Source organism: Gorilla gorilla, chromosome 14 (assembly GCF_029281585.2).
Source record: "Gorilla gorilla gorilla isolate KB3781 chromosome 14, NHGRI_mGorGor1-v2.1_pri, whole genome shotgun sequence".
Lineage (NCBI taxonomy): Eukaryota > Metazoa > Chordata > Mammalia > Primates > Hominidae > Gorilla > Gorilla gorilla.
This window is the reverse complement of record NC_073238.2, coordinates 24,236,361-24,361,453: the sequence shown is the minus strand read 5'-3', so window position 1 is coordinate 24,361,453 and position 125,093 is coordinate 24,236,361. Positions and strand designations below refer to the sequence as shown.

General features: G+C 46.1%; 2 protein-coding genes and 1 pseudogene across 2 annotated transcripts; 2 read left to right on the top strand and 1 right to left on the bottom strand.

The window, feature by feature from the left end:
• The first annotated feature begins 11,004 nt into the window (after positions 1-11,004).
• LOC101129613 (uncharacterized) lies at positions 11,005-34,267 on the top strand. Its single transcript, XM_063697640.1, has 4 exons — positions 11,005-11,108; positions 15,509-15,643; positions 16,014-16,091; positions 33,776-34,267. Exons 2-4 carry the CDS (start codon positions 15,563-15,565, stop codon positions 33,953-33,955), a joined length of 339 nt encoding a protein of 112 aa, XP_063553710.1. The 5' UTR covers positions 11,005-11,108; positions 15,509-15,562; the 3' UTR covers positions 33,956-34,267.
• A 15,238-nt stretch (positions 34,268-49,505) lies between these two features.
• On the bottom strand, positions 49,506-81,262 carry LOC115931710 (proton channel OTOP1-like). Its single transcript, XM_055360448.2, is given in 8 exon segments — positions 49,506-49,676; positions 57,836-58,516; positions 58,518-58,785; positions 63,215-63,359; positions 67,742-67,752; positions 67,809-67,989; positions 78,555-78,559; positions 80,865-81,262. Coding segments are annotated over 8 exon segments (1,860 nt in total).
• Positions 81,263-116,246: 34,984 nt separating this feature from the next.
• On the top strand, positions 116,247-117,112 carry LOC115931726 (histone-lysine N-methyltransferase SETD1B-like; annotated as a pseudogene).
• Positions 117,113-125,093: the final 7,981 nt, after the last annotated feature.

Below are 125,093 nucleotides of genomic sequence, written 5' to 3'. Positions count from 1 at the left end.
GGCCTGGATCTGGGTGGTGAATTGGGTTCCTATTTGCTTCACTTGGCTCTCAGAAGAGGATCCAGGGGAGTAGCAGCAGCTATCTGAAGCATGTTAATCTCATGCTGGAGGACAGGATCACCAGAGGCCATGCAGGAATATTTAACGCCTCTGCTTGGATGTGGCATTCACTGAGTCACTCACATTCCATTAGCTGAAGCAAGTCACATGGCTAAGCCCAATGTCAGTGGGGTGGGGAAGTACACCACTTCCATTGAAAGGAGGGAAAACAGATGTTTGCTGAACAATAATACAATACTATGATCTATTACAATACTATGACCTACCATTATACTATGATCTACCATTAACATTTCTTGAATGCCTAATAGCTCTCAGGAAGTGTTCCAAGAATCATGGATTCTAGAGATGAATCACATAGCAGCTCTGCTCTCTGATCTCAAGGGTGCCCTCACTACAAAGTGTGGTCACTGCAATGACAAAGGTGGCCCCAGGACAACTTAACCTCTCCTGAACTATTTTAATTCTCACAATTTCCTTGTAACCCCAGTATCACTATCCCTATTTTATAGACAAATAAACTGGGACTCAGAGAGGTTCAGTAATTTTCTTTTGTCCCCATGGCTAGAAAATGGCTAAGCCTAGTACCAAATCCTTGTGTGATTGTTCCAGGGTTCTGTTCTTTGCATGACAACTCTGGACTCAAGTATGTAGGCAGAGACATTAGAATTGAGACGGAGACTGACCAAAACTCTCATATCTTGGCAGGAGCCCAAGTCTGCATATGTATGAACCTCATCCATATATATGCAAGCTGTGGCTGAGACATCTGTAACCTAGACTTTCATAGCTGGGCTACTAACTTCAATCATCTGAAGGAAGATTCAAGTTATCAACTGCCACCAATTCGGTGAATTATCCATAAACTTGTTTCTATATTGCCCTATGATGCTCAGTTCAAGCCCAAGTCAAATGCTCCCTCCTGAAAACTTCTCTGATTCCCTAGCCACCAGTTTCTGCCTGTGTTGCCTGTCCACAGCACCAAACACTTAAGACACTTTCTCCATGATCATAAATTTTTTTTTATTTTTTTGAAACAGGGTCTCACTCTGTCATCCCGGCTAGAGTGCAGTGGTGCACATGATCCCACAACCTTGATGTATATATTTTAGGCAATCACTGCTCACAGAAAGCCCATATTCTCCTATTCCACCTCCACAGTCCCCAGAGTTCCAGCCCAGTGCTTGGCATTCAGCAGGGGCTAGATGAAAGTGTGTGGAATGAGTGAATGAACGACGGATGGATAGAGGCTGCTGGGTCCTTAGGAAAGAGAGCAGATGAGATTTATTTTTTACTTTTGTCCATATCTCCTCTTTGGTCCTTTGGAGGGATTTTAGTCAGGATGGGTCTGGTGCAACCAGGTGATCCAAGGGTTATAGGCACAGAGGGAAGTAACTGGAGCTCCCTTTGGGTACCACAGTAAACACTGGTGGTGGAATGTCATTGTCTTATCTTCTGAGAAGTAGCAGGAGGCTTCCATATTCCTGTGTTTCGTCAACTGGCTCTAATCATTAAGCTAAATACTCAGCTTATGCAATGCACTTAGCCCAGCTGATTTAGAAGTGGCACCTTCCCAATCAGTCTAGAGCATTTGCTTGGTCACTGTATTCCAACATTCACTACAATTAGGGACTGCCAGAAAAGCCTGATTGTCTTCACTGGTTATTTATAACCAAATCATAGTAGCAATCATTATGTAAAAAGAGCTGTTTCTCCACGCCCCCAACTTCTCTGCCTCGCCCACTCCCAATGTCAGTCCTCCATTTTATTTAATGCTTCTGGCTGCAGTGATTAGATGTAATGAGCGTGATAGGGCTTTGAGTTGGAAAGTGCTAGAGGCAAAGGAGTTTTCTTATTCTCATCCTTAGAGACACAGAATTCAAGAGGTAAAGGGGACTTAGAGATTTCTAGTCCAGCAGTCCCATGCTATAGATGGGAAAACTTGAGGATCAAAGTTAGGTAGCTTCATGAACAGGGCATAAATGTGGAAATCCAAGACTCCAGTTCTAACTGAGGCTTAATCACAGATAACGTGTGTGATCTTGAGCTACTTGCTTAGTGTCTCTGGGTCTGAGTTTTCCTTTCTAGAAGATGGGGAAACTAATATGTATTCTGGAGTGATTAGAGATAAGGTGTAGAAGTAGCCAGGTGTATGGCAGCTGGTACAATGGATGCCATAGTAAAGGAGTTGGTGCCAGCATCACTGCATCACTGCTCTCTTCCCATCACTCCACATTGCCTTCAACTAGCTGAGTGCTCCTGCTCAAGAACCGACTCCTATGTTCCCTGGCTCTCAACATGACTCAGTTTGACTTTTCATAAGTGCAGGTAAGCAAGATAAAATGGGAGTTCTTTTTCCTCTCTACAGACGGAAAATACCAGCAGGAGACCAGCCAAGTAGAGCTGGGGGAAGTCTTGAGACTCACCCTATGGTCTCCATGACCTTTGTCTTAGTTCCTTTGAGCCGCTAAAACAAAATACCTTAGATTGGGTAATTTATAAACAACAGAAGTTTATTTATTTATTTATTTTTGCAGTTTCAGAGGCTGGGAAGTCTAAGATCAAGGCATCTGCAGATTCAGTGTCTTGGTGAGGGCTTGCTCTCTGCTTTAAGATGGTGCCTTCTTGCTATGTCCTCATGTGGTGGAAGGGGTCATTTGTTCATCTTTGTTTCTTTTATAAGGTCATTAATCCCATTCAGAAGGGCTCTGTCCAAATGCCTTAATCAGCTCCTAAGTGCCCCACCTCTTAAAACTATCACCTTGATTAAGTTTCCACATATGAAATTTGGAGAGACACAGACATTCAGACCATGGTAGTCCCCATCCTCTGATGTGGACCAGCAGCACACTCACCGTCTTACATAAATGACTCTCCAAGTGCAGCTTTCTGAGCTCCATTCCAATTGTCCCTCTCCCCACCTCCATAGCAGTTTTGGTGAAGCCCTATGTAATTTCATGATCTACAGGTAGATTTGATAGATGGTGTTATGGTACCAGGAGTGGGGAGCGGCCAAAACACAAACCCTAAAATATGTGGCTCTAGGGCCAGATGGCAGTCAGCAAGAGAACTGTTACTGAGGGTTGGAAAGATGGTAATCTATGTTATGCACTGGTAAAATATTTGGTAAAGCTGTTGTAGGAATAACTTGAAGGGCGGATGATGTGCTGAAGGAACTTGAAGCTTAGGGTGAAAAGATGGGGAAACTGAATGTTAGTAACATCCCTTGGTCACTACTGTAAGAAAGAGATGAGCTCAGAAAAGAATTGGCTAAATTGTAAGCAGGTATAAAAAGAAGTAGAGAGGGTCCAGGACTTCTGGAGTCCCATTTCTCCCAGGAAGGGGCCTGCCTCAGTATCCCTGCCAAGCTCAGTTACTGGCTGGGAGCTGCTTGTGGGAATCACTTCCCTCTGAGTGTGACTCAGTCATACTCTAAAGTATGACATGACTCTTCCTTGCAGAGATCTGGACATATACAGTGTCCAGTCACACGGACAGATGCAGCTTCTGTGGTCACTCTAGATGATGCTAACTTCCTTATGCTGGCATGCTATCCTCATAATGCAGGCTGCAGTTAACTATTTTAAAAGTTAACATGGTAAGCAGAAGTGATTCCTCTTTGGCTTGAACATGGACTGTTTGGAGGGCACTGGAGAGAACCAAAAGAGTGACAAGTTTTGAGTGCTTGTCATGTAAGAAACAGGAAAGAAAATGCGGCATAATTACCTGTCTCTGGGGAGAGGAGCAGGATTGCTTTTGTTCCTCCAAGTAGGCAGAAACAGAAACACTGGGCAGCTGGTACAGAGAGATGGGTTTTGAGAGGCAGTACTCTCCCAGCAGCACTGTCTAGCCAGCTGTTTGCCCGAGTCTGGGGGTGCTAGTGCCTTCTGCAGGATTACCCTATAGGAGGCATTTCCAGGGTGCTGATGTGGACTCATGCCAGAGGTAACAGTGTCAGCCATCCATGGTGGAAACACAAAAATAAGGACACTTAATGAGCTTGGCACAAGCTATTACATTTTCATCTCTGAGGTTATATTTCCCACACCTTTACTGTTGAAAGTCCTTTTATCAAAATAGTAGTCATTGTTTAAGTGATATCTCTATGTTAAACCTTACATTTTTTTCTTTTTAATTTTATTGATTTGTGAAATCCTAAAGTCTTGAAACTCCTAAGCTAGCTGACTTTTCAGATCTTGGATCTCTTTTATCTCTAAATGATTATGATTCCTGACTTTTTTTTGATATAAACACTCAACTGCCATTAAGAGTGCTCATGATAGGGAATAGATGCTGCATTTGTTCATGTTTAAATACCGAGGCTCAAGTACCTGTCAGAAGGAGTTTATTATATTTTCTAGGCTCTCTGAAATTACATCAGAAAAATGTGAATTACAATATAACCCATAAATAATATCTGGCCACATGCAAAGTAATTGAAGATCAATTGAAATAGCTATTGGATTAAGAAATAGAGACTGGGGTAAATTTACAGGGTCAGGGAGGATCTAAGGAGGAAGCATTGACACTGGAGCCCAGGGACCTGGGATTACAGAACATTTTCTACCAGTGCTAACTTACTGCTCCAGAGAAAACATCAATTCTGCTCATCCGCAGGTACTATTCATCAAGAAAGGGATTACAAGTTCACAAATGTGTTCAAAATGTACCCATACTTCGACATATTAATGAAGTAATCACATTCTACACAAAACTACTCCATATGCAATATTGGGGTGGGGGTGTTCCAAATAAAGAGACTTGAGGATTTCTCATGAGAGCTCAGTGTCTGCTAGAAAATATCTAAGTAAAATATTTTACTTATGTGGAAGGTGTGGATGTTTGTGCATCACAAGTTTCAAGAATCCCTAAAATGTACAATGGAGATGAGGAGAAAATATCAGAATTTCCCAGCACCAGAAATGAGGCAAGAAAAAATTCAGAGGAGCTGTAAATGTGAAAAGCCAATGGCTGGTCACACAGCAACATTGATAACCTTGTGCCAGGACAACTAGAATAAATACATAAACATACAGATTGAAAGTATTTCCAGTATTAGATCTCCCTCATGTGAGAACTAAATTATAAAGATTGAAGCATATAAGAAAATAAGCTACCAGAATTTAGGCTAACAGAATAAATTCGATTACACATAAATTTCTGATATTGAAATTGTCACAAATGATTAAGTTGGTAGTGGAAGACAAAGGACATATAATCTTGGGAGTCCTAGGGCCCTGCCCGCTGCCAGTTCTTCCATGCTACTACAGCTGATGCTTTCTGGAAAGCAACACCTCCTGGCAGGAGGCCAACCAGCACAAATATAGAGCATTAAACCACTAAAGCTAAGGACCCTCACAGAGTCTATTGCACCCTTCACCACCTCCACTGGAACAGGCGCTGGCATCCATGGCTGAGAGACCCATAGATGGTTCACATCACAGGGCTGTATGCAGACAATCCCTAGTACCAGCCCAAAGCCAGGTAGACCTGCTGGGTGGCTAGACCCAGAAGAGAGACAACAATCAATGCACTTTGGCTCACAGGAAGCCATGCCCATAGGAAAAGGGGGAGAGTACTACATCAAGGGAACACTCCATGCAACAAAAGAGTCTGAACAACAGTCTTCAGCCCTAGACCTTTCCTCTGACAGAGTCTACCTAAATGAGAAGCAACCAGGAAACCAACCCTGGTAATCTGACAAAACAAGACTCTTCAACAACCCCCAAAAAATCACACCAGCTCATCATCAATGGATCCAAACAAAGAAGAAATCACTGATTTATCTGAAAAAGAATTCAGGTTAGTTATTAAGCTAATCAGGGAGCGGCCAGAGAAAGGTGAATCCCAATGCAAGAAAATCCAAAAAATGATACAGTAAGTAAAGTGAGAAACAGTCAAGCAAATAGCTTAAATAAAAAATAATAATAGTAATAATAAAATCAGGAAACTTTGGACACACTTTTAGAAACGTGAAATTCTCTGGAAAGTCTCAGCAATAGAATTGAACAAGGAGAAGAAAGAAATTCAGAATTCGAAGACAAGGTCTTTGATTTAACCCAATCCAATAAAGACAAAGAAAAAAGGACAAGAAAATATGAGCAAAGCCTCCAAGGAGTCTGGCATTCTGTTAAACGATGAAACGTAAGACTAATTGGTGTACCTGAGGAAGAAGTGAATTCTAAAAGCCAGGAAAACGTATTTGGGGGAATAATCAAGGAAAACTTCCGTGGCCTTGTCAGAGACCTAGACATCCAAATACAAGGAGCACAAATAACACCTGGGAAATTCATCACAAAAAGATCTTAGCCTAGGCACATTGTCATTAGGTTATCCAAAGTTAAGACAAAGGAAATAATCTTAAGAGCTGTGAGACAGAAGCACTAGGTAACCTATAAAGGAAAACCTATCAAACTAACAGCAGATTTTGCAGCAGAAACCTTACAAGCTAGATGGGATTGGGGTACTTTCTTCAGCCTCCTCAAACAAAACAATTATCAACCAAGAATTTTGTATCCAGCAAAACTAAACATCATATATGAAGGAAAGATACAGTCATTTTCAGACAAACAAATGCTGACAGAATTTGCCATTACCAAACCAGCACTGTAAGAACTGCTAAAAGGAGCTCTAAATCATGAAACAAATTCTGGAAACGCATCAAAACAGAACTTCACTAAAGCATAAATCACACAAGAGCTATAAAACAAAAATACAAGTTAAAAAGCAAAAACAAACAAACAAAAAAAAACAAAGTATAGAGGCAACAAAGAGCATGATGAAAGCAATGGTACCTCACTTTTTAATACTAATGTTGGTTGTAAATGGCTTAAATGCTCCACTTACAAGATACAGAACCACAGAATGGATAAGAACTCACCAACTAACTATCTGCTGCCATCAGGGGACTCACCTAACACACAATGATTTACATAAACTTAAGGAAAGTGGTAGAAACAGGCGTTTCATGCAAATGGACACCAAAAGCGAGCAGCAGTAGCTATTCTCATATGAGACAAAAGAAACTTTAAAGCAACGGTAGCTAAAAGAGACAAAGACAGACAGTATATAATGGTAAAGGTCTCATCCAACAGAAAAATATGACAATCCTAAACATACATGAACCTAACACTGGAGCTCCCAAATTTATAAAACAATTACTAGTAGACATAAGAAATGAGATAGACAGCAACACAATAATAGTAGGGGACTTCAATACTCCACTGACAGCACTAGACAGGTCATCAAGGCAGAAAGTCAACAAAGAAACACTGGATTTAAACTATACTTTGGAACTAACGGACTTAATAGATATATACAGAACATTTCATCAACAATCACAGAATACACATTCTATTCCACAGCACATGGAATTTTCTCCAAGATAGACCATATGATAGGTCATAAAACGAGTCTCAATAAATTTAAGAAAATTAAAATTGTATCACGCACTCTCTCAGATCACAGTGGAATAAAACTGAAAATCAACTCCAAAAGGAATCTTCAAAACCATGCAAATACATGGAAATTAAATAACCTGCTCCTGAATCAGCACTGGGTGAAAAACAAAATCAAGATGGAAATGGAAAAAATTTCTTCGAACTGGATGACACAACCTATCAAGACCTCTGGGATACAGCAAAGGCAGTGCTAAGAGGAAAGTTTGTAGCCCTAAACACCTACGTCAAAAAGTCTGAAAGAGCACAAGCAGACAATCTAAGTTCACATCTCAGGGAACTAGAGAAGCAGGAACAAGCCAAACCCAATCCCAACAAACAAAGGAAATAACCAAGATCAGAGCAGAACTAAATGAAATTGACACAACAATAACAACAACAAATACAAAACATAAATAAAACAAAAAGTTGGTTATTCGAAAAGATAAATAAAACTGATAGACCATTAGCAAGATTAACCAAGAAAAGAAGAGAGAAAATCCAAATAACCTCACTAAGAAATGAAACAGGGGATATTACAACTGACACCACTGAAATATTAAAGATTATTCAAGGGTACTATGAACACCTTTTGGCACATAAACTAGAAAACCTAGGAGAGTTGGATAAATTCCTGGAAAAATACAACCCTCCTAGCTTAATCAGGAAGAAGTAGATACCCCAAGCAGACCAATAAAGCAAGCAGCAAGATCGAAATGGTAATTTTAAAATTACCAACAAAAAAAGCCAAGGACCAGACAGATTCACAGCAGAATTCTACCAGACATTCAAAGAACGTCTTCCTTCATTCAAAGAAAAAATGATACCAATCCTTTCACACTATTCCACAAGACAGAGAAAGAAGAAAGCCTCCCTGATTCATTCTATGAAGCCAGCATCACCCTAATACCAAAACCATGAAAAGACATAACCAAAAAAGAAAACTACAGACCAATATCCTTGATGAACACAGATGCCAAAATCCTTAACAAAATACTATCTAACTGAATCCAACAACATATCAAAAAGATAATCCACCATGATCAAGTGGGTTTCATACCAGTGATACAGGAATGGTTTAACATATGCAAGTCAATAAATGTGATACACCAAATAAACAGAATTTTAAAAAAACTCAAATGATTATATCAACAGATGCAGAAAAAGCATTCGACAAAATCTAGCATTGCTCTATGATTAAAGCTCTCAGCAAAATAGGCATACAAGGGACATACTTTAATGTAATAAAAGCCATCTATGACAAACCCACAGCCAACATAATACTGAATGGGGAAAAGGTGAAAGCATTCCCTTTGAGAACTGGAACAAGATGAAGAGCCTACTCTCACCAGTCCTCTTCAACATAGTACTGGAAGTCCTTGCCAGAACAATCACACAAAAGAAAGAAATAGAGGAAATCCAAATCGGTAAAAAGGAAGTCAAACTATCACTGGTTGCTGACAATATGATCTTTCTCCTTGAAAACCCTATGGACTCCTCTAGAAAGCTTCTAGAACTGATAAAAGAATTCAGCAAAGTTTCCAGATACAAGATTAATGTACACAAATCAGTAGCTCTTCTATATATCAACAGCTACCAAGCAGAGAATCACATCAAGAACTCAACCCCTTTTACAATAGCTGCAAAACAAAACAAAACAAAACAAAACTTAGGAATATACCTAGCAAAGGAATCAAAAGACCTCTACAATGAAAATTACAAAACACTGCTGAAAGAAATCATAGATGGAGCCAAGCATGTTGGCGCATGCCTATAATCCCAGCTACTCGGGAAGCTGAGGCAGGAGAATCGCTTGAACCTGGGAGGCAGAAGTTGTAGTGAGCCGAGATCACACCACTGCACTCCCACCTCAGCGACAAGAGCGAAACTCCCTCTGAAGAAAAAAAAAAAAAAAAGAAAGAAAAGAAATCGTAGATGACACAAACAGATGGAAACGCATCCCCATGCTCATGGATGGGTAGAACCAATATTGTGAAAATTACCATTCTGTTAAAGGCAATCTACAAATTCAATGCAATCCCCATCTGAATACCACCATCATTCTTCACAGAATTACAAAAACAATTCTAAAATTAATATGGAACCAAAAGAGAGCCATGTAGCCCAACCAAGGCTAAGCAAAAAGAACAAACCTGGAGGCATCACAGTACTTGATTTCAAACTGTAAAATAAGGCCATAGTTACCAAAACAGCATGGTACCGGTTTAAAAATACGCTCATAGACTAATGGAACAGAAGAGAGAACCCATAAATTAACCCAAATACTTACAGCCAACTGATCTTCGACAAAGTAAGCAAAAAATAAAGTGGGGAAAGGACACCCTTTTCAACACATGATGTTGGGATAACTGGCGAGCCACATGTAGGGGAATAAAACTGGATTCTCATCTCTCACCTTATACAAAAATCTACTCAAGATGGATTAAAAACTTAAACCTAATTCCTGAACTATAAAAATTCTAGAAGATAACACTGGATAAACCCTTCTAGACATTGGCATAGGCAAGGATTTCATGACCAAGAATCCAAATGCAAATGCAATAAAAACAAAGATAAATAGCTGGGACTTAATTAAACTAAAGAGCTTTTGCATGGCAAAGGGAACAGTCAGCAGAGTAAATAGACAAGCAACAGAGTGGGACCCCTGACCCTGACCCCTAACCTTAAGCCTAATCCCTAACCTTAACCCCTAACCACAACTCTCACCCTCATCCTAACCCAACCCTAACCCCTAATCCCTAACCCCTAACCTCTCTTAACCCCTAACTCTAAACGTTGACTCCTAACCCCTAACTCTGACCCCAACCCCTATCTCCAACCCCTAACCCTAAACTTAACCCCTAACACCAACCTTAACCCTAGGTTCGTTACTACGTTTGTATTGACTATGTCAACGTTGATTATTATGATCGCTGTCTTAGGACTGCACAGCAGTGAGGGGATTGTGGATCTTATATTAATGTTTTTGTGTTGAGGCAATGCATTAGCACTACAGGTGCTTGTTACATGAGCAAGGGGGGTGTCATATTTTGGGTGTCATGTCTGCATTAGGAATGCTGCATTTGTCTTCCGAGGCTGCGGTGTGGATCTCCCACTGCGGCCGCCTCACCTTGGCTGGGGAGAACCTCGGTGGGCAGGATTCAGAGGGGCTTTTGGTTTCCCATTTTCCACACTGAACCCTTCTAACTGGTCTCTGACCCTGGTTATTCAGGGCTGGAAACAGGAAGGATTTTATTCACCGTCGATGCGGCCCCGAGTTGTCCCAAAGCGAGGCAGTGCCCCCAAGGTCTGTGCTGAGGAGAACGCTGCTCTGCCTTCGCGGTGTCCCCCAGGTGTGTGCTGAGCAGAACACAGCTCCGCCCTTGCGGTGCCCCCGGCCCGCCGGGGTCTGTGCCAAGGAGAACACTGCTCTGCCTTTGCCGTATCTCCGAAGTCTGTGCAGAGGAGAACTCAGCTCCGCCCTCGCGATGCTCTCCGAGTCTGTGCTGAGCACAACGCAGCTCCGCCCTCGCAAAGGCACAGCGCGGGCGCAGGCGCCCAGAGGCGCACAGGAGACCTCAGGCCTAGGCTCCACTCCCCAGCTGTGAAAGGGTAAGAACTGAGGGTGGCTGAGGCTCGGGGTTGTTCAGGGCGGGGTGGGCTCTGGACCCAGCAGGGCCGGCACCCAGGTCAGGGATCCAGGGGAGGCCAGGTGGGGCGAAGGCCAAGAAGGGGCCGGGGCTGGTCAGGAAGGGCTCCTGGTGACCAGAGCACTTTGCGTGAGCCAGCGTGGGAGGAAGGTGGGCTGGATGAGCCAGGGAGGCGTTGGGAGGGGCCTTGGCAGAGGCGAACCCCTCTGTCAGCCCCCAGGCCACTGAACCCTGGGTAGCAAGAACCGGCAGGGGAGGCTGCAGACGGAGGAGTGGAGGCTCCTTGGCTTTGGGGGCTCTGAGTAGAAGCATCTGGGGGTCCCTCAAGAGGCCCCAAATGCTGCCCCATGGTGAGAAAACAGGGAGAGGCCCTGCAGGGACCCCCCCGGGTTACAAAGGGCTGCCACTGTGAGAAGGCAACGCTGCTGGCTGGGGCTGGGCTTTCTACCTCACCAAGTCTCTTCCCACCCAAAGGGCCCAGGGAGGGGCAGCTGCCCCCCCAGCGGGCACAGCACCTCCTCCCTGTGTGATGGGGTGGGGCCCACAGTCTCCTTTCTCGCGGCCTGCCTGGGCTGACCCTGGGTCCCAGCTCGGCCATGGGGCTTCGGCATGTAAAGCCCTTGGGGGGCAGAGCCTCCCGCCCCCGCCAGCTTCTGGCTCTCTGTGTCGCCCCCAGCACTGGACTGGTGCCTTGGAGGGAGGCTCCGCCCTCCTCCACATCAACCCGCTGAGGAGTTCTGTCTTCCCAGGGTTGTGAGGGAAGCCAGCTCTGCAGGCGTATGTCCAAGTCCAGGTGCCGCCTCCTCCAGGGAGCCTTCCAGACCTGATCTGTGCGGCAGAGGCCCAGAAGGACCTGGGTGTGGGGATCCTAGCGGGAGGCGGGGGACCCAGTGTGAGGAGAGAGGGTCCCATTGCTTCCTCCTGAGTGAGGGTCACCCATCTGACTCCGGCTGCACAGAGCCACTCCCTCTAAGCGCTCCTGCTCTCTGCCTTCCTGCATTAGCTCTTGCCTGTACCCAGCCCAGCAAATCCCTGCTCATCTTTCAGGCCCAAGTTCAAGGCCTCCTCCCACTCTGGGTGGCTCATCACCTGGCCTCCCCAGGCAGAGAGGCTAGGCTCCTGCTCACTGGGGCGCCTCCCTTGCCCACTGGCGTGGGACTACAAGGAAAGGGGTTCACCCCCACCCTCCCCCGCCATGCCCAGGAGGGTGCAGACACAACTGGGAAGGTGCTACAGGCCCCGGGGGGAGGCTGGGCCAGCACCAGGCATTGGGGGGCAGGTTCCCGTCTCTACACCCCAGCCCCAGGCGGATGGTGTGTGCCCCTCCCGCTGCCCCACCTGTCACCCACCTGCTGGCCCTGGGCTGTCTCTGCTCCTGGCTCCCCTCCCAGCTGCGTCCCCAGCTGCCTCTCCAGGGAGGAGTGACAGCTGGCCTGTGCCACACCCTCGAGCCCCCCCCGAACTACCCCCTCCCTGGGGCAGGACCCCTGCCTGTGGCACAACCAAGGGGCCTGCTGATGGGGGCTCATGTGAGCAGTGCCCCAGCTGTGGGTGTGGGTGCTGCCAGCTGCCACCGCCTTTGCCCTGGTTTCCCAGATAGACCCCGACCCACACTCCGAAGCTGTATCATGAACGCTGTGGTGGGCAGCGGGTGGGGAGCGGGGTTGCTGTCCCACTACCCTCTGGAAGCCTCAGCCATGAAGGGCCCCTGTGGGCACCTTTTCCCGGCACACAGTGCTGTGTCTCTCCACTCTTGGGCTCTGCAGTGACTTGAGGGGTCAAGTCTATGATCCCACGGGAGGCTGGGCTAATGAGGGGACCAGAGACCTCAGTGCTGTGCAGGGAGTTCCGAACCACCCTGGTGGAAGGCCCAGCCCAACTCCCCAGTCCTCCTGTCAGCTCCCTGTGGTGTCCAGGAGACCTGTGGTCAGGCCTGGAGGAGAAGCTCCTCCTCTCCTCGACATCCTCCCTGCAGCCCTTGCTCTTCACCAGAGCCTCCTGACTCCCCAGGACCCCAGAGAGGACTGACCCTCTCCAGCCGACCTCTGGGCTCAGGACAGCTGGGTGGGGCAGCCACAGGAGCTGCCTGTAGGGAGCAGAGTCGGGACGGGGACTGAGCCGGACACCCATTCTGGAAGTGTCTGCACTTCCAGGCAGGGGAAGGACGGCAGTGGGTAGCTGGGAGTGCTGAGCCGAAGATGGGCGTTGTCAGGCCCTCAGTGGGGACTGGGAGGTAGAGGTGGGGAGGTCTGTGGAGGAAGGAGAAGAAGGGCCAGTGTCCCGAGTCGGGGGTGGTTGGCAGTGGATGAGGCCGACAGGAACAGACCTGAGCTTGGGGAGCTCCACTCAGAACGAGGCATCCTTCAGGGTTCTGTGCATACTGGTGTCCCTGGCTGGGGGCCAGGCCCCAAAGTGGAGCCTGGGACTGTGAGGGTGCGGGGGTGTCCTGGGGTGGGAGGTGGATGGAGCTCCCCCCACCGCCTGGCCCCTTGGGCTGAACCTTGGACTTTGGAGCCAGAACAGACATAGGAAATGGCCTGATTGCATTTGCGCAGGAACACCAAATCCCTCGCAGCTGCACGGGGCTGAGCCGGGGCCACGGGTGGGGTCGGCCATCCCAGAGTCCTGACAGCTCCGTGGTGCATGCCAAGGGGCCTGGGCCGCTGGCCGGGGGGTGCCTTTCCCAGGCCAGAGGCCCACACCCCACCCCAGGAGAGCTGGCCCCCTTTCAGTTCCCAGAACGGAGCCCAGCTGTGGAATAGTGATGCGGTGAGGTCATGGGGAGGGGGCCCGCATGACTCATATCCTGGGGTAGGGGAAAGGGAGGAGATGGAGAAGGGGCCCAGAGGCCTCCACGTCCTCAGCTCTGCTGGGTCAGAGGCCAGGGGCCGGTGGGGCTTCTCCCCAGCACTGAGTTTTAGAGGAGATACCAGGAGATGCTTACTCTGCACCCCCACTCTGTCCCCCAGGCCCCTAGCCAGGGAGAGCTCAGTCAGAGTGATCCTCCAGGGGCCTAGCTCTGCAGGGATGATGTTCCCAGAGTACACACCTGGGCCTCGTGCCAGGGCCGGCACCACCGTTGTCGGGGCCATGGCAAGGCAAACAGTCAATGTTTGCCTCACTAAAGTGAGGCTGCAGCACCCTGAAGGGATCCCTGGAGGGGGACGTGGTCCCCTTGTTCCCAAGCCTGTCTGCACACGCACGTGGATTTCAAGGGTTCCCGTGTGTGAGCACATGCATACTTGTATGTGCATGGGGTGCGGGTATGTGTGCCTGTGTGGCCGGAGCGTGGGCTCCTGGAGAATATGTGTGAGTTGTGTGTGCACCTGCATGTGCCCCAGGCCTAGGGAGTCCCGCGCCCGGCCGCACTCCATGTGTTGGGCATGAGCTGTGAGCAGAGTGAGGGCCTTTATGGGGCTGTTGGGGCCCGGACTCGTTGCCCTTAGGGGTGGACCTAAGGAAACGTGTGCACACGGGCTTCTGGGGTCTCTGTGCCAATGTGTGCTTCCAAGCCACGCCTCCCCTATGGCTTGGTGGAGGGGGTCTGTGGAGCTGGAGTGAGGGCCCTGGACCCATTGGAAGCCCAGGTCCAAGGAGGAGCTTGGGCTCCATCTCATGCCCCAGGCCCAAGGACACACACCCCAGCCGAGACCTTGCTCACATGGAGGGGCTGGGACATGGGAACATGGGGAGCAACATGGCCAGGCTTCTCCTCCATGGAACCCCTCCACCTACTCAATACTCTGCCCCAGCTCTGCGCCGCCCTCCATTTGGAGGGGCTGGGTCATGAGTGGGGGCGTGAGTGAGCATGAGGGCCCCTGCACCCCAGGCTCTGCCTCCCCAGGTGGAACGAGGCCCAGCAGCCCCCAGCCACACGGCTACTACTGCATTCAATCAGTGCCCCTCCATCTAACAAATACTCCCTCATATAATCAGTACTCCTCCATCCAATCAATATTCCTTCATCAACACCTTTCTATACAACCAATAGTCCTCCATCTAATCAATGCTCCTCCATCCAACCAATACTCTGCAATTTAACCACTGTCCCTCCATCCATTCAGTGCCCCTCCATCCATCCCACGGTCCCCCAGCCCTACCCCATGAGCAGCATGGAGGCAGACCCACATCTGTCTTGTGCGCCATCATCTCCCTGATGCTCTTCAGGAAAGGGAGGTGTCTCACAATTGCATCGAATGGAGGAAGGCACATCTTTCCAGTGATCCCCACTCTAGGGCTGCATTGGGAAATCGCTCCCAGGGAAAACACAAACACAAAGCAGAGGGTTGCCCAGTGTGACCCTCTGATGTGACCACGGTGGCTGTCCACTAAGGTAATCCTGATGCTTTTCCTCCTCTGCAGACTGCTGGTGGGACCCCCAAGCTAGCCCGCCAGGCCTCCATAGAGCTGCCCAGCATGGCCGCGGCCACTACCAAGAGTTGGTGGGAGACGGGTGAGGTACAGGCTCAGTCTGCGGCCAAGACTCCGTCCTGCAAGGTAAGGTCCCCTCCAGGGGCAAGGCTGGGCTGCAGAGCCAGCACCGGGGAGTTTAGTAGCAGGCCAGGTTTCCTTGTTAAGACAAGCGTGGGACTGTCCAGGATGAATGTGGGCAGACAGAACCCTGAGGTATTGCAGTAGGGTTGGGTTCACCCTTGCTGTTGTAGAAGGCTGTGTTGTCCGAGTGGAGGTGGATGGCACCTTTATTCCTTTCCCTGCCTCTTCCACTGGGATCGCACAGAAAAAGTTTTGGTAGGCAGATCCCAGGCCCCCTGGCCAGGTAAGGCAAGGCAGGAGAGAAGGGCCCAGGGCTTCTACTCCCCAAGATCCAGGGGTCTGCCCTTGTGACATACCCTTCTGCTGCCCCCAGGATATTGTGGCTGGAGACATGAGCAAGAAAAGCCTCTGGGAGCAGAAGGGAGGCTCCAAGACCTCATCAACAATTAAGGTAGAGCCTAAATGTGGTTGGTGCAGGCAGGAAATATTAACTCATTTCATTGTCACATGAAACCAGAAGACATAAAACAGTTAAAATAGGCCAGGCACAGTGGCTCACACCTGTAATCCCAGCACTTTGGGAGGCCGAGGCGGGTGGATCACGAGGTCAGGAGGAGACCATCCTGGCCAACGTGGTGAAACTCGGTCTATACTAAAAATACAAAAAAAAAAAAAAAAAATTAGCCGAGCGTAGGGGCACATGCCTGTAATTCCAGCTACTTGGGAGGCTGAGGCAGGAGAATCACTTGAACCAGCAAGTTGGAGGTTGCAGTGAGCCGAGCTCGCACCCTGCACTCCAGCCTGGCAACAAAGGGAGACTCAGTCTCAAAAAACAAACACACAAGCAAATGAAAAATACAAAACAACTTGACACACTTAGAAAATGAAGGTTTGTGCTATTGGTTTTCTTTTATTTTAGAAAAATAAAGCATTGTTTAAATATTTCTTACAAGTACAAATATAATTTAAATTTAATAAATGTTCAAAGATGTCTGTAATTAAGTTTCATTCGGCAGACATATGTCTAATAGAGAACTTGCTAAGTAAGATATAAAGGATGATTGCATGAAAAAATCACAAAATTGTCAGTAAGAGTCTTAAAAGTCAGTGATAGGACAGTAGTTAAAATATATCAAATAGTTATTTATTCTTAAACATTAAACAGGATATTAATAGTTTTAATAATCTTGAAGTTTGACAACACTGTAAAAACATTACAGACCACTTTTATTTATGAAAATACATGCAAATAGCAAACACCAGTTGGGCTTAAGGCTGCTACTTACTTACCCAGTAAGTGACAAAGCTGGAATTCAAACCAGGTTTGAGCTATGCCACTACTACCCTTGAAAAGGTTTCATTACACTCAGCTTTCCTTAATTTCTTAAACTCTTTTTTTTTTTTTTAATTGAGACAGAATCTTGCTCTATTGCCCAGGCGGGAGTGCAGTGATGTGATCTTGGCTCACTGCAACCTCTGCCTCCCAGATTCAAGCAATTCTCGTGCCTCAGCCTCCCAAGTAGCTGTGATTACCCGTGTGCATCACCACACCTGGCTAATTTTTGTGCTTTTAGTGGAGGAGGTGTTTTGCCATGTCAGCGAGGCTGATCTTGAACTCCTGACCTCAGGAGATCTGATCCACCCGCCTCGGCCTCCCAAAATGCTCATATTACTAGTGTGAGCCACTACGCCTGGCCAATTTCTTAAACTTTTGATTATACTAAATATGGTCCTTCTGCATGATAACACTGTTTTTCCTTTTATAATCTCTTAAAATACTTTAAAATTCAAAGTACACTTTTTAGATTCTTTAAAATACTCTTTGCCATGTTCATGGCCTTTAGATGTGTGATCATAGCCTATTTGCTTTTCATTGACTTAGTTTCATATTTCTTTGCCTTTTTCTCCCTACTTTTCCTTATAGAACTATTTACTAGTAATGAAATCACTTTAAAGAATACACTTTTTATTCATCCTGCTAACTGTTGAGAGAATGTTTTATAATCACTCTGGTCGTGGCCTGTAAGTTTCTTTTCTAAACTGTCTTTTCAGGATACATATTTACTAACTTGCTTTCAAATGAATATGGTCATGTCTACGCAGCAAGTTTCTTTTCTTCTTTTCTTCTTCTCTTTTTTCTTTTTCTTTTCTTTCTTTTTTAAGGCAAGATTTCGCTCTGTAGCCCAGGTTGAAGTGCAGTTGTACAAACATGACTCACTGTAGCCTCAACGTCTCTGGCTCAAGTGATCCGCCCACTTCAGCCTCCCAACCAAGTAGCTGGGACTGCAGGTGTGCACCACCCTGCTCCGCTAAGTTATTTAGTTTTTTGTAGACATGGATTCTCAGTGTGTTGCCCAGCCTAGTCTTGAACTCCTGGGCTCAAGCCATCTTCCTGCCTTGACCTCCCAAAGTGATAAGGTTACAGGCTTGAGACATTATGCCCAACCTCTTTTTCTTTTTCTTTCTTTCTTTTTTTTTTTTGAGACAGTCTTGCTCTTGTTGCCCAGGCTGGAGTGCAGTGGCATGATCTTGGCTCACCGCAACCTCCACTTCCCGGGATCATGCGATTCTCCTGCCTCAGCCTCCCGAGTAGCTGGGATTACAGGCATGCACCACCACACCCAGCTAATTTTGTATTTTTTAGTAGAGACAGGGTTTCTCCATGTTGGTCAGGCTGGTCTTGAACTCCTGACCTCAGGTGATCTGCCTGCCTTGGCCTCCCAAAGTGCTGGGATTACAGGTGTGAGCCACCGTTCCTGGCCCTCTTTTTCTTTTTAACTGAGCTTATTTATCTCTTCCCCAGCTTCAGTCTGGGTCCTACTGTCTTGATCAGAGTATTTTACTATATTGACCTGGACAATTCTGCCATCATGAACCATATTCCAAACCTAAATATGTAAGAACATAGAAAGATTATTTTAGCAGGAGAATTTTAACACACACACACACTTTATTCTGAAAATTTAGCAACAAAATGAAAGGTGAGTTGTGATAGTTGATGTATCAACAAATAGAAAGAAGAAAGCCTGTAATCTGTTTCAGAATGCTATTTCTGGGGCTGGTAACATCAAAAGTAATGAAATTCAGTGTTAACTTGCTGACTCGTAAGATTTTCTCTAATTTAGAAGTTGGAGAACATATATACTCCTATTACCACTTTCCATCTTTTTCAAATATAGTTTTATAGTTTTCTGTTGGCTTCATCATCGTATTGAAAGATTATTAATCACTTACATATATGTAGTTTTCTGTTAAGTCCTGTTCAATATATTACAAAATTTTGATCTGTGTATGTAATATCAATTAATAAGATGGTGTTAGTTAAATGAGATTACGTGTTCATTCACTTAGTCATTGTTAATACTTCACAGAATATAAATTGTGTTCCATGAGCATGAATTTATCTCTGAATTTCACATAATTGTCTTAAAATTATGCACCATTTATGGTTAAGAGTGAAAGATTATGTGTCATTTATTTTAGTGGTAGAAGAAAATAAAACCAAAACAGAATCCAATCCAAAAGCTTAGGTTTTTGTTGCTACTACAGTAATTACATCTTCATATACTAAGGACAGCACACTATTACTGTCCAAGAATGGTGCCTCAGACAACTGGTTGCTTACACTCTTTTCAGAGATGAAATAGGAACATAAGCAGGAAGATTTTTGTCTAAATATGAAGCAAGAAAGGCTTAAATGTCTTTATTCAGGGGATTAGGCATCGTAAGTTTTTTTTTTAGAGAAATTGTTTTCATGATATTTCCTATCTCCTTTTGTCACTTTGCTTTTGTCAGTAAATTTTACAACTAAATAAGGATTACCAGGCATAAAAATCAGCAGACAATCATGATGCAAACTGAAAATAATCAATCAAAACTGACCCAGAACTTAAATAGATGTTAAAATTAGCAGAGGAGGACATTAAAACTGTTTTTATACATGTATCCCATATAATCAAAAAGTTAAATAGAGACATGGGAGATAAACAAGAAAAGCCAAAATCAAACTTTCAAAGACAAAAACATTTGAGATGAAAATTACATTGGATGAACTAAAGCAGATTAGAAACTGCAGAAGAAAAGATTAGCAAACTTGAAGATACAAGAACAGACACTAGCTAAAGTACAAAAAGAAAAAAAAATCTTAAAAAGTGATTTTTATAAAGCATCAGTGAGCAGTCAGGCAACTTCAAATGGCCTAATAATATGCAGATAACTGGAGTCCCCAAAGGAGAAAAAAAAGAAAGAGAAAAAAAATACTTGAAGAAACAACTGCTGAAAATGTTCTAGCCATAACAAGACCTATTAACTCACGGATCCAAGAAACTCAGCAAACCCCAAGCACAAGAAACATGAAGAAAATTACACTAAGGGATAACATAATCAAATTGTTCAAAATCAAGGAAACATTGTTAATAGCAGGTGTATAAAAAGACATGTTACCTATAGAAGAACAAAGATAAGGACAACATCAGATTTCTTTTGAGGAACAATGCAAGTGAGAAGACAGCGGTACATCTCTAAAGTTCTAGAAGAAAAAAGGCCAACTAGAATTCTATGCCTGGCAAAAATATCTTTCAAAAATGAAGGTGAAATAAAGACACACCAGAAACATAAATAATGAAATAATTCATCACCAGGAGACCTTCACTGCAAGAAATGTTAAAGGATATTCTTCAGAAACAAAATGATGTCAGATGAAAATCTGGATCAATACGAAGGCATAAAGAGCACCAAAGTGGTAACTATATGAGCAAACATCTTTTAAATTTTTTATTATTTAAATCTCTAAGAGATACATGTTTAATAAAGAAACAGCAAAATATTACAGGTTTATAACATATGTAAACGTCAAATGCATGGCAGCAACAGCACAAAGTTCAGGAGGGAGGAAAAGAAAGTAAATGAAGGAATGCTTTTATTATAGATGAAGTGTACAATATTACTTGAAGGTACACCTCTCTAAATGTACACTATAATCTTAAAGCAACCACAAAAATAATTTTTAAAAATAGGTAAAAGTAATAAAAAGAGGCAAACTGGAATCATAATAAATAATGTAAGCTGGGCACGGTGGCTCACGCCTGTAATCCCAGCACTTTGGGAGGCTGAGGTAAGTGGATCACAAGGTCAGGAGATCGAGACCATCCTGGCCAACATGGTGAAACCCCGTCTCTACTAAAAATACAAAAATTAGCTGGGTGTGGTGGTGCACACCTGTAATCCCATCTACTCAGGAGACTGAGGCAGGAGAATTGCTTGAACCCAGGAGGCGGAGACTCTGGTGAGCCGAGATAGTGCCACTGCACTCTAGCCTGGCAACAGAGTGAGACTCTGTCTCAAAAAATAAATAAATAAATAAAGTAAAAGAATGCAAGAAGACCAGGTGCAATGGCTCACACCTGTAATCCCAGCACTCTGGGTGGCCAAGGCAGGAGACTCACTTGAGCTCAGGAGTATGAGACCAGCCTGGACAACATAGTGAGACCCCATATATAAAAAAATAAAGTGGCCGGGTATGGTGATGCACAACTGTGGTCTCCGCTATTGGGAGGCTGAGGTAGATCACTTGAGCCTAGCAGGTCAAGGCTGCAGTAAGGTATGATCACACCACTGCACTCTAGCTTGGGTGACAGAGCAAGACCCCATCTTGGCAGGTGGGGGATGCAAGAAAAATGCAAGGAACAGATAGAGATAAATAGAAAACATATAAGAAGACAATCACATTAAATGTACATGGTCTAAATACCCCCAATTAAAAAGCAGAGGTTTTAGACCATATACATTTAATGTGATTGTCTTCTTATATGTTTTTATCAGAGAAATAAAACTATCACCTTCAAGAAACACAAGTTAAATACAAAGATGCAAACAGGTTAAAAGAATGGAATAATATATACCATGCTTACACTAGTCAAGAGAAAGCTAGAGTAGAAATACTAATATCAGGCAAAGCATATTTCAGAGTCAAACACAACATTTTTCCACTATTTGCAGTCAAAAGTATCGTTAACACTCTCTTTACTCTGCTCAAAGTTACAAAGTTTTTTTGTATAAACATTAGAACACTTATCACAGCCTGCCTATAATGGAGAATAATTCTATGTTGTATACTATACAACACTCTTACTAAAGTCCATTAGACAGAAATATGTAGCATTTGAGATACCTTCCAATTATAAAACTCTATGCAAACAAAAATTAACAAAGCAGATCTGAGACTATTATATTATCCTGTGAAGGAGGGTCTGTCTGTCTGCACAGTTGGTCCTAGGCTGGCTTCTGAGGACTTGAATTTCAAGAGGGTTCCCTAACTGGTAATCATGGTTTACTGTATCTAGACTATGGAAACAAGGTGGCTTATCCTGCTATTCTTTTTATGAGTCTGGAAATTTCACACATGCTAGGCAGAGAGTACACCTATGTGACCAGCCGAGATAAAAACTGTGTTTCTTGGGAAGTCACATAGGTTGTTGTATTTTCATTAAGGGGGAAAGAAGGTAGTCTGTGTGATCCTCATGGAAGGCACAGCACATAAGGAAGCTGGTACATGGATTTTTCCAGACTCTGTCAGTGTCTTTTGCCATTGAGATCTTTCTACTATATATCCATACTATGTTACAGTAATAAATCTTAGCCATTACAACCCTAAGCTGATCCCATGAGTCCTTCTAGCAAATCTCCAAACATGGAGGCAGGCTTGTGGATCCCTGACACAAATATAGGGTTGTGATCTCTTAAGGTTTATCCTTCCTCTTAAACTATAAAGAGCTGGCTGGGCACAGTGGCTCACGCTTGTAATGCCAGCACTTTGGGAGGCCAAGGCAGGTGGATCACGAGGTCAAGAGATTGAGACCATCCTAGCCAACATGGCTAAACCCCGTCTCTACTAAAACTACAAAAATTAGCTGGGCGTGGTGGCACACATCTGTAGTCCCAGCTACTCGGGAGGCTGAGGCAGGAGAGTCGCTTGAACCAGGGAGGCAGAGGTTGCAGTAAGCCAAGATCGCACCACTGCACTCCAGCCTGGTGACAGAGGGAAACTTCATCTCAAAAAAAAAGAAAAAACTATAAACGGCTGGGTGCAGTGGCTCACGCTTATAATACTAGCACCTTGGCAGGCCCAGGTGGGAGAATTGCTTGGGCCCAGGAATTGAGACCAACCTGGACAACAGAGCAAGACCCTGTCTCTTAAAAAAAATAAAATAAAAGTTGGCCGGGTGTGATGGATCACGCCTGTAGTCCCAACACTTTGGGAGGCTGAGGTGGGCAAATCACAAGGTCAAGAGTTCGAGACCAGCCAGGCCAACATGGTGAAACCCCATCTCTATCAAAAAAATACAAAAAATTCACTGGGCATGGTGGTGGGCACCTGTAATCCCAGCTACTTGGAAGGTTGAGGCAGGAGAATCACTTGAACCCGGGAGGCAGAGGTTGCAGTGAGCTGAGATCACGCCACTGCATTCCAGCCCGGTGACAGTGTGAGACTCCATCTCAAAAAATTAAAAAAGAAAAGAAAAGAAAAGTTAGCCAGGTATGGTGGCATGCATTTGTGATCCAAGCTACTCTAGAGGCTGAGACAGGAGGACTGCTTGAGCCTAAGAAGTCAAGGTTGCAGTAAGCCATGATCATGCCACTGCATTCCAGCTTAAACAACTGAGATGCTATCTCTTAAAAACAGAAGTAGAAGCAAACAACTATAGGGGAAAATGAGGGATACATACTTTAAGAATTTTTAAAAATTTACATGGAAAAACACTAGGATTCTATAGAAAATAAAACAGTATTAAATAACATTATTTATAAAATAGATACTAGCAAATTACCTTACGTAAAGATTCAAGTCAGTAACTTAAAGGATCTTTCATAAAAATACTTTCCGTTGGTTGGAGGAGAGACTTTTACTATACACTGTTTTTCAATTTGTTTAGACAAATTACATTGAAAAGTTTAAATTTGCTTATCTACGTTCTTAATGTGAATTGCCACCTTACTATAGGAAGGCTATTTTTGTTCCTGCAGTCTACAAAAAGAACAAAAATATTAAAAACGTACAACTCTTCTCACAGAACTAAGTTGGTTTTATACAAAGACATCTGGCACAAAATACAATGATATTTCAATATAGAATTACAGCAGGGGATGAGGGTGGAGAAGGAAGAGATTACCAATTCTAAGAGGGGAGACAACAGAAGTATTTTTTTAATATCTTATTTTAAGAGTAAAACACCTGCTTTTTTTTGAGATGGAGTTTTAGGCGGGAGTGCAGTGGAACGATCTCAGCTCACTTCAATCTCTGCTTCCAGGATTCAAGTGATTCTCCTGCCTCAGCCTCTTGAGTAGCTGGGATTACAGGCACACGTCACCATGCCAAGCTAATTTTTGTATTTTTAGTAGAGAGGGGGTTTCACCACATTGGCCAGGCTGGTTTCAAACTCCTGACCTCAGCCTCAGCCTCCCAAAGTGCTAGGATTACAGGCGTGAGCCACCATGCCCAGCCAACACTGAACATTTTATTCAGAACTAGTTAAGAAAACAGAAATATATGTTGGGGGTTTATGGATTACTTATTTTTGGGGTGCAATACTGGGGATAGAAGAGAAAGGAGCTTCCTTTCCCTCTCCTTCTTTCATTCATTCATTCTTTTTGAGAAGAAGTCCTGCTCTGTTGCTCAGGATGGAGTGCAGTGGTGAAAACTCAGCTCACTGCAACCTCCACCTCCTGGGTTCAGGCAATTCTCCTGCCTCAGCCTCCCAAGTAGCTGAGATTACAGGCACGCACCAGCACACATGGTTAATTTTTATATTTTTTTAGTAGAGACAGGGTTTTGCCATTTTGGCTAGGCTGGTCTCCAACTCCTGACCTCAGGTGATCCACCCGCCTCAGCCTCCCAAAGTGCTGGGATTACAGGCATGAGCCGCCACACCTGGCCAAGAAAGGAGCTTTAGATAAATAAAATGATTAAACATTTGTAGCATGTAGAATGAAACTATTCCCTCAGTAATACTCAAATTATCCAGATTTCCAAGATGTTGGTAGCACCCCGAGAGCTTCAAAAGGGAAATTAAAAGAAAAACGATGTTACCCTTCCTGAAACACAGATTCACTGTTTGCCATATTCTTTTATCTAGTAAAAGATGAATAAAGTTTCCCCTGGAAAAACTAAAAACAATCTGAGGCATATTTCAGAGAAAACAAAATTGCTTGATAAAAATGCCATGTTAACAACTGAGGAAATTACTTTACATATATTAATTTTAACACAGGAATAATATGTCAAATAATATGTCAACCTCAGCACTATCGACATTTTAAGCTGTACAGTTTTTGGTGTGGGAGGCTGTCCTGTATATTGTAGAATGTTTAGTGGCAGCCCTGGCCTCTACCCAAGAGGCCAGTAGGACCCACCTCCTCATTCAAGCTAATGCACTAAATTTTGCCCTTCATTGACAAATCCCATTAATGCGTGTATTTATCCCATTAGTGACTCTCTTGTGTTCCAGGTACTTTGTTAGGCACCAGAGAAAATATGATAAAGCAAAACAGCTATTTTCCTCACTCTCATGGTGCTTACAGCCATGGTGGAAAAAATCCATAGAAAAAGACTCACATACACAAATGCAGGCAGAATAAAAAAACTCACACAAACAAACGTTGCAGATGTTGTTAAGTTACATAAAGGAGATATGCATGGCTGTGCATGGTGGCTCGTGCCTGTAATCTTAGCACTTGGGGAGGCCAAGGCAGGTGGATCACTTGAGGCCAGGAGTTCAAGACCAGCTTGGCCAACATGGCGAAACCCTGTCTCTACTAAAAATACAAAAATTAACCAGGCATGGTGGTCCATGCCTATGATCTCAGCTACTTGGGAGACTGAGGTGGGAGGATCACTTGGGCCCAGGAGGCAGAGGGTACAGTGAACTGAGATTGCGCCACTGCAATCTCAGCCTAGGAGACGGAGAGAGACGTCTCCTATTCTCCTGGAGAACACCAAGTCATGATGTCAGACAAGAACTTGGATTTTGGAGACACGGGTTTGAATTTCAGTCATACATTCTTTTATTCAGTAAATATTTAGCAAGTATTGACATGTCCCAGATGTTGTTTTACTCACTGTTTATACAATGGGAGGGAGACAGAGAGAGAGAGAGAGAGAGAGAGAGAGAGAGGGACACTATTCTAAAAGCTTGAAGTCTAGGCTGTGCAGAGTGGCTCATGCCTGTAATCCCAGCACTCTGGGAGGCTGAGGCAGGTGGATCATGAGGTCAGGAGATTGAGATCATCCCGGCTAACGCGGTGAAACTCCTCTCTACAAAAACACAAAAAATTAGCTGAGCATGGTGGCAGGCGCCTATAGTCCCAGCTACTTGGGAGGCTGAGGCAGGAGAATGGCATGAACCCAGGAAGCGGAGCTTGCAGTGAGCCAAGATCACACCACCGCACTCCAGCCTGGGCAACAGAGCCAGACTCCGTCTCAAAAAAAAAAAAAATGCGTAAAGTCTAGATAGACTTTAACCCAGGAATAATCCAAGGAAATGAACAATTACAAATGTGACAAGGGCTGTGAAGGGAAAGTTCACAGCCTTATCGAAGTGTACAGTAGTTGGGGAGGTTGGCCAAGGCAAGATGTTTAGGAAAGGCTTTCCTGGGGAAATTTCTCTTTGGGTTGAATCACAGTTAAGTAGGCAAAGGGGAAGACAGAGGGAAGGGAAGTATGGCAGGCAGGAAGAATAGGCATTTAATAGCTTTGGGATATTGGGCAGGTTGCTTGATCTTTCTGAGCTTCAGTTTTCTCATCTGGGAAATGAGTTAATAATAGTCGTTTAGAAAGTGTGATGAGACCAGCCAGGTGTGATGGCTCAGGCCTGTAATCCCAGCACTTTGGGAGGTCGAGGCAGGTAGATCAAGTCAGGAGATTGAGACCATCCTCGCCAACATGGTGAAACTCTGTCTCTACTAAAAATACAAAAATTACCCAGGCATGGTGGCATGTGGGAGGCAGAGGTTGCAGTGAGCCAAGATGGCACCACTGCACTCCAGCCTGGGTGACAGAGCGAGACTCCACCTCAGAAAAAAAAAAAAAAAAAGAAACTGTGATGAGATCAAAACAATTAATGCATGAGTGTTCTGAACCTCCTTTCTCCCTCTGCTGTATCTGTGCAGTTTCTTGACCTGGGCTGTGCTCCAAAGAGGATTCTAGCTTGGCTTTTGTGATAGAGAATGGATACATTATTAGACCTGAAAAGCTGGAGCAGGGAGGAATGGTCCCAAAAGGAAGAAACTGTGCTTGTCTTCACAATAAAGAGCAGAGAAGTGGGGAGAGGTATTGAAAGCTGTGGGTGGAATTTTGCAGGTAAGATTGTGTGAAAGAGGTGAGGGAACTACAATCTGGGGGAATGTGGATAGGAGAGTAAAAGGGAATTCTAGAGAACAATCCCTACTGACTTCACACAACTTAAGAAATGCAAGTAAAGGGCCGGGCGCAGTGGCCCACACCTGTAATCCTAGTACTTTGGGAGGCAGAGGCAGGTGGATCACTTGAAGTCAGGAGTCCGAGAAGAGCCTGGCCAACATGGTGAAACCCCATCTGGGTTAGCCAGGCGTGGTGGCATGTGTCTGTAATCCCAGCTACAGAAAGATAGAGAGGTGGCTGAGGCAGGAGAATTACTCAAACCCAGGAGTTGGAGGTTGCAGTGAGCCGAGATCGCACCACTGCACTCCAGTCTGCTGGACAACAGAGCAAGACTCAGGGGGTGGGGTGGGGGAAGGAAAGAAGGAAGGAAGGAGGGAAGGAAGGAAGGAAGGAAGGAAGGAAGGAAAATAGAAATAGAAATGCAAGTAAAGAATTTCAGTTTGAAAATTGCCTTTTGTCTACTGAACATGAGACTGCTTGGAAACTGGGCAACGTGGATTTTTATAAGTTGTACAAAGCACTTAGCAATTTTCAAACTTCTCCATCCTGCAGAGCCAGCTCAATCACTTCTCCGGAAAGACTTACTGAGTCCTCTTCACTGAACAGGTGTCTTATGCTCCAGGAGAGCCCTGGGCTGGCTCCTAGTGCAGCCGTTATGACCCTGGACTGCACCATCTTTCACATCACTGCCTGGCCTTCTAGAATCTCAGATTCTTAAATCAAGAAATTGTGTCTTGTTCATGTCTGAATTCCCCAAGTGAACACAGTGAGTGGGTGCTTGACAAATCTTTGTTGGTAATGAGCAAAAAAGGGGATTCTGTGCCCAACACCATGAAATCAATGCACAGAAGATTCAATCAATCAAGAAAGGTGCACAGACACTGGCCACACACACTGACATTTGTTTTCAGATGTTCCAGTCCCCCTGACTTCCACCAGTCCTTTCATTCATTCCACAAGCATTTTTGCTGGGGTGGAAGCAGGGCCATACAGGGTGTGTAAGTCACAGATAGGGTGGGTTTGTATAATGAGTATAAAAAACTTCTAGCAGAAGATGACAAAGTATATCAAGAAAGGGCTCTCTTCAAAATCACACCACTGCACTCTAGCCTGAGTAACAGAGGGAGATTCCATCTAAAAAAAAAAAAAAACAGGGATGGGGGCAAGGGAGCTCTTTTTTTCCAGTTAGCACAAGATTGCCATTTCAGCTAGGTATTCTGCTGCAACTATCTCCCAGACCCTATTCTAGGGCCCAGGGATAGAAACAGAATCAAAAACATATTCCTTGTCTTTCTTGGGCTTATATTATTGAGGAGAGAGAAATAAACAATTTCAAAATAAACAATGTCATACAGTGCTAAGTGCTATAAATAAAATCAAACAGAATAACGAAAGAGAAAGTAGCTAGACTGGAGGGAAAAGCTGCTTCAGAATGAGTTGTCAAGGAAGCCTCTTTGCAATCAGAAAGGTGAGAAGGATTTAGTCAGGCAAATATCAGGAGTAAATTATTCTTGGAGGAAAGTAAGCCCATGCAAAGGCCCTGGGGTAGAGTGGGCTTATTTGATAAAGAGGTAAAAGGGTCAGGATATCTGCAATAGTGGCCAAGGGAGGGAGAGGTATGAGACAGAGGAGGTGAGCCCTGTTGCCATGGTGAGGGCATGAGGATTTATTCTAAGTTCCAGATACCTGGAGTTAAAGTCCCCTGAACTGGACAACAACTACAAGCCTTCATATCTCAATGCTACCATCTTTAAGCCCCTGTTATAAGAGCTCAGAGGCTTCAGAGATGACAGGAAACACCAGAACGCTATGGTGGAGCATATCTAGGTGCCTTCTCCCAACTCAGATCCTTTGACTGTAAAAAGACACAGGTTTCAAGGCTGAGATCCACAAAACTCTAGCAAATACTGCACAGACACTGACCAATGACAGTAGGTGCTACCTGTCACCCTGGAGCACCAGGCAGGGTTCCAAAGCACCCTTGCTGTGCCAGCCTCTGATTGCTGGTTATAGGGAGGTCTGGGGTAGTCCCAAAAGCTGGGATGTCCAAGGCAGCTGGGGTCAGTCAGGAGGCTCAGGGCAGTGGCAGGAAAATATTTTCCTCCCTGGTAGAGCCACAGTGGGGTATCCAGGCAGAATATTATTGGCGAGAAGGACCATGGCACAGCACCAAGACCTGCAGGACAAACTTTGTTGGAGCTGAATCCAGAAAAACAATCTTCTTCTAAACCACTCTCCTGCCCCTCATTTAATTATTGTGCTTTTGGGTGCACTTGGACTACTCTGAAACATTCAGAACTCTGTCAAAAAAAAGACCTCTCTCCTCAGCACCTCTCCCACTTGGGCATCAGTCTTGGCTTCCTCTCTACTTGCTTTCACTTGCTCCTTGTGGCAGAGATTGCCCTCAGCAGATCCCTTCCCTTAGGTTCCTTGCTGTCAAGTGGAGGCTAGGGAGCGAGATTATGGCCAATAGAACGTGGGCGGAAGTGATGTGAACCACAGATCTGAGCCTGAGGAACATCCCCCAGGACCCTGAGCTCCTCCTCCAGCTGCTGCAGTGGCCTTGGAAGCCACGTGTGTTCTAGAAGTGTAGCTACAGATGGAGAAGGCCCATGTGCTAGCTAGTCTCCAAACATGGTGTATTAGGCCATCCTTGCGTTGCTATAAAGAAATATCCGAGATAAGTTAATTTATAAAGAAAAGAGTTTGTATTGGCTCATTGTTCTGTGGGCTTCACAAGAAGCATGGTGCTGGCATCTGCTTGGCTTCTAAGGAGGCCTAGGAAGCTTACAATCATGAGCAGGCACATCACGTGGCCAAAGCAGGAACAAGCAAGAGAGAGTCGGTGGGTGTGGGGAGGGACATGCCACACACTTTTAAATAACCAGATCTCACAAGAACTCACTATCTCAAAGACAGCAGCAAGCCATGAGGGATCTACCCCCATGGTCAAAACAACTCCCACCATGCCCCAACTCCAGCACTGGAGACTGCAATTTAACTTGAAATCTGGGTGGAGATAAATATCCAAATTATATCAGAGGGCCTTCCCTCGAACCAGACCTCCTGGTTTCCAGGTCCCCTTTCTTGCTGCTTCTGGGCTGGCCTCCTGGGAAGCCAAGACTGCAGTGGCTCTGATGCTGCATGGGGGCTGAGGCTCAGCCATGAGGAGGCTCGCAGCTGCCACTTTGGTCTTTTGGAAACTTTGCTCATGAGAGTCTCCCCGTTGGGCCGCAGCCACCATGCTGAGAAGTGAGGGTCATGTGGAGAGGCCACGTGGAGGTTTTCTGGTCTAGAGCACAACTGAGCTCCCAGAAAACAGCCAGCATCAATGTCTGGTCATGCAAGCCAGCTGGCATGGACATTCCAGACCAGTCTGTCCTTTTGTCACCTTAGCTACAGGGAAGGCCCATGACCTGAGAAGTGCCCGTCATTATGCTGAATTCCCTGGCCTCAGTGGTCCACCGAGGTGTGGAAGTATGTCTCACAAGGGTCAGATGGAGTTCTGGCCTGGATTGATGTGTAGATGCTGGATAGAGAAGCTGGGTTTCTTTCAGCTGGGGTGGCTCTGCTGGGATGTGGTGGGCCTTGGGTTTCCAGGTGGTCATTTTCCTCATTTGCAGTAGAAGGAATGAGGCCCATATAGAGAATAGAGCAAATTAAAGGGAGAGAAAGAGAAAAAAGTAAGGAGAGAGGAAGAAAGAGAAAAAGAAGGAAAAAGAAGAATGGAGGGAAGGAGGAGAGGAAAGAAAAAGAGAAGGAAAATGAGAAGGAGGAGAGGAAGAGGAGAGAGAGAGAGAGAAAATAACTTCTTTGAACCTCAAAATTCAGGCGTACCATGGTCTTTGCAGTTATAAAAATCAATAAGCCACCCTTTAGCTGAAACATGTCTAAGTGGAGTTTCAGTTGTTACAACTGACAAAGTCCCGCCTAGCACAAGGAATAAACAATGTTCAGCAGTGGCATGAGAACAAGGGACAGCCTGTTTGGTGGGCAGCACTGCAAATGGCTGTCTGGAAAAGATGATGCTTGGGCTGGAGGGCAAAGTGGAATTCACCAGCATGCAGGGTGGAAGTACGACCCTAGCAGACGGAACAGCACGGGCAAAGGCTCAGAGGCAAGAAGCTTTACATGTGAAAGGATACATTTTTAGAACACTAAACATTCTCCCTGTTATCCAAAACACTGAGTTTCTCTTCATTTTTTGGCCAGGTGTGATGGCTCACGCCTTTAATCCCAGCACTTTAGGGGCTGAGGTGGGTAGATCACCTGAGGTCAGGAGCTCAAACCAGCCTGACCAACATGGCAAAACCCCATCTCTACTAAAAATACAAAAATTAGCTGGGTGAGGTGGCAGACACCTGTAATCCCAGCTACTCGGGAGGCTGAGGGAGAAGAATAACTTGAACCAGGAGGCAGAGGTTACAGTGAGCCGAGATCATGCCACTGCACTCCAGCCTGGGAGATGAGACAGAGCAAGACTATCTAAAAAAAAAAAAAAAAAATACTGAGTTTCTCATCATTTTTTGAAACTGAGAGTTTTCTCTGTATCGATAAGACCTTATAATGCAAAATATAATATAATATGCAGCTAGGTCTCCACAGCCTTCAGTCTTTCCCAGGGAGGGTTCCATGAGCTGCTTGTCTGGTGGGGATGGTGGTTTTGAGCAAGTAGTGGGTGTCCTGTCTTACCCAGGCTCTTTCCCACAAAGAGTTGGGCAGAATTAAAAACTACTGGAAACCAAGATCTCTCTCTGATGTTGACTTGTCAGAGCTCAGCCTCATCAGCACAGGCTCTAATAAGCTAAGCAGCTAGTAAACTCCTGCCTCGTTTCATCCAGCCAGAGCCCTGATCTCAGGGGATGATAGTGAGGAAATGATCCTTTCACATGCCTGGCTCCTGCAAAATTGTGCTAAGAGGATTTTCCTCAAACAGTTTAGCACAGAGCGAGTTTTCCAGATCCAGTTAGCAAATATTCTTCTATTTGAACTCACTGACCCTCCTTTTTCTGAAGATGTATTTTAAATTGGATTTGCTTCACTGACACAAATGGAAAACTTGATAAGAAAATCGGTGAGATTTTGCTGCACCCACTGCTGATATCAAGACTGAACTCTGTATTATAGCAACAAAAGCTCTGTTCTGTGGCTACAGGATACACGCTGAGCTCCCAGCCACCAGCCCTGCCAATGTGCTCAGCTTGGCACAGGGCAGGGAGCAGGGTAGAGGGGAGGGGATGGGAAGGGGCAGTTGGAAAGGCCCAGGTGATGAGCCATCCACATCACCTCAAGCACAGGACCCCTGATGGTGGCCCTAGATACTCCTCTTGAAATCCAAAGCTCAGTCCCTCTCCCCAGTTCAGGAGCAAGGAGGTTTCTGGCAGGTTAAAATGGCTAACTCAGGAGCTTGCCACCTTTGAAAGGCAGCACTGTGTAGACAGAGGCAGAAGGATGGGCTTACGAGACAGTCCTGGCTTCAAATCCTTCTCTGACTTACCAGCTCTGGAACCTTAAGCAAGTGACGTAAACTCTCTAAGCCTCAGTTGCCTCATCTTTAAAATGGCATCCCTAATCCTTACTATGAAGAGATATCATGGGTAAATGAGACGCTGTACTTAATGAAAGGGCAAGTCCCTGTATTGGTCAAGTGTTTTTACAGCATTGCTGCATAACACACAGCCCCAGGGGCTCAGCAGCTTAAAACAAGTGTTTATTTCTTGCTAATAATTTGCAGTGAGCTGGGAAGCCTTGCCTCGGACTGGGGGCCAGGCTCTGTTTGCTTCTGTGTGTCTCATTCACAGGCTGGTGGTTCCCTGGAGCTTGCTCTTCTCATTGTGCAGGGGTGGGGTCAGTGCTGCCACCCAACACCACATTCAGTTAGAACCTCCAGTCAGACCAGGCGTGCACTAACTCTGCTCATGCATCTCTAGCCAAAGCTGGTCATGTGTACAGCAAGAAATCTGCTCTGTCCTGTCCACAGGGAAGTCGCAGGAATGTGGAAAGGCCAGGAAGGATTGTGAGCCAATAATACATCTTGACAATCCACAATAGATGGAAGCTATTATTGATTCATTATCTCAAAATGGCTCCACCAGCCAACCCTTCTATCCATCCCCAGTGCCACCTCCTAATTCAGGTCCTCGATGCTTTTTGCTTGCATGGTTGCCAGAGCCTTTGGGCAGGTCTCTCTGTGTTGATGTCTTCACCCCCACTCCTATCTCCTCCATCCAACGCTCTACCACCAAGGCAATCCTCCTAAAACACAACCACAGTGTTCTTCACACTCCCTATGATTCCCTGCAACCCACATTATTAATCATAAATCCAATTAATAAAAATTAATGTACTAATCCCCAGCTCATCAGTGTGGCCCTTCACAATCTGCTTGTCCAGCCTCGTCTCTTGCCTCCCCAGCTTTCCCCAGCAGACCCCTCTCCCACCCATTCCAATGCCATCCTCTTCTCCCAGCCTAGTCCTTTCAGGCCCTGTGTCTTTGCACTTGCCCCTGTCTGAAATGTCCTTCCCACTTCTTCTTGAAGGGGGTGAGTGCCAACTCACCTTTCCAACCCCGCACCAATGCACACCAGGATCTCCCCAAGACTCCAGGGTAGTAGTCACCATCTGTATTTCTGCAGCACACTGCACCTGCCTCTAGCACAGCTCGACAGCCCACTGAAGTGAATGATCTGTTCGATCGGTGCTGACTTGCCTTTCTTTCCCAGCTGCAAACCACCCAAGGTGAAGTCATCTTAGCCTCTTGGAGTCAGCCTGACTGGGATGAACCCATTGATATGTATTGCATAAATGAACATATCATGACAGTAGTGATGAGGGATCTCCAGCTATCCGTGTACTCTCTATGCTTCCCAGACTCTCTGGCAGTTGCACTGGGTACTGGCTGAGTTCTGGAAAACAGGAATGTGAGCAGAGTGCTGCAGATCTCCTTGTCAGGAGCACCTAAGAACTGGCATGACTCTACACCCTCTCTCCTTCTGCAATGACCTCGTGTCAAGATGGCAGACCTGCAGAGATGAATGTGCCTGGATACCTGAGTCACCAGGTGGAGGAAACTCCCATTGACATGCATCACACTCCACATATGAAACCCTTCTTTTTCTGCACTGTCACTGGGGTTAGGGATTATTACTCACTGCAACTTAGCCTAGCATTAAGTTGCTTGACTAATACAAGTTTCAATAAATGTTGCTTCATTTCCCATGGCTTCTGACTGAATGCCGTGCAATATCCACAAACCATCCAGACTGTGGTTTATAAATACCACCCTTCACTAAAAGGACTCAGAGCTCCTTGGAGAAATGGCTGATGCTAAGGCTGGGGTAGGGAAGTACAAGGTGAGCCCAGAGTGCTGTGTGGTTCCAGAAAGCAAGGAAGCATTTAAAAAATGACAGGGACATGTCAAAGGACACATCAATCAACTTCAAGGGGCTTCCACTGGCCAAATCTGGGATGATGTGAGCATCCAAATTAATAATGATAATGGTAGATTATAGTCTATTGAATAAAATGAGAACCTATAGCTATAGAAAGAAAGAAAAGGGAAGGAAGAAAAGAAAGAAGAGAGGGAGGGAGGGATGGAGGGAGGGAAGAAGGAAGAAGACTCTTACAGTAGAATGCCAATGAATAAATACAGAGGGAATAATAGAAAACTCCATTTGCAAACATGATCATAATAGTTTATTCAAGGAAGAATCATCACAGAGTGAAAATTTAAGAAGGTAAAGTATGTTTTCATTGTCTCATAGCACTTCCACTCATATGGTTTATTAATTGCAAAGAGAAAAAGTGGTAACTTAACAGTAGAGAAACCCAGCAGGTCCTCCCTTAATGAGCTGAACAAAGTTAACAACACCAGGAATAGGACAAATGGGTGCCAAGTGTCTCTTGATGTGATACACTGAGAACACAGCATTGCTTCTGTAGCATTCCGGTCCCTGGAGGAAACATCAGACAAACACAGATGGAGGGACCTTCAAGGACTGACCTGAACTGTTCTTCGGTGTCAACCCCATGATAGACAAAAAGAGGCAGAGGAACTGTTCCAGATTAAGGGAGACTAAAAAGGTATGACAGCTGGATCAGGGGAAACGTGCCTTAAAGGGCATTATTGGGACTGTTGGCGAAATTTTAAGTGAACTGTATATTAGACAATTATCAAGGACTACACGGTTGTATGGCATCAACCTCAAATTCCCCAAACTTGAGCACTAGAGTCTTCTTGTTCTGATGGAATATGTTCTGAAATGTTTAAGGGAGAGGAGAAGGATGCCTGCAACTGAATTTCAAATGGTTCAGGGAAAGATAATAGAGTAGAATAGACTATATAGATGGAGAAAGTAAATGTGGCAAATAACAGTTGGTGAAGGTGGGTGAAGGGCATGAAAGTTATTTGCCTTACAATTAATTCTTCTATAAGTCTGAAATTATTTGAAAATAAGAGAAATGCTTTCAGCTGTGAATAACTGAAAGCCTGACTACTTGTGGCTTTTGCGATAAAGACATTTAGTTATGTAACATAACAGGATTTAAGAGGAAGAAGGCAAGGACTTGAAAAGGCTCAGTGATGTAGCTGAGGCCCCAGATTCCTTTTATCTTTTTGTCCAAAGGCTCCACCTTCCTGAATATTACTGCTTTATACCCTTGGAGCTTCATGATCACAGGATGGCTGTTATAGCTCCAGCCATCATGACCAAGTTCAGACTCCAGGAACAAGATGGAGGAAGCTATGTCAAGGGGGGCTTTTCTTGATGTGTCTCTCACCTTTAACCAGTGAAGAAAATCTTCTTAGAAGGACACAGCAGACTTCTCCTTATGTCTAATTATCCAGAAGTGGACCACAGGACAGTCCCTACTGTAAACTCTTTCAAGTATCAGGCAAAAAGGAACAAAAGGCCCCAGCCTGGCTTAAACCAACCTTGAGTCATCACCTGACACTGGACACTTTGTTTATCCAAGCAAAATCAGGATTTTCTGTTAGCAAGCAAAGGAACTGCTCATGGGTAAGAAATTAACAGTGTGTGCCATAATTCATATTTGCCACCAAGCATCTTCTCAGGCTGACACTGTGCCAAACAAGGGATTATAGAGATGAAGATACAGCTTCCATCCCTGAAAGCTCACAGTCCATTCTGTCAGGGCAATCCCGGTAACCTCCTCATCACAATCATCCATCCAGATCATGGAAGTCCCTTTACTCCCCAAATAAGAAGGAGTAGCAGGAAAAAGTGACCTCATCAAGCTGACTCGAGTTTTTCCAAAAGCAAATAAATAAATAAATAACTTTTTAACCTGCACAGCCAAATATCAAATAAATACATGTATGTTTTTTGTGGGGGTTGGGGGGTGTTTTTTTTTCCTGAGCTTCCTGTGGTATTGAAACTATCTCCCACTTCCTCCTTTTTGTCTCAAAAGATCTTAAGCATTGGGCCAGACACAGTGGCTCCTGCCTGTAATCCCAGTACTTTGGGAGGCCGAGGTGGGCAGATTGCTTTAGCCCAGGTGTTCGAGACGAGTCTGGGCAACGTAAAAATAGCCCATCTCTAAAAAAATAAAATAAAATAAAATAAAATACAAAAATTAGCCAGGCATAGAGGTGGATGCATGTAGTTCCAGCTACCTGGGAGGCTGAGGTGGGAGGAGCACTTGAACCCCAGGGGTCGAGGCTGCAGTGAACTATGATCATCACATCTGGGCAACAGAGCAAGACCCTGTCTCAAAAAAAAAAAAGATCTAAGCATCCATTCATTTTAGTTCATTTGAGGATAATTATTGACCTCCTCTTCTACCACCACTAGGGATACAGAGGAGGAGCAAACAGACATTGGTCCTTCCTCTTGAGGCTCACAGTTAATTGGTAAAGAGGGACCACTATTCAGAAAGTCCCACACATCACTGTATGATCAAAAGCTATGACAGATGCAAGGAAGGAAAGCTGGATGGTGTTGTGAGGCTTCATGGCAGGGACACCAGACCTGGTCTAGAGGTGAGGGAAGACTTCCCTGAGGCACTGGCTTGAATGGAGAGCTGAAGGAGGAGTAGGAATTCACTAGAAGAAAGAAGAGGAAGCAGCAAGTGCAAGGCCCTCCTGCAGCAGGAGGGAGCATAGCACATTCAAGGAAAAGAAGCCAGCAGTGTGGATTACAGAGGAAGAGTGCGGCACGAGGGCAGTGGCTTGAGATGAGGCCAGAGAGGAGGGCACACAGGACCAAGGGGACCAAGGCAAGGATTTTGGTGTCCATCAAATTGGAGGGTGCTGAGCAGGGGAGGGGTAACCGTGTAATTGCCTTTCTCAAATGCCCGTTTTACCATAGCAAGGACAGACTGGTAGAAGCAAGGGATGAACTGGAGAGATGAGTGAGGACGCTGCTCCAGAAGACCCATCAGGAGATGATGGTGACAGGGAATTGACTGGTAGGAATGACAATGGGAAGAGATGAGCGGAATCCAGGTATTTGTGGGTAGAATTGGCAGGTGTGGCTACTTATTGGAGATGGGGCTGTAGGGCTGTGAAGGTGTGAGTCCTTTACTTATCCATCTTAAGGGTCACGACCAACACTCCTATAACAAAAGACACATTAACAAGAGAAAAACAGAGCAAATTTATTTAATCCAAGTTTTATGTGACATGGGAGGCTTCAGAAATGACAACCCAAAGGCCCAAGGAAAACTGTTAATTTTTATGCTTAGATTAGATGAAGAATGGACAGCCAGCTAGAAATGTGATTGGACAAATGGGTATGACCTACTGGGAACAGACTGAAAGGGGACCCAGCAAAACTGTCTGCTCAGATTCTTCTCAGCCTCTCTGTGTAGCCTCCATTCCTCCTGGGTATGGGGCAGGACCCTTTCTGAAATGAGAGTTTTCAAAGGAGAAGGAGAAGATAGAGAGTGACCTTTCTAGGTTTTATGGTTTGCTTTAGCAGGAGGGTTTCTAGGTTCTATGACCCATCTTGAGGAAGATAAATTCTGGTTTCTGTGACTCACTTTGGAGGATGAAGGCAAGCAGAAGAGAGGGTGTGAGGAGAAGGTTGGAAAGACCTTGCTTCTGAGTTCCTTCCAATGTACTTCAGTTCAAAATACTCAGGCTGAGGCACCACGCTTTGGGGTGTCATGTTCTAAGCCCCGACAGCATAAGGGCAGCGTTGAGACAGCCTTTGCAGCCCGGCCTGCATAATGGACAGACGCTAGTGCAATCCATAGGGTTGGAAATGTGGAGGGAGAACTGAATGGCGATGCCGGGAGCCTTGAGTTCAGTGTTGGACACATTGAGTGTAAAGTGCCTTTGAGACACCCAAGTAGGCTGTTGGAAATAACCAGCCTGGAGCTGAGAGGTCAGGTTGAAAAGCAGTGTCTGGATGGCAGGTGGGCCCTTGGCCATGAATTAGACCACCAAGGAGAGCAAAGTGAGAAGTCAAGAGGACCTAGTAGGGCCCCTGAAAACTCCAAATGGCCAAGAAGAGGCAAAGAGCTACAAACAATCCTGAAAGGGGGCCGAGGGCAGAGCCACCTGGAGGGAATGTTCATCAAAGTCACACCCTGTCCCTGCATCCGCCCCTCACTCTGCACATGGGAGCTAAAGAAGCCAAGGGGCTTGCCCTGTACCCGGGTCACCCAGCTTCATCCTGGGCAAAATGAGATCACAGTCCCCGACTCTCATTTGCCCTCTTTTCTGCTTTTATTTTTTTCTTTTATGCTCTTTTTAATTTTTTTCCGGGTACACAGTAGGTGCATATATATGTGAGGTACATGAGATGTTTTGATACAGACATGCACTGTGAAATAAGCACATCATGGAGAATGAGGTGTCCATCCCTGAAGCATTTATCCTTTCTTTCTTTCTTTCTTTCTTTTTTTTTTTTGAGATGGAGTCCAGCTCTGTCACCCAGGCTGGAGTGCAATGGCGTGATCTCTGCTCACTGCAAGCTCCGCCCCCCAGGTTCATGCCATTCTCCTGCCTCAGCCTCTTGAGCAGCTGGGACTACAGGTGCCCGCCACCATGCCAGGCTAATTTTTTTGTATTTTTAGTAGAGATGGGGTTTCACAGTGTTCACTGGGATGCTCTCGATCTCCTGACCTCATGATCCGCCCACTTCGGCCTCCCAAAGTGCTGGGATTGCAGGCCTGAGCCACTGCACCCGGCACATTTATCCTTTCTAATACCAACAATCTAATTACACTCTTTTAGTTATTTGTAAATGTACAATTAAGTTATTAATGACTACAGTCATCCTGCTGTGTGATCAAACAGTACATCTTATTCATTCTTTCTAACATCATCCCCACCTGCCCTCAGCCCCCCACTCCTCTTCCCAGCCTCTGGTAACCACCTTTCTGCTCTCTAGCTCCATGAGTTGAACTGTTTTGATTTTTAGATCTCACAAATCAGTGAGAACACGCAATGTGTGTCTTTCTGTGCCTGGCTTGTTTCACTTAACATAATGACCTCCCATTCCATCCATACCATTTTCTGCTTTTGTACAAGGCATAAAAAGCAGGGCAATGGGACTCAATGGATTTTCCACACTGCTCTAACACACTACTGCAAACCTGGCAGCTTCAAACAACACAGATGTATTCTCTCATAGTTCTGGAGGTCACAAATCCAAAACGAGTCTTCCTGGACTAAACTGAGGTGTTGCCAGGGCCCTTGGTAGAAGCCCTAGAGGAGAATCCATTCCTTGCCTCTTTGGTGGCTGCTGGCATTGTGAATTGTGGCCACATCACTCCAATCTCTGCCTCCACGGTCACATCACCTTCTCTTCTGTAGTCGAATCTCCTCTGCCTCCCTCTTCATCTATGAGGACACATTGTGATTACATTGCGTATCCACACAGATAACCCACGATAGTCTTCCCGTCGCAAATCTTTGAAGTAATCTCATCCACAGAGTCTCTTCTGCCAACATCCCATTCACTAGTTCTGGAGGTTAGGACGTGGACATCTTTGGGGGTTATCATTCCCCCTTTCACAGGCTATCTGGGCTGTATACAGAACCAGAGATCTGAGAATCATCTTGGCGTCCTCACTCTGTGAGCAGAGAAACGTGTCTGTGCTCAGCAGCAATCCCTGGAGGCAGAGACTGGAAATTACACCTGCAACCGTAGTAAGAGCTTGCCAGGGGCCAGAACAAGTGCCACACCTAGAGCTGTACAGGCATCCACCTCAATTCTCTCAGCGGCCCTTTGAGGTCACTCTCTTACTGCCACCAAGGTGCAGGGTGGTGAAGTTAACTCAGAGCAGAGACCTGGCCTCGAAGCCTCGTCTCCCTGGGGAACAACCAATCAGCAGGAATCTGAACACAAGCACGAGAGGCAATCCGAGCCCTTCCCCAAAGCCTCACTCTTCATTCACTCTGGCTGGAATCCTGCCCTCCCTTCAGGGCCAAGCTTAGGGACAAGGAGCAACCAGATCCTACCTCCAAGGACAGAGCCCTTACGTATTTCTGCAATCCGTCTGCAGCCGATGGTCTGAATGAGCATCGTGTCATCACAGCACTTGTAAATTTTGGAGGGGCTCCTCCACACTGAGGGAATATGCTTGTTCAGGGAAGGGCACACTCCCCCATTTCTCCTGGAACCACACTTCTGCCGTGGGACCCTGAGAACACAAGGGCCCTCCCCTTGCCCTGTTGCTTCATGTGGCTTAGTCTTGCTTAACAAACATGCTGGGTGTGGAGGCTGAGACCTCCATGTAGTGTTGAGGGCAAGCAGGGACCGCCTGGAAATGCTGAAAGCATTCTGTTAAAGTGGTGCCTTCCCATTATGATTGCTAGGCCCATGATGAGAAGATATTGCAGGAAAGCACGACCTGGACCATAGAAAGGGCAGATCAATGTGTGGGCCTTTATGTGCTTATCCCTCCCACCACCCTGCTGCAGACCCCACCCACACTCAAGCTTAGCCCCTGTGGCTTGGAACCCAAGGGCGCTTCTGAGCTGAGGCAGACTTCAGGGAGTACTAGTTAGGATAGGTCAGCTGCAAGTAACAAACAAACAAACAAAATACACAGCAAACTCTGGCCCTCAGGGCCAAATTCAGTCCACCATCTATTTTTATAAATAAAGTTTTATTGGAACATAGGTGTACCCATTCATTTACACATTGTCTATGGTTGTTTTTAGGGTTGTAGTGCCAACAGAGATCTCATGGCCCACACAGAGCCTAAAATGTTTTCCATGTGGCCCTTTACGGAAAAAGTTCACCCACTCCTGGCTTGAACAATGACAACATTGAATTATCTGCCATCAAAAGAACTCCAGAGGAAGGTGGCTCCAGGGTCACACGGAGGCTTAGCAAAGTCCTCGAGGCCCCAGGCTCCTGTTCCCTCCTTGGCAGGTTGGCCTTTCTTCTTGGGCTGGTTGCTTCATGGACACAAGCCAGCTGCCACAGTTCCAGGCTTGACTGCCTCTCAGAAGCACATTCAGGCCAGGAGGAAGGGCAGGCTTCCTCCTCACCTCTTCTTATTTAGGGATCAAAAATCCCTCCAGGGCGGTGCAGCAGAGGTCCCTTACCTCTCAGTGTTTAGACCAGGGGTCAGTAAGCATTTCCTATAAAGGACCAGATAGTGAGTATTTTAGGCTTGTCAGGTCACATATGATCTCTGCAGCATATTCTCTCTGTGTGTGTGTGTGTGTGTGTGTGTGTGTGTGTGTGTGAGAGAGAGAGAGAGAGAGAGAGAGAGAGAGAGATGACCCTTTAAAAATGTACACTCCATTCTTCTCATGAGCCATAGTTTGTCAACTCCTGGTCTGGCACTCTTCACATGCCCTCTCCGTGCCCATCTCCAGCAAAGGATAGCGGGCTTACCCTTGCTATCAAAGGTGCTTGGCTTAGACCAATCACCCAAAACTGATGTTTCAGAGATGCCTGCTGGAGGAGTGTGGGCAGATATTACTGTTGTCAGAAAAACAGTTTGAACGCCACTTCCTTCTCTGGCAGGAAGGAGTGATTGGCTGCTGGTCCTGCCCTGTCCGAGGAGGAGGACGGAACCCACCCACCAAGCTGTGGAGAGGTGGACCCCACAAATCCCCTCACAAGCCACGTCTGAGAGCGAGCAGAGGGAAGAAACTCAAGTGTTTGTAGTCCTCTTTCTTAACAACCAGGCTTAAAGCACCATCTTGTGTCTTGAAGGCAGAAGGAGGTCAGGACGTGTGTGCTAGAAGCAGGCAGAGGATCTTCACCAATGTCTCAAAAACTAGAGAAGGAAACATGGCGATCCTCAAGGCCCGCGGCGGCCCGGGCCCTTCCCGCACCCTGCGATAGTCTGGTGTTGGGAGGGTGGCCCACGTGTCCAAGCAACCACATCAGGGAGGTTCTGGGAGAGGAGAAGGCAAAGCTCCTGCCCTCATGGGGCAGGCAGTCCCATCCAGGACTGGACTGGATGACCACCAATAAATAAGAAAACACAGATGGCAGCTGACTGTGAAGGGGCTGGACAGGGTGCCGGGGTGAAGCGTAATGAGCTGGACAGTGAGGACCTCACTGCAGAGGGACATCTATCTACACACGGCCTGAAGGGTGAGAAAGATGGATCCTTGCCCTGAGCCAGAAGTGCACACCCCAGAGAGAGCAGCTCCTGCGGAGGTCCTGTGGGGCAGGCATGGTAGGAATATTAAAGAGAAGAAGCCAGGTGTGGCTGCAGCCATGCAGGAGGAAGGGCGATGGGGTTGGGGAGGCAGAGGATGGGATTGGCATGAGAAGATGGAGATGCAGAGCCCAGATCGTGATAGCCCCAATAGTCCACGGGTAGGAGTTTGTATTTTCTACTAAAAGCAATGGGAGGGCGGGACGCGGTAGCTCATGCCTATAATTCCAGCACTTTGGGAGGCCGAGGCGGGTGGATCACCTGATGTCAGGAGTTCGAGAACAGCCTGACCAACATGGTGAAACCCTATCTTTACTAAAAATACAAAAATTATACAAGTGTTATGGCGTGCGCCTGTAATCCCAGGTACTCAGGAGGCTGAAGCAGGAGAATCGCTTGAACCCAGGAGGCGGAGGTTGCAGTGAGCTGAGATCATGCCATTGCACTCCAGCCTGGGTGACAAGAGTGAAACTCCGCCTCAAGAAAAGGGGGGGGCAATGGGAAACCATTGAGTCATTTTTAGCAGGGGGCCTGATTTGATTTACATTTTTTAGACATGTAGCTTCACTATCATGGTTATGGTGGTCCGTGCATTACTAACATTGCTAAAACCACCATCATGCCAGAATTACCCTCCCATTTGTGGGTTAAAACACTGCACCCATCTGTCCCTCCCCAGAGTCCTCTTAGTGGCTGCTCTTAGGAGGAACTAACATGGACTACATTCCCCCATCACACCCAGCACCCAGCCCCATTCACACGCGGCATGCCAGGGACTCTCCCATCAGGGGAACACCCTGTAACTCCCAAGTTCCTCCAAAGCCTCTTGAGAGGGACCATGGTGCCCTGCAGGGAGTGGGTCCTGGTGGGTCCGGTGGAGGGAACGTCCTTGCTGAAACTGGCTGGGTCTTAGCCGGGAAGTGGTGACAGGTATCTCTCACATACGCTACGGGAACCCAGCGCAGCCAATGGAGTCCAATCAGCACACCTTGCGCCCACCTCTTCGTTTGGTACCTTGAGGCCACTGCCCACCCGCCAGGTACCCTCTCTCAAGCGTGCCCAGAAGTTCAGGGAAAGACGCCAGCGCCCCCTGCTGGTTGCGCTCTCCCATAGCAGGGCTCACATTTTGGGAGAAAGAAACCAGCTGTTAGCAGCTTTCATTCTTCACCACGTTAAGCAAAGCACAACATTTTATAACTGGGTGAAAAGCCAGATATTCTGTCAGCTGATTTGATTGTTCTGTACGCTTATCCTTAAGCCATTGTTTGACGGATATTTTTACTGAGTTGACTTTCTTCATAAGATGATAAGACTAATGAAGAGAAAAGGCAATGGAGTTTTTAAAACCAGCGTGATGAACCAAATGCTGCCACTGACTAGCTATGTACATGTAATCCAAAGGTTCCCTCCGTTGAAACAAAATAACAGTGCTTACCTAACCAGGTCAGCTGTGAGCTGGGACTTCACAGACAGGCATAGAGAGACATGGATGCAGGAAGGGCTTCCTTAGCTGAGAGGGTCGTGAAACTGGAAGGTAGTAGCAAGCATTTTCCAGTTGGATCTTTTGGCCGACATTTGTAGTGGGGAGACAAACATGTCTAATTTTCCCCCCACCCCGGCACATGGGCAGGTAGGAAGATGCTGGTGGGTTTGGTTCGACAGTTTGGAGAATGTCTTGTGGAAGGGGTGCTTTTTTTAATGCACACTCAGGCACCATGGGAGCCTGTTGTCACCTTGGATATCTAGCTCCATGCCCTTACCCTTCCACTCTGCCTCGACAAGAGTCATGGCACCCAAAATACATGAGTTCAAATCTGAGTTTCACAGGCTCAGGGATGAACCCAAGCTACCAAATGCACAGGCCCCTCCTGTATACGGTTACAGCAAGTAAGGGAGTAACTTACTCAGTGCAAGCTGCTGTAACAAAATAGCACAAGCTGGGTGGCTAATCAACAACAGGCATTTATTTCTCACAGGTCTGGAGGCTGGAAGCCCAAGATCAGGGTGCCAGTGCTGGCATGGTTGGGTTCTGGTGAGGGCTCTCTTCCAGCTCACAGACAGCTGTCTTCTCATTGCATCCTCACATGACAGAAAAGAAGTGCACAAGCTCTCTGGCCCCCTCTTACAGGGGCTAATCCCATTCACAAGGGTCCTACCATCATGACCTCATTACCTCCCAAAGACCCCACCTCCAAATACCACCACATTGCCATTAAGCTTCAACATATGAATTTAAGGTGGAAACAAACATCCAGTCCATTGCAGATTGTCCTGATAATATGTGTGCCCAGGACATTGCCCCCACAGCAAAGAGCGACATTGGAAGGCAAACCAATGTCAGGCTTCCTAATGTGCACAGAGTCATCCCTGGAAGAGTGAGTCCGGTGATCTTACCAGCTAATTTTATTGAGCTACCCCATCTTGGGGATCTACCTGCCAAGGAGAACAGAACACCACTGGCTTTGACACCCATCTCTCAACAATGATGGAAGAATGCTGGAAATTTACCTGCTCGGGTAGCTCTGTCTAAGTTCATCTTCCTTGTATGGACTTTCTCTTTTTATTGCTCTCAAATACTTGTATTATTAAATATCTCATTTAAAATTTCTTTAAAATACATTAAAAGTACATTTAAGGAGTACATTTTAAGAGTGCAGATGAAAACATAATGAATACCTCTTTGCTTAAGAAAAAATATTTTGGACACAGCATGAACTCAGTTGCTGGTTCCAAGCCCCTCCCCTTCTCACTACACTGAACTTGGCGTGCATTCTTTCTTCAGGTGTGTTTGTAATCTTACTACATATGGACATATCCCCCAACAATATCAGGGATTGTTTTGCTTGTTCCTAGACATCATATAAATGGTATCATACCAATTATACCCCTACACTACTTAATGTTTCATTCAACATTGTTTTGGGGGACTATCCATGTTGATACATGAATTCTGTTGTGTTCATTTTTTCCTCTTGTGAAATAGTCCATCATGGAAATTGTCCCTAGTGTGTCTATCTGCACTCCTAATTGACAAGCATTTAGGCTGTTCTCCATTTTCCTAATTACAAGTTATGCTGAGTGAACATTCCTGAACACAGGTGTGAGGCTGTCTCTGGAGCACATGCCAAGGAACAGAATTCTTAGGTCGTAAGGAATGTGTACCTCCAGCCTTAGTCAATATTGCCAATTGCTGTCCTATCTGATTTTATTCATTTATGCTCCCACTAGCAGTATATATGAGTCTTTCTTTCACTTCTTGCCAACTCTTGCCAATCTAATGAATGGGAAGTGGTAACTCATTATTATTTCAATTTGTATTCCCTGTATTAATCCCTGAGACCTTAACACTTGTGTATTGCACATTCTGGTTCCTCTTTGGCAAATTGCCTTGGCATTAAGTTAGTAAATTTTCCTTGCCACCTACACTGGTTGAGTCAGGATGCTTAATTACTTGGAGGTAAAAAGCACCTGGCTGAAATAGCCATCCCTGAGGCTGCCTGTTGAGGATAGGAGATGCTTCATCCATCTTTAGATCCTTTCTTGGAAACGCTGAGCCTGGCCAGCTATGCAGGCTTTTCCAAGCTCTGATGCTGCCCTGTGTCCACAATAGCATCCCCACAGCCTGGATCCATCATTCCCAGCATTATGATAGCTCCTTTGTCTCCTTGGAAGAGCCCAAAACCCACAGCTGAGGCCTCAGGGCTTTTGTAATGTGCTTAGAACGGGGGTAAAGGTAATGCCAACCAAAATGGGGAAACCTGTATTCCTGCTCAGTCACTGCTTAGTCAGCATAAATCACTCCAGAGGATAGTTTGTTACTGACCTCAAAGACTCAGTTACAAAGATGATCACCATAGCATTGTTTACAGTAGCACCAAAAAAAAGGAACCACCTAAATATCTCTAAATGTCCAACATCGCTGTTTGAAAAAATAAGGAATGGTACATCCTTCCATGGAATGTACCTTAAATCCACCCAAAATCATACTGCATATGGATATACAATGTCAAGGAAACTTACTCAGGAGTCCTAGCTTGGGGTCCATGGACGTCCAAGGAGATGCTTATCAAAGGGAGTTGGCACCCCCTGAGATGCTCATGAAAGTGCAGACTTCCGGGCCCCCCTCCAGACTGAATCTGCACTTCCAGCTTGGAGGGCAGGAATCCTAACAAGTTCCCCAGATGAGTCTCAGGAACACTAAAGCCAGAGCATCGATGCCTGGGACCCAAAATAGGGAAGAAGCACTCTGGTGTATCAAGAGGAAAAAAGCAAGTTACATAGTTACATACAAACGCAGTATACATAAAAAACACCGCCTTCATGTGGGTGTGGGTGTGGGTGTGGGTGTATGCGTACTTTTGAAAAAAAAATTATCGGCTGGGTGCGGTGGCTCACGTCTGAAATCCCAGCACTTTGGGAGGCCAAGGTGGGTGGATCACCTGAGGTCAGGGGTTCAAGGCCAGCCTGGCCAATATGATGAAACCCTGTCTGTACTAAAAATACAAAAATTAGCTGGGCGTGGTGGCAGGCATCTGTAATCCCAGTTACTCCAGAGGCTGAGGCAGGAGAATCGCTTGACCCCAGGAGGCGGCAGTTGCGGTGAGCCAAGATCATGCCATTGCACTCCAGCCTGGGTGACAAGAGTGAAAGTCCGTCTCAAAAAAATAAAAATAAATATATATATAATTTTTTTAATTTTTATTTTTTAGAGACAGGGTCTTGCTGTGCCACCCAAGCTAGAATGCAGTGGCACAATCTTGTCTCACTACCCAATCTCAAACTCCTGGGCTCAAGTGATCCTCTCCACTCAGCCTCATGAGTAGCTGGGACTACAGGCATACTCCACCGCACCTGGGTTTTTTGTTTTGTTTTTTGTACAGACAGGGTCTCACTATGTTTGTGTTCCCTGGCTGGTCTTAAACTCTTGGCCTCAAGCGATCCTTCTGTGTCAGCCTCCCAAAGTGTTGGGATTACAGGCGTGAGCCACCATGCCCAGCCTTTGTGTGTGTACTAATAGCTACCTAGATAACAAAACTTAACAGCAGTTACCTCTAGATTACCTCAGCACCATTGACAATCAGCCCGAAGACTTTGTGGTGGGGCTGTCCTGTGTGTTGTAGGGTGTTAGCAGTATCCCTGGGTGCAGTAGTGTAACAATCAAAAATGCGTTTGGTAGCACAAAAGTACAACTATAGTTAACAATAATTTATCATATATTTTAGAGTAACTAACATAGTGAAATTAGAATGTTCCTAACACACAAAAAAGATACATACCTGAGGGTATGAATATCTGTCACCCTGATTTGATTATTATTTATTATATGTTTATATCAAAATATCACATGTACCCTGTAAGTATGTACAAATATTATGTATAATTTAGGTTTATTTTAATTTTAATAAAAAATATTAAAAAATGTCTTCAGATATTGCTAAATGTCCCCTCAAGGAACAAGGTCCCCAGTTGGAGAACCGATTTTCTAGATGGGACATGTATAGATGATGCTTTCCTTTGTTTTTTAGTATATATGCTTATTTTTTAGTTTTTTCTAAAATAAGTGTACTTTAGTCATGTTAAAAAAAAAACTTTGTATTTATTACTGTCCCATTGCCTGCACTGTCTGAAAAAAATACACTCAAATGAAAAGATACTCACATTAATACTTACAGTAAGAAAATTAATTTTATTATTATTTTAAAATAGCTGTGGAAAACCTATACAAAGGCCTCCCAAATGTCAATATTCCTTAGGCACCTTTGAAATATTTATAAACTTAATCTTTGGACTAGGCATCCTAATTGTAATTCCATATCTTAAAGAAGCAATTCTAAATATAGGAAATGCTTCACAAATATGGTTGATTTTTGCAGTTACCTATAAAAGCAAAAAGTTATAAACACTGTAAAACCAACCATAGGAAACTATGTTAATTAAGGTACATTCACTTGATAGACTATCATACAGCATTAAAATGATATTTATAAAGAACTTATAACAATATGGGGGCAAGGTTTATGCCATATTGTTAAGTAGGAAAATAACTGAATACAAAATCAAATATGTTACATCACCATTCAAAGGTATAATAATGACAATAAAAAGGATCTCATCAACATGGTCAGAAGAAATACACCAAGATATTAAAAGTAATTGTTAATTGAACAATGGCATCGTAGGTGACTTTTTCTCTCTACTTTTCTGAAATATCCAAATTTTTTACAATAAACATGTATGTATTTACAGTGAAAGAGAGAACAGTGAAATTTATTTTTAAAAGTACTTGAAAATGATCACAAAAATGTGTCAACATTTCAGGTAAGAAATGTGTTTTTATATTGATCTGTATACAAATTTCTATCCAGCTGATAAAAATAACTTCAAGAAATTAAACCTATTCAGAAACAATAGTGATTGTGTCTAAATTCATAGGCTTTGAGAAGGATAAATTTTTAAAGTGTAAATTACTATGCAGGTGGTCAGGAAAAGGTTGTATGGAGTCACATGATAAATGACACAAAGAAAATGCTTTTTATGAAAAACAAACTGGATAGATTTTTTCCCAAGCCAGAATCACATTCTTCTAAATCATTTAGAAGGAAATAAAATAATTTGGGCTTGATTAGCATTTAACTAACCAAGGACAGATTACAGTCACCTTATGGATTTTGATCTAACTTGTTTACATTCATCAGGGGTGATGGGCAGTTCCAGCCCACAGGAAGCACAATCTTTGCAGACAAAAGGTGGCCCTTCTCATGTTTGTCAGGCAATATTTGTCCAACCTGGCCATTCCCAGTTGGCTCCAATGAACTCTTGTTAGCTCACTCCTCAGTCTCTTGTGGACCCAGACTATATCTTACAATAGACCTCAAAGAGGGAGGCAGCTGCGTGCATTCCGTAGAAAATAGAAAAAGGCATGGCCAGGTTGACCACAATTATCCAGGGTTCAAAGCCAAAGACAATCTCCTCCAATTCGTTGTCATACTCAGGTAGACAGCCAAAAGCGGGAGGTATCCAAAGCTGCAAGAGAAGAGAAAATGGCCTGTGGTGGGGAGCAGCTTCCAAGCCACCACGGAGGCCCCACTCAAGTCCCAAGCCTTAGGAGCTGACCCTGATGCACGGGGACTGAGTCACCCCTGAGAGAACAATAAGGAGACCTCGTGGCATTTCCCATCTCCACAGAAACCACCAAATCCATGTCTGCCATGATCCTGCTCACTTCCTCACCCACCTTTCCCTGCAATCCATCCCTAATGAGTGCTCTTTGAACCCATCCAACTCTCTCCATCTCTACAGCCCTCGCCCAGCCTCAGTTTCCTCAGTTGAAAGATGGGAATTCTCAGACACGTGTCTGAGAGGGCTTAGATGAGAATTAAGTTTGCAAAACTGAAAGCAGTGACTTTTGTTTGTGTTGCTCACGGAACCTACACACTGTTCCCTGCTTCTCAGGCTCTTCTCTGTCCCAGTTCTCTCCCCCTCTGCCACCCCTTGAGTTGTCAGGCTCCTCACTCCCGCTTCAGGCTGCACCCTTCTTCAGCTTCCTCCACTCCCTGGCTGTGGCAGGCAGCCTCTAGGATGACCCTCAATGATCCCCAGCTCCTGCAGTCACCCTCTTGTGGAGTCCCCACCCCTTGAGTGTGGGATGCACCTAACGACTCACTTCCAACTCACAAAATATGGCAAAAGACACAGGAAGTCACTTCTGAAATTAGGTTGCAAAAGGACCTGCTATCCCTCTTGCTCATCTCCTGAAAGACAGGTGGCAGAGCTGCCATGCTGCGAAGCACCCTATGCGGCAAGGGGCCCAGGGAGTACTCTTGTCAACAGCCAGCAAGGAACTCAGACCCTCAGCCCAACAAGCCACAGCTGAATCCTGCCAACAGTCACATGAGTAGATTTGGAAACAAATCCTCTGCCACCTCTCAGAAAGTCAAGCCTTGAAATGAATGCAGCCCCAGCCAACAGTTTCAGCCTGGGAATGGCCCTGTGCAGAGATACTCAGCTAAAACTGTAGTTGGATTCATAAGTCAGAGAAACTATGAAATCATAAATGTACATTGTTTTAAGTTGCTGAGTATTGGGGTGGTCTCTTCCATAGCAATAGGTAACAGAGACACATAGCCTTCATTTGTATCTCCATACAGAACACTCCCTGGTATATACAGCCGACCTCTGTATCCAGGGACCTGCGTCTGTGGATTGAACCAACCACAGATCAAAAATATTCAAAAAGTAGGCTAGGCACAGTGGTTCACACCTATAATCCCAGAACTTTGGGAGGCCAAGGCAGGTGGATCACCTGAGGTCAGGAGTTCAAGGCCAGCTTGGCCAACATGGTGAAACCCCATCTCTACTAAAAATACAAAAAATTAGCAAGGTGTAGTGGCATGTGCCTGTAATCCCTGCTACTCAGGGGGCTGAGGCAGGAGAATCCCTTGAACCCAGGAGGCGAAGCTTGCAGTAAGCCAAGATCATGCCACTGCACTCCAGCCTGGGCAACAGTGAAGCTCGGTCTCAAAAAATAAAAATAAATTAATTAAAAAAATAAAATGGTTGGTTGTGTCTGTACTGAATAGGTACAAACTTTCTTCTTGTCATTATTCTCTAAACAATACAATGTAACAACTATTTACATAGCATTTAAATTGTATTAGGTATTCTAAGTAATCTAGAGATGTCTTAAAGTGTACGGGAGGATGGGTAGGTTACATGCAAGTATTACCCCATTTTATATATAGGACTTGAGCATCTGTGCATTTGGTATACACCACGGGGGCCCTGGAACCAAGACCCCTCTCTTCTACTTTGCTTACTGGCTGCTGTGACTCTTAGGAGCTCTCCTACTTGTTCGGCGGGTCCCTCCCAGTCTCCTTTGCTGTTTCATCCTTTGCTCTGCCTCTTAATGTTAGCCAGCGTCCAGGGCTCATTCCTGGGTCCCTTTCTATTCTCTCTACACATGAACCCTGGGGCTCTCTCCCAGTCCCTGGTTGTAAATACCAGCTATAGGCCTATGACTTCCCAGTCTCAATCTCCAGCCTGGACCACTTCGAAGAACCCCAGGCTCATAGTTTCCGGTGGCAACTTGAGTGTCTAAAACACATCTCAAACTCAACCCACCTTCCCCATTTCTCCATCTGCTCAGATACATCGTCCTCCCAGGTAGTCCATCGAGGCTCCAGGTGTCAACCTTATCTCCCTCCTGCTCTCATAACCATGCCCCCTCCCATCCAGTCCCTCAGCGCATCTCCACTGTGCGCCTCCAAAGCAGTACCTTCAGCCCACCTGTGGCTCTCTCTCTCCACCTGTCCGGCCGGCCTCTCTCACCTGGACCATGGCGGTGGCCCCGTGCCTGGTCTCCCAGCTCGAACTAGGGCTCCACTCGGCCACCAGATTTACATTTTATGGAAATCAGATCCTGTCCCTACCTTGATTAAACCCCTAAAGTCTTCCCAAAATATTTAAAATAAATTCTACACTCCCGCACGGAGTGATAAAGTGCTCTGTTAGCTGATTTCTAACCACCCACGCTTCTCCCCACTCACCCCACCCACATTGCAGGCAACCCTTCTTCCTGTTTCTCAAACCAGACCCGCTCACTCCCGCTGGGGGTTTTATACCAGCCATTGTTCCCTCTGCCCTGAACATGCGTGGCCAACCCCTTCCTGTCTCATGTCACCCTTCAGCGAGGCCTTCCCGCTAAGCTGGTCCATCTGATCTACAATGGCAGCCCAAGAGCTATTTCCCACACCCTCCTTTTCCACTTCTCTGCTTAACACGGGTACACTATAAGGTGTCTTTCTTGCTCGGTTGATGGTTTCACCTGCTGTTGCCTGGTTTGTAAGCCCCATAAGAGGAAGACCAGAGATCTTGGTCATTGCTGTACCCTCACCATTCATAGCAGTCCCTGGACCTCTGTAGGTACTTAAGGGACACCTTTTAAAGGAAGGGTGAGAGGAAGGGAAAGGGAGACAGGGAGGAAAAGGGAGAAGAAAGGAAGGCAGGAAAATGGGACCTCTTTTCTGAAATCCACATCTTTATATGTGCTGTTTAGTTGGCTGGAAATTCTTGTTACTTATCCTATTGAGAAGTGGCCTATGACCTCTTTCTTTGAATCTAGATGGACTCTGTGACTACATGACTAATAAAATACGGTAGAAATGACACCATGCAGTTTCCAAGCCCAGGCCTTAGGAGACAGGCAGCTTCCAGTTCAGTCTTTTGGAGGGTCAGCTCTGGGGCCCTCAGCCATCACGCATGGAGTCCAACCACCCTGAGACATCATGCCAGAGACCCACCTGTGGATGCCCCAGTCAAGAGTCCTGGCTGAGCCCAGCCTCCCAGCCACCCCCACCCAAGGCACCAGACCACGGAGCTTCTGGCCAAGGCTTCACCAACTTCACTTGATGCTGTGAGGAACAGAACTGCCCATCCACGCCCTGCCAGAATTTCTAACCCACAAAGCCATGAGTCACAATAAATGCCATGGGACAAAAACAGTCATGCATGTTGCTTTTGTCATACATTAGTGGTAGTTCATTGAACGGCAATAGAAAACCAAAATATCTGTCTACTGGGTTCATCCATTTGGATGCCACAGAGACACCTGAAACAGAACACGATCATTACTTAACTCTGGTCCTTCCTTCCACACTGACCTCCACCCACTGCTCCCAAGGTTGCCCCTCCTCCAGAGTCCTCCATCTCCAACATAGTATCACCATCTCCCCAGGAACTCAAGTGTGAAGGCAGGGGTCATGTTTGGCATCTGTCACCCTTTGCGAGTTGCAACCTGGAGACCCTGGAGGGTGTTATGATGAGTGAAATAACCTAATCACAAAAGGACTAATACTCCACAAATTCACTTATATGAGGAGTCTAGGAGTCAAATTCCTAGAGACTGAAAGAACGGTGGTTGTCAGGGGCTGGGGAGAATGAGGAGTTCATATTTAATGGGGGCAGAGTTTCAGTTTTGCCAGACGAGAATAACCTGGAGATGGATGGTGTGATGTTTGCACAATGTGAACTTACTTTACTCCACTATACACTTGAAAGTGGGTGCAATGGGAAAGTTTATGTGATGAGTTTTTACCACAATTAAAAATATAACAAGACAAGCATGAGTCAGATCCCGTCACTCTCAGTGTAGACCTTTCCATTGTTTTCTGTTGCATTTAGGATTGAGTCTTGGCTCACAGGCCCTGTGTGGTCTCCCCTCTGCCCTCTGCTCTGTGCTCCCAGGTCATGTCCTGTGAGCCCTGCCTTGCCTTGCATCCGTCCCTTCCCCACACCTGCAGCTCTGCCCTGATAGTCTCTCATCCCAGCCCCATCCACACCCTTCCTTAGAAGAGGCCTTCCCTGACCCATCTCCCACAGCACCCTGCCCTTCCCCGTCACCACAACCACCCTCTGTTGCCTCCAGTGCCACGGCTCCTGGAAATTCAACTGACATTTCCATGTCCGTCTCTGGAGTGGAGCCCACTCCACCTGGACATGCACATCAGCACCTACAGCTGGGGCCTCTGGACTGGCTTCCGATGCTGGAGAAGACAGCTCTTGCTCTCTGCCAGATGCCTTTGGCACCACCTGGGGTCAACCACAAGGTTTCAAAGTGCCACCCCATGAGCCAGCACGGGTATCCTAAGACTCCACCCTGCGATGATTTCCATCCTCTGGCTCAATCCCCCAGAACCCAACCAGTGCCTGGGGGCATCATGGGCCAAGCACAGGGAGGAAGAGACGGAGCCCACCCTTCTCCTTGGACTGGGCCCTGGGTCTGGCTTTCGGGTCCTGACAGACCATGAATTGCCACTTGATTCTGGTATTTCAGACAGTGCTATCTTTCTTCAAGTGGGTCCGAAAATGCAAGCCAAGTATTTCACCCAGTGGTCAACCAAAAAGGCAACCAGGGAAAAACAACTTTTCAGAACTTAGTTTTAAAAAGAAATATTAGGTCAGAAGCAGTGGCTCGTGCCTGTAATCCCAGCATTTTAGGAGGCCTAGGCAGGCAGATCACCTGAGGTCAGGAGTTCGAGACCACCCTGACCAACCTAGTGAAACCCTGTCTCTATTAAAAGTAGAAAAATTAGCTGGGCATGGTTGTTGCATGCCTGTAGTCCCACCTCCTCGGGAGGCTGAGGCAGGAGAATCACTTAAACCCAGGAGGCGGAGGTTGCAGTGAGCCGATATCGCGCCATTGCGCTACAGCCTGGGCAACAGAGCAAGACTCCATCTCAAAATATATGTATATTAATATTAATCACAGGATATGTACAAAAAGCATATACTTGAGGAAGATTCTAGAACTAGCTCTGACTTTATAAGAATTTGCATTTTGGAATATGCACCTCAAAAAAATGCAACTTACAGTATCTATCTCTCTTGTTAACTCTTTCAATTTTTGACTCACTGCTGTGCCCCTGACATAGTCCCTGGCATACAGCAGGTGCCTGGCAAATGTCTGTCAGATGGAGAAGAGGGTCTCCCTGCAGCCAAACTCTTCTGGGCCTTCCACCTTCAGAGCCCCTCCTCACTGCCTAGCAAACTGAAGGAACCTGGGTGATCCAAGGCTAGGGTGGATCAGGTTTGCTTGGCAGACACACAGCCATTCTGACTTTAGAAGGGACTTACTTTCCCAACTTTGTGTTCTTAGGGTGATATCAAAAGCTGCAGGCCCCGTATGCACCATCTGAATTTCAGGGGAGGAAGCTCAAAAGCCTCTGAGCTGCTGGGGCAACAGGGAGCAGGCTTGATAACAGAGGCTGGTAGCACAGAGCTGACTTCACCCAGAGTGATGGGCAGGCATCTCTGTGGACTGGGGCACTCCCCTCCAGCCACCAGTCACCATCACTGCAGAGACTCATGCGGTGGCAAAGGCTGCTTCCCCCTCCTTCTCACTGACCCCCACCATCCTTCCTTTATGTGTCTTTAAAAAATCCCAACAGCACACAATGCTTCTTATTCCTTTTTCTTCTCTCCATCCCTCCATCACTGCCTTGGTTCAAGCTCCTCCCCTTCCTGCCTGGGCTGTTGCAGGGCTTTCTCTCCCAGTCTTTCTGCTTCTGGCCCTATCTGTCTCCATCCTTGCTACATACAGCTACTGGGAGGATCATTCCAAAACACAAATCTGAGAGAGTCTTCCCTTGCCCTCAGCATAAAGACTAGACTCCAGCCAGGCCGAGGAAGCCCTGCTCAAGCCAGAGTCCACCTAGCTCGGCCCTCTCTCCTATTTCCCATTCTGCTACTCTGCTTAACACACATGGAATTTATGCCAAACTACTTGGTGCTCTCAAAACATGCCATGGTGTCTTTTGCCTCTGTGTCTTCACATATTGTGTGTCTCTGCCTGAAATGCTTTTCCTCGCCTTGATAACCTGGTGAACTTCCAGTCATTCCTTGCTGATGCAGACAGATGGGTGAGTGACTGTACACCTTCCTCTCCTTTGCTACCTTCCATCAGAGAGGCTGGAAAGCAAACGGTCCACTTCCCCAGCCTCCCTTGCAGAGAGGGGTGCCCACATGAGAGACTTGAACCCAGATGTGATGCCTGGTGCAGCTGCAGCCATCTCATGACCATGTGGCAACAAACACCACACCACCCAAGTGACAAGATGAACAGTGTCTGGATGCCTGATGACATGGTTCAGCTGCCAGGCCAACCCCAAGCAGCCAACCTCCGGAATTCTCATGAGATAATTAAACATTGTTAAGACTGAAGACACTGTGAATCAAATTGCCTATCACTTGCAACTAAAAGCACTCCTGATTGACACTGGGCCTCACCTCAAGCACCCACTACTCACTGAAGTCCTTCTGGATCCCTGCTCCTAGTACACCTTGCACAAGCCCATCTCAGCACTTGTCCTGTTCACTATATTAGATTTGCTCATTGTCTCCCTCCCCCATTATACTGAGACCTTTTAGAGGAAAGAGACTGAGTCTTTCCACTTTAATCTTTAGTACCCAGCCCAGCCCCTAGCACACAGCAAGTCTTCAGTAGGTAGATTTGTAGAATATAGGTCTGTTTTCCAGCCTTATATTGTAATTTTATACTTACAGTATTTTTATTACAAGCTGCCTCCATTCCTTATTTTAAAAAGGCAAGAGAAACCTAGATGTCCATCAATAATGGACTGGATAAAGAAAATGTATTATGGCCGGGTACAGTGGTTCGCATCTGTAATACTAGCACTTTAGGAAGCTGAGGCAGGAGGATTGTTTGAGCGCAGGAGTTCAAGACAAGCCTGGGTAGCACAGTGAGAACCTATCTCTACAAAAAAAAAAAAAAAGTTTTGGCCAGGCATGGTGGCTCACACCTGTAATCCTAGCATTTTGGGAGGTCAAGGTAGGTGGATCACTTGAGGTCAGGAGTCCGAAACCAGCCTGGCCAACATGGTGAAACCCCCATCTCTACTAAAAATGTTTTCAAAAATTAGCCAACTGTGGTGGCAGGTGCCTGTAATCCCAGCTATTCTGGAGGCTGAGGCAAGAGAATCACTTCAACTCGGGAGGCAGAGGTTGCAGTGAGCACCATTGCACTGTAGCCTAGGCAACAAGAGTGAAACTCTGTCTCAAAAAAAAAAAGATTTTAAAATTAACCAGGTGTGGTGGCACATGCCTGTGGTCCCAGGTACTCAGGAGGCTGAGATGGGAGGATTGCTTGAGCACAGGAGGTCGAAGCTGCAGTGAGCTGTGATCATGCCACTGCACTCCAGCCTGGGCAATGGGGCGTGACCCTCTCTCAAAAAAAATAAATAGAAAATGTGGTAGCTCTACACCATGGAATATTATGCAGCCTTAAAAAAGAATGAAATCACATTATTTGCAGCAACCTGGATAGAAATGGAGTCCTTATCCTAAGTGAATTAACACAGGAACAGAAAACCAAATACCACAGGTCCTCTCTTATAAGTGGGAACTAAACATTGGGTAGTCATGAACACAAATATATGAACAATAGACACTACTAGGGACTACTAGGGGGAGAGGTCGGAATTGGGGTGCAGGGTGAAAAACTACCTATCGGGTACTATGCTCATTACCTGGGTGACGGGATCATTTGTGCACCAAACCTCAGCGACACGCAATTTACCCATGTAACAAATCTGCATGTGTACCCCTTGAACCTAAAATGAAAGTTTAAAGCAAAATTAAAAGAATAAGAATAACTTGGTGCAGATTACCAAAGTATTGCAGAGGAACAAGAAGGCTGCAATATTCCTCAGGACTTTTCTCTTGGCGTTGCCCTGTAAGAAACGAGGAAGGTGGACTGGGCTTGGGTTCCCTCCCCAGCTGCTCTCCTCCTGCTTCTCCTCCTTGTCACATCTTTCTCTCAGGCACACATTTCCATTGGCTGCTGGTGGCATGTCCCTGCCCCAGGGAGCCACGTCTCCAGCCACACCTCCACTCTTGAGGCAGGAGGAAGCAAGGGGCATGGTGTTGCCATTGCAGACTGTGACCATCTGAAAGGTTTGGATGTCCTCAGAGAGTTTTTTAGGCTCTCGGTGAATGGATTCAAAGATGAAGAGGTTCTGGATGTACTTCTCCACGATCACCACCATGGAGTAGGGCAGGTTGTACCAGGTGTAGCGGGGGTGGTCCTCGGCACAAAAGATGGCCAAGATTGAGCCCCAGGAGATAAGCCAGGAGCCTGAGGCAGTGCCCACCAAGAGGTCCGAGTCCAGTTTGCGGGCCGGATTTTTGGACTCGTCCAGTGACTTCTCAACTGTCCTGTAAATCCGGATTCCAGCCAGCCCCGTAGCCCCCATAAGCATCATCAGGGTGATGGCATACAGGTAGAACGTGATGAGTGCTGACTCGCTCTTGGTCTTGGAGCACCCAATATGAATCAGGTACACCACCCACCACCACGGCAATGGTGGCGGCCAGCGCGGTCAGGCCCAGGACTGTGCCCACCATGACCCCATCAGACTTGAACTGCATCTTCTGGTGCTGATGGCTGTCAACTTTGCGCCCGATGTTCTTCCATAGGACGTAGAGCACTGTGGAGGCCAGGACCTGATACTCTATGTTGAAGGGGTAGAGGTAGTAGATATAGTAGATCCCGTGGGAGATGGTGGTGCAGAGAGTTGGGGGCGTGCAGTTACACTGTGGTGTGTGGTCATCTAAAACTAGGGGAGACAGGTTGATCACACAGGGGGGCTATTAGCAGGTGCAAGGGGAAGCAGAAAAGCACAGAAAACTGTTTCCACTGTGGATTCAGGCTTGGGTCTTCCCACTGGATTACAAGCTTTATCATGTCATGGCTTATTATCACGTTTAATATCATGGCTAATTTGATAGCCCTAAGTATCCCCAAAGCATATTCATTACCTAAATCACATTTATTTGGTGTGTTGCCAAAGAGGATAAAGAAGATGACTCTATTGTTGTAAAAAATAGATATGTAGATGATAGATAGATAGATGGATACACACACACACAGACAGACAGAAAAAACCTGGAAGGACACAAACTAAAATGTCAACAATTGTTATCTCTGGGTGGAAAAATGACAGATGATTTTTAATCTCTTCTAGATTTTGCTTCCCTGTATTTTCCAAATTTTCTCTGTGAAGATGATTTACATGTGTGATTTTTTAAGATTATTTTTAAAAAATACTTTCTGGAGAAAATGCCCCTTTTAATTAGCAAAAGATATGCCTCTTAAGACTCCAGTGCTAGCAAGCATGCAGGAGACAGGTGCTCTCCGATATCAGTGCGGGGAAAGTAAACGGGCACCACCTTCTGGAAGAGAAGCTGGCTGTGGTATGGAGGGCCCTCTCATCACAGGAGGGCAGATGCTGCAAGTAAATGACGAAACAGGTCACCAAAGCCCTAAAGGCGATGCAGTCTCTGACCCATAATTCCATTCTTTCCATTCTACCCTTCTACTCAAAGGGACAAATAAAAAAATGTAATCAAAGAGTCAGGTAAGGCCAGGAGTGGTGACTCAGCCCTGTAATCCCAGCACTTTGGGAGGCCAAGGCAGGTGGATCACTTGAGGTCCGGAGTTCGAGACCAGCCTGGCCAACATGGCGAAACCTCATCTCTATTAAAACTACAAAAATTAGCCAGGTGTGGTGGCAAGCCTGTAATACCAGCTACTGGGGAGGCTGAGGCAGAAGAGTCGCTTGAACCTGGGAGGCAGAGGTTGCAGTGAGCTGAGATCGCACCGCTGCACTCCAGCCTAGGTGATAGAGCGAGACTCAGTCTCAAAAAATAATTTAAAAAAAAGTCAGGTAAAATTGTGTGTGTGTGTGTGTGTGTGTGAGAGAGAGAGAGAGAGAGAGAGAGAGAGAGAGGAACAGCTCAAGGTCCAACAATTTAGAAATTGTTAAGTAAATTTTAGTATATCCCAACAATGAGATAGTAGACAGCCACTGCACGTTATAATTAAGATGTGCTTTATGGTTTTGGGTATGGGGGGGGGTTGTTTTGTTTTTTGTTTGTTTTGAGACAGAGCCTCCTTCTGTTGCCCAGGCTGGAGTGCTGTGGCACAATCTTGGCTCACTGCAACCTCAGCCTTCTGTGCTCAAGCATCCTCCTACTTCAGCCTGCTGAGTAGCTGGGACCACAGGCCTATGCTACCACTCCTGGCTAATTTTTATATTTTTTGTAGAGACAAGGTTCCGCCATATTGGCTAGGCTGGTCTTGAACTCCTGAGCTCATGCGATCTGCCCACCTCAGCCTCCCGAAGTTCTGGGATTAAAGGCATGAGCCACTGCACCCGGCCAGGATGTGTTTTAATATTAAGAAAGTAATCTCGTTTCAAGGAAAATGGAAAAAAAGTAAGAACAAACTGTATATTTCTTTAATGCAAGTCACAACCCAGTACAAGGCTGTAAAATCAGGTAGCAACCAACTTTTGTAGCAGAAATAATTTTCAGTGGACTAGAATAGGATAGAATGGAGTGGAATCAACTCCGATAAAATTTGGAAGCATCTCTGATATAGGAAAATTAAGTATTATTTCATCAAGCATACACACATTAGTATGTGCGTATTTGGATTACAGTGTAAAATCTGTCTCTTATTGAAGGTTGCAATAAAAAAAGATCAAATATATAGTATAAAATCAACTATAAATAAATGGCACACTACAAAAAAATAACCAAACGTTCACAGCATTTACTGCATTTCTGGGTAAGTGTTGTGGATTTTTTTCCTTCACACTTTGTCATTGTTTTAGTTTATGATATGTATATATTACTTGTAAAATCTGAGAAAAGCAGCTGGGTATGGTGGCTCATGCCTGTAATCCCAGCACTTTGGAAGGCTGAGGCAGGTAGGTCACAAGGTCAGGAGATTGAGACCATCCTGGCTAACACGGTGAAACCCTGTCTCTACTAAAAATACAAAAAATTAGCCAGGCGTGGTGGTGGACACCTGTAGTCCCAGCTACTCAGGAGGCTGAGGCAGGAGAATAGTGTGACCCCCGGGAGGCAGAGCTTGCAGTGAGCCAAGACCATGCCACTGCACTCCAGCCTGGGCGACAAGCGAGACTCCGTCTAAAAAAAAAAAAAAATCTGAGAAAAACTATATCGTAGTATTAATTTTACTTTCACAGAACACTATGAAATTTTCTTTTTCTTTTTTTATTCTTTTTTATATAGGGTCTCCCTCTGTTGCCCAGGCTGGAGTGCAGTGGCTCAAACACAGCTCACTGCAGCCTTGACTTCTTGGGCTCAAGTGATCCTCCTGCATCAGTCTCCCATGTAGCTATAGCTGGGACCACGAGCCCATGCCACCATGCCTGGCTTTTTTTTTTTTTTTTTTTTTTCCAGAGCTGGGGTCTCCCTTTGTTGCCCAGGCTGGTCTCAAATTCCTAGGCTAAAGCAATGCTCCTGCCTTGGGATTACAAAGTGCTCAGATTACAGGCGTGAGTCACTGCCCCTGGTAATAATCTTCAATTCACACAGGGCTTCCCTAGCACTTACAATTCAATACGGTGTTATGCAGAAGACAAGGGAAGAAATCAGGAGGAAAAGTTCAGAGTAACAGAATGTTACAGCTGACAGAGTCCTTTTTTAGAAAATTAATCCAACCTCATCTTTCACAGAGGGCCTTGAAGCCAGATTGTTAGGATTCAAATCATGGCTGTATCACATGTTCACTGGTTACCCTAGGCTAACTTCTCCGTGGCTTGATGCCTTCATCCATATAATGAGGTTAATATTGTCTACCTGAGGCCAGGTGCAGAGGCTCACGCCTGTAATCCCAACAGTTTGGGAGGCCAAGGCTGGCGGATCACAAGGCCAGGAGTTCAAGACCAGTCTGGCCAACATAGTGAAACCCCGTCTCTATTAAAAATACAAAAATTAGCCAGGTATGGTGGCACGCACCTGTAGTCCCAGCTATTCAGGAAGCTGAGGCAGGAGAATCACTTGAACCTGGGAGGCAGAGGTTGCAGTGAGCCAAGGTCACGCTACTGTACTCCAGCTTAGGCGACAGAGTGAGACTCTGTCGCAAAACAAACAAACAAACAAAAATATATATATATACACACACATATATATAGCCTGCCAGAGAGTGTGGGGGTACAAATTAAATGACGTGTAAATTTCCAAGAACAGTGGCAGGCACTCAGCAAATGCTTAATAAAAATTTACTTTTGTTATTGTTGTCATTGTTGCTACTAATATTGATACCAAGGAGGACATGAGGCCCAAACACTAAGAGTGGCTGCTGGTTGGGGGTGGTGACTTCATTGTCTCCACCCCACTGATGACAAAACAGGTTCAAAGTGGCTCTCCAGGACAGCCTGGGTTTACACAGCTGGCACAGACTTGCTGCATGTTAAAGCTGGAAGGGATCTTTGCAAGTGCATGATTTGGATACCCTCACTTTACAAATGAGAAAAGGGAGGCTCAGAGAGATTAAATGTCTTCTAAAGGTCACACAGCTTGTACATGATGGGAACAAACCTGAGACACCCAGTTCCCTGCCCCACATTCCCCTCAGCCTGAGTGTTCTCATATAGAAGTGACATATTGTAAATGCTAAAGGATTTTAGATAAAAATATAAAGATTAACCCAACAGGCTCTCAAATAGGAACAAGGTAGAACAGACATGAGCTAGAGTTATAAGCCAACTACAGTTAAATTAAAACTTTAAATGAACCACAGCCTATTAACCACAACCTACCATTAGACTTTTATGAATTTTTAAAAGCCATACTTTTACTAGAAAGAACTGGTAATAGAGGTTTAATTAAAAACACAAGCAGAGGCAACCATCAATCTTCTGTAGTTGAAAATAAAGACATTTATTTCTGCGGCAAACTGGACCATGAGAAATGGCCATCAGAATGATCACCGTGGGTCTTACAAGTCCCTGAGTCATGGAAGAAACCTTTAATTATGCTCAGTACACATCACTTATGAGAGATTCAGGTTTTGGAAGATTTTCAACAACAGGGGGCTGTCTGGCTGATGCTGAGTTTGGTGGGCCTGAAGTTCTTTGGAACCTGCACTCCATCTCTGAACACTGTGGACTCTGCAGGTTTCCAAGACATTCCAACATGGCCGAGGGGCCACTCACCTCTCTCAGCACTCATCTGTTGTTATGTTCCCAAAGCCCAGAGTGATGAGCCATTCCTTGTGCTCATTGATTTGGTGCTTTGACTCATTGAGGACGCCATTGGCCCACAGAAGCAGGTTGGTGAACACCAAGTGGATCACCTCAAACCTGAAAAACACAAGGACTCAGTTCTCAAGCAGCCCTGGGAGAGCCTCAGGCACCATAGGGTGAGACAGACATGTGCACACAAATACACGGCTCCTTCTCAGCCATGATTCTGGCTACATCATGGATGACCCTTGAGAACGTTATGCTGTGAGAAATAAGCCAGACACAAGAAGACCAATACTGTATGGTTCAATTCATACAAGGCATCTAGAATATTCAAACTCATAAAGACAGAAAGTAGAACAGAGTTTGCCAGAAGCTGGAGGAGGAGGAAATAGAGAGTTGTTTAGTGGGCTCAGAGTTTCAGTTTTGCAAGATGAAAAACGTCTGCAGATTGGTTGTACAACAAGTGAATGTACTTAACATTAATGAACCATACGCTTAAAATGACTAAGATGGTAAATGTTATGTGATTGTCAACCTGAAAAAAAAAAGACACTAGACAAAATTATCGCTAAATATGTTGGATTTACTTGGAAATAGAAATAGGAATTACAATCCAGAATGCATGGAATGGCAAGCCACCAGCGCATTCGGTGAGGGAAGGGTAAGGAGGAGCTGTTATTAGCAAAGAGAGATTTACGTAATCCACAGAGAAAAAGAGTTCACCGGTTCTAGAGGCTCAAAGCCAGAGTTGTCATCAGTTCATTGGTGGAGATGCCAGTGCTGGACAAGTGTTCTTCCAAGAGCATCTTATCTGCTTTACTGCAGTCCTAAAGAATATCTAGTAATGTCCAACCTCTTCAAAGCAGGAGATGCATGAAGGGTTTTTAGAAAGTCCTTGGAAACACTTTGTATCTCAGACACATAGACAGGAGTGCCCTCTCCTTGGCGCTTTCCCAGGCCTATTTTGCCTGGGTCTGACAAAAGCGATTTCATCCTGATATCTACGGGTTTTTCAGTATTTGCCACAATTTTAAAATAAATGCTCTGTTTTTTAGAATAGCGCCTAATTGTTATATATACTTTTTTCCATTCACCAGTCATCTAATGTAGCAAAAGCACATGGTAAGTGTCCAACAGGTATAGAATGATTAATTCATTGACTTGCCTGGCCAATAAAATGCCTTAAATTAGAAAGCTAGGATCTCCAAACCACCAACTAAGAGGGATATTTTGAAAATTCATATCTGTCCCAGTCATTCTTCTGCCTAAAGCCTTCAGTGGCTCCCCACTGCCCTCGAGGTGAAGCCCAAGCCCCTAGGTGGTGGTCAGCCTTGACCAAGAATTTGCTGCACACCTAGCCCTGTGCCAAGTGCTTTTCATACGCATGTGCCATTAATCTCTACAACGAGCCCATGAAGTAGGTACTGTGATTGTCCTCACCTTGCAAGTAAGACCCATGAGGCCCAGAGAAGTTAAGTAATTTGCCTGAAGTCACACAGCTGTGGTCAGAGCCAGAGTCATGCAATCTGACCAGAGTGCAAGCTTACAAGCCCTACATCAAACAGGGATCCAGCCTGTGCCCACACATCCTCCCGCTACCCCACTGTGAGGAAAGACTGCATGTCCCAAAGACACCCTCTTCCAGTGGCCTCTGACCCACTAACCCTGTGCTCCTCCCTCTCTCACAAACGGTTCTGGGACCTTCCCTGGCAGAAATTGACTCTCACCCCAAGCTGCCGAAATGCCCTCCTTTGTGCTCCCTCATTGCTCTGGGACACTCTGGTCAAAGCACTGAGCCCAGCGTTGTCACTGTTTTGGGGACTGCCTCTCACCTAACTGACACCCCCATGGTGTGTGCCACAGACTTTGCAGCCTTGTATTCCCCATGATGAGAACAATGTTCATCCAGTATTTAAAGATGAACTGCAAGAAAAATAAATGAATGAACGAATGCAGTTCATTCTGGCCTCACGAAAGCTTTCCACATTGTCACTGTATCACTATAAGGCTCTGTCTTCATGGGATTTGGCTCCCCTGGAATGAGCAGCCAGTTATCTTTGATCAGCTTGGGCTGCCATAACAAAGGACCACAGATCATCAACTTCAATAACACAAATTTCTCTTCTCAGGGTCTTGGGGCTAGAAATACAAGATCAAGGTATTGGCAGGGTTGGTTCCTTTTGAGGCCTCTCTCTTTGGCTTGTAGATGGTCAATTTCCTCCAGTGTCTTTACATGGCTGTCTCTCTGTGTGTGTCTGTGTCCTTCTCTCCTCTTATTATAAAGACACCAGGGCCAGGAGCAGTGCCTCACGCCTGTAATCCCAATACTTTGGGAGGCCAAGGCAGGTGGATTGCCTGAGGTCAGGAGTTCGAGACCAGCCTGGCCAACATGGTGAAACCTCATTTCTACTAAAAATACAAAAATTAGCTGGGCATGGTGGCAGGTGCCTGTAATCTGAGCTACTTGGGAGACTGAGGCAGGAGAATTGCTTGAACCCAGGAGATGGAAGTTGCAGTGAGCCGAGATTATGCCATTGCACTGCAGCCTGGGCAACAAGCAAAATTCCGTCTCAAAAACATAAAAAATAAAGACACCAGGCATATTGAATTTGGGCCACCCTAATGATCTTATTTAACCTCAATCTCCTCTAAACGACCCTATCTCCAAATACGGTCACATGCTCAGGTACTGAGAATGAGGGTTTCGGCATATGAATTTCACAGGGGATATGACTCAGTTCATAACAGCTTTCAAGTGCAAGGCAGCCCCTCCAAATGAGCCCCTCAGCAAGCTCCCCAGTGATCCCACCATGCCACCATGGAGCTAAACTGTTCCCAGGCTCACTGGGCATGTTCTGTCTGTTAGCTTCACTGTTTGAGAATGTGTTTGATCTAGAGAAACACTCTAAGGTCATCCAGTGCTGTCTGGTAAGTCAGCTGGGGGTACAAGCTGACGGTCACTTTGGATAAAAGATGAAGTTTTAAAAATGTCATCCCTGGTTTTCTAGAGGTAGAAAACTTTCCAAAGAACCTTCTCAAACTGGAAATCCAAAAATATTTCCAGCAATGGCAGTATCACCAGAACAAGTTCATGGTCTTCCAGGGTGACTTGTCAGGAAGAAAATAATCATTGTGTCTCCGCAGTGACTTTGAGCAAGTCACTTGTCTTCTCTGAGCTCCAAATTCTTCGTTAGAAAAAAATGAGAGCAGAGCCTGCCATTTGCAACAACATGGGCAAATCTGGAGGACATTGTGCTCAGTGAAATAAGGCAGACACAGAAAGAAAAATACTGCATAATCTCACTTATATGTGGTATCTAGAAAAGCGTTTTTAATCCAATGCATAAAAACAGATGGTAGAAGCTGGGCATGATGATGTGGGCCTGTAGTCCTAGCTACTAGGGAGACTGAGGCGGGAGGATCACTTGAGCTGAATTCAAGGCTGCAGTGATCCGTGATGGCACCACTGCACTCTACCCTGGGCAACAGAGCAAGACCCTGTCTCTAAAATTGAATTAAATTTATAAATAAAAACAAAATAACATAAAGAGTAGAATGGTAGTTGGAGGGGAAAAATTAGAAGATTTTGGTCAAAGGGTACAAAGTTGCAAGTACGTAAGATGAATAATTCTAGAGATGTAATGGACAACGTGAAGACTGTAGTTAATACTATTGTATTGTATACTGGAAATTTGCTAAAAGAATAGATTTTAGGTGCTCTTACCACATCCAAAAAAAGAAAGGCAACTATGTGAGATGACAGGCATAAATATGCTTGACTGTAGTAATCACTTCACTATGGATAGGAATATCAAATAATCATGTTGTATACCTTAAACATATACAACAGAAAACAAAAAAAATGAGACTGACAATTCAACAATTCAGATCCTGACTCTGATAACATTACCATGGATTTCTGCCAAGGGCAAACACTACCCTGAAAACCCATCTAACATTCTTTTCAACCATGAGATTTTTCTGACCCTAAGCTATGTATTTAAATTATATTTATCAAATCCTTCCTTCTGAGCCATACCAAGTTTACCAGTGCTGTGGGAAAAAATCCTCATACATTTCTAAAAGACTTTAATCCCCAAACGAGAAAACAAAAGCACTTCCATGACCCAGAGGAGGCATTGCAATGGCACAAGGTTTCTATGTAGGAAGAATATTAAATTTTTTTAAAAAATAAAATTGATTTTGGCAATGGTTGCATAACTCTATGAACAGACTAAACCATTGAATTCCACATGTTAAATGGGTGAATTATATGCCATGTGAATTCTCTCAATAAACCTGTTACATACCCCGAAAATAAAATTCCCTCAAGCTTTTACTGTAGACTCTGGCTTGGCAGAATTTCCTGACTCTTCATCATTAGAAGTTCTGCCTCATAGGATCCCTGCAAAAATGGCCATGGGGACACAGAGTTTTATTTTGCAGTGGAGGCAGCTGAAGAATTAAGCCTCAAAGATAGACTTCAGTTCACCTCAGTTCACTGCAGTTCACAGCTGTGCACACTGTCTCCACTTGCCACATGTCTTGATGTTACAAGTTTCTACACAACCTGGGATACACTTCACAGGAATGAGACAACATAAATAAACATCAGTGGTTTACCTGCAACAAAGTATGCGCTGAATGGGTGACAGGGAAAACTCCTTCAGTGGCTGATAAACATTCTGAAAATCCAATGAAGTATCTAATTTTAAGGCATCCCAGGATGATGGTAATGACTGCAAACAATGTGATACTACCTAAATGTGGGATAAAGGGGGAAGTGGAAACACACACATTCCATTAATATACATTGATGTCATTTCAAAATAAATTATATTACATATTAAACCCTTATGTATATGGTCAAATGATTTTTTCACAAGGGTGCTGAGACCATTCAATGGGAAAAGGGCAGTCTTTTCAACAAATGTGGGAAGACTGGATGTCCACATGAAAACGAATGAATTTGGACCCTCACCTTACAGCATATACAAAAATTAACTCAAAACAGATAAAAGATCTAAATATAAAAGTATAAACCTTGTAAAAGAAGACATGGGAGAAAGCTTCATGACATTGGCTTTGGCAATAATTTCTTGGCTATGACACCAAAAATGCAAGCAACAAAAATTAAAATAAATAAGATGAACTACATGAAAATGAAAAATTTTTGCACAGCACAGGATGCTACCAACGAAGTGGAAAGACAGCCCACAGAACTGGAGAAAACATTAGCAAATTATATACCTAATAAGTCATTAATATCCACAATATACAGATTTGTTTACATTAAATACATCATATAATGAAATCGTACAGTACTGTCCTTTGGTGGTTGAGTTTATTTTACTTAGCATAATGTCCTCATGGCTCATCCATACTGTATCGTGTGTCAGAATTTCCTTCCTTTTTAAGCCGAATAATATTTTGTTGTATGTCTATACCTCATTGTGTTTATCCATCTATCTGTTGATGGATGCTGGGTCGCTTCCACCTTTTGGATACTGAAAATAATGCTGCTATGAGAGAATTTATAGAGAATTCTTATACATTGACAACAATGGGCTGGGCACACTGGCTCTCACCTGTAATCCCAGCACTTTGGGAGGCCGAGGAGGGTGAATAACTTGAGGTCAACAGTTGGAGACCAGTCCGGCCAACGTGGTGTAACCTGTCTCTACTAATAATACAAAAATTAGCCTGGTATGGTGGTGCATGCCTATATTCTCAGCTACTTGGGATGCTGAGGCAGGAGAATCCCTTGAACCAGGGAGGCAGAGGTTGCAGTGAGCCAAGATCATGCCATGGCACTCCAGCCTGGGCAACAAGAGCAAAACTCTGTCTCCAAAAATCGATCAATCAACAATGACAAAAGCCAATTTAAAAACTGGCAAAGGACTTGAATAAACATATCTCCAAAGAAGACATAAAGATGGCCAGCAAGTACATGAAAAGATGTTCACCATCACTAATTATTAGAGAGATGCAAATCAAAACTACGAAATACTTTCACACTATCAGGATGGCTACTATCAAAAAAAAAAAAGAGAAAATAATAGAAAATAACAAGCATTGGTGGGGATATAGAGAAATAGTGCTCTGTTGGTAGGAATGTAAATTGGTACAGCTACTACTGAAAACAGTAGGGAGGGCCTTCAAAAAATTGAAAATACTGTTATGGCATGATCTGGCATTTTCACTTCTGAGTATATACCCAAAAGAATTGAAAGCAGGGACCCGATGGGATATCTGTATTCTCCTGTTCATAGCAGCATTATTTTCAGTATCCAAAAGGTGGAAGCAACCCAGCATCCATCAACAGATGGATGGATAAACACAATGAGGTATAGACATACAACAGAATATTATTCAGCTTAAAAAGGAAGGAAATTCTGACACACGATACAGTATGGATGAGCCATGAGGACATTATGCTAAGTAAAATAAACTCAACCACCAAAGGACAGTACTGTAGGATTTCATTATATGAGGTATCAAACGTAAGCAAATTCATAGACAGAAATAGAATGGTGGTTGCCAGGTGCTAGAAGGGGGGGAAGAATGGAGAGTTAGTGTTTAATGAGGACAGAGTTTCAGTTTTGCAAGATGAAAAAGTTCTGGAGGTTGGTTGCACAGCAGTGCATATGTGCTTAACACCACTGAGCTTTGCACTTGAAAACTGGTAAGTTGGTAAATTTTATGTATATAAATGCATGTTTTACCACAATTAAAAATATATTAATAAAATAAATTCTAGCCCAGGCACGGTGGCTCATGCCTGTAATTCCAGCACTTTGGGAGGCCAAGGCGGGAGGATCACTTGAGGCCAAGAGCCTAAGCAACCCCATCTCTACCCAAAAATAACATAATAATTATTTCTAAATAAATAAATAAATTCTACTGTTGAGCTGCAAAGGTAAAACTAGAAGGCAGGTGTTGTGTCCTGTTCATCATTGTACCCACCCCATAGCCCAGAGTCTGACAAATGATACACAATCAACGAAGCCTGGTCCAGTCAACAGAATGCTCCCAGAAGCTTTTTCAAAAAGGAGAAATCTAAGAATGTCACTGCTCTACTCAAAAATCTCAATTCTCTAATCCTAAAATCCTGTTCTCTAAAGAATAAGTGTGCAGCTGGCTGGGTGCAGTGGCTCACATCTGTAATCCCAGCACTTTGGGAGGCCGAGGTGGGTGGATCACCTGAGGTTGGGAGTTCGAGACCAGCCTGACCAACATGGAGAAACCCCATCTCTGCTAAAAAATACAAAAGTAGTGGGTGTGGTGGTGCATGCCTGTAATCCTGCTACACCGGAGGCTGAGGCAGGAGAATCACTTGAACCCGGGAGGTGGAGGTTGCAGTGAGCCGAGATTGCATGATTGCATTCCAGCCAGGGCAACAAGAGTGAAACTCTGTCTCAAAATATATATATATTAATAAGAAATAATAAGAAATAAGAGTGCAGAGTGTGCAGGTCATACAGGTATACAGGAATTCTCTGAACTGTCTTTGCAACTTTTCCATAAATCTAAAGCTTTTCTAAAATGGAAAGTTTATTTATTTATTTATCTGAGACAGGGTCTTGTTCTGTCGCCCAGGCTGGAGTGCAGTGGCACGATCTTGGCTCACTGCAACCTCCACCTCCCAGGTTCAAGTGATTCTTGTGCCTCAACCTCAATCCCAAGTACCTGGGATTACAGGCGTGCTGGCCAGGCTGGTCTTAAACTCCTGGCCTCAAGTGCTCCACCTGTCTCAGCCTCCCAAAGTGCTAGGATCACAGGCATGAGTCACTGAGCCCAGCTGAAAGTATATTAAAAAAAAAATAGATGGGCAAGGGCTCTATAGTAGTAGCTGAGGAAGGGCCTGTGCTAGGTGTACTGAGGAAAGGAAGCAATCTTTGATAGTATAATGAGCATGGCTTTGCCAAAAATATAAAAACAAACTAATAAAAAAATTTGCATATAAAAAAGACTGGAAAGGAATGTGCAAAATACATTAAAAAGACACTTGGTGACAAATGAAGAAATTAGTGAGAAAAAGGCAGTGATCATGAGTGCTTGATCAAGTCAGAGTTCCTCATCTTCCTCCTGGGCTAGCATTGACTGCCATTTACACATTTGCTCCTACCAACAGGAGGAAACTGGATCATGTATGACATGCATTAAGGCACTGAGCAGAGAGGAGGGCATGAACCATAACATTGGGCTATAACGTTGCAGCCCCAGCCTGAGAAGCCTCCTCTGAAAAGTAATGCAATCGCCTGGCACTTTTCCACTGCTCAAAGCCTTATGGAAACAACTCTAACTCACATTTTTAATCCTGGAAACACCCCAGTGAAATCAGAAACTTTGTAAGAGTGGAGATTCAATCCCAGTGCTTTGAAACGTTTTGACAAATACGTGGTTGGTTTTAATTACAAAAAACATAGCAAGATCAGGTGAGGCAGCGTGGTTGAGTGGCAAGAGTACAGGCCTGAAAGTACGGAGACCTGGACACTCACAGAATACATGAGTCACTTCCTGCTCCCAGCCTCAGGATTCCCATACAGAAAATGCGGATGGTCTACAGCAGTGGTTCTCAAACTGGAAACTGCATCAGAATCACCTGCAGGGCTTGTTAAAACACAAATTCCTGGGCTCCACCTCCAGAGTTTCTGATTCAGTAGGTCTGGGTGGTGCCCCAAAATTTTCATCTCTAACAAGTTTTCAAGTGGGGCTGCCACTGTTGATCTAGGCCCCGCTTTGAAAACTACTGGTCTAGACCATCTCTGTGGTTGACATGCCAAGGGTTCAATAATATACTCTTTAAGTCCTCCCTTTCTTCCTGAGTTCATCCATTCATCCATGGATTCATTCAGCCAGTTATTTATACAACAAACACCTTGGGGACTCCTACTATGCATGAGACATTGTGCCAAGGGCTCAAAGACAGACATAGGAGATTGCTGTAGAAACAAAAATATACGAGTATAATATTGCCTAAATTGGGGTGTGCACAAAATATCAGAGAGATGAGCTGGCAACAGACTTTCTCTGTGCAGCCTGGGAAACCAGAAGACAGTGGAGGAATGTGCCACAAGGAAAGGACTGCACCTCAAAAACCTTATTCTCAGCTAAGATGTCGCCCATGTGTCAGGGCAAAAGGCAGAATGATGTTTGAAGTATACAAAATGTAATTTTTTCAACAGCTATTTATTGAGCAGCAACCATGGGCCAGGCATTGTCCCAGGCACTGAAGATATAAGGGTCAATAAAATAGACTATCTGCCCTTGAGGAGTTTCACATCTAGTGGGGAAGGCAAAAAATAAACCGGTAAATAGTAAACACATAAAGAATGTCAGGAAGTGCTAAGTGCATGAAGAAAAGTAAAGCAGAAAAGGGGACTGAGGTTGAAGGTACATGGGCAGGAAAGGAGGTGATTGTTGAACAGAGAACAGAGAAAACTGTCATCCACATAACTTGTCTGACAAAGGACTTTAACCAAGCAGCTTGTGAACTGGAAGAGAGTCCCCAAAAGAGGGGAAGATGAGGAGGAGAGCAAATTATAGTGACCAATCAACTCTGTGGAAGACTAGAGGAGGGTGGAGGTATAATGGATGGAGAGACAGATGGAGATAGATAATTAGATTAATAGGAGAGGAAAGAAGAACTTAAATTCAAATGGATAAACTGCCTGAGATGTGTAATTTACATGCCCTATAAAGACTTGTCATACAGAATAGACATTTTGAGGCGAAATTCTATTAACTATCTACAAAACCCATAAGTTCGGCCAAGCACAGTGGCTCACACCTGTAATCCCAGTGCTTTGGGAGGCCGAGGCAGATGGATCACCTTAGGTCAGGAGTTCGAGATGAGCCTGGCCAACATGCTGAAACCCCGTCTTTACTAAAAATACAAAAATTAGTCTGGCGTGGTGGCAAGCATCTGTAGTCCCAGCTACTTGGGAGGCTGGGGCAGGAGAATGGTGTGAATCCAGGAGGCAGAGGTTGCAGTCAACCGAGATTGCGCCATTGCACTCCAGCATGGGTGACAGAGCGAGACTCCATCTGAAAAAAAACAAAACAAAACAAAACAAAACAACAACAAAAAACCTAAGTTGGAAAAGGACTGGATAGAGAACAAAGAAAAACCTTTGAAAGCCCTCAAGGTAAATAAATGGAAAAGGAGAGGGAAGAAGGGAAAGGAACAGGGAGGCAAACGTATCCTAAAGGTCTCATCCCATTAGGTAGAGAGGAAGTGGGAGCAGTGAACATCTTGGAGTGTGACACAGTGTGGCTTGCTGAGGGAAATGTTCAATATTTTGTTTTCAAGTAAGAATGAAGTAATAGGCAGCTGGGCGCGATGTCTCACACCTATAATCCCAGCACTTTGGGAGGCCAAGATGGGCGGAACACTTAAGGTCAGGAGTTCAAGACCAGCCAGGCCAAGATGGTGAAACCCTGTCTCTACCAAAAACACAAGAAATTAGCCCAGTGTGGTGATGGGCACGTGTAGTCCCAGCTACTTAGGAGGCTGAGGCAGGAGAATCGCTTGAACCTGGGAGGCAGAGGTTGCAGTGAGCCGAGATCATGCCACTGCACTCCAGCCTGGGTGACAAAGTGAGACTCCAGCTCAAAAAAAAAGAATGAAGTAATATGCATCAGATTATGAGAGTGAGGGAAGAAAAAAATGGCCATGAATGGAATAAAAAATCAGAATAAATTTTCAAATGCTCAAAAAAGGCAAATGTGGAAGAGGGAAAGGAAGAAATAGGAATGTAAAATATATCATCATAAACATCGAAAAGAAATATGGAAACAAAAAAGTCAACTACATAAATTATTTCTATAAATTAGAATGATCTAAATCCCCCCACTAAGTAGTAAGCAAGAATAGGAAAATTGAATTAAAAATAAAACCTAGTTACATGATCTTTACACAAATTGCACCTTTAACAAAGTAATAAAGGTTTAAAATAAAGTAGTGGACAAAGAGGAATCAGGCAATGCAAACAAAAAGAAAGTTGGAATGGCAATATTAATAGCAGACCATATGGGATTTAAAGTTAATGTAATAAGTAGGATAAAGAATCCTTCCTCTTTTATCACTACATATAATAAAGGACAGACTGTCTGGCGTGGTGGCTCACGCCTGTAATCCCAGCACTTTGGGAGGCCGAGGTGGGTGGATCACAAGGTCAGGAGATCGAGACCATCCTGGCTAACACGATGAAACCCCGTCTCTACTAAAAATACAAAAAATTAGCCGGGCGTGGTGGGGGGTGCCTGTAGTCCCAGCTAGTTGGTAGGCTGAAGCAGGAGAACGGCATGAATCCAGGAGGCAGAGCTTGCAGTGAGCCAAGATCACGCCACTGCACTCCAGCCTGGGCGACAGAGTGAGACTCTGTCTCAAAAAAAAAAAAAAAAACCACAAAGACTGTATGAGGAAGCTATAACAGCCACACATGTGCCCAAATAAAACAGATTTTGATTTATATAAACACATATATAAGTATATATATACAAGTATATATACACATATACATAGATAAGTATATATACACATATGCCTATATATATATTTATGCATGTATAAATATATATACATATATAATTTCACAATTACTTACTTACCTTTGCCTCAGTTTCCCCATCTCTAAGATGTAATGACAGTAATAACACCTATCTCATAGGGGTGCTGAGGAGATTAAGTGAGTCATTACATGGAAGTCACCTAGAACAGTGTTCCTTACCTAGAAAGTTCTATAAGCGGGATGTTATTATCATCACTCAATCGCCAAGAAAATGTTGATGCATTAGAACCAATTAGAAAGTTTACCAGCTACAATACTTGAGAATAATCCAAAGACTACATAGGGTACCCATCTAGTGATGGCAGAGGGAACCCCCTCCTCTTTGTTAGGCACCCAAATCCCTCCTAGGAGTCTAGAATCTTGAACCCCCCTCTTAGAGGCGGAAAGTCCCACAGAGTTAGTCTGCATTCTATCCCATGCAAGAATGCTTTCCAATGCATCATGACCGGCAGCCATCTGATCTCTACTTGGACAAGCCCAGGGCTGGGAGGCTCAACATCTCTCAAAGCGCACCCTTCCATCACCAGCTGGTACTTACTTTATTTGTGTTTTATTTTATTTTATTTTATTGAGATGGAGTCTCACTCTGTTGTTCAGGCTGGAGTGCAGTGGCATGATCTTGGCTCACTGCAAACTCTGCCTCCTGGTTTCAAGCAATTCTCCTGCCTCAGCCTCCCGAGTAGCTGGGATTACAGGCACCCCACATAGTGAGACCCCTGTCTCTACAAAAAACAATTTTTAAAAAATGAGCCAGGCGTGGTAGCACACACCTGTAGTCCCAGCTATTTGGGAGGTTGAGGCGGGAGGAGCACTTGAGCCCCAGAGTTCGAGGCTGTAGTGAGCTATTATCACACCACTTCATTCCAGCCTGGGAGACATAGGGAGACTCTGTCCTTATTAAAAGATAAAAATAAAATAAATAAAGAAAGAAGACTGTGCAGGTGTTGCCTCCTCCCTGAACCTCGCAGCCTTCCTGCAGACCTGGGCTCCTCCCAGGCCCCTGGTGGTAGCCCTGCTCAGGGGTGCTGTGCTGCTTACTCTGTCCCCACCCCCAAGCTCCTAGAAGTTGAGGGCTAAGTCTCACAGGTCATGCTCCCCAACTTCCCAGTGAGGGCTCATTAGCTGTTTGTTTATTGCTGTTTCTCTACCTGAACATCAGCTCCACCTGAGCAGAGCCCTTCATAGCTGAAACCCCAGCACCTAGAACAGAGACCAGCAAATGATTCATAATTTGCTGTGTCCCACCATATCCAGCTTTTTGTATTTTTAGTGGAGACGGGGTTTCACCATGTTGGCCAGGCTGGTCTCAAACTCCTGACCTCAGGTGATCTGCCCACCTCAGCCTCCCAAAGTGCTGGGATTACAGGTGTGAGCCACCACGCATGGCCTGGTGCTTACTTTAGAATGCTTTTCTTTATACTGAAGTGCAGTTGACTTCCCAGAACTATGATCTTCTTCCCTGGAGCTTCTATCATCATTCACTTATTCATCCACCCATCTAGTCATCCATCCATCCACCCAATCATTCAATCATTCAATTAATCAGTAGATACGAATTGGCATTTACTATGTTAGGCACTGTGCCAGGAACTCGGGATACAATGGTAAGCACATTCAGACAGGGTCTCTGCCTTTAGGGGCTCAGTCTGGCTACCCCGACAGTCACTGAATAATACAATATCCTGCTTGATTAGTGCTAGAAAGAAAATGAAGAGTGCTATGAGACCATACAACATGGGGGCTGCCCCTGGTCTGAAACTATCAGGAGAGGCTTCCCAGAAGAAATGACTCTTACTTGCTGAAAGACAGAGGATGGCCTGGAGCTGACAGGTGCAAGGCAGCAGCACTTTCTACCCTGTGACCTCCGCATCCTTCTCTCATCTGGACTGAACCTCCTTTTGCTCCTCCTGCCGCCACTCTTTCCAAGGGCCTGTGAAATGCTCAAGGAGGATGAGACCCTCCACACACAGTCTGATTTCCTTTCCAATGAAAGCCAAGCCTGCATCTGATTTTTTGGCAGCCACATTCGCTTGTTTGTGTTGAAATCGTGACACTATATCTATATTTTCCATTGGACCAGAAATATCATCTAAGAAAAGAAATAAGTAAGAAAATGCATGCAGTTAAGCAAGACCCTCATAGTGGCCCCAGAATGGATCTTGAGGATCACTGATCTTTTTCCTGAGGGACTTGCCCTCTGCCTATTGATCTAAGATTGTCACCAACACCAGGGCAGAGCTGAGTTCCTGGGTCAAATGTGTCTTTCCAGCTAGAATTCCAGAGGAAACCCTAGTCCCTGTTGGGGCTGAAGGTACTTCTTTTTGGCATCGGGGCCTCTCGACACTAGTAATTAGCTTCTTGCTTCTTTGAGGAACCCACAGGAATGACCAGGGCTTTGCAAACTGCTTCTCTCAACATCCCCCAGCTCCTCCCAGAGAGTCGACTGGGATTCTTATCTTACTGATGAGGAAAGCAGAACTCAGAAAGGTGAAGGTGATAGAGCTGAGACCTCAAGCCAAGCCCTCCAGAGCCAACACCATTTCCATGATACACACACCTCACTTGAATTACATTATTATGGGGCAACTCACTGAACGTCTAAACAGCTACCACCTACTGAACACCTATCACGTGCTCTCTCTACCTTGCCCATTTATTCCCTCTCTACTTAGTGTCCCAAAGACACCTCAAATGTAGCATGTCCATAAGAGAACTGTAACATGTCATTGGTTTTGTGTCCCCACCCTGCTCTTCCCTTTGGCTTCCCAATCTTGGGAAATGGTGCAACCATTCACCCATAGACTCAGGCGCCAATGCTCAGAGTCAACCTGAAAGGAGGCAGAGAGAGAGGAAGAACAAAAAAACACAGATGGATGGATGGATGGATGGATGGATGGATGGATGGATGATGAATAAGTGTGGATGGGTGGATGGATGCATGGTGGATAAATAAGTGAATGATGATAGAAGCTCCAGGGAAGAGGATGATGGTTCTGGGAAGTTAACTGCACTTCAATATAAAGAAGAGCATTCCTTGGATAAGCATAGACTGAGTAGAAAAAAGAAGAAAGAAGAAGAAGAAGAAGAAGAGGGAGGAGGAGGAAGGGGAGGGTGGGGAGGGGGAAGGGAGGGGGAGGGAGAGGGGGAGAAGGAGAGGAGAAGGAGAAAGAGGAACATTCTAAATGCACCAGGTTGGGCGTGGTGTCTCATGCCTGTAATCCCAGCACTTTGGGAGGCAAAGGCAGGCAGATAACCTGAGCTCAGGAGCTTGAGACCAACTGGGCCAACATGGTGAAACACTGTCTCTACTAAAAAATACAAAAATTAGCCGGGTGTGATGGCATGTGCACCTGTAGTCCCAGCTAATCAGGAGGCTGAGGCAGGAGAATCACTTGAACCCAGGAAATGGAGGTTGCAGTGACCCATGATCTAGCCACTGCACTCCAGCTTGGCAACAGAGTGAGATTCCATCTCAAAAACAAAAACAAAAACAAAAACAGCAGGGGAGAGAGGAAGAGAGGAAGGAAGAGAAAGAGAGGAGAGAGGGAAGAGGGATAGTGGAGGGAAGGCTAGAGGAAGGAAGAGAGGAAGGACGGATGAAGGAGGAGAAGAAAGAAAATGAGGAAAAAAACAAGGAAAGGGAGAATGGGCATGGTGACTCACACTGGTAATCCCATCACTTTGGGAGGCTGAGGCAGGCAGATCACGAGGTCAGGAGTTCGAGACCAGCCTGGCCAACATGATGAAACCCCGTCTCTACTAAAAATACAAAAAATAGCTGGGCATGGTTGCAAGTGCCTATAATCCCAGCTACTTGGGAGGCTGAGTCAGGAGAATTGTTTGAACCCGGGAGGCGGAGGTTGCAGTGAGCCGAGATCGCACCATTGCACTCCAGCCTGGGTGACAGGGCAAGACTCCATCTCAAAAAAAAAGAAAAAAAAGAAGAAAAGGGAGAGAAAAGGGAAGGGGAGGGAATAGGGAGGGAGGGAAGAGGAAGAAAGGAAATGAGAAGGAGGGAAGGAAGAAGGGAGAAAAAAGGATGGAGGAGAAAAAGAAGTGAGGAACAAAAAAGGGGGCTTTGACTGTAGGAAAACACAGGTAAAGGCTCATGTGTATAATACTTTTTAGCCTGTGTAAGTCAATATCCTAAAATAACACTTTGTGTCTTGTTTTAAATAGCACCAGGTTCACTGTCATTTACAGAGTCACAAAACCATTAACTTCCCTAAAACAACCAATTTCAGAACAGGAATTTGGGCCACCCTGCAATGGTGTCAAATTTCCCCAAAAGCAAGATGAACTAGATCCAGTCCCTGAGCCTAAGAAGTCTAAAATCTCTTCTGGATGATAAGGCTAATATTCAACAGTCATAATACAAGGCAGAAACAGACAAGGACCAAAAGAGCTTTACAGAAGGAGGGCCATGGTGGCCCATGGAAGTGAGGAGTAATTCCTGCCAGGCATTTGTGAAGAAGGTGGCATCTGGCCAGGACCTTTGAAAGAAGTGTGGAAAGGAGGCCTAGTGTGTGCTGGGCAGCCACCTCATCAGTCACTGGATCCTATCCAGTGTGAGATCCCCATTCTACAGATGCCGACACCAGGGTTCAGGGTAAGGAAGGCAATCAAGTAACTTGCCCGAGGTCATGCATGCAAGGAACACGGAAGCCCCACTCTAATGGAGATTTAAATTCAGGTCTAATATGAGAATCCAAGTGGCAATGTGTGATGTGTCTGGACCACATGGTGTGAAATGCGGTCGGCCTCTCCTGGGAAGGTTACTCAGACAGAAGCTTTCTTCACAAGCATGCTCCCCTTTCACCTGCACCATGTCTGTCTCCCATTCAAGACTGGCAACCCCAGCCAGGCACAGTGTCTCATGCCTGTGATCCCATCATTTTGGGAGGCCAAGGCAGGAGGATCACTTGAGGCCAGGAGTTTGAGAACAGGAGACAACACAACGAGGCTCTATCTGTACAAAATATAACAAAACTTAGCCGGGCAAGGCCATGTGTACCTATAGTTCCAGCTATTCAGGAGGCTGAAGTGGGAGGATTGCTTGAGCCCAGGAGGAGGAGGCTGTAGTGAGCTGTGACTGTGCCACTGCACTCCAGCCTGGGAGATAGAGCAACATTGTCTCAAAAAAAAAAAAAAAAAAAAAAAAAAAGATGTGGCAGCCCCTTGAGAAAGGAAGAGTTCCTATCTTGACAATTTCAGCCAATGCCCGTGAGTACCAGCAGGAGCCTCTATCCCTCTCTGCCCCACCCTGCATCCACGCATTCATTACATCATTCATCCCCCCTCATTTTCTCAACACCCACTTCGTGCCAGGCCCTGAGGTGGCTCTAGGACCGAGAGACAGGGATCACAGAGCTCCCCAGTGGAGTGAAGGGTACAGACATGTCGACAAGAACACTGGAACCCAGTGCGGGCTGGGAGCGTGCGGTCAGACCTGCAAAGCAGGGAGGAGAAGGGGGTCGGAGAAGCTTTGCGGGGAGAATGGGGTGAGGCCTGAGGCCTGTCTCGGAAAGCAGAGGGGCAGGTGGGAGAGTGGAAAAGACATTCCTGGAGGAGGGAACCAAAGGTGCTGAATGTGCAGAGGCAGAGATCCTGCGACGGGAGAGAAAGTCCTCGAGAATGACCCCAGCACAGGATGAGAACAAAGGAGGGGATCAAAGGAAACGGGCCCTCGGGGGCCGGGTGCTAGAAGGCTCTGAGTGTCAGGAGAGGGAGCGTGACCTCCATCATGGGGTCAGTAGGGCCACTGTATGGCTTTAAGCCAGGGAAGGACAGGAGAGGTTTCTGTAACTGTGGATGTCATGATGGAAGCGTCTGGAGGCGGAGAGGAGGCTCCTGGGGCGACCCAGGCTTCAGAGAGAGAGAGAGAGGAAAGAAGGAAGGGCAGATAGGAAAGCTAGGAAAGATGCACAGAGAGACCAAAGCAGAAAAGGCTGAAGGGAAGACGGCAGCGGTAGGAAGGGGGCAGAGCCGTCTCAGGATGCAGCCAGCGGGCGAGGAGGCAGAGACCCGCTCGCCCGGTGCCCGGACTCACCAGCCGGTGCAGCCAGCCGGCGCCGGCGTGCGTGTCCTTGAGGCGGAAGAGGCGGCGGTGCGCGGAGCTGCGGCCCACGTACCACAGCATCCACAGCAGCTGCAGCAGCATGAGCGCCGTCAGGAAGCACAGCAGGTCGCTCTTGCTCACGCCCGCGGCGTGCACGGCCCAGGCCAGCAGCAGCGGCAGCCCCACCACGAACACGATCAGCCCATACTGGCTGCTCAGCATCTCGACCAGCTTCTGTGGGACGCTGGCGCGCACACCGCCTCTCCGGGGGACCGAGGACTCCGGGGACCTCGGGGCCGACGGCGAGGGAGGCGGGCAGGCCGCGGGCCCCGATGACCCCGCGACTGAGGCGCTCGCAGCTGCCCAGGGCGAGGCGGGCGACCCCAGGCCCTCGAGCATCTTCAAGACACCCGCGCCAAGTCTGGCCCCGGGGGTGGCTGCCGTCGGGCCCCGCCTGCGCTCCTGGCTCCTGTCCTTGCCCCGACGCCTCTGCCAACCAGCACCCCCCTTTTCAACTCCCCTCTGATTCCTACCCCACGCCCCTGACAACCTGCCCCCTCTCCTGTCACTTCCCGACGCCCGCCCTCCCCTCTTCTGCCCCTTCGTCGTCAGTCAAGGTACCACCCTGTCCACTTACGCAGCGCCCCACCCCGCTGACCCGAGATTCTACGAGCTCCCTTGTCCACTGCCCCTCACTGGGCAATGCCCGGGGCAGCCATCTGTCCCCTCCGGGACCCACGCGGACCGCTCCCCCTCCTGATCCCTGGGACACTTGCCAGCCCTGCCGCGACACTAGCGCGTCCTCCCGCACCTCCGCCCGCGCGCCCGGCCCCCGCCCCCCCTCTGCAGCCCTCACCCCTGCGCCGACGCCCGCCCACCCAGCCCTTGTCCCGGCGCCCCAGAAACGCTGGGTGACGAGAGATGCCTCCCAGGGTCCCGGGGTTGCGGGGCTGGGGAAAGCGGGTCTCCCGGAGCCAGCCGGAGGTGGGGTGTGTGCGGGGGGGCGAGGCTGCCGCCAAGTGGGGCGCACGGGGCTCCACAGGGGCGTGCGATGCTCCGGGCCTTCCCCGAGGGTCTCCGTTGGGGAACCCAGAGGTCCAGGTGATCCTGCCTGGGTCCGTGTCCGAGCGTCCGACGGTCTGTCCTTGTCCCTGCGTATTTCCGTATTGTCTTCTCTGTGCCGATCACTCTGTGTCTGGCCGTCTGTTTTCGGGTGTGTCTGGTTAGGGGTAGAGGAGCGCCCGTCACTGGCTCTCTGAATTGGGGGAGGGGCCGCCTTCTGTGGGTTTTTCTGTTTGTCCGTCTGGTGTGCCTGTGTGTCGGCTGCGAGATGCCCAGGCGCAGAATAAGACCTGAGCCACTTTCTAAGAAAAGAGACCATCCCGCACCCTCCCCCAAAGGAGCGGCAGCCGTTCTGGACGCAGAGGAGCTGGAATGAGGGAGACCCCAGGGTCTGCCCTGGGGCTACTGGCGCCCAAGCATCTCCACCAGCCCCTTCCAAAGCCCCGGTGCCTGCCTTGCACCTGCCTGCTCCCGGAAGGAGACTGCGTCTGCCAGGGCGCCCTGCTTGGGTGCCATTAAGTGGAGGTCTGGGAAGTTTCTGCAGAAGAGCGTTCTACCGGTCGGGCGTGGCTGACAGGAGGCGGTGGACCCCAGCCCCCCAGCCGCAGGTAGGAGAGGGGAGTTGGGAGCGAGCCTGGGGTGAGCCCACATCCCACCATGCAGCAGCCCAGGGCTGGGCCCCGGAAGACACCCTCTCCCCCTTGGTTTAAGGCTCTTGCAGTCTTGAAATTCTTAATTTTTGAACAAGAGGGCCCAGGTTTTTGTTTTGCGCTAAGGGCAGCAAATTGCAATAGCAGGTCCTGACTAGTAAAGGAGGGGTGGGGAGTCCTGGGCCAGCAAGAAGTCAACCTGAGGGACCTTGCTTTGCCGCCATCATTCTTCCAATTCATGCATTCATTCATTTGATCAACACATATGTATGTGTTGACCTATGGATCATTTGCTGGTCTCTGTTGTAGGCGCTGGGGTTTCAGCTATGAAAGGCTCTGTTCAGGTGGAGCGGATGTTCAGGTAGAGAAACAGCAATAAACAAACAGCTAATGAACCTTGACTGGGAAGCTGGGGAGAGTGACCTGTGAGACTTAGCCCTCAACTTCTAAGAGCTTGGGGGTGGGGACAGATTAAGCAGCACAGCACCCTTGAGCAGGGCTACCACCAGGGGTCTGGGAGGAGCCCAGGTCTGCAGGAAGGCTGCGAGGTTCAGGGAGGAGGCAACACCTGCACAGTCTTCTTTCTTTATTTTATTTTTATCTTTTAATAAGGACAAGGTCTCCCTATGTCTCCCAGGCTGGAATGAAGTGGTGTGATTATAGCTCACTACAGCCTCAAACTCTGGGGCTCAAGTGCTCCTCCCGCTTCAACCTCCCAAATAGCTGGGACTACAGGTGTGTGCTACCACGCCTGGCTCATTTTTTTAAAATTGTTTTTCGTAGAGACGGGGTCTCGCTGTGTTGCTCAGGTTGATCTCAAACTCCTGGGCTCAAGCCATCCTCCTACCTCAGCCTCCCAAAGCACTGGGATTACAGGCTCCAGCTACCATGTCCAGCCTCCTGCACATTCTTTAGGCTTAGGAGTGGATGGCCAGGCGGAAGGGAGCAGGGGTCTGGAAAGGCAGTCCAGAGAGAGGATCCAGCAAACCTACTAGGAATCCTCCACCTTCTCCCCTCCTCTTCCTACCAACAGCCAGAGCAACCTGGGAGGCTGAGCTGAAGATGGAAGAGCCTGTCTGCATGTCTCCCCAGTGACTAGTGAGGCGGCTTTTCCTCCCGAAGCTGGACCTTACATCAGTGAGAAATAAACTTCCATTGTGCTAAGCCACCAAAGTCTGAAATGTTACAGCAGCTAGCAGTACTTTAACCCGTTGAGTACAAAGATAAATAACACTCAGTCACTATCTGAAAATCAAGTGGAATGCCTGTCTCTGGGCTACCTGCACTTTGTGTTTGTTTGTTTGTTTGTTTTTGAGATGGAGTCTCACTCTGTTACCCAGGCTGGAGTGCAGTGGCACAATCATGTCAGCTCACTGTAACCTCTGCCTCCTGAGTTCAAGCGATTCTCCTGCCTCAGCCTCCCGAGTAGCTGGGATTACAGGCGCCTGCCACCATGCCCGGCTAATTTCTGTATTTTTAGTAGAGATGCGGTTTCACCATGCTGGTTAGGCTGGTCTCAACTCCTGACCTCGTGATCCACCCCTTGGCCTCCCAAAGGGCTGGGATTACAGGCATGAGCCACCACACCTGGCCTGCATTTTTTTTAAGAAGCAATGAAATGAAAGTTTCTGGAGGCTAAAGTCAGCCCCCTTTATTGTAATCTCAAGACAATGTTAAAACTCACTGAGAGCCTGTAATCCCAGCACTTCGGGAGGTCGAGGCAGATCACGTGAGGTCAGGAGTTCGAGACTAGCCTGGCCAACATGGTGAAACCCCGTCACTACTAAAAATACAAAAATTAGCTGGTGTGGTGGTGCACACCTGTAATCCCAGCTACTTGGGAGGCTGAGGCAGGAGAATCTCTTGAACCCAGGAGGCAGAGGTTGCAGTGAGCCAAGATTGTGCCACCGGACTCCAACCTGGATGACAGAGTGAGACTCCATCTCAATAAATACATAAATAAAACTGAGAGATTTACCCACACTGTGTTCTGCCTTCCACCAGTGAGTTTTTTTTCAAAAGTCTGAGCCACACGGGGCCCCCAATTTCTTACGACTGACCCCTGCTCCATGATGGGCAGATAGAAGGAGTCAGAAATGATGCTCTGGTGGTGCCCGGGCCTGCTGTTTTCACCACATTTGGCGCATGTTACCCCTGCCCACACTGTGTCCTGAGAACTGTGTGGCATGGCTCAATCAGTGTAAAAGCTGGAAACGTCCTGACCAGGCAGCTGCTTCCCAGTGATGATTCAGTACCACGCAGATGGACAGGGAGGCATGGTGCCCTCGGGCATGGGCTCCCTTCCTTTTTTTCTTTTTTTTTTTTTGAATACTTTAAGTTCTAGGGTACATGTGCACAACATGTAGGTTTGTTACATATGTATATATGTGCCATGGTGGTGTGCTGCACCCATTAATTCGTCATCTACATTAGGTATTTCTTTTAATGCTATCCCTCCCCCTTCCCCCCACCCCATGACAGGCCCCAGTGTGTGATGTTCCCCATCCTGTGTCCAAGTGTTCTCATTGTTCAATTCCCACCTATGAGTGAGAACATGCAGTGTTTGGTTTTCTGTCCTTGCGATAGTTTGCTCAGAATGATGGTTTCTAGTTTCATCCATGTCCCTACAAACGACATGAACTCATCCTTTTTATGGCTGCATAGTATTCCATGGTGTATATGTGCCATATTTTCTTAATCCAGCCTATCATTGATGGACATTTGGGTTGGTTCCAAGTCTTTGCTATTGTGAATAGTGCCGCCATAATCATACATGTGTATGTGTCTTTATAGTAGAATGATTTATAGTCCTTTGGGCATATACCCAGTAATGGGATCGCTGGGTCAAATGGTATTTCTAGTTCTAGATCCTTGAGGAATCACCACACGGTTTTCCACAATGGTTGAACTAGTTTACACTCCCACCAACAGTGTAAAAGCGTTCCTATTTCTCCACATCCTCTCCAGCACCTGTTGTTTCCTTTTAAATGATCACATGAGTTCCCTTCTTCCAGTGAAGTTGACAGGATTTCACAAGGCCAGAGGCCCACTGGCACTCTCAACTATCAGAGATACTAGAAGGTCCCAAGGAGCAATTAGCACATTTTGCCCCCAGTCACCTTTGGTGGTAGCTATGTAATCCTAGTATTTTTAAGAACAAAAGAGTTAGACAGTGTATTCACTTCTTTTTTTTTTTTTTTTGAGACAGAATCTTACTCTATCGCCCAGGCTGGAGTGCAGTGGTGTGATCTTGGCTTACTACAACCTCTGCCTCCTGGGTTCCAGTGATTCTCCTGATTCAGTCTCCCGAGTAGCTGGGATTACAGGCACACACCACCATGCCTGGATAACTTTTTGTATTGTTAGTAGAGATGGGATTTCACCATGTTGGCCAGGTTGGTCTTGAACTCCTGAACTCATGATCCACCCACCTCGGCCTCCCAAAGTACTGGGATTACAGGCATGAGTCACTGCACACAGCCAAGTGGGTGGGTCTAACAAAGTGCCACTAACTGGGTGGCTTCAAAACAATGAAAATTTATTCTCTCACAGTTTGGGAGGCCAGAAGTCCAAAATCTAGATGTCAGAAGAGCCAAGTTCCCTCTGAAGGCTCCAACGGGGGGTCATCGCCAGCCTCTTCCAGTTTCTGCTGGTTGCTGGCAACCCCTAGCATTCCTTGGCTTGTGGCTATATCACTCCAATCTTTGCCTCTGTTGTCACTTGACCATCTTTCCTTTGTATCTGTGTCTCTTTTCCTCTTCTTATAAAGACACCAGTCATAATGGGTTAAGGGCCCAACCTACTCCAGTATGACTTCATTGTAATTTACATCTTAATTAAATCTACAAAGACTCCATTTCCAAATAGGGCCACAATCAGAGGTACCAGGGGTTAAGATTTCAACAGATCTTCTGGTGAGCAAAAATTAAATCTATAACACACAAATGATAGTCAAGATATGGAATTAACCTGTGCATCCATCAATGGATGAATGGACAAAGAAAATGTGTGTATGTATACACATTGTATACATACACAACAGAATATTATTCAACCTTAAAAAGAAGGAAATGGCCGGGCACAATGGCTCACGCTTGTAAACCCAACACTTTGGGAGGCCATGGTGGGTGGACTGCTTGTGCCCAGGAGTTCAAGACCAACTGGGCAACATGGCAAAACCTCAACTCTACAAAAAAAAAAAAAAGGCTGAGTGTGGTGGCTCACGCCTGTAATCCCAGCACTTTGGGAGGCTGAGGCAGGTGGATCACCTGAGGTCGGGAATTTGAGACCAGCCTGACCAACATGGAGAAACCCCATCTCTACTAAAAATGCCTGTAATCCCAACTACTCAGGGGGCTGAGGCAGGATAATCACTTGAACCCAGGAGGAAGAGGTTGTGGGTGAGACAAGATCACACCATTGCACTCCAGCCTGGGCAACAAGAGTGAAACTCTGTCTCAAAAAAAAAAAAAAAATTAGCCACACCCAGTGGTGTGCACCTGTAGTCCCAGCTACTTGGGAGGCTGAGGTAGGAGGATCATTTGAGCCTGGGAGGTCCAGGTTTCAGTGAGCTGAGATTGTGCCACTGCACTCCAGCCTTGGTGACAGAGCCAGACCCTGTCTCAAAAAAGAAAAAAAAAAGGAAATCCTGACATTTGTAACAGTATGGATATGAACCTGGAAGATACTATGTTAAGTGACATAAGCCAAGCACAGAAAGACAAATGTCACATGATCTCATTTATATGTAGATCTAAAAAGGCTGAGGTCATATAGGTAGAGAGTAGAATAGTGGCTACCAGGGGCTGGGCAGCAGGTGGAATTTGGGGGTTGGGAGATGTTGGTCAAAGGGTACAAAATTTCAGTTAAGTAAGAAGAGTAAGTTCAAGAGATCTATTGTACAGCTTAGTAATTATAGTTAATAACAATTTATAGCATTTTAAAAATTGTGAAGAGTAGATTTTAAGAAATCTCACCACAAAAAATAAGTATGCAAAGTAATGCATATATTAATGTACTCCATCTAGCCATTCCACGTGTACCCTTGGACTTCAAACTTGGAAAAAATGAATTGAAAATATAAACTTTATGTGTCAACATAAGCTCCATCAAGTTCAAGACACTTCTATAAGTCATGCTACAGCCATTTAGCCCATCCCTAAGGAACTGAAGGTCCTGAGAATTTAACCATATCAATGCAGTCTTTTACACATTAACTGAAGAGAAAAGGGTACCCTTTACAGATTAAGATTATGAAACAAAAAGAAAGGAGGAGCCAAATCAGGACTGTAATGACTTCCCATCAAAATTCTCCAAAAATTGCCCTTGATGACAGGAATAACCAGAAGCATTGTCATGGTGGAGGAGGACTCTGCTGAAGTTTTCCCAAGAATTTTCTGCTAAAGCTTTGGCTAACTTTCTCAAAACCCTCTCATAATAAGCAGATGTTACCATTCTTTGGTCCTCCTGAAAGTCAACAAGGAAAGTGCCTTGAGCCCCAAAATACTGTTGCTATGAGTTGTGCTCTTGACTGGTCTGCTTTTGCTCTGACTGACCCACTTCCACTTCTTGGTCGCCATTGCTTTGATTGAGCTTTGTCTTCAGGATAGTACTACGAAATCCATGTTTCATAACTTGTTGCAACTTTTCGAACAAATGCTTCAGGATCTTGATCCCACTTTTTAAATTTCCATTGAAAGCTCTGCTGTTGTTTGCAACTGATCTGGGCACAACAGTTTTGGCACCCATCAAGTGCAAAGTTGGCTTTCAGTCAGAATTGTGTAACCTGAACCAATTTGACGTCTATGACACTGTCTATTGTTTCTGCTATTGTTAACTGCTGTTAATCATCAGTCCTCTTTGATTAGGGCATAAACAAGATGAATTTTTTCCTCAAAGATTCGTGTGTAGGGTCTCTCACTGAGGGCTTCCTCTTCAACATCATCTCATACCTTCTTAAAACAAGTTATTCATTTGTAAGCTGTTGATTTCTTTGGGGCATTGTTCCCATAAACTTTTCATGAAGCATTAGTGATTTTACCATTTTTCACCCAAGCTTCATAATAAATTGATGTTTGTTCTTGCTTCGATTTTAGCAGAATTAATGTTGCACTGATGTGGTCTCTTTTCAAACTGATGTCTTATCCTTCTTAGTGTCTCAAACTAGATCCTGTTCAGACATGTTATGACAAGTTAAAGACTCTGTCTCAAAAAGTCTTTTTTTTAAGTAATAGGACAATCTTCATACCATCCTAATTGGCCAGTTATTAGCTCTTGGGAAACTGGGTTTTAACTAATTGTTTTAAACACATGCCAGCCTTAGACTTCTATCCATGTTGTAAACATACTCTTCAAGAAAAATAAAAGATATAAAATGTGTGAAGGCTGACACTGGGGCACTGTCCGCCCAAGCTCCCTCCAGGGAGTGTGATCCAAATGCCCTCCCTTCCCGGGCTGCAGCCTCAGTTGTGCCGGACCCTCACATCACTGCCTGATTCATCACTGCCTGATTCGGCTGCCTGATTGTGGCCTTTGCCTGGCCTTGCTCCCTATTTTAAATGACACTCTCGCCACACCTTCACATACCCATGACCACAAACTGGGTTTACTTCTGTCTACTCATCATGCCTGACTTTCCCCTTTGCAAACATCATGACGGGATGTGATATTCCTGATCCTAGATTCTGCTTTCCCTTTCTTTCCCTCTCCATTACCATTTATTGAGTCGACACCTACTGTGTCAGGCACTGTAATTGGTGTTTTACAAACATTATTACTATTACCCACAACCCTACAAGACAGATATTGTTCCCACTTCACAGCTGAAGAAAGATTACAGGCTGACTACCCCTTCTCTGAAATGCTTGGGACCAGAAGTGTTTTGGATTTTGGAATATTTGCATTGTATTCCAAAACCCGAAATGCTCCAATGAGCATTTCCTTTGAGTGCCATATCAGCAATCAAAAAGTTTCAGATTTTGAAATTAGGGATACTAAACCTGTACTACTGAAGGACTTGCAGCTAGTAAATGGCAGGGTATGATCTGAACCAGACACAAGTGGTGATTAAGTCAAATCATTATTAGAAGTCACCTTACAGAGAAAACAATCAACATGAGGTACATTCTGTCACAATGCTTATGCTGTTTAGATTTAATGTAGACATATTTGCATTTGAAAGTGCAAATACTGTCTTTATAAAGTCTTTGAAGAACAGTTAGCCGTTGTTATTTCTATGGTTAATTCAAAGTGCTAATAGCTAAAAACCAGAAGTCATTCCAAAGTTTGCATGAACAAAACTCACAAGAAAGTTATAAAAATATTTTATTTAAATGGTACAGAAAAAAATATGTATACTTAAAAATGATTAAAACTTCACATTAGGAAATGCTAAAAACACAGTAATTTACACAATGATAAAATCTAAAGTGATGGGAAAACATAAAATATTTTCATTTGGTCCTGTCACCTAACAAAACTATCATAAATATGAGATTATAGTAATTACTAAATCTGGTTAAAGACACATGACAACATAATTCCTTTATACACATCCAGTCATTTTATACAAGGAACTGCTATCCCTTAAATGGAAGAGTGAACTATTTGTTTAAAATATTAAGAGTGCATCATGTACCTATAATGAAACCACTTTCTCCAAAGACTCAAACAGATTAACATTGCAAAATAGTATTTCTGTATCACTGACTTCTGAAAATTTTAATAATTTAAGAATACGCAAGTGAAATATAATTTATTCTGGTTTCAACAATAGTTATACAAAGTCACAATTTTCCCCAGGAAACCATTCACTTCATAGTTGCAAAAACACACTGTAGCTTTTCTGTTAGGGTCTGCCATGCTTTCAGCTAGCTGGATGTTTAACCATTCACTTCAAATTTACGTGTGCAGCCATGCGCGGTGGCGTGGGCCTGTAGTCCCAACTACTTCGAAGGCTAAGGCAGGAGGATCACTTGATCCCAGGAGTTCAAAGCCAGCCTGGGCAACAAAGAAGACCCTATCTCTTAAAAAAAAAAAAGTATATGTCCTTAAATCTGAAAGAAAGCCAGCATTTATGTAACAAGTAAAACATTCTATCTTAAGCTATTGCATTTAACACTAAAAAGCATAGTTCACTCTGTGATCTACAACGTTGTCTGAGCCTCCATTACAATTATAAATTCATGTCAGAGTAAGAGCTCCCAAACATCTGTAAAAACTCAAAATTCAAGAGTCAAAGAAGGGGCTGAGCACACGAGAAGGGGAGAGACGGGTGACAGGGTCAGGTGAGGAAGTGTTCTGAGATGTGTAGGATTCCTCCGGGCCCAAAGCAGCTTGTGGCACCACATGCATACAGGAATGAAGGGCCTCCTGTGAGGGCTCCCAGTGGTTCCAAGACACAGCAAGGTGCCTGAAGGAGGCTGGAGACATTGGCGTGGGCATGGAGGTGCTAGCAACTATTTTCAGACTGCTAACAATGAGACTATGTCCATTTCTTCTTTGTACAGTTACCATTGACCTTCCTTTAAAATCCCACAGGGAGAACATGCTGTTTTTAGCAGAAATGTCAGTTTTCATTAACTCCTTGAAAATTTAGTGTATTAACTTTCATTTCCATGAGCTTCAATTTCCACACCTGTCAACTGCTGTATAAAGCAGGTTTCCTGCAAGTTCTGATGTAAGTGACCTGACAGGAGGCACTATCTTTGTCCTTCTCAACATGCCTCTAAGCATCTGGAGTGAGTATTCTCAATATGCACTTATTTAATAACAGAGTCATCCGACACTCAGAAAACAGCCTCCACTGTGTAAGGCAGCAGATCTCAGGATGGGGTGATCTGTAGGGAGGCAGAAATTCTATAAATAACACCAAACAAAAGCTGATTGTGTCATCCAACACATTTTTATGAGGAAGTCAGAATAATTAGAAGATGGTAGAATTTTTTTTCCCAATTGGGTAAAATTGTCCATTCTTCCTGTATTCCCATTTCTTAAGAATGATCTAGCCAACAGTCATTGAATATAAGCTGACACAAATTAATATAATTTCAACATAAAATGGTCTAATGTGTGAATTTAACTATATTGGAAGGTACAAATCCTGTCTTTATGAGGTCTTTGAAAGGCAGGGTACCTTCTCTAAAAAGTAGTCACTTAGAACCAACTTTTACAAAAGAAAGAGTCTCAGCCCCCAACCCCTGCCAGCCTGGGAAACATAAGGAGACTCTGTTTCTACAAAAAAAATTTTAAAAATTAGCCAAGCGTGGTAGCACATGTTTGTAATACCAGCTCCTTGGGAAGCTAAGGTGGGAGGATCGCTTGAGCCCCCAGGTGGTCAAGGCTGCAGTGAGCTGTGATCATGCCACTGTACTCCAGCCTGGACAACAGAGTGAGACACTGTCTCAAAAAAAAGGAGTCTATCTCAGAGTTCAACGAATGGATAATTCTAGTGTGGGCAACTCTGGTGTAAACATGACTGAAAATAATTCACAAATAGTCTGTTACAGCTCCATCCACTGAAAATTGTCATAAAAGACATTTTTCAAATGAGTTCATTTTTAGAAAAACCATTCCAGATATCTTACCTTCGGAAATCATCCAAGGAGTGTGATAAACATTACAACCCCCATAAACTGGGTAAACAACAACAATGGAGTGAAAAACGACCACACATGCCATAAAGCAATGTTGAAGCTGAAAAGAACAAGACATAAACAGTTGACAACTCAAATATGAATCAATATATTTTATTCTAGAATCCAGATTTAAAGTATTCAATGTAGAAAAGTTCATCCAGTCAGCAACCTTCTCCATGTATCATATTTCTCAGCTATGTGACTTAGCCAATGCTGGAAAGAAAACTCTAGATATACTTACACAAGTATCACAATTTCTTCAAGAAGGCCCTGGAAATGGAACCACTAAAGGTCTCCTAATAGGCGTTGACATGGCTTAATAGAAACTGAAGTCTCTTAGTTTCTGCACTTGAACAAGAATTTAAATGGCTACAGCCCATTTTTATGACATCACACACTAAACTATCATGGTAAAAAAGACCAAAATATTTTCTCTTAAAAACAGAATGAAAACAGTTATCACTTATAAGCTGCTATTATATATTTCATTGAGAAAAACACTATTCCTGTCATCAAAGTAAAATTAAAACACTTTCTAAGTATAAAGATTGTTAATGACTGAAATTTCTAAGAACAGAATAGGAAAAACTATATTCAAGTAAGTTCAGATGGTTATTGGTTTTAATATATAATATTTTGATAAGTATGAGTATTAAATAACTGTAATCACACTGTCTAAAAAATTAATACTTCTGGAGATGATCTTAGCCTTATGGGAAAAAGTAAAATAACATATCTGCATGCCCCCACATACAGGTTAACAATAACCACATCACACTGTCAAACACCCTTGAACTTCAACTACAGAAAATAAGTCATAGAAGGAATATGTATAAAGGTATATGGTTCTTCCAAAATAAAAATTCAATTAGGCCGGGGGTGGTGGTGCACGCCTGTAATACAGCACTTTGGGAGGCCAACAAAAGCAGATGGCTTGAGGCCAGGAGTTTGAGACCTGCCTGAGCAGCATGGCGAAACCCCATCTCTACAAAAAATACTAAAAATAGCCAGATGCGGTGGCACATGCCTGTGGTCCCAACTACTCGGGAGGCTGAGTGAAGTAGGAGGATCACTTAAGCCTGGGAAGTTGAGGCTGCAGTGAGCTATGATCATGCCACTGCACTCCGGCCTGGGTGACACAGTGAGACCCTGTCTCCAAAAAAAAAAAAAAAAAAAACAATTGATATAAAGAAAGAAAAAACTAGAGAGCTACGCACAACATAGGAAAAGTAGTTTTCTTTCTGGTTGGATCATAGGATATATTTCCTTTGTGTTTTTCTGTAATTTACAGATGTTTTTTTCCTCAGTGAGCAAGTATTACTTTTATAAACCCCAAAAAACCCTGTATTTTTCATTGAGTATTTAATTAACTTATGAAGAACGTTATTCATTGTGGCATTGTTTGAGTATAAATATAACGAAGTCCAACAACAGAAGACAGGTTAAATAAATCATGTTATGTCCATGCTGTGAAAACTATGCAACTGTTTAAAAAAAAGAGACACATCTATATGTACCATTATGGAAGAATCCTAAACTATAAGGATCCACTGAAAAACAAAAGGAAAAAAAGATGAACAATCACTTTAGAAAGCAGTTTGGCATGATTTACTGAAGTCAAAGGTATGTACATCCAACAATTTTACCCCTTGGGGTTTATATATACATATACACACACATATATACATACATCTCTACACCCAACAGAAATGTGTTCACTGTACTACAAGAGCCATGTACAAGAATGCTCTTTATAGCATCCTTCATGGTAACCCCAAACTGAAAAAAAATCTAAACACAATCAACAGTGGAAAAGAAAACTGGGATTCAATTAAACAATGGAATGCTAAAGAGCAATGAAGATGAGTCACTGTTCCCGGCTACAATATGAAAGAACTGCACACAGTGCTGCACACAGCCAGCTCAATGTGAAGGAATACACCCTGTATGAATCCATTTCTATAAAGTTCAAAAGCACAGCTGAAACAAAAATAGAATATCTAATGGAAGCAAAGCAAGTAGTTACCATGAAGGTCAGGGCAGTATTTGCCTGTGGCAGGAGGGATGGTGCAGTAACTGGGAGGGAGAATGAAGGGGGTTCCCAGTGTACTGGCTCAGTTTACACCAATGCTCGCTTCATGAAAATTCATTCATTAATTCATTCATTTCAGTTTTTTCCAGTTTTCTATATGTATTGTATGTCATAATAAAATAGACTTAAAAAGCAAAATGCAGAATATGTACAGAATGTCACCATCTGTGCTTTAAATAACTAGATCCATAAATAGAAGGAGAAAGAGATACTAATGAAAAGGGAACCAGAGAGCATGAATGACCAGGAGACTATTTTTCTGTTTTAACTTTTTTACTTTCGAAGTTTGGACCAAGTAGATCACTATCTGATCAGGAGGAGGGGGGGTTGTTGTCAGCCCAATCAGCTGCCACCGTGAGCAGTGGACACAGGACCAGCTTCTGGGGATGATCCTGTCCTCTCCTAGCACAGCCCCGTGCATGGACAGGGCATCCATGCCATCCGTGTCACCCAGGGCAGGTCACTGAGCCTCCCGCAGCCCATTTCCCCGAGTCGCCCAGGCGCGGTGGAGCACATGCAGCACAGTTGTTTTAGGAATTGGATGACTCACTAAGCTCCTGACAAGTAGTAGGCTCGGCACGTGGCTGTGGCACTTTTTTCTAACTGCCTGGGTTCCATCTCAACTCCCAGAGAGTGAATATCCCGCCTCTCATCTCAGGACTGGTGCTCTCCGAAGCATTAAGTAGGAAATTGAGAGTAGTAGCAAGTGAGACTTAGGGGGCAGGTAGGCAGAAATCAGTGATGGCATAGCCGCGCCACCATGACCATCCTGGCCATTGTCTCCTGTGTCTCCTGCTCCTCGAGGTCTTCAAAGTCTCATGCCGCCTTCTCCAGCAGCTGCTCTCTGTGATGGGAGGGTGGGCACAGGGTGGGTTTGTGGGTGATTCTGCTGAAGCCAGGGAGATGACGTCTGTCCAAGGACCCTCAGCCTGGAGCCCAGGCTCCAGGAAGCTCTGTGGGGGACAGCTGACGTCACTGGGCATCTCCTTTCGGTCTGCTCTGCTCACAGAAACCTGCAGGACACTGCCCATAAGGTGAAGTGAGCAAAGAGGCCAGGCCAGTCCTTCCCAGCCCCATGGAAGCCAGTTCAGCAGGACCCTACATGGATGGGCTTCTGCAACTGTGAGCAAAGGGGGCCCATCAGGCTGTGCCCAGCCCCTAGGACACACAAGGGAAGGGCTTCTTCCCAATACCTGCCACCTGCTGCCTCTGCACAGCCGTGGTGTGCACACTGCTGCAGGGAGCAGGCACCCTCATCCCTGTGGCCCATCTCCCCCTTCTTGTCCTCATTCTGAGGCCATAGAAAACTGGCCTGCAGCATCCTCACCCTCAACCTTGCCCTGCTGGGAAAACTTAGGCCCTCAACTAAACTCGGGCCCCCGGATGCACTCGCTCGGCCGCAGTTCTCAATCTTCCCTCTGCCTGGAAGGCCCTGTTGTGTGTTTCACACTTGCTAAGCAGAGTCCCCTCTGAACTCAGCACCCTGGATCCAGCCCAGCCCTCCTGGATCCACTTGCCAGAGCAGCCCCAGACCCCGCCAGCCCCTCCCACTGACTCCAGTGCAGGTCAGTGAAGGTGACTATGACAGCTCTGGTAATCCTGGAAGAACCCCCAGGATTGAACACAGCTCTTGGGCTCTGATTACAGCCGATTACCATAATGGAGAGAATATCTGGATTCTCCCCTAATTTCCTCTCCTCTTACAATTTTCAATTAAGAGCCTAATCTTGATGGAAAATGGCTGCTTTCTGGAGTATTCTCTGCAGTGCTGATTCGTCATTGCTAAGTGCTTTTTCTAGACAGATAGAGGCTCTCGATGATTCCAGATAAAATCAGAGCAAAGGAGCTTACCCAAAGAAAGGAGGAGAGCAGAGCAGCAATAGGCTGTGCCCCGGAGCCCTCCCCGCTGCTGGAGACACCAGGTGGGTGAGGGGTCTCTTGGGCCCTTCCAGCCTGCAGAGCTGCTGAGAGTCAGGCCTGGCTGCCAACAAAGCAGCTGAAGTCTTGAGAAAACTTCCTGATTGCATTAGTGAGGTCGCAACAGCAGGACATAATAAAATCTCCCTGGAGGACGTGGCTTCAGGAAGGGCTGCTACAAGCCAGTGGCAGAACAAGGGCAACCAGGGTCAGACACGGCGGAAGGTCCCAGAGCCGAGCGTGGGTGGACATCAGAGGGGTGTGGGCTACACCATCTGGGTGCAGGGGCCAGCAGGCAGTGCAGGTCCACCCAGCCCAGGGCCAGCCTTTCCCAGCAGTCGCGTGCAGAAACCTGGCACACGTCATGGGGCAGCGGTCCCATATCATAGGCCCTCCTGGTGTTAGCCGTCAGGAGGGTGCGTAGAAAAGCCTCCCACAGCCACAGGGACAGCAGGATCTGAGCCCACCCTCCACACCAGGAGCCTGCCCAGCACCGCAGGCAGGGCCCGGGTGCCCTGCTCAGGAATGAGCTCTGCTTCCAGCTTGGCCATCCTAGTTCCACCCTGTCTGTAACTTAGCCAACCAGGAAGATGGGTGTGACGACCACAGAAAATCCCGACACAGAGCTGGCATGAAGGAGCTGTGCCTGTGGGAGCTTCAGAGTCCTCAGGCCAGGCTGGCCCTGGCTCTGCTACCTCTTGGCTGGAATGCCTTCAGGCACCTACTGAGCCTCTCAGGGGCTCAGCATCCTCATCTGTGGGACACGGATAATAATAGGGTTGTTTTGAGAGTAAAAGCACAAAACACAGAGCCTGGCTGGAGAAAGCACAGGTAGCTGAAGTCAGCCAAGGCTGAGTTAAGTGTTCTTCTTAGAAAAGCGGACAGGCCATTCCCTGAAGGCATCAGTGCGGGCAGGAGGGAACCTGCACTTTGCAGTTCCAACACCTCAGGACACAATTCCTGCTAACCTGACCCACAAAAGACCAAAGGACACACCCAAGATCCTGGACCAACGTCCCACAACGATGCCTCCTGGTTTCTTCTCTAAGAATACTTCTTAAAATGTTCCCCAGGAAGCTAACTCTATATTCCTAATGTATGGACCATGGAAAGAAAACAAGTGTCTCAATAGGTTTGTTCAACAAATGTGCAAATGCAGAGATGAACAAAGATGCCCAAAGTCAAGGAGCAGCTCAGTCGCCTCCGACATGCTCGGGGGCCACATCCACCTCCAACCTCTGCCCTGTTCACACTTTCCTCCACCCAGATTCCCCTCTTGCCCTGGCACTCCAGGAATTGTTTGATGTCCTGGAAGCTCCCTTTCTCTGTTCCACAGCCCCTGAGCCTGGCACCTCCCTGCATGCGTGTCCACCTCGCCCACCGAGTTCCAGGAGCAGGCGTCTATCCTGCTCGCCCTGACTCAGCAGGGAGGGCTGAGCTCTGGAGCCTGCGTGGACCCAGACTTGCCCCATGGCCTCCTGTGCCTCTGTGTTCTCCTCACCCTCGACTCACCAAGGAGCCCTGAGGACGTGAGAACTGGAACATGCCAAGACCCACATCGGGGCCTGGCACACACCAAGTGCCTAGTGAACGCTTGATGACTGAGGACAGCATCGCTTCTTCTAAGAGAGGAAAAAAAGGAAAGTCAACCAGAGACAATTTGTAAAAGATGGCTTTTGACTGAGGCCTTGAAGGATGGGCAAGGATGGGCAAGGGGAGGGGGGACTCAAAGTGCAGGATGAGAAGGCTCTAGGTGCATGAGTGCCTGTGCATGTGAGCATGCATGTTCATGTGTGTGCATGTGTGTGTGTGTGTGCATGAGACTTGCAGCCTTGCATGTGTGTGTGCATATGCATATGTGTGTTCATATGAGCATGCATGTGTGTGCCCTAGTCCAGACAGGGTTCTGAGTACACTGTGGGGGACAGATGATTTCAGACTCCGCCCTGAGTCTGAAATCAGTGGGACAGATGACCTTGAAGAAGGCCTTATGGCTCACTTAGTGTGAGCCAGACTCCATAGAGACAGTGATGGCAGGACACACGCATGGGGGTCCACCTTTCCAGAGCTGGAGCCCACATAGCTCCAGGACCTCAAGGGAAGCCCAGGGCCTGAGGGGCCCAGGAGGCCCATCCATGTGATGGACCCAAGGAGACTTTGGTGGCTTCTCTGTTAAGATTTGAAGGGGGCCAGGTGTGGTGGCTCACGCCTGTAATCCCAGCACTTTGGGAGGCTGCAGCAGGGGGATCACGAGGTCAGGAGTTCAAGACCAGCCTGGCCAACATAGTGAAACAACATCTCTACTAAAAATACAAAAAAAAAAAAAAATTAGCTGGGTGTGGTGGTGGGTGCCTGTAGTCCCAGCTGCTTGGGAGGTTGAGGCAGGAGAATCGCTTGAACCCAGGAGGCAGAGATTGCAGTGAGCTGAGATCGCACCATTGCACTGCAGCCTGGGAGACAGAGCAGGACTCTGTCTCAAAAAAAAAAAAAAAAAAAAAAGATTTGAAGGGAGCCCAGGGGGCAAGACTGGGTGGGCACAGGATGGAGATAGTGACACCCTTGGTCTTGGGTAGCCCCTGCCAGCCCCAGCATATCCTCAGCAGATAGGGTGACAACAGCGCCTCTACCTCTAGTGGGAGGCGCAAGAGAAATTCACGTGATGCACTTGCCTGGGCTTGGTGAGTGGAAAGCTCCCCACTGACTCGAGTGCTGGTGGTGAGGATGGAGAGGGAGGTGGAGATGGAGGCGACAGCATGGGCAGAGCAAGAGCACAGCTATGGAAGGGAGGCCCTCCCAGCTAGCCTTCGGGAGGCCCATGGCCAGTCTCGGGGCAGGAGGAAAGAATGTGGACCAAAAGCGGAACGTCCAGCCAGGGGAGGCCCCAGCAATGACTGTATCAGGGCTGAGTGTGATCACAGGAAAAGTCACCTAAGGACTGAAATCCAGTGGAGTCAAGACTACGTGGAAGACTATCTCTCCATGATGGCAACTTTGGAAGAACATGTGACCTTGTGGAAGTGCACAGAAGGCACTGCTGGCCGGAATGGGTCCTCGGGCCGTGGTCTCGGGGCCGGCTTCTCTCCCTTCCCCAGACCTGCTGTGGCTCCATCCCCTCTCTCCTGCATCCTGGGATTGCCTCCAATTAACTACCTGCTTACAAGCCTTTTCTTTATTTTCTTTTTGCCTTTTTTTCTTTACATGTAAAGCATGAATCCATCTGGAGCTTATCTTAAAGCACAGTATGAGGACTGACATTGACCTGTTTTTTTAAATGAAATAACTAGTTGTCCCAACCCTGCTTGTTGGGTAACACTGCTCTGTTTCAGGAGTACCCCCACTGTCATACACCCGTGGGTCCATACCCCTGGGCTCTCCATCTGGGCACTCCCCTGCCTGTGGCACCTCCTTCCTGAGGGCCGGCCTCACCCAGGGCCCAGCTACCCTCTCCATGGCCTGTGTCTTCCTTTCTTGATGCCTCAGATTCCCCCCATTCTCTGGCACTCTTTCCAGCCTCCTGGCCTCACTCTGCACCTCCCCTGAGGTGCAGGACTGCCCTGCCCCAGCCCCCAGCTTCCTCACTCCCGAAGCCTTGTGCCACTGAAGCATGAGCTCCAGAGTGCACCTGGATGGCAGCTTCTCTCCTGGCCAACAAACGCCTGGTGCTGGCTGTCCTCCCAGCATCTCCCCTCAACTCCTCAGCTCCATCCCAGGGCCTTAACACACACATGCCTAGCACACACACATACAAACATATGCACACGCAGACATGCACACAAATGTACATATGGACTTACACAGACACATACAGATGTGCACACACTCGTGCATACACAGATGTGTTCATGCAAACACACACATGCACGCTCACGGGCACATACACATGTGTATGTTATGCTAAGAAATCCATTTTGTGTAGAAGACACTCAGGCTCAAATATGTGTCCAAAGTCACACAGCTATGGAGCGGCAGAACTCAGGTCTCTAGTGCACACAGCCCCGACTTACCGCAGTTCCACTTAACAGTTTTCAACTTTATAGTGATGCAAAAGCCATCCACAGTCAGCAGAAACCCTCGTGTGAGTCCCACACGGCCAGTTTTTTGCTTTCAGTACAGCAGTCAATGATTACATGAGGTATCCGACACTTGACTACAAAACAGGCTTCGTGTTGATGCTTCTACCCACCGCAGGCTCAGGGCACTGTTCTCAGCAGGCCAAGGTGGGCCCCCACGCTGTGCTATTTGGTGGTAGTCAGGTGGACTCAGTCATTTTCCACTCGCAGCGGCCTTATCGGGCCACAGCCAGGGGTAAGTTGAGCAGTGTCTGTACTTTTAGCTCCACCCTGGGTATTTTTAAGTGGCAGATTTACAAAAATAAAAATAAAAATAAAAATGAAAAAAGACAGCGTTCCAAATAGCAGGGACATAAAAGGAAAGAATGCACGTTGCGGTCAGCCCATGCCTGGGAGGATAAGCACTTCAGGGGCATCAGCAGGCGTGACTGGCTATTGTTCCTGCTCTTCTTGGCAGCAGCGGCCTGGGCCTGAGAGGGATCGCCCTGGCCACAGCCCTAGGCAAGGCTGCTGGGAGCGGGAGCCGCTGCGCTCCGCGGTAGCGAGTCTGCGGCGCCACCTCGTGGGTGCTGCGTGGAACTCCCCGTGGTGCGGGCCGGGAAGACCAGGTCCCCACAAAGCCGGAGCCCGAGCACAGCGGTGCGAGCTCGCCCCAGGGCATCCCACAGCACCCGGAGACGGGGGCTGGTCCCCCAAAACCCTCAGGGGTGAGAGGAAGGAGGTCCCCAGCCTGCTGAGAGCTGTCCTCTGAGCACGCACTCGCGCACACTCACACGTGCATGTGTGCATCCTCGGGCACCCTGACGCGTTCACATGCACGTACACGCATGTGCACACGCACAGTCTTTCACAAGCGTATGACGCGTTCACACGAGTGTGACGCGTTCACACGCACGCACACTCCCTCTCCCTCGAGCCTGGAAGGCGCACTGGGCTCATAGGGGTGGAAACCTCTACCATGGCAGAGGCACAGCGCCAGGGCCAGGATGCTCGCTTTTATTTCAGACGTGAAAACCGAGGCCCGAAAGAGACAGCCAGTGTCCAACCCTGTCCAACGTCTCTGCTGATCGCGCCTCCTGTGTGCGACCGGGGCCGGTGTGAGGGCAGCGGGCCCACCGCACGCCTGGCCCGCCCCGGGGCCTCGAGCCACTTCCTCAGGAGCTCCTGGCAGCTGCAGCGACGGCGCGCCCAGCGCCCGAGGGTCACATGGAGCCAGGCTTCCCAGCACACAGATGCGGTGGAGCCTCGGGGCAGGCATACGCCCCGCTAGCTTGCGGGGGCTGGGCACTGCGGGTCCTCGGGTGGGGACTCTGGAGTTCAGTCTTGAAGGACAAGGTGACTGAGGGTCAGGGAACCAGGAGGGTAGGGAGGGTAGGGAGGGGTGCCTAGGCCTAGTGGGAGAAGCATGTGAAAGTTCCCTAAGAGGGCTGGGGGTGAACAAGTGCTGGGCCCGGCCTCTCCCGGTAGACTGCTCTGGTGCCCCGGAGCCTCCCTTCTCCAAGGCCCCACGTACGCCCCCAGAGGGGTGACGCCCTCGCCCACGCTGAGCTCTGAGTGCTGCACGAGAACTCCCAGAGCCGTGTGCACATGCACTCCCCATGTTATATGTAGGACTGAGGCACCAGGACCAGGAACTGGCTCAAGCTCGTAGAACTTCATGGCAGGATCTGAAACAGGCAGATCAGCTCCAAAATCCATGTTCTTTTCAAATTTTTTAATTGTGGTGAAAATACACCTAACATAAAATGCACAGTTGTACCATCTTTTAGTGTGGGGTTAACTGGCATTAAGTGCACTCACATTGTCACATATCCCCTACCACCGTCCATCTCCAGAACTTCTTCATCTTCCCAAAAGGAAACCATACCCATTGAACACCAACTCCCTCCTTTTGTTAACCACTGCTCTTTCTGTATTTGAATTTGCCCATTCTGGGCCCCTCATGTAAGTGAAATCACAATGTATTTGTCCTTTCGTGGCTGGCTTATTCCATCTAGCACAACGTCCTCAAGGTTCATATGTGTTGGCACGCCTTTCAGAATTTCCCTCCTGGCTGGGTGATATTATAGGCTCACGCCTATTATCCTAGCTGTTAGGGAGGCAGAGGTAGGAAGATAGCTTGAACCCAGGAGTTCGAGACCTGCCTGGGCAATATAGCGAGACTGCATTTTCCACAAAAAGAAAGAAAGAAAAAAAAGAATCTCCTTCCTGGTAAAGGTTCAGTAACAGTCTACTGTATGCATAACCACATTTCACTTGCCCATCCACTCACCCATAGACCCTCAGAATGCTTCTACCTTTTGACTCTTGTGAATCACGCTGCTTTGAACATGGGTGTGCAAATATCTGTGAGAGTGCCTGCTCTCAAAAAAATCCACATTCTTGGCACCATGAAGAATCACCTCTCACAGACACCAGGGAAAAGCAAGTCTGTCTGAGAGCAGAGGGTGAGGAGGGGAAAGCCGGGCTGCGGATCACAGTGGGCGTAGGAAAGCCCATCCGTGTGTTCCCATGTGTGGGAGGAGAGAGGAGATATGCCCTCTAGTGAAGGAACTCTTGTAGCAGCCAGCTCCATTCCTGCTTGGCCTGCGGAGGGCCAGCTCAGGAGCCCAGACCAGGAAGAAGTCAAATGACCGACAAGATCCATCAGGAAGCAGAAGTGTGCTGTGTCTCATCGGCAACAACAAACAGAGCTAGGACCAGCCACCCACCCCTCAACCCAGGGGAAATGCACCCACCACGCAACTACCACCGCTGCGCTCATGACACTCTCAGAGACAGGCACGGGAGCTCCTGGCAAGGCACAACCAGGGCAAGTGACAGTTTGCCAGTCCTGGGCAAGCAGACACTTATCCTCTCTCCAGTCCCCAATCCCACCAGCCTGCACAAGCAGAGAAACATCCTGCATAAATTAAAAGATTATCCGGATCATCAAAAGATCTGAGCAAACAAAACGACTGAGACAAAAAACAAACAAAACAAAACAAACAAAAACCAGAACAACAACAGAAGAACACTCACTTTTACAGAGAGATTTGAGCCCATCCCAACAGAGTACAACGCTCTTTCCAAGCTCATGGATGGCGTTTGGGAAAATTTAGCTGTGCTAAAGGAGCAGGAAAGCCTCAGCCCCTTTCCCAAGAATTGCTGTTACACAAATCACATTCTCTCACCAGGGTGCAAAAAAATTAGAAACATACAATAACAAAGACCATGTTAAAAGTGCATTTTGGGGCCGGGCATGGTGGCTCATGCCTGTAATCGCAGCACTTTGAGAGGCTGAAGTGGGTGGATCACCCGAGGTCAGGAGATCGAGACCAGCCTGGGCAACATGACGAAACCCTGTCTCTACTAAAAATACAAAAAATTAGCCAGGCATAGTGGCAAGAGCCTGTAAACCCAGCTACTAGGGAGGCTGAGGCAACAAAATCACCTAAACTTAGGAGGCAGAGGTTGCAGTGAGCTGAGATTGTGCTACTGCACTCAAGCCTGAGCGACAGAGTGAGACTCTGTCTCAAAAAAAAAAAGAAAAAGTGTGTTTTGGAAACAAAGTTAGTTTTCACAATGAAAATTATAAAATGCCTGGAACTCAATAGCAATAGGGTATTACATATTAAAATTATGAAACTCAACAAAATTGACATTTAGGGAGAGATTTATATCCTCAGATTAATTTGTCAGAAACAGGATAAAAGGAGAAAGCTGATGATAATTTGAGTAAAAGAGAAAATAAAAACTAAAATGAAAAACTTTTCAGAAACAAACTACAATAAGTGTGTGACCTATCAAAATCTCTGGATGTGTCCAAAGCAGTTCTCAGGGGAAACGTTATAGCTGGAAGTGTTTGTTAATATGCTTCAACAAAAGACATATAAAATTATATAAACTAAGTAAACATACAAGAAGCTTTTTTAAGGAAAACAAGAAATAAATGTATTTAATTTTAAAACAGCCATAATAAAAGTAGACTTGATAAATAAAACCCAAAACCACTTCTTTGAAAAGACCGTTAAAAAAACCTCTGAGAAGTCAAGCAAAAGAGAAAGAAAAGGCACAAATTTTAAAATGTTAGATTTAGAAAAATGGCATAATAACCAACGTGGAGAAGCTGCTTCAACTCAAGGAGACGGGAGGCCAGCTTCATTCCATGGGAGGCCAGCTTCATTCCAGTAGGTTCTGTTTCACCTGGATGAAATGGAAGATTTTCTTGGAATGTATAAATTGGCTTAGCAGGAGGCAGAAAACCTGAATAAACAGAACAAACAGAAATGGTAAGCAGGTGCTCGAGGGGCTCCATCAGCCTCCAGGGATGGGCTGCTGTGTTAGGGAGGGCCAGAGCACAGGGGAAGTGGAGTGTAATTCTTTCTACAAGATTAGCAAGCTGAACTTGAATCTCACACACACACACACACACCACAGTGACATGGAAAGAATCCACAGGACACTTATGAGAGGTAAAAATAGAAAGTTTGTGCACAAAACAATCGTGTGTGTTTAAAAGATACCATGTGGCAGAAAATAGTGATCTACGTTTGCCAGTGTCTAAGAAGAAACCTTGAAGGCGCACGCCAGACTGGCGGCTGGGTTGGCTAGGGAGGAGACGATGGGGTGGGAGCAGCTAAGGACGACACACACTCTTTTAACTCTGTTCCTGTGTTGCCGGGACATTTACAAGCTGAAGATATATATTTTTAATTAATTATTTTTTTTTAAATTTTACTTTAAGTTCTGGGATACACTTGCAGAACATGTGGGTTTATTACATAGGTATACATGTGCCATGGTGGTTTGCTGCACGTATCAACTTGTCATGTAGGTTTTAAGCCCTGCATGCATTAGGTATTTGTCCTAATGCTCTCCTTTCCCTTGCCCCCAACCCCTGGATAGAACCTGGTGTGTGATGTTCCCCTCCCTGTGTCTACGTGTTCTCATTGTTCAACTCCCACTTATGAGTGAGAACATGCGGTACAAACTGCAGATATTTATACATTACTTTAAAGTAATTAAGTTAAACTAAACTAAATGTAAGCCAACTACATGTAAATAAATAAAACCAATAATAACAAGATAAAAGTAATTAATACTTTAATAATTACTTATTTCTCAGTTAAAAATTAAAAATTTAGAAAATGTGGAAATGTGTTTCATAATAGGAGGATATTTAAAATGAAAGGGCATTTCTGTAGTCAAAGGGGTAGGAGACTCACCCAAACAAGACACAACCTCAAAACCAAAAGGAAAACTATCAGGTTTGATTATACAAATACTGAAAACCTCTGAATACATGAAAGGCAAATTCTATATCCCATGAAACTACCCTTCAGAAATGAAGAGAGAAATAAAGACATTCTCAGAGGAAGAGAATATAGGAATTTGTCACTGGTCAATTTAGAAATGCTAAAAAGTGGCTACAGAAATATGTTCTGTCATTTCCACAATACAAAAAATTAAAACAAAAAAACCAAAATAAAAAAATGGCTATAGAAAGTTCTTATGCAGAAGGGATGAATATGGGACTATGGGAGGAGGGACAAAGGAAAGACCAGAAATGTGGATACATACGCGAGACAATCCACAGTTCTTAAAATCACATTTGACGACTGAAACAAAAACTATACCACCACCTAATACTCAAGCCAGTGATTTATACAAGTGGAAAAGGTAAAGAGACATAAATGCAAGGCAGGTTTCCACACTTTGAAGTGGTAAATACTGGTACCAGTAGACTACTATATTACAATACACATATTGTAACATCCAGAGCAAACACTTTAAGACTATACAAAGAGATACACGCAACATTATACAGAAACAGATCAAGATGGAGGGAAAGAAAAAGGAAGCAAAAAAGCAAATAATAAAAACATCAGACATAAGCAATTATGTAACAATAAGCACCTTAAATGTAAATGGTCTAAATAAACCAAAAGACAGATTGATGGAGAGCCTATAATAAACACATGGTCCAACTAAATACTGTTCATAAGAAACTTCAAACTCACTTAAGGACCTAAGTAGGTTGAAAGTAAAAGAATGGAGAAAGATATCCTGTGAAATCATTAATTTTTTAAGGCAGCAGGAGTGAATATATTAATATCTCATGAAGTAGACTTCAAGCAAAATAATTTACCAGAGCTGGAGAGGGTCTTCGCTGAATTTTAAGATCTAAAATGTCCTATGCTGCCTTGACATCTTTGAGCCTCACAGGGCCCCAAAGGCCTAGCCGTGGGTTTTCCTGTTTCTACCAGACACCCCCTACCCCGCCACCCAACAGGAAACGCTCCCCACCTGGCTAGTTCTTTTATCAGCCAGAACAGTTGCACCTCAGCCTAACAAGTTTCACCTCACCTGTCTGCCAGCCCATGAATTTATTCAAACAAGCCAGTTGCACTCCCCCTCGGGAACCATTGGTCATTGTGTGCTCTTGGTACTACCAAGCCTGCCTGCTTCCTCAGCCCGCAGCCCTCACTCCACTACAGAGTGCGGTGCCCATCTGACCCTGTGTGGCATGCAGTGTCCTCCTCTGAGCTGTGGGTATATGTGACTAAAACACTGCTGTCAATCTCATCCATCCACGCCAGGTGTCGTGTTCAGCCATCTCCTACACTTTAGGGCAGGGACCCCTCCTTCACCAATGGGGTGAAAAGGAAGTGACCATAACAACTGCTTAATAACAAAAGCATTAACCCAGCAAGAAGACATCTACTTCAACATCCTCCTCTTAGCAACTGTTAAAACTAGGCAGAGGCTGGGCACAGTGGCTCATGCCTGTAATCCCAGAACTCTGGGAGGCAAAAACAAAGGATAGCTTGAGGCCAGGAGTTCGAGCCTGGGCAACATAGCAAGGCCTCCTCTCTCCAAAAAATTTTAAATTTAGCCAGGTGTGGCGGCACACACCTATAGTACCAGCTACTCAGGAGGGTTAAGCCAGGGGAAGTACTTGACCCTAGGAAGTCAAGGCTGCAGTGAGTCATGTTCGTGCCACCGCACTCTAGTGTAAGTGACAGAGTGAAACTAGGCAGAAAAGGAGCAAGGATTTACAAAAGATCTGAACAGTCAACCAGCAAAATCTGACATCCGTATAACACCCCACTCCCCAACAGCAACACACACACATTTTTAAAGCCAATAGAAATCTACCAAGATGAAGTACATTTGGGGCAATAAAAGAAATCACAGCAAATCTCGCTGTGCACCCCACTGCGCCGGCGCCAGCGCCGTGCCCCTCTCTGCGCCTTCTTTTCTTACCATGGGGAAGCGTTTGGGGGCCTCTTGAGGGACCCCCTAGATGCTTCTACTCAGAGCCCCCAAAGCCGGGGAGCCTCCACTCCTCTGTCTGCAGCCTCCCCTGTTGGTTCTCACTACCCAGGGTTCAGTGGCCTGGGGGCTGACGGAGGGGGTCGCCTCTGCCAAGGCCCCTCCCGGCGCCTCCCTGGCTCATCCAGCCCACCTTCCTCCCACGTTGGCTCACGCAAAGTGCTCTGGTCACCAGGAGCCCTTCCTGACCAGCCCCGGCCCCTTCTTGGCCTTCGCCCACCTGGCCTCCCCTGGAGCCCTGACCTGGGTACTGGGCCTGCTGGGTCCAGAGCCCACCCCACCCTGAACAACCCCGAGTCTCAGCCACCCTCAGTTCTTACCCTTTCACAGCTGGGGAGTGGAGCCTGGGCCTGCGCCTCTCCGCGCCTGCGCCGCCGCTGTGCGCCTCTCCACGCCTGCGCCGTCGCTGCGCGCCTCGCCGCCGCTGTCCGTCTCTCCGCCGCGCCGCCGCTGTCCACCTCTCCGCCGCGCCGCCGCTGTCCACCTCTCCGCCGCGCCGCCGCTGTCCACCTCTCCGCCGCTGTCCGCCTCTCTGCCGCACCGCCACTCTCCGCCGCGCCGCCGCCGTCTGCCTCTCCGCCGCGCCGCCGCCGTCCGCCTCTCCGCCGCGCCGCCGCCGTCCGCCTCTCCGCCGCGCCGCCGCCGTCCGCCTCTCCGCCGCGCCGCCGCTGACCACCTCTCCGCCGCTGTCCGCCTCTCCGCCGCGCCACCGCCATCTGACTCTCCGCCGCGCCACCGCTGTCCGCCTCTCCGCCACGCAGGCGCCAGCGCTGTGTGCCTTTGCGAGGGCGGAGCTGCGTTCTCCTCAGCACAGACTTCGGAGATACAGGGAAGGCAGAGCAATGTTCTCCTCAGCACAGACCCGGGCGGGCGGTCCGGTGGCACCGCGAGGGCGGAGCTGCGTTCTGCTCTGCACAGACCTTGGGGGCACTGCCTCGCTTTGGGACAACTCGGAGCCGCATGGACGGTGAATAAAATCCTTCCTGTTTGCAGCCCTGTTTGTGGTTGGTGGCAGCGATGGACACTGAAGCCAGCCAGAGCGTACAAAGGCGTCGGGGTAAGTGCGCTATCCAGGCTGCACTGTGGGTGGCCTGGGACGGGTTGGGAGCCCTATCTCAGACATCACTGCCCGTCTTGGGTGGCCGGTTGGGTGTGCTATCTGGGGCTGTGCTGCCTGCATGGGGGGGCGGTGGTTTGGGGGCCCAAACCGGGGCTGGACTGCCTTTGGTGGGGAGCCGGTGGGGGCACTATCCCAGACTGTTATTGCTGGCAACAGTGAGGTGGGCTAAGTGTGCTATCCGGGGCTGCACTGTGCGGCTGTGGTGGGGGGTGGCGGTTTCGGGTTGAGGGCACTATGGGGTGCTGTAATGCCCATGGTGTGGGGAGGCGGGGCAGTTTGAGTATGTTGGGTGTGCTAATGGGGGGGGGGGCGACACTGCTGGTGGTAGGGGGCAGGGTGGGTTGGGGGCCATATCAGGGGCTGCACCGATTGCTTTAGCTAGGATTTCAGGTACTATGTTAAACAACAGTGGTGACAGGGGGCACCCTTATCATGTTCCAGATCTTAGAGGAAAAGCTTTCCATTTTTCCCCATTCCATATGATTCTAGCTGTGGGTGTCTTTCCTGTAGTTTTTATTATGTTGCGGTATGTTTCTTCTGTGCCCGTTTCTTTGAGGATTTATAGCATGAAGGGATGTTGAATTTCATCAAATGCTTTTTCGGTTTCAGTTGACGTGATGATACTGTTTTTGTCTTTTATTTGGTTGTTATGATGTATCACATTGTATGTTGAGTGACCCTTGCATCCCAGGGATACATCCCACTTGATCATGATGAATTACCTTTTTAATGTATTACTGAATTTGATTCAGTGGTATTTTGTTGAGGATTTTTGCATCAATATTAGAGATCCTGGCCTGTAGTTTCCTTCTTTGATGCTTTTGTCTGATTTTGGTATCACAGTAATAATGGTCTCATAGAATAAGTTTGGAAGTATTCCCTCCTGTTTTTCAAAATAGTTTGAGCAGGATTCGTACTAGGTCTTTAAATTGTTTGGTGTGAAGCTATCAGCAGTGAAGACATCAGTTCCTGGGCTTTTCTTTACTGGAGACTTTTTCTGATGGCTTCAATCTCATTACTTGTTACCAATCTGTTCTGGGCTTGGATGTTTTCGTTGTTTAACCTAAGTAGGTTGTATGCATCTAGGAATTTGCCAATTTCTACTAGGCTTTCCAATTTATTGGCATATAATAGCCAGTTATGATCCTTTGAATTTCTGAAGTATTAGTTGTAATGTCTCCTTTTTTAATCTGTTGATTTTATTTGAATCTTGTCTCTTTTCTTAGTCTGGTTAAAAGTTTGTCAATTTTGTTTAGCTTTCCAGAAAACCAACTTTTCGTTTAATCTTGTGTGCTTTTTATTTCAATTTTGTTTGTGCTATGATCTTATTCATATTCTTATTTTCGGTTTAGTTTGTTCTTTACTAATTCTTTAAGATGTATTGTTTATTTGAAGTTTTTCTTTTGTTTGGATGGTAGGCACTTATAGCTGTAAATCTCTGCCTTTGTACATAACTTGTTTCTGCATAACAAGTTTTGGTATACTGTGTTTTCATTACCCTTTGTTTCATGAAATTTTTGAATTTCTGTCTTAGTATCTTCATTGACCCGCTAGTCATTTATTCAGGAGGGTAGTGTTTAACTTCCATGTGATTGTATTGTTTCCAAAATTACTTTTCTTATTGATACCTAGTTTTATTCCTTTGTAGGGAAAGAAGATGGCCACGGAGACAGACAGCAGCGTGGTCAGAGTGGTAGGAGCCGGCCATCAGCGAGAGCTGCTCCGTGCCTGGCTGCTGGGTCCTAGAGCCTGTGGTCCACTGGCTTGCCTCACTGTGGTTGGTGGTGGCGGTGACAGAGACTGCAGGACGACCAGAGTGGTAGGACAGGGGCTATTCAGGGCTGCACCTTTCGCAGTGTGGGGTGGGTTGGGGGCGCTATCCAGGGTGTCATTGCCTGCATTAGGGGTACTGGTTGGTAGCACTGTACAGGGCTGCACTGCCCACGGCAGGGAGGGTGGGTTATGGGTGCTTTCTGGGGCTGCAATGCCCATGGAGGAGGACAGGTTAGGGCACTGTCAGGTATACGCTACTGGCGGCATTGGGGGACGGAGGAGGGGGGCGCTATTGAGGGCAGGACTAGCCGTGGAGCGGGAGCGAGTTCGATGCTATCAGGGGCTGCACTGCTGGTGGCAGTCAACAGAGTTGGCATCCAAGGAAGGAGTGGTTCTCCTCTCCCTGACTCCACACTCCAGAGGGCGACCCACTCTTGGTCATACTGGAGTACGGCAGGGCACGCAGCATTTGTGTGGGAATCCTGAGCATGGCAGAGCCCCCAAACCCACCGTGGTTCCTGGGCCTGTGTACTCTGGGTCTGTGCCTCAGAGGCTGCCAGGCACCCCTGGGGACACCACGGGGGACAGGGCCCTGTGCGTGGAGGCGTCCGGAACAGGAATTGGCACCTGGGGGCGGAGGGCTGCCTGGGTCTGAATTTTTCTGCTTCTCCTGCTCCCCGAGGAGTGCAGCCCCAGTGGGCCCAATGGTTCCTGTGGAGTGGGGAGCTGGGTGCTGTGGTGTCTCCAGCACCCACCCCAGACCCCAGTTCCCGGCCAGCTTGGGCCAAAAGGAGAGGCTGGACTTTGGAGGGTGGGTGTGAGTGCCTTTGCTGAAACTGGCCCCTGCCACCCAGTGGCCGGCATGACAAGTTGAGGCTCTAACCCTTCCACCCCTCACATCTTTCTCTAGGCTTTTCTGGCTTTGCCCGTCCAGCTGCTCCATGCCAGGAGGAGGAGGAGACACCTAGAGCCTGCGACACCATGGCTCGCCTCGCTGCGGGTGGGCAGCAGTGACGAAGACTGCAGTGTGCCAGAGAGGTAGGACAGCGGCCGCGCTAGGAGGGCAGGCGGCTGCAGCCAGGGTTGGGGGTCAGGCTTACAGCGATGGACGGGCTGCAGCAGTGGCCAGGTGGTAGGAGCCTTGTAGGGAGGGCTGGTGCATTGGCAATGGGCCTGGCTTTGCCCTGCGCCTGCCGTGGATCTGGCCCTGTACTGCCCTGCCTTGACCTGTACCTGCCCTACTATTACTTGGACTCTCGGCCCTGTCCTGCTCTGGTCCCATCCTGACCCTGTCTTGGCCCTGTGCTACCCTGTCCCTGCCCTGGTCTTGCCCTGGCACTGGCCCTGCCCTGAACCTGCACTGGCCTGATCTTGGCTCTGGCCCTGGCTCTGGCCCTGCCTCTTGTCCTGACCCTGATCGTGTCATGGCACTGGCCCTGCCAATGATCATGGTCCTGCTCTTGTTCTGGCCCTAACCTGGCCTTGGACAGTCCTGGCCCTGCTTTGGCCCATCCCTGCCCTGGCCCCACCATGGGCCTGCCTGTTCTGCCCTCTCCTGGCACTGACCTTGCCCTGTCATGGCCCAGTGGTGCCATTGCCCTGCCTTACCCTGTGCTGGTTGTGCCTTGGCCCCACTTGGTGCTGGCCTCTCCCTGGACCTGCCCTGGATCTGCCCTGACCCTGCCTTGGCTTTTGCCCTGCCCTCACTATGGCCTGGCCCTGGCCCTAGCCCTGGTCCTGCCATATCCCTGGCCCTGCCCTTATCCAGGCCCTGCCCCTGCTGCTGCCCTGGCCCTGGCCTGGAACCTGGTCCTGTCAAGGACCTGCCCTGATTCTGCCATGGCCCTGGCCTTGCTCTGCCTTGTTCCTGGCCCTGACCCAGACCCAGACCCTTTCCTGGCTCTGCACTGGACTTTCCCTGGCCCTGAGCTGGCAGTGGTCTGTCCCTGGTCTTGCCATCACCCTGCCCTGCTGCGCTCTGGATGTGTCATCACCCTGCCCTGGCCCTACTCTGCCTTTGACCCTGCCCTGGCCTTACCTTGGCCCTCACCCTAGTCTTCGCTAGACCCTGCTCTGGAGCTGGCCCTAGCACAGACCTGGCCCTGATCCTGGCCCTGGTCTTTGTCCTGCCATAGCCCTGTCCCTGAAGTGGACTTGGAGGTGTCCTGGCACTGGCGTAACATGGCTCTGCATTGGCCTGTCCCTGCCCTGCCACTACCATCGCCTTGCCCTGCTCTGTCCTGTCCCAGTACTGACTCGGCCATGCTATTTCCCTGCCCTACCCTGCCTTGGCTGTGCCCTGGCTCGGTTCTGGCCCTGGCCCTGCCCCGCCCCGGACATGCTCTGACACTGCCTCAGCCTCAGCACTAGCCTGGCTTTTTCTTGGCATCAGCCCTGCTCTCTCTGTGGACCGGCTCTTGTCCTGTCCTACACTGGCCATACCATGCCCTGCCCTGCCCTGATTCAGCCCTGGCCCAGCCCTGGCCCAGCCTTGGCCTTGGCATTGCCCCTGGTCCTGCCATATTTCTTGCCCTGTCCCTACCCTGGCCTTGGCCCTGACCCTTACCTTGCCCTGGCCCTGCCCTTGTCCTAACGCAGCCCCTGGCCCTGTCATGGCCCTGCCCTGGACCTGTCCTGGCCCTGGCCCTTCCCTGCTTGAGACCTTGCCCTGGTTCTCCCCTGGCCCTGACCCTGAAATGCCTGGCCCTACCCTGGCCTTGCACTGCTCTGGCCCTTGCCCTGACTCTGGTCCTGTCACTGGCCTAGCCCCAGCCCTGTTGCTGGTCTTACCATGGCCCAGACTCTGCCTTGGCCCTGCCCTGACATTGTCCTGGACCCTGACTGTGCCAAGAACCTGCACTGTCCTTGCCATTGTTTTGCTCCTGCCCCGAACCTGGTCCTGCCCAGGCCATGGCCATGGCCCTGGCCCTGGCCCTACCCAGGTCTTGGCACTGGCCTGGCCCTGCCGTGCCCTGACCCTATGCTTTCCTGGCCTTGCTTTGCCGGCCCTGGCCCTGCCTTGGCCCTAGCCTGGCTTTGACCCTGCCCTGGCCCTACCTTGGCCTTCACCCTAGCCTTACCTGGGCGCTGTGTTGGACCTGGCCATAGCACAGACCTGGTTGTGGCCCTGGTCCTGCCGTGGCCCTGTCTCAGACCCTAGCCCTGCCAGGTACCTGTCCTGGCCCAGCTCTGGGCCTGGCTTTGTCCCTGGTTCTTAGATGAACCTGGCCCTGCCCCTGCCCTTGCTCTTGCCCTGGCACTGGCGTTGGACATGTCCGTGGTCCTAACCCTGGCCCTGCCCAGGAGCTGCCACTGCCTTGGCCGTGCCCTGGCTCTGGCCCTGCCCCATCCCCAGCCATAGACCTGCCCTGGTTGGTCATGCCCTACCTTAACCGTGTGCTACCCTGGGCCTGCTCCACCCTGCCCTGGCCCTGCCCTCCCTTTGGCCCTGCCCTGACCCTGCCTTGGCCCTCAAACTGGCCCTAGCACAGACCTGGTCCTATGTGTGGCCTTGGCCTTGCATTGACCCCTGCTCCTGACCCTGGTCCTGCCATGGCCCTGGCCCTGCCAATGACCCTGGCAGCCCTGACCCTGGCCCTTTCTTGGCCCTGGCCCTGAACTGGCCCTGCCCTGACCCTGGCCCTGAAGTGGATTTGCAGGTGTCCCTGATTTAACCTGGTCTTACCATGGCCCTGTCCCTCCCCTGGCTCTCTCCTGGTCTTCTGCTGACCCTGACCCAGACCTTGGCCCTTCCCCAGCCTTGTCCTAGATCTGGCCATGGCCCTACCTCTGCCCTGGACCGGCACTGGCACTGGCATGGACCCTGGCCCTGGCCATTCGCTACTTAAGGCCATACCCTGGCCCAGCCCTGGTCCTGACCCTGTCCTGGCCCTAATTTGGCCTGGCTCTACCCTGGCATGCTATTCTGGCCCTAGCCCTGACCCTGTCCCTGTCCCTGTCTTGGCCCCAGCCCCGTTGCTGGTCCTGCCATGGCCATTGTCCTGACATTGCCCTTTCCTGGTTCTGACCCTGGCCCTGTCCCAGCCCTGCTCTGGCCCTGGTCTGAACCCTGGCCCTGCAATAGACCTGCCTTGGTCCTGCCCAGACCCTGGCTCTGGCCCTACCTCTGCCCTGGCCATACCCTTGCCCTGGCCTGGACCCCAGTCCTGGTCCTTGTCCTGCCCCAGCCGTGGCCCTGGCCCTGCCCTGCCTGTGCCCTGTTCTATCCTGGGCTGGCCCTGCCATGGCCTGGTCTTGCCATTGCCCTGCCCTAGCCTGCCCTGCTTGTGCCCTCGATCTGCCCCAGCCTTTGGCCGTGTCTTGGTTCTAGCTTTGACTCAGCCCTGGACCTTCCCTGACCTTGCCTCAGCCCTGGCACTACCCTGGCCTTGCCTTGGCATTTGCCCTACTCTTTCTATGGCCTGGCTCTGGTCCTGCCCTGCTCTGCTCTTGTTCTGTCCTGGCACAGCCCTGGCCCTGGCCCTGGCCCTGCCGTATCACTGGCTCTGGTCCTGCCCTTATGCAGACCTGACCCTGCCACTGCCTTGGCTTTGGCCTGGACCTTAGCCATACAGTGACCCTGCCATGACCCTTTCCTGGACCTGGCCTGGAACCTGGCCCTGCGAAGGACTCGCCCTGGCTCTGTCATGGCCCTGGCCCTTTCCTGGATTTGGATGTGTCCTGTCCCTTATTTGCCCTGGCCCTTCCCTGGCTCTGCCATACCCCTTCTGTGGGGTAGGGCCAGGGTCAGGACCAGGCCAGGGCAGGGTCAGGACCAGGGTAGGGCCATGGTAAGGCCTGAAGATGGGAAGGGCCAGGGCAGCGGCTGGACCAGGGAAGGGTCAGGGCCAGGGATGTAGTAGGACTAGGGGCAGAGCTGGCACTAGGGCTGAGCCAGGGCAGAGCAGGAGAGATTACATTAGGCTATTATGTAAAATTTTTATTTTAGATTTTTAAGATAACTATAGTAGTAGTAATGTCTATACTATATTTTTTGTAATAGTAATAATATTTGCAGTAATCACTAAATTTTAACTGATACTATCTTTGCTTCCAGTAGTGTTCTATGAGTATAATTTTATCAATATGTAAATATGTGAGGCATTGATTCTCACAATAATTCTATGTGCTAGGTACTTAAAGCATCCCCATTTTCCAAATGTAGGAAACAGGCATAAAGAAGTTAAATACTTGGCCAGATTACTCCTTTAATCCCAGCACTTTGGGAGGCCAAGGCAGGCAGATGGCTTGAGCTCAGGAGTTTGGAACCAGCCTGGGCAACATTGTGAAACCCCATCTCTACTAAAAATGCACAAAAAGAACTAATTTAAGTTCCTTGTAGGATTCTGGTTATAAAACACTGGTCAAACACACAGGGCGTGGATAGGGCAGGGCCAGGGACAAGGTCAGTCCAGGAAGGGGCCAGGGCCAAGGCAGGACCAGAGCTGGACTTGGAGGTGTCCTGGTCTGATTTACCCTGCCCCAACGTTGGCCCAGCCCTGCTCTGGCACTTCCTGTCATGCCCTGTCCCTGGCCTGAGCATTGGCCCTGTCCCTGTCCTGCTTCTGGCCCTGCCCCGGAGTTGACCAGGCACTGCCATGGCCCAGTCCTGCATTGCCCTGCCCTCCTCTGCCCTGGTGCTACCATGGCTCTGCTTGGGCCCTAGCTCTGCCTCTACTCTGGACCTGCCCTGACTCTGCTCAGCCCTGGATCTACCCTGACTCTGCCTTGGTGTTGCCCTCCCATCTCTATGGCCTGGCTCTGACCGTGCATTGCACAGGCTATGCTCTGCCCTGTGTGTCCCAGCCTGGGCCCAGCCCTCATCCTACCATATTCCTGACCCCAGCCATACCCTTGTTCTGGCCGTGACCCTGCCGTGGCCCTCTCCTGGCCCTTCCTTGGTCCTGCTCTGCCCTTCCATGCCCTGGCCTTGCCCTCACCCTGCATTGGCCCTGCACTGATCCTGCCCTGCCCTGGCACTGCCTTGGCCCCGGCCCTGCCTTCTCCCTGGTCTTGCCTTTGCCCTGCCCTGGCCTGACCGCATGCCTACCGAGTCCATGAAATGGCCCTGGACCTGCCTTGCCATCATCTGTCCTGGCCCTGTATTGTCCCCACCATGCTCTGGTCCAGCGCTTGCCCTGGCCCTGTTGCTAGTCCTGCCACTGTTATGGACCTGCCCTGATTTTGGCCATGCCCTGTGCTACCCTAGCACTGCCCTGCCTTGGCCTTGGCCCTACCATGGCCTTCTCCCACCCTGGCCTGGCCTTACACTGGCCTTTTCTACCCTGGCCTTGCCCTTCCGTGGTCTTGCCCTGCCCTGGCCTTGCCCTGCCCTGGCCTTGGCTTTGCCTTATCCTGGTCCTGGTTCTGCCCTGACCCTGGCCTTGCTCTGGATCCTCTCTGGTTCTGCTTTCTCCCTGGCCCTGCCCTTGCTCTGGCCCTGTCCCTGGCCCAGCCTTGAACCTGACCCTGGCCCTGACAATCCCCAGGTCTGACACTGGCCATGCTTGGCCCTGGCCCCTCCTTTTGGCCCTGCCCTGGCCCTGCCTTGGCCCTGTGCTATCTTAGTCCTGCCCTGGCCCTGAACTCACCCTGGCCCTACCCTCACCCTACACTGGCCCCGCCCTACCCTGGCTTTGCCCTGCCCTGGCCCTGCCTTTGGCCTGCTCTGGCTCTGGTTCTGCCCTGGCCTTGCCCTTGCCCTGGACCCTCCCTGGCCGTGTTTTGTCCATGGTCCTTCTCTGGCCTTGCCCTTGCCCTGTCCCCTTTCTGGTCCTGCCATGTTTCTGGCCCTGTCCTGTCCATGTCCTGGACCTGACTCTGGCCCTGGACCTCCCTGTCCCTGCCCTGCCATACCCTGGCCCATTCCTTGCTCTACACTGACCCTGCCCTGCCTTGGCCCTGTGCTACCCTAGCCCTGCCCTGGCCTTCTGCTGACCCTGATCCTGCCATGGCCCTGGCCCTGCCATGTCCCTGCCCTGGCCCTGGTTCTTCCCTGCTTCTTGCCCTGGCCTTGGTCCTCTCATGTCCCTGGCTGTGACCCTGCCCCTGGTTTTTCTCTGGCCATGACTCTGCCCCTGTTCTGTCCTATCCCTGGCCCTGTCTTAGTTCTGTCCTAGCCCTGGCCTTTCACAGTACTTTATGCTTAGTAAGGGCTCCATGGTGTCTGTGAGTTGAATGTTGTGTTCATATATCTGCCAAAACAGAAAGAAAAAAAAGCAAAATATTTTGATAAGAAGTTAAAGCTTTGTATATAATATGCCTTGAATTGTAAGTGCCTGTTATTAGTTGTATTACATATAGGTCATGGTTTTGTACACATAACTCCAAACCATTGATACTGTTAAAAGAATATATGAATATATGAAAGAATGTATAAACGTAAGAATGTATCAGTATCTAATGACCTTTCCAAATTAATTTTTATTTTTAGCTCTATTAGATTTTTCTCAGTGTAACAAATGTTTATTCCTATGTAATTAAGGGCATATTTCCTGTACAGAATAGTCACATTACCTAATTGAAAATTATATGATACAAAAATATAATACTATTTTTAGGCCAGGCATGGTGGCTCATACCTGTAATCCCAACATTTTGAGAAGCCAAGTTTGGAGAATCATTTGAGTCCAGGAGTTGACCAGCCTGGGCAACATAGTGAGACCTTGTCCTTATTAAATAAATAAATGAATAAATAAATAGGTTGGGCACTGTGGCTCATATCTGTCATCCCAGCATTTTGGGTTGCCAATGCAGGAGGATTGCTTGAGCCCAGGAGTTTGAGACCAGCCTGGGCAGAATAGCAAGACTCCATCTCTACAAATAATAAAATATTAACCAGGTGTGGTGGTGCGCACCTGGGGTCCCAGCTACCTAGGAGGCTAATGTGGGAGGTTTTCTCGAGGCTGCAGTGAACTGTGAACGCACCACTGCATTCCAGCCTAGGCCACAGAACAACCTTGTCTATGAATAAAGAAATAAAAATATAAATAAAAATAAGTAAAAAGAAATATAAGTAAATATAAATATAAATACATATAAATATAAAAATGCATGCATGAAAAGAAACAATTTTTAAATTTAACATCACTGAGGGCATCCTATCCATTTCATTTCATGATTCCATTACGTCATTTCACTTAGATGAAATGATAAGATGAATTGAGATGAGATGAAATGATGAGATGAAATGACAAAATGATGAGATGAGATGAGATGATGAGATGAAATTTTGAGATGAAATGGTGAGTAGAAATGATGAGATGAAATGATGAGACGAAATGACAAAGTTGAAAAGAAATTGAAAGGAGATGAGATGAGATGAAATGAGATGAAATGATGAGATGATAGATGAAATGATGAGATGAAACGAGATGAAATGATGAGATAAAATGAAGTGAAATAATGAAATGATATGAAATAATGAAATTGAAATGAGATGAGGAGATGAAATAATGAGATAAAATGAGATGAAATGAGATGAACGATGAGATGACATGATGAGATGAAATGAGATGAAAAATGAGATGAAAAATGAGATGAAATGAGATGAAATGAAATGAAATAATGAAAGGAAATTATGAAATGTAATGAAATTGAAATGAAATTGAAATGAGATGAGTTGAAATGATGAGATGTAATGATGAAATGAAATGATGAAATGAGATGAGATGAGAGGAAATAATGAGATGAAATGAGATGATGAGATGAGATGAAATCATGAGATGAAATGATGAAATGAAATGAAATGATGGATGAAATGATGAGATGAAATGAGATGAAATGTAATGAGATGAAATGAAATGACATAATGAAATGAAATAATGAAATGAGATGAAATGAAATAATGAAATGATGAAATAATGAAATGAAAATGAAATGGAAATGATGAGATGAGAAGAAATGATGAGATGAAATGAGATGAGATAAAATGAGATGAAATGATGAGATGAAATGACGAGATGAGATGAAATATGATGAGATGAAATGACATAATGAAATGAAGTGATGAAATGGAATAATGAAATGGAAATGAGATGAGATGCAATGAGTTGAAATGAGATGAAATGATGAAATGATGAGATGAAATGATGAGATGAGATGTGATGAAATGATGACATGAAATGATGACATAAAATGAGATGAAATGTAATGATGAAATGACATGAGATGAAATGAGATGAGATGAAATGAGATGAGATGATGAGATGAGAAAAATGATATGAAATGATGAGATGAATGATGAGATGAAATGATGAGATGAAATGAAATGAAATAATGAAATGAAATTGAAATAAATAAAATTGAAATGAGATGAGATGAAATGAGATAATGAAATAAAATGAAAAATTATGATGAGATGTGATGAGATGAAATGATGAGATGAGATGACATGAAATAATGAAATGAAATTGAAATGAGATGAGAAGATACGAGATGAGATGAAGTGATGAGATGAAATGATGAAATGATGAGATAAGATGAAAAGAGTTGATGAGATGATAAGATGAAATGATGAGATGATAAGATGAAATGATGAGATGAAATGAGATGAAATGAAATTAGATGAAATGTAATGAGATGAAATGAAATGACATAATGAAATGAAAAAAATGAAATAATGAAATGAGGTGAAATTAAATGAGATGAAATTAAACGATGAAATGAAATAATGAAATGGAAATGATGAGATGAGATGAAATGACGAGATGAATGATGAGATGCAATGATGAGATGAAATGATGAAATGATGAGATGAGATGAGATGTAATGATGAGAGGAAATGATGAGATGAAATGAGATGAAATGAATGAGATGAAATAATGAAAGGAAATTGAATTGAGATATGAGATGAAATGAGATAAAATGAGATGAAATAAGAAATGATGAGATGAAATGATGAAATGCTGAGGTGAGATGAGATGAAATGAGGAGATGAAACGATGAGATGAAGTGAAAGGATGAGATGAAATGATGAGATGAGGTGAGATGAGATGAAATGAGATGAAATGAAGAAATGATGAGATGAGACGAGAAGAAATGATGAGATGAAATGAGATAAAATGAGATGAAATGAAATGAAGTGAAATGAAATGAAATAATGAAATTGAAATGAGATGAGATGAAATGAGATAAAATGATGAGATGAAATGATGAGATGAGATGAGATGAAAAATGATGAGATGAAAAATGATGAGATGAAATGAGATGAATTGAAATGAAATGAAATAATGAAATGAGATGAAATGAAAAGAAATGATGAAATGATATTGAAATGAAATTGAAAGATGAGATGAAATGAGATGAAATGATGAAATGTTGAAATGAAATGATAAAATGAATAGATGTGACATGAAATGATGAGATGAAATGATGAGATGAAATGAAATGAAATGAGATTAAATGATGGGATGAAAAATGATGAGATGAAAAATGATGAGATGAAATGCTGAGATGAAATGAGATGAACTGAGATGAGATGAGATGAAATAATGAAATTAGGTGAAATAATGAAATGAGATGAAATAATGAAATTGAAATGAGATGAGAAGAAATGAGATGAAATGTAATGAAAGGAGGAAATGAGATAAGATGAAATGATGAGATGACTTGAGATGAAATGAGATGAAAAATGATATGAAAAATGATATCAAAAATATGAGATGAAATGAAATGAGATTATATGAAATGACATAATGAAATAAATGAAATTAGATGAAATGAAATGAAATAGTGAAATGAAATGATGAAATAATGAAAATGAAATGGAAATGAGATGAGATGAGATTTGATGAAATGATGAGATGAAATGATGAGATGATATGAAATGAGATGAGATGAAATGAGATAAAATGATGAGATGAAATGATGAGATGAAATGATGGGGTGAAGTGATGCACTGTCACGTGTGTGTCTATTCTTTTTCCCAAGCAACAAAAATTATAATTCATTAATTTTAATTTTATTATTTAAGAATATTCTTAAGGGTTGAAGGAAAAATAATATCTGTACATTATGGGTTACAATCTAAGTATAAATAATACATAAATATATTAAAACTTACAAAGAATATGTTTTGGAATCGAATATACCATGCTTCTGTGATGACAGTTATTTCATGCTGGTTGTCACAATTTTACATGAAAAACTAATGAAAAAATGTTTTTAACTGTTTCTAAAAATAACAGTTTCCAAAACAGTTTTACATTCGAAATATGAAAAAGATGTCTTCATGTTCCTTAATCTGATGAGATTTTCACACTCTGCACATGATAATTGTTAGATTTTTATTGTGTTGATAAATTGTATATCAAATAAAAAATGTTATTACCTCTTAAATTAGGATTTTTAGGTGATATAGGCAGAAAGGAAGGCAAGTTTTTATAACTTTGTCTAAATGAACTTTCTAAATGCCTGAGTATTAAAAGATAGCATGTCTATAAATCACAATGTATATATTACTGTATGACCTAGGACCAATCAAAACCATTACCTCTGATAACATTATATTGTGCCCAGTATAAAATAGATATAATAATACCTCAAACTTAAATCCAGGCATTGTCATTGAGTATCTTAAATATATGCAACAAAGGTGCTTTTAAAAATACAAGCTAGTGATTGTACCAAATTTGTAAATTTCTTTCATTAATATTTGTCATTTTTGTTGTCGAAATCTTTTACTTCCTTGCTTAAATTTATTTCTAAGTACATTTTTGTAGCTATTGTAAAAGGAATTGCTTTCTTAATTTCTTGTTTCAGCTAGTTTACTATCAATATATAGAAATGCTACTGATTTTTGTATGTTGATTTGTATCCTGCAACTTTATTAATTTCATGTATCACCCTAAGAAGCTTTTGGTAGAGTCTTATTTTTTTCCATGTGTAAGATCACATTGTCTTTAAACAGGGACAATTTGACTGTCTCCTTTCCAATTCAGATGTCCTTTATTTCTTTCTCTCACCTAATCGTCCTGGCTAAGACTTTCACTATGTGAAATACGATTGATGAAAATAGGCATCCTTTTCTTGTTCCAGTATAATCTTTTTCTTGTTCACAGTAAAATCTTTCACCTTTTCCACACTCAGTATGATCTTAGCTGTAGATTTGTCCTTTATGTCCTTTGTGTTAAGGCATATATTTTCTATACTAAATTGTTGAGAGGTTTTTTGTCATCTAAGAATATTTAATTTTGCCAAACGCTTTTATTGTGTTTATTAATTTAATCATATGGTTTTCAGTATATATCCAAAGGAAAGAAAATCAGTATATCAAAGAGTTACCTGCACCCCCATGTTTATTACAGCACTATTCACAATAGCCAAGATATGGAATCAACAAAAGTGTCCATCAACAGATGAATGGATAAAGAAATGTGACATACATATATAGTGGAATACTATTTAGTCATAATAAAGAGCAAAATCCTGTTATTTGTGGCAACAAGAATGCAAGTGGAGGGCATTATGTTAGGTGAAATAAGCCTGGCATAGAAACATAAACACCACATAACTACGTGTTCTCACTTATGTATGGAAGCTAAAATTTTTAATCTCATAGAAGTAGATAGTAGAGTTTTGGTTACCATATCCTGGAAAGAGTAGGAGAAAGAAGAGTATAAGAAAAATGTGGTTAATACATAGAAAATTACAGCTGGAGAGAAGGAAGAAGTTCTAGTTCTCTACAGCACTGTTGGGTGACTGCAGTTAACGGGAATTTATTGTGTGTTTTCAAATAACTAAAATAAAAGATTTTGAATATTCTCACTGTAAAGAAATAATACGTGATTTAGATAATGGATATGATAATGACTCTGACTTGATCTTTATGCATTGCATAAATATATCAAAATATCACTCTGTACCCCATAACATGTACATTTATTATGTGTCAGTTAAAGTAAATTTAAAAGAGAAAAAATGAGGTAAAGGTAAATATACATAATTTAATTACTTTTTCTTCTATAAAACCCGAGTCAGTACCAAGTAGAGTCAATTTATTAGTTTTCTAAAATAAAAACAATCAAAATCACCAAAAAAGAGCAATATCCAAGAAAACCTTGAAAATGAAACACAACATTTAGTAAGAATAGAAAACTTGGGCACTGTATCACCCTGTTCCTAGATACCGATTTACTGATGGCCATTTAAATAGAATTTTATTCTATCTATTTCATTTATTCTCCCAGAGTTCGAAATTACATTTTACCTACAATAAATGAGATAACACTTGTAAATTATATGGTACTCTGCCTAACACACGTTAATAACTCAATACATGTTAGCAATAAACTTTTAGTATAGTAGTCAAAGTATTAATTTCTCACATTGCAATTTCCTTCAAAGACATGAATACAACCTTTCTAATGACTCCTTGTTCATCAAGATACCTCTTCAAATTATTCTATTTGTTTCATTCAGTATATTATCTGTGTATACCGATATTACACTCTTTTCTTTTTTTGAGATGGAATCTCATTCTGTTACTGATGCTGGAGTGAGGTGGCATGATCTTGGTTCACTGCAACCTCCACCTCCCAGGTTCAAGCGATTCTCCTGTCTCAGCCCCCCAAGTAGCTAGGACTACAGGTGCATACCACCATGCCTGGCTAATTTTTGTATTTTTAGTACAGTCAGAGTTTCACCTTGTTGTCCAGGCTGGTCTCGAACTCCTGACCTCAGGTGATCCACCCACCATGGCCTCCCAAAGTGCTGGGATTACAGGCATAAGCCACCGCACCCAGCCTGATATTGCACTCTTGGATTTTGAACACTGAATATCTTTTTGAAAGATTACACCTCTTTACCTCTTCGTGCTTCAGAAATTATTTTCCTTCAAGTGTTCTAAGAGTCTAATGAAGAATGAAGTCATGTTTTATCACTTTTGTCCTTAAAGATTTCAGACATGCTGAAACTGATTGAAGTATCATTTGCTACTAGGTAGATTAATTATCTCTAGTTGTAGGAGTGGATACATCTTTAATGGTATATTTTGGGTTATTGTCTTATTTTTGATGCAGTATTCTATAAATAATTTATTAAACCTGGCATCCTTGGGTGAGCATAGATTTTTCAACTTTGGTGTTATATTGTGTTTGCTTTTAAAAACTGCTTTTGAGGACAGGTATGGTGGCTCTTGCCCATACCCAGCACTTTGGGAGGCCAAGGTGGGCAGATTACCTCAGGTCAGGAGTTCAAGACCAGCCTGGTCAACATGGCAAAACCATGTCTCTACTAAAAACACAAAATTAGCCAGGCATGGTGGTGCATGCTTGTAGTCCTAACCACTCGAGAGGCTGAGGCAAGAGAATCACCTGAACCTGGGAGGCAAAGGTTGCTAGGTTGCTGTGAGCCAAATTCACACCATTGCCCTCCAGCCTGGGTGAAAAGAGCAAAACTCTGTCTCAAAAAAAAAAAAAAAAAAACACCAAAAACTGCTTTTGAATGGAGTTGTACATATAATTTTTATGAAAAAAATTATCAAGTGCATAAGTTCATAATAGAAAAACCAATAATACTCCAGGCACAAGTTAGGCAAATTATAGTATCTAAACCTGACGTCTCAGCTCTGTGTCTTTGAGATATAAATGTTCTAC

What these genes read in the sequence shown, in the direction of transcription:
- LOC101129613 (XM_063697640.1), top strand. Translation starts at nt 15,563, where the DNA reads ATGGCCGCGGCCACTACCAAGAGTTGGTGGGAGACGGGTGAGGTACAG. An exon ending in CCAAGACTCCGTCCTGCAAG is followed by an intron (nt 15,644 to 16,013) that starts GTAAGGTCCCCT and finishes TGCTGCCCCCAG; the next exon opens with GATATTGTGGCTGGAGACAT. An exon ending in AGACCTCATCAACAATTAAG is followed by an intron (nt 16,092 to 33,775) that starts GTAGAGCCTAAA and finishes TTTCTTTCCCAG; the next exon opens with CTGCAAACCACCCAAGGTGA.